Source organism: Seriola aureovittata, chromosome 18 (genome assembly GCF_021018895.1).
Source record: "Seriola aureovittata isolate HTS-2021-v1 ecotype China chromosome 18, ASM2101889v1, whole genome shotgun sequence".
NCBI classification, from domain to species: domain Eukaryota; kingdom Metazoa; phylum Chordata; class Actinopteri; order Carangiformes; family Carangidae; genus Seriola; species Seriola aureovittata.
In genome coordinates, this window is record NC_079381.1 from 20,570,470 (window position 1) to 20,714,648 (window position 144,179).

Genomic DNA, 144,179 nt, shown 5'->3' on the forward strand with positions numbered 1-144,179 from the left:
TGTTGATGAGAGCAGAACCAAAACAATGAGCTAAAAGAGACAAAAAGGCTCTTTAGAGCTGCAAAGTTGAGTAATGAGGTTAAAGCACATTAAGCAGCAAATTTCAGACCATATTTACATCTCAATAAGTGCAGCTGTGAAATAAATCTGTTTGCAAGCTCAGTCTCGGTCGTGTTCATGAAACGCTCCAACAAGGAGGTTTCCGCAGATAAAAGAAAGAAGTTAAATCTATGTTCATTGTGATGGATTACGTATAAGAAAGAAAATTAAAAATGGCTTCCAAGTTAATGAAGTTTCATGAGGTACTGAAATGAAACCAGTAGCTGGAAACAAAACGCTGCCTGGAAGGAACAAAATCAATCTGAAAACTTCAGAAAGCGGTCGACAGCAGTGCAAAATGTGCGATGTTTAATTAATGGCCTTAAACATACAACCCTGATGGTATGGTCCTTTAATTGACTAGTTCAAACAGTAAACAAACCAAATGGATGTCTGGTACTGTCTCTTCTCATTTTTTCCTTGTATTGTTGTTTTTTCTCGGTCTAAGTCAGCATCTCTAATTAGAAGGGGGATTAGATGGCGAGGATAATGTGTTATCACCAGCTTCTGTCTGCCCATGCTTTTCTTAGCTCCGCTCATCATCTTGGATCATGGAAGGGTGGGGAGACGGATCTAAGTATTGATGGATTAACACCGGCCCTGAGAAACTGGAGAGCTTAAGCATGGGTACGGCTGATACCGGTGCACACACACACACACACATATACATATATATATATATATGGGCACAGTATGAAAGCCGTCATCATCCTCAAAACTACAGTAACCAGCTCTGGGACGGCAGCTGTGTGGACGGCAGACAGCTCAGAGGTCTATGACGTTTAGGTGGAGGAGGATTTTGAAACGTGGTGGGCAAAGCGTGATGGTCACTGAATTAAAAATCCTCCCTCACATCCTCATATCATGACAAAATAAATGTCCTGCAGACAGGAACTGTGACTCACTGCCGGTATTGTGACTAGCCCCCCGACAGCTGTTTTGGCAATGTCTGATGATCCAATGTCTCATGTTCAGTCGCAGGTTTCATAGAGAGACTTTAATCCTTATGAAACATTGGGCTTCTTGGCCACACGCCTAAGGGAACACAGAGATGTGGCTGTGTGTGTGTGTGTGTGTGTGGTGTTCTGCCTCTCCCCTCTTCCTCTCTGTCTTCGTGTGTGTTTGTGCCATCATGCTACAATTCTGCCATCTGTCCAAGCTGAGAATCAGGTGCTGAATGCTTTGTGACTTGGCTTCCAGCTAATTCCGTGTTCCCCAGCCTCATTCTGTCTCTGAGGCCAGTTTATGCCTAAGTGAGCCCAATTGAAATGACAAGGATACTGGCACAGAGCTGTACAGGTCCTATTTGCATCTTGGAACTAAGGAGTGTGTCAGAATGATAATCCTGCAAACATCCACTATCATTACTGAACTGAAACTACAATGTTTTGTTCTCCATTTGCTTCCATTTTCATTTGGAAGACACTTATTTTTTTTTCCCCGTCCAGAAATGAGAAAACAAATTGAAGCATGAGAAATGAAAGGTGGTGCTCAGTGGGAGCTCAAACAGCTGTTCAGCTTTTAAATCATTAACACAATAATCTGAAATTTTAAACTATGATCATAAAGATCATAAAGGCTCGCTTGCCAGAGCATCTTGGTGCCAAATATTTTTCTTTTTATGTCCTAGCCCATCCTGTGCTGGACACTTGCAGTTTTATCGCAGCACAACATCATTAATAATGCATCGACTCACAGAACCAAGTAGGCCACAATACAAAAAAGCTATTTCTGTGTCAAAGGAAATACACTGATTTCTCTTTTATTTACAGCAAAGACTGTCGACCACACAGAACATTATCAGCCGTCAACGTTTTGTTGGCCCACTGCCGCCACTCTCACAGGAGGGGGGGGGGGGGTGAAAAATGAAATGGAAAATAACCTGAAATAAAAAGGTCACACGGACAAATGCAGAGAGGGTAGAGACACTGACAACAATATGGAGACTGTCTAGCCTTTTCACAAGCTTATCTTCAACGCACATTCATAGTTCTGGCAGTGATTCACACCTACGCAGTACTCTGCTCAGTTAGTTACTGCCACCTACATACAGTACATGTCCCCGTTAGACTTTATGACTCCTGCAGCCAGTTGTCATGTTGCACAGCAGCTCAGCTGTGTTCACTGCTCTCCGTAATGAGCGATACTCCACCTCTCTACTGATCTATCGTAATAAATGGCATCACATGGCCCACTCTCACTCCCTCTCCATCCAATTTCCTTCTTATGCAACCCCAGGGTATGTGACTGCTGTGCAGCTAATTCCCACAGTCCTGTGCAAATCATTTCGCCCCCTTTCGTCTTCCCATTGACTTTGGCGTTAATGTGTGGATGCCAGCACATTGCATCAGGCGCTGTGGACATCACTGAGGAGAAATAGCAAATTAGAGAGGAGGAGGAGGAGGAGAGACAGTAGTGGATGTGAGGGAGAAATGAAATGATTCAACAAAGACAGATGGCTGGAAGACAAGCCTATTTTTGCAGAGCAGGACAGACTTGTTCTGCTATTATTAAATTGCTATAGGTCAGAAGTGAACACATCACCTCTGACCCTTCCCCCTGTTTTTATGTTTGTTGTCTGAGTGTGACAGATTGTCCACAAGCTATTTAAACAGTCAAGCACATGCAAGTTTTACTACTTTTATGTCCACATACAAACAATATAAAAACACTGTATATGTGCTTGTTGTTGAGGGATAATTTGACATATAGTTTGTTGGCAATTTTACTGAAAGGAAGATATAATTTCTCCAATATTTAGATAGATAGTGTTCAGGTAAAAAACGACCCTCCAGAATTTCCTCCACTGAAGAAACAGATGAAAAGAGAGATGAGACCAGAGCGCAGGCCGACTGGCTATGGGGACTACTGGCTCAAATCTCTGTTTGGCCGGTCGACTGTCAAAACAACCGTAAAGTTTTTAAAGTTTGTACTTGCTCCGTCAGTGTCGTTACCTGCTCCATCAGTGTCGGTCACGCGACCGGTCCTACTGGATAAGTCCAAAGCTGATTTTCTTTCCCAGTCAATACTGCTCTGGCTTTATGTCAGCATTGCTGTGGAGCATATCAGAGCTACGTTAGCGTGGGCTAATGGTTGTGGCTAGATTGTTTTTTGTTGACTCTCGTGTACTCAGGGTAACTTTAGTCAGTTGAGCTTCTTCTTGTGTGTTCAGTGGCTGACTGAGAACGTGCAAGTGAAAATGAATTATCTCTTGTTTGTTTAAGCTGTGCAAAAAGCAAAGTGTAAATTGGGGTTTTACACAATTTACTGCTTTGATTGTTGACGCTGTACACTACAGGATGCGCTGCTTAGGACGGACCTCATGATATAAACGCCGTTAAAATTTCTCTTGGTCACGGCCTTCACTGTCAGAGCTCAAACTGTGTTTAATTCCATCCTGTCAGCAGTTGCACCGCAGCAAGGGCTGTAGCTACCAGCTACTGCAGGAAACGTGGTTCCCATAATGATCCCCCCCCACCTCCAACTGCTGCAGGGTGTTGCTCTCATCAAAGCTAATACAGAACCCGGCCCCCTCTGCTAAAGATGGACACAGGTTGCAGAGGACGCCTGACAGCTGTGAATGAGCACGATCCCAAGCTTTGTATCCAGACTAACGATTCTCAGACAGACAGGTGGGATCCTGCAAAGTGGGATTAGGAGCTTGTATAGTGAAGTGGAGAGTTGTCGTTTTTCCAGGCATCTGGGTGGAGGTTAAAAATCTGTCCTCAGGTTTTCCTCCAAACTAGGCCACAATATAATTAATATTCACAGCGGACAATCTGCTTTGTTTCTTTCTTTTTTTTTTTGGTGCTCAGAGGCCGTGCATCACACCAATTCACAGCGCATCCTCCACAAAAAAAAAAAAATAGCTCAGTTCACTTTCTGTACCTCATATTGCGCTGCTGTTAAAATTCCGTAGAATCATGTTTGTGTTTTTGAAGCGGCTGGTGAGATATCACACTGAGTTTTCAGCTGTCAGAGCTGTTTCTGCATGATACTCTAGTTGCCAGCCGCACACCTGTGCTGGCACTCAGCAGCATCTACACGTCAGACAGGCACGACTGCACCCTACTCTAAAAAAAAAAAAAAAAAAGTGCCTGAATTGAACAGTTAGTGACAACAACAAACGGTAAGGAGGAGTGGAGAGGCAGAGAGAAGCGTCTGGGTTTTGGTGACAGTCTGCCACTTTATGACAAACGAGAGGCTGACTGGGCCCCTGATTTAATGTTCAGTGCTTTAATTAGTTAAAGGAAAAGCAGATGCTTGTGAGGCTTTTTACATTGGACGAGTGAAGGAAGTGAATATTCGTGAGTTTGTATGTGTTGTTGTGTGTTTATAGCAGAGCAAAAAAAAGAAGAAAAAAAAAGAAAAGGAAAAAAATGGGGAGAAATCTTTCTTCTTGATTTATCATTTATGGAATAAATTTATTCGGCAAGACTGCAAATTGTGGATATGGATGTGTATGCAAGCGAGAGAGTCAACGTGAGGAAAAGGAAAATAGAAAAAGGTATTTATTTGAAAAATGATACATTAATAAAGAAGGATTTAGAAGGTTGTAGCTTTATTGTAAGAGACATGAAAATGTCGCAGAAATCAATGTAATGCAAAGAGATGCAACTAAGAATCTGACAGCGCTGAGGTGCCTTTATCTTTCTTCCCTCCAAAAACTCAGAGGATTGATATTCAAATCGTCTCAGATCTGACACCTAAAAGGGAAATTTTTTCCTAAATTACCCCAAAGTGTGTCACAGGTGTATTTTCAGCTCAATTAATACTTGTAAAAAAAACTTCCAAACCTGTGATTTATTCACCAATATGAAACGCTACCGTTTGTTGCAGGTGTGCCTTACCTGCTGCAAGTCAGACTCACATCGCTCCCAAAAATACATTAAACAGCTTGTCACAACATACTGTTGCCTTGATGAATGTAATAAATCATGTTGAGCAGCATGTGTGCGCTTCTTTTGCCATATTGTCCTTTAAGAAAAAAAAAAACAAACAAACAAAAAACAAACAGCTGTTGACTGTGTGCTTTGCATATCTGTAGCCATGTTGCTGTTTGACGCTAGATTTGTCTTGTTCCCGTCGATGGCTGACTAACATGACATCATGACACATCCTGAGCAGCACGTCCAGACTAACCTGCTAAGTGACTCAGGGCGACTCCAGATGCTGGTGGGCAGCTATTAACACCCCCCCCCCCCCCCCCAGTTCCTCCCACTCTGTGTGCAGAGTGTAAAGTTCTTCTAAGCTGGAATGCCGCCTGGAAACCAGATTTGCTGGATTGTAATAAGCACATTAATATAGACATACATGCAACATATGAGCACCAAAATGAAACCAAAAGGACTTGACACATGGACCCTCTTCAAAGATTGCGTCAATGCTCAGGATTTTGCCTCAATAATAAATCAACAGTTGTGTCTGTATCCTCAGCAGGAAGTCAAGCGTGTTCTCGGTGCGTGCTGGGCTCTGCAAGGGTTGTTCTTTGTTGGATATTCTGATCTGCATGGACAGAATATCAAAGCGGGGGGGGGGGACCTTCAAGTTTGAAGCCATGGTACTCTGCTGGAAAACTGAACTGCTCTCTCTGTATGAAGAGTAAGTTGTTTCCCCCAAGGGAAGAAGTTCAAATATTTCAGGGTGTTTTTCAGCAGTAACGCAGGTGTCAGGTGTCAGATGTCAGATGTCAGATGTCAGATGTCAGATGTCAGATGTCAGATGTCAGATGTCAGATGTCAGGTGTCAGATGTCAGGTGTCAGATGTCAGGTGTCAGATGTCAGGTGTCAGATGTGGTCATGAGCTCCGAATAGTGACCAGAAAGATTGGATCACAGATGCAAATGGCCAAATTAGTTTCCTCTTCGTAGAATGGCCAGACTCACCCATCAGAGATTTGGTTATGGAGCTAAGACTCTACAGGAAGTGGAAGCACTGCTCAGCAAAATGAGTCAGTCCCCCCCCCCCTGAAGCCAGGTGACAAATGGAATAGATAAAAACCAAGATAAAGTCTCTTAGTAAGGTGTTGGACCTCCACATGCTGCCAGAACAGCTTCAATGTGCTTTGGCATCGATTCCACAAGTCTCTTGGATGAACACCAGTCGAAAGATATTCCCTCATTTGGTGTTTTGATGATCGTGGTGAACACGTCGGTCCAAAAAAAAAAGTAAAAGAAAAAAACAAATCTCCTGTAGGTTGCTCATCTGGGTGGAGATGTGATGACTGCGAAGTCTCAAAGCACATGAGTCACATCGTTTTCATATTCACACCTTTCAGTGACCCCCTTTTGACCCCTGTGAGGATGTGGGCGTTGTCAGCCTGGAAGAGACCACTCCCACATCAGCATAGGAATGTTCCATCATAGGATAAAGGTGGATCACTCAGAACAACCTTGTATTGATTTGCAGTGACCCCTTCCCTCTAAGGCGACATGCATTTTCACACATGCCACAGAGTATGATTGGATGTTAATTACTTAATTATACCATGCAGTGCGCCTCTCTGGAAGCATCTGCGTTCATTATGTTTTTCCACTCATTTAGTCAGGTACCCTATAGACCCATGTAAGTGGCTGACAATGGATGGCTGCATCAACAGCTGGACAAGAAGGAGCTTTTTCTTCACTTCCAGCAGCCACAGCAGATCAGAATACAATAGGTGCCTGCAAAAGATATATTTTGAATAAAAAAAGGGCATGACAGCAATGATAGACCAATATGCATGCGCTAATTAGCAAGCTCGCTATATTTATATGCTCTTGTTCCATCCTTTAGAACAAAAGCTTCTTTTATTTGTTGAAAGCCTTTCGGGGGAACAGGAAATCACGAAATGAAACAGATATGGAAGGCGGTTGAGGTGAAGTGGATGTACTGCAGAAGCACCCTACAAACACTCATCACAGGAGTGTCACAGATTGATGGTAAGTAAGAGTGTAAGAATACCTGAGGGTGGATTATTCCTTAAAAAGTTAATGCTTCCTGATGCCTGCCTGAGCGCCATTAAAGATGTATCACCCAAGTTTATTTGATCCAGCTGGGTTTTTGATGATGAAATATCTTTGTTGTACTTCTAACGCTGTGTGCTTGGCATTTCCTAATCCAGCTGTCATTTTAGGTAACGGTTAATGACACCTCGCGCAGACAAAAGTAATGTGAAGTCAGCTCTTAACAGAATCAGGTTTGACGGAATCAAGGGTGGTGAGAGTCGTGCTGCCAAGGCACAACAGGTAGAGACGCATTCAGGCTTTTTGTTCGAGGACCGATTTAGGGATTATTCTGTTATTTCCTGTGTGGCATGAAACATCTTGTGTTTAATAGATTCACTCAGACACTGTGAGACAGGCAGGATTAGGTCAGAGTGAAAGAGGGAAACCAGCAGTATTACATTTGCAAGGTACAGTTTTTCCTCCTGGATATTATGTAATGTAATATTTATATATATATATATATATATATATATATATATGTACATATGTGTTCTTGTTCGGGAGGATGTTGCAGTTTAAGTGTTACAAGCGGCCTGGGCTGCTGCTGGTACCAGGGGAGACGAGTGATGACAGCAGTGAGCGGTGTCAACTTAATACCATTAGATGAATTATTCTCCCCATCAGTCAGTCTGGCTCTGGACTGAGAGTAGCACAAGCTTGACAAGCAGTAGTCCACTCTCACCACTCCTCTCAGTGGCTCACTGGTGTCATTCCAACACACAGAGCACAAGAGCAGAGGCTGCTTGTGTGAAGATGTAATTCACTCAAGAATAATTTGTTTTCATAGCAATGAGAGGGCACAGACCCAACTAATGTAACGTTACTGATGGCTCATGCTTATTTAAGTGACCCAGTAACGGTCAGCGTTTCATTTTGGTGGTGGTCCAAAATGGAGGAAGCAGTTGGCTTCGGCATGTTTTTGGTGACATAGGATCCAAAGACCCTTCGCTACGACCCGCTATGTTCCCAGCTGGTTAGCATGATAGCAGTGTGAGCAGTGCCTTCACTACCAAACCAAATGTTTTTGTTTAGACACGCAGATAAATGTGTGACAAGGGTTCTGGATCATTCTGCTTAAAAGTCCTGTATCAGATTCAATGAAGATCATTTCACATGCGTTTGTTGTATTATCTGTTTACGTCCACTGGAACATGATCTGATGTAATCTTTTCCCTGCCTATTATCATTATTATTATTATTCCAGCTGTGTAGCCCAATACATGGATGCTAATGGCATATAATACTGAAAATCCATTTACTCTAATTGTGCTTGAAATATGAATTTTGTTGCATTAACAATACGCTGAACTCAATGTGAATGTTTTAGGAATCTAATAAAATCTGATATGTTAGCCCTGTTTGCAGTATCGCAATTGCAAAGTTTGTAATGGTTTTTGTTGAGACAGAGCTGCTAATTCAACCGAGTTGTAATTTTTTCAGGCTGTAGTTTGTGGCATTGCTGTATTGGACTGCATGAAATAAGGTTTATCAAATGGGCAAACACAAAATAATTCACAAAGTTGCAGTTTTCTATTTTGTAGCAAGAAAAAAAAACATTCAGAAAAACAATGTTAAAATACCGTGAGCAATATAACCTCATAATTAAAAGTCTCTCATAAGACTGAGCGGAAATCCGTCTTGGTTAGCAGACTGCAAAGACTCTCCTGCAGGCCAAAGATGCTTCACTAGTTTGATTCTCCTTGGCACCAGCGTCTCTGCTTGATGTTTAATCAGAGGAAGCTTCTTGACCTGCTGGAAAGGTGTTGATGTTGAAATGACAGTGATGAATTACCTCCGTGAGCCGTGACCTCAGGTGGTACATTCACACTTTCATAATTTAATCTTCCCTTTTTTTTCTTTTTAAACTTATCTCTTTGGACAGGATGCGGTGGAGGTGGATGATTCCAGGTGAGTAATCAATATAAAATCAAGTCTGGGCAGGTTGGTTCACAGCCATTTTTTAAATTTTTTTATTTAAAAGCTCAAGAAAAAAGTGGAAGTTACACCTTGAGGTGATTTCAACTACAGAAAGCATCAGACTTCCTCTGCCGGATTCACAATGCACTCGTGCACTGACAAACCCTGTATTGTATTAGACAGGGCTACAAATCATTTAAATGACTATTTGTATAATACAGACTGAAATATCACAGGGACTCGTTAGGACGAGCTCGAACGCTGCGACAGAAGGAGAGACATGACTCCAGGTAAGATGCAAAAGGTTACGATATTCATTTACAAAATGGGTAAAGAAACTAGAATTACTGCCGTGCGGTTGTATGCCCCGCCAACTGTTGCAGGAAATATGGTCACAACCTCCTGTTCCCGAGTTTTCTTATCCTTGTAGACATTTGAGTTAAATTGTGTCATAATTTGTGAACGTTACGGCCAAAAATGTGTTTTTTGTAATAGTATAGTAATGAAATTCCCTTTGGCTGTTCCTTGTATAATGCATTTCACAAGAACATGAGATCACCGTGACCTTGAACTTTGACCTTTGTCCACCAGAATCTAAATCAGATCATCTTTGAGTCCAAGTGAAGTGAGTTTGTGCCAAATCTCATCAAATTTCCTCAAGGTGCTCTTGAGATCCCACATTCAAGATGCCAAAACCACATATTTGAGGTCACCGTGACCTTTGACTTCGACCACCAAACCCTGCGGCGCAAGGGCATAAAAAGCTGCTGCAAGAATGTGCAGAGTAAGAAGAAACTTATATAGACCCAGCCCACACTTTCACACTGGTGCCCTCAATCAGTCATCAGTGAGCTGCACCTAGAACATAAAGACATAGGACACACACGCACACACACACACACACACACACACACACACACACACACACACACACACACACACACACACACACACACACACACACACGCACACACATGCAAGCAGGAAACACACTGCTAACCAGTTTCTGTGTAAGTGGCTATTGGGGCCAGTGTCTGCAGAGAGCAACAGAGAAAGGCCTTGGGCTTCTGTTTGTATTTTGATATATAGAATATATATTTAAAAAGAAACATGGGGCATTGTGATATATATATATATATATATATATATATATGAAACCATTACTGTAATCAGTGTAGACATGCTGGAGTATATATGTACAAGTCTCTCCATGCTAATTCATGCATGTGTTTTAGTGGTAGAATTTGCATCTGCAAATGACCGAGGCGGGATTCTATTTTGTCATTTCAGGAATGATTTAACATCAAATAAAAGTGCGGCAGAGGGGGATGTGAGATTGTGCTGTCGATAGCTTTCGCCGGGCATCATGAAATATTCAGTTGAGTGCAGACACTGAAATGATTTTATCACCTGATTCATTTGAATCTGTTAGACATATGCTGTTGGAGAGCTGAGAGATGTGGTGTCCCACCCGAGAAAACAGGGAAGAACTGATGACTGAATCAAACCGACATATTCTTAATAATATCTTTCCTCACTTTGTTGAAAACTGCTAATAATTGGCATGGGATAGATAATATTTTGACATTTATGCACAGTACTCCTTGACAGACCCATCGCTTGAATATAGTTAACATCTTGTAATAATGGCTTTTCAGTGAGTCACTCTCTTCTTAAAAACTAAATCTTCCCTTTTAAACCCAGATTTTAAAAAATATAATACACTGCACATTATTCTAGACCATCAAAGAGATAATGACTCCAAAAAAGGTTTGTTCGTACCGTGTCTACAACCTTTGGCTGAATCCTTGAGTTACAAATGCAAACACAGAGCGTTGGTGCGCACTTGCATGTTAAACGACTGCACAATGTTGACACTGTCCAGGTCTGCCTTCCACTGCTCCCAAATCCATTAGCAGCCACCCATCTCTTTCCAACGTGTGCTTAACCAACTTATTCATCAGGGAAGATGTGCACCATCTGTGAGGAGAGGAGAGGAGAGGACACAACAGTCCAAGGAGTCCTATGAGAAATAGTTTGCTGACAGCTAACATAGCATATATTAGAACCTCTCGATTTAATCTGAGAACAAATAATACTGGCTTCTTTGTTCATCGACCTAGTAAGCCATGTTTTGCAACGTAAGCGATGGTGTTTTTTTGAATGAATGAACAGATGAAGCGCCACATTTATTAGCAGCAGCTGAGTCACCACGAGGTGGTTGTGTGAATGTGAATGACGGAGACCGTGGTTTGCATCCAGAGTCTTGTCTGAGGTTCAGGTTGAACATTTTACTGATCTGTTTCGCAACTTAAATGTAAATTTAACAACACGTCCTTGTTACATTAATAGAAAAGATAATCCAGTACCACAGCACATATTTGCTGTTGCAATTTAGCTGTTTAAACATAGTTTCTAATTTAAGGGTTGACCTGCTGATGGATGATCACATGAGACTCTCCTTTCCCGTGGAGTTTTGATATTTGGAAACTATTTAAAGTCAATTTTCAGATTTAAAATTATACTGAGAATTGCAGCACACTGCTGCCACAAAATGTGCATAAAGCTGCAAGAATATTTAAAAGCACAAACCAATAGCGCAGCTGAGAAGCGTGCTTGTTATCTGAATAATTTACCATGTCCTTGTTTGTCTCTCTTGACTGACATCAAGGGGAAAAAAGCTGCGCTCACACTGTGTCTAGGAGTAGTAATTAATGCTGTTAATTCGCGCCCGTCCTTGGCTGCTGTTTGGGTCCTGTACCACACAGGTCTCTTTGACCCTGTCTCTCTACAGGGGACCGCCAAAGCGTGGAGGAGAGCCCTGCAGCTTCAAACCTGATACGCTGGGATCCTGAAAATAGAACAGAGCTACTGTATGTGAGTGAAGAGGGGGGGAAAAAAGTGCAGGACCATATGCTCTTCCTTCTGGCCACGAAACAAGACGATCTAATTAAATCAAGTGCTAAGTTTTACATGAGAGGGACAAAGCCTCTCCTGCTGAGACAAGGTTCAAAGTCATATTGTTAGCTATTCCTTTTTGGCACAGAGCTCATCACATCAATTCTATGCCAAGAGTTATTCCTTGAAGCAGTCTCACATTGTAAGCTCTTATAAACCCACAATGACACACAGTACAGAAAACGTGCCATTTATGCTAATTTGGCAAACTTTAATCTTTCTCATTTCATACTTCTCTCTTTTTTATTTTTTTATTTTGGCGACATCTGAGCTTTTTCACCCATGAGGTTCTCACATCTTCCGAGGAATTGAATTTAATGACATCCCAGATGTTTGTTCCCCGCATGACAATAGCTGAGAGGATGAGGAGAAGCACAGGACGACGAGACTTAATTCATTCTCTGCATGCTAATGATATCTGCTGACACTTATTTGAATATTATTCTAAATATGAACCAAACTCATGTGTTATTTACCTGCATTTCTGCAGGGAAAACATCACCGGCTGTGTGTGGTGCATTTACACATCAAACATCTCCCTCGCTTCCCCATCACTGCTTTCCTTTTTTTGTCTCCTAGTTTTGCTGCAATCCTCTCCTGTCTGTTCTTATCTCTGGTTTTACTCCCTTCTCTAATCCTTTTACACTGCACGTCTATTTTACGCTTCTTTTCTTAAATCTTTACCTCTGTGTGCCAAAAGACAAAAGGGACAGTCTTATGATCATTATCTTATCATAATCTTAAAATCAGAACTCATTACATTTGCTACCACAGGCTTCCCAGTCTTAAAACTGAGTGAATGCAAGCTCGCAGAATTACAGAGCAGGTAACAAACTTAAAAAATGTCTGGGGTAAAATTAAATACTTTAAACTAATGACCAAGCACAAACAAACAAATAAAATTCTGGAGACTGTGGCAACTTGTTTTAAGCCTCTGCACACCCACACAGGTGTTACCACTTAGCGGGTCAGACCTCTCAGCGCTGCGTGGGCGTGTACAGACTGAGCTTGACTGACATGTCTCCTGGCAGTTTTGTTGCACCTTTTGAGATCCTTTTATTTACTTTTTTTTTTATCAACAGTAAGATGTACTTGTTTTAGATTGCTTGAAGGTTTCCGTCCTGAGCGCGTTCACCAAGCACAGGTTGACCTCATGTCAACCTGAAAAGTCTAATTTGTCTAATCAGACAGAACAAGTGGAAACACCTGTGTCCATAATAATCAAAGCTTCTTCTACCCTGGCATAGTGGTTGCAGTATTTGTCTACATCTTAGTTAAAGTAGAGTTGTGGTTCTGGCACAATTTAGTCTGTCTGCAAGGTAGATGGGGGAGGGAGACAGTCATGTAGTTTTAAAGCATCAAAACTCTGTGGGAAAAACCACAAAACAATAGAATTGGATTGATCTAAAACCACAGGACCAAATACAAAACTCCAGGCCCACAGCTGCTATTGGCAACACTGAGATCATGTCCATGGTATTTTCTGAGCTTTCAGCAAAAGTAGTAAAAAGGAGTTCATTTTCTACAATTAAGAAATTCGACTCTGAATATTTTATGAGCTAATTTCAGGGGGTTTTTTTTAGCCATGCAAGTGACATGGCTCTAGGGATGGCAATGTCAGCCTGAAGTATATACACAAATGTTGGATGTATTGGCATGAAATTTGGCACAGATGTCCATGGTGCCCGCAGATCGAACCCTAATGACTTTGGTGGTCCCGCTGACTTTTCCTGTAGCACCATCACCAGGCCAAAAGTCTTGACTCAACATCTACTGGATGGATTGGCGCAAGATCTTGTACAAACGTTTATGGATTCTTGACAATGTCTCCGAATGACTTTGGTGACCCCCCCCCCCCCCCGACATTTAATGTAGCACCACTATCAGGTCAACATTTGAATTTAGCTGCAATTTAAAAGCCTAACCAACGATATAGGATGGGCTGCAAAGCTATCTTAAACTTTGCATTGCTTATCTGTATAACTGTAGATTTAGATAGATCACAGCCACATATACCCCACTGGCTGCTTTAACCATAATGTATATATGTGACTGATTATTTTTATATTCTTCGTGAAGTATTTTCTGACATCGTCTAAATAAAGAGGGTGTTTGTAAATGGTTTGCTTCACTGGATGATCCATGGAGCAAATCGTCTCTTGTTTACATTCATGATGACTTGTTCTGGTGTTGGAGCACATTCAGTAGATTTTTTTGACTGAACTTTATACTTTTTCAGTATCATTTAATTGATCAAGTAATGACCTGGGGGGCCTGCGGCTGTGAGAATGGGTGGAGTCAATTATAGAAACACAGGCTGCCAAGACGTTATACAGCACGATGAAGACGGCTTGAGGCTGAAACATTTCTTTACTGTTTTTCGCTCCGTCTTTGTTAATAAAAACACGTCAAGAGAAACTGATGAGCGCAGACACACATCTAAACAACTTATACTGCTTTGCTGGATCAAAAAAATAAAGTCAGACACACACACACCGCACTGATAGCTCACAGCTAATTTCATTCAACAGCAGCATTTCAGTCTAAGAGAGCTCCTCATCAGGCATCATCAAACACATGTCACAAAGAGGAAGAAGCAATATATAGAGGATCAAGTTCATCACTCAGGTGATTGTGATCTGCATGATTGAGAGTCATTGGACCAATCAGAACAGAGCTGGACTTAAAAAAGACAACAACAACTGACAGTGTTGTCTAGCTCTCTTCTGATTGGTCCATTTTGAGAGTTGCTCACAAGCACCTGGGAGATTAATTTATTTGTTTATATAATGCTTGCTCCTCTGTGTGATGGCTGTTTGACAGTGTCTGATTAAGATCTCTGTTAGTCTGAAGTGCTGCTCTGTTTAATTCGCTGTGTGGTGTTAGTGCATCGGATCTCTGTCTGACTTTCGCCATGAGTTTATACTGTGCACAAAACTGATAGCCGACACAAAGAGACCACTGAGCTCCTTTTATCCATCGCGTATTAAATTACAATTTGTTTTGGAAGATACATCATTATTCTTTGATCCAAATTAAGATGGAAGCCAGAGATGATAGCTTCAAACCATCTAATGCCACTTTTGTTTGGGTCAAAAAATGGAGAATGGAAGAAAAGCACAGTGGGTTTTTGTTCAGTGCCTTTTTTTGATTTAATCTTCAGTGAAAAATCGATCATGAGGCCCAAACTTACTTACTACAACAGCATACAAACCCAGCATTGATATTTGAGAGATGCGGCCAAGTGTAATGCTTGGGTGGCCAGTCTAATCGCATTAGAAAACCAACATCTTGAACTATAGCCACTCCTCAATCTCAAAGTCTATTAGAGCGGAAAAGCCTGTTATTAATATCCCAATATGACAGTCAGTGTGTTGTAACACTATCTCATTCTCCCTTTCTCTCTCCACTATCTGATTCGTATGTAAGTAGGTCAGTGGTGGCAGGGTCGGGCTATGAATGGGCCCTGTTAGACGAAGATCCACAGGCTCAAAGCAATTACACATTAGCATGGGGGCTCCATCCCAAATTTCCCTTTTGACATGTGGGGCTTGACCCTTCAGCTCTTCCCTAACTGGCCAAGACCACACAGCAGCAGCACACTGTGAAGGTGTGAATGGATGTATACCAGTTTTTTTGTGTCTCTAATGTGATGGGATCAATCATAACTCCAAACGAGTCATTCTAGAAGAAACCACATCCTCGACCCACGCTCAACATTAATCAGAGCTACGTGATGTGCTGCTCACATGCTGAGTTTCTAACTTTACAAGCAGTCACACAGTAAAGGAAGTAAGTTTACTGCCATAACAATGACATCCACAAAGACATTTGCAGTGCATTTAGATTCTGACGGGTGGCCTGTTCTGCTGGGCTGCCTCAGAAATTGCCCGCAGTAATCCCAGACTGTGCCTCCCTCAGTCCCTGAATGAACCACCAACATACTGTATATCAATAAATCCACGGCACCAAGGGTCCAGGTTCCTCTGCTGTTTTAGCTGGTTCTCTAGTTTATCCAAGCCTCTTGTCATATTCATCGTCCATCATTTCTTTAAAAAGTCCCAAACCATTTACAAAGTTTATTGCTGACATTTTGCACCACAGAACTTGTGAGCTTAAAATCTCTCAATTTGCTGCCCTGTCTGCACTTTCTATAGCTCCTGTTGTTAGTAGTACAGCCAAGTTCCCTCAAGCCTACAGGTGGTGAGAATAAGACATTAAATGGAGTAAAAATTTACATGAAAAGTGCTGAATAACAATGGTTTGGTCAGCCAGAGGATTTTATATTTGCCTATACTTATCCAGAATATATCCTAGTCTAGCAACCACAGGCAACGGTGGAAAGTAAGTACATTTACTCAAGTAGTACACTCAAGAACAAGAATTAGTTAGTTGTTCTTCACTTGAGTACTTCCATTTTTATAAAACTTGTATTTTGTTACATTCCAAAGGAAAATGTTCTGATCACTCCACTACACATAGCTCACATCTATGCTAACTAGTTAATATTTACTGCACAAATTAACATCTAGTCTTGGCAATTTGTCACATTTTCAGTTGTCTGTGCCTTGTTTGCAGTTCCACCAAAGAGTTTGTTTCATTTAAAGGAAAAATGTGACATTTTGGGAATAGACGTTTCTTGCCAAAAGTTACCTGTATGTTAAATATGAAGCTACAGCTAGTAGCCAGCTAACTTAGCTTAGCACAAAGACCAGAAATAGGGGGAACTGCTAGCTTGGTTCTGTACAGAGGTGACAAAATCCACCTAACAGCACGTCTTAAGCTCATTTATGACACAATATATAATGTTTGTTTGATCTGTGAAAACAAAAACCAAAGCATAGGCTAAAGACAGCGATTTGCCATTCCACTTGGGGTTAGCCTATGCGTCAAGCTAGCTACATACATTGCATAGAGACATGAGAGTGGCGTTCAAAGACAGTGATGAACATTTCCTTTAAATAACTGTTCCAGGCCTGAAGAGGTAAACTATACAATAATTCATTTAAAAAAAGCAATGATTTAAGTAAAACAAAATGAAGTTGTGAATCAGAACTTTTGTGCTTCGTTATTCTCCCATTAACCATCTCACATCCCATCAGATCCATCTGGTGACCCTTTTGGAGGGAGTCCAACCCTTTAGAGGTTGGGAGCCACTGGTCTAAACTATGTAACTGTAAACGAGTCAGGCTACATCTTTGAGTTATGTCAGTCACAACATTTTACTGCAGAAATTTAGCTTTTTGATACTTGAACTACATTTTGCTGATGATATTTTTATAGGATTTTGATTGCAGGAAGTAAAAGTAAGCCTTTCAGTTTACCCATGTGCTCTTCTTGATTGATTGCTGATACATTTGTTCCATTATCAAATTCCTAGAGTGATGCTTTGCTCCGAGCACATTTGCATCTCCCAAAGTGTGACCTCCTCATACACCCTAAACCTCACTACATCCTGACTCTGCTCTTCTAAAATGTTTCACAAGCTTATTACACTGTAGTCTTTTGACACATCACCTGTTGCCATAATTGAAGGGAGCTAAATCCCTACCTGTTTTTTTTTTTTTTCCCCCTGATCCTCCTCAACCCACTTTGATGCCCCACTTATCTCCACTGCCATTGTAAGTACGTCTATGCTTAGATGAGGAATTAGCTTTTCACTCTGGTTTCTGCTTTACTCACCCAGGATGCTGCCTCAGTAGAATCCATGCATTCTGATCATCCTAAATCCATCCTGTAAACACTGCATTAAATATTGATCACGGTATCATGCACAACAACTTTTTTTTATTTTTTTTATCTTTGCTGTGCTGGGCTTAATGCGCACTGTGCAAGGTTTCCTCCTAATGAGACACTTGAAGTGCTGCAAGTCATCTTCACCACCGTCGATTTGATCAAAGCTTAAAAAAAGATTACAGATTATTGAAGTTAGTGGTGCATGGGAGGGTTTAAAACACATTTCTTTTTATTATAATGATCACCGAGGAAAAGGTTGCACGAAATACATACAGTGAATAATACATATATTTTCTGGTTTATCATAATGCGCTGCAGGCAGTGTAGAAAACTGAGCTTAAAGTGATAGAAGTACACACATTCACTGTCCATGAAATGCCTACAGCCGGGGCCATTCTTTATGCAGTCTTTGTTGGAGGCATCAGCAGGAGACAGTCCATGTCTGACCACCAGATGCACACTGGGAACGTCTTTCTTGTGGTGTATCTGTGGAGCTAGAACATTATTAAAACATACTGCAGTGCAATTAATAGTAGCCTCACCCGTCATGCAGCTTAAGCAGACATCCAATCATTTATTTAGCATTTAAATAGTCTAAATCCAAGCCTCAACACACATTCTCTGTCTCTCTGTCACACACACACACGCCTCCACACACACAGCCCAAATGTTGTTAACATAAAAAACATCTTTATCTTTAAATGGATGTGGCCAAACGCCTCAATTTAAAAATGACTCAGCTCATGTGTAGAATAACATGTGGTAAATTAATAACCTCTGGACAGCAACTTTTGTTTTCCTGTGTGCATGTAAAGAGCGGGCCTCTTACACTTACACTATGGTGTCATTTAACATTTATTTTTTTATTTTAAATAATACAATAAATATACTACAAACGAACATTTGGCTTTGGTAGAGTTACAAGTTCATCATTTTCTCTCCACTTAACAATCGTGGACATGACCTTTTTTCTTTTTTTATTCATCTGTAGCATTGGAAAAAAAACGGATGTATCCTGATGAATAAAACGTGGACTGGAGATCATGTCACTCTACAGAATTATAACAAGAGAAAAAACTTTACAATTTCATGCATACAGATAGGTTTTAATGCTTCAAAAGACATACAAGAGTGGATGGCCACAGTAAACTTGAATTTATTGACATAAAAACCAATATATCTTCTATCCTCTTTTCCTTACACAGGTTTGACAAGACTGTGAAAACAAACAAACAGACAAACGAACAGAAAATCTACAAAATAAAACAAAAACAAAACAAAAACAATGGCAGCATTACTGCTGGTTCTGGAAATTTACAAAAAATTTGTTTGTCCTTTTTGTTATTATTGAGAGCAGAAGTGTTAAATTTGGGTGTACTGCATCACAATGAAGAATGAAGCTAAAGATCTACAAGCATATCGAGTTATCTTAACAGAAATGGTTCAAGTCACATATTTGAAGATTAAAAAAAAAAAAAAAAAAAAGGAAACAAAATGAACCTATGTATGAAGGGCTGTTAAAATTCTGTGGTAGATACTAGTGGTCATAAGCATAGAGAGTGCATAGTTTGAACAAAGAGCATAATTACAATAAGGGCAAAAATAGCAGACCAGCCATCACTTTCTGACACTGCATGAGGAAACTCTTTCACGTGGCTAATTTGATGACCTGTTTCTACCGTGGTTAAATCCAGAAAACAGCACTTTTCAAGTTGTTTCCCATATTGAAGAAAAAAAAAATTTATATATTCCAAGCCACTTAAAGCTAAATATATACGTGATAACCTTTGGAAGGGTTTAGGATTTCATACATCGCACCATATCCCTTTAGACGCTTTGGCCCAATCACAACTTTTCCCATTTGTCAACTCCATCAGTTTGATGTGGCACAGATGATCCAACAGCAAGAGCTGTGGGGGGGTGGGGGCTGGGCTGGGGGGGGGGGTGGGGGAATAAAATGCAGCGTCTTAGAGCAAATGATAATGCAAAGCCAACAGCGCCATCCTAGTTTCCTTTTTTCGGTATTTCCAACATTTGGTACAAGTGTCAGACACTTTTCTTATCTGTGCGGTCCGCCGGAAGCAGGAGATAACATACGCCGCCATGCTGCACTGATCATGTGAGTGGATATGTAGGGAAGCGGCATGCAAACGCCACCACTGGACATTTATGAAAAAAACAAAAAACAAAAACAAAATAAAATAAAAAAAAAATAAGAAAATGGATGCAGCAAAAGATCCACCTGCGCCAGATGTGGTGGATAAGAGAGTCAAGGGGCTGCTGGTGATGGAATATTATCAGCACAAATTTCCTTTCATTCAAACAACACAAACTAGAAAAATACATAGCACCACAGAAGAGAGAAAATAGCACCTAGGTTTTGATTTCTTTGTGTTTTTCATTTAAATGTGATATCATCTCCCATTGCATAGTCAGATAGATGAGTATTTCAGGAAAAAAATAAAATAGAAGCAGTTTATTAAGTTAATGATATCGCCACCAAGGTAGGTGTTCTGCTCAGAGGGCACAAAAGGAGGAATGTATTATTATTATTTTTCTTTGTTATGCAAATCAACTGTCACATAATATCACAGAGCTTGTTTTCGTCTTTTATTTCCATTCTGTTCTTAAATTACAACAAGATGTGCTCCACAACTGCAACAAGACAGGACTTCCCCAATTTAGTTTCTGTTTTCCTTCTTTTTTTTTAATTTACAAGTCGAATTTCCTCACTTTGGATATTTTTCTACAATTTTTCGATGTTATCCCTGTATCCACCATCTCCTACCTCACAATTCATAAAGTCACATGCACGTTTTGAAGCCAGAAGCAATAAACATTACCAGGAAAAATATACAGAATGTACTTACAAACATAAAAATTATTTATATATATTTATATTATATAAGATCCATTCCAAGAGAATGGGGAGACAATTATGCACAAACAAAAGCTCCTGTAGTGAATGAGCAAAACAAACCAACAAAAAGACAAGTGGAAAAAAAGCCAGGGAGATGAGGGAAAACATGAGATCAGAACTAAAAGAAGAGAAAGGAGCCAAATCAGATGGAGTCCATGGCAAATACTGCGACCGTCTGGAACGGCTGCAGCTCTCAGGGTCGCCTTCGTTGCTTGGGACCAAACAAAAATCAAGTTTGATGGCGTGGGGCTAGGTGTGTGTGTGTGTGTGTGTGTGTGTGTGTGTGTGTGTGTGTCTTTTGTTTGTGTCTGTGTGTGGAGTTGTGTAGGAGGCAGGATCTGACATCCAGTTTCAAAACTTGCATGTGATGGAGAAGGCACACTGAGGTTTCAAGGTTATTTCGTTTTTTCCTCTATTCCTAAAAGAATTTCACTGTATTCTCAACTTGATTTTATTTTACTCATACTTGTTGCTTTATGGAAAAAAAAAGTAGCTTTTTTTTTTTTTTTTTACAAATACAATTGTCCTATTCTTTTTCAAATGTTGTTTTTTCTGAGAAAACAAAAATATGCTTTTTTTTTCTCCATTTGTTCAGTAAACAGTCTTAGCCGATGAAACAGACAGGACCCACTTCGAATCCGAACTTCTGCGTGGAACCGCCAAAATCGTTGAACATGATGTCCACAAACGGCACCTGTTCCACCTTTGGTGTGTTGATCTCAAGTACTGTCTTTTCATAGCCCTTTTTCAACTGAGAAAAGACACAGCAGGAGGGAGAGTTAGCGTGTGAAGGAAATATTCTTTAGAAATAAAAAAATAAAACATCACACTCTTTGCTCGGGCTCTTATTGACTGAGCCACTACAAAGACAACAGAGACATTTTACTGACGGCGCTGATCAAAGGCATCCCGCCACCCGCCGACAGACACTCGCACGCACAACACACATCTCTCTCTCTCTCTTTGACTTACCGCACAGCCATCGACCAGGGCGCGGATGTAGGGATTGTTATCGTACGACATCTCCTCATCGTTGGAGCCCAGGAAGCGGATGGCCTTGTCGTAGTTGTCCTGGTCCAGGTCGTGCCAGGCCGCCGACTGGTAGCAGTTGTATGTCATGTTCTGTCTGGCCGCCGCGCTCAGCAACCGCAGGAAAGTCATCTGGACCACGCCGATCGGGTTGCCCTCCGCGTCCACGTAGGAGAGCTGCAAAAAAACAAGAAAAAAAGAAAAGAAAAAGAAATGCAGATGGGAGCTGAGCATCACAAACTTAACAGCAGGAGACGGGACCAGTGAACCGAGGGGAAGGATGTCCTGAAGATACTGCAAAGATTTACTGAACACACTCATGTCTATACTTTGCAGTGTTTCCGTCTCTTGGGAGTCACTTTGAATTAATTTATGATTAGTAATTTCTTTTTACTGCTGAGTTGGGATTTCAAGGACGTGTTTCTTATTCACAGTAATGTTAGAAAGAGGGGGACACACAACTGATATGTACGACCACGCTCAGACAAAACTAACAGAAGTTTATAGTGTTCGTGGGATTGACTCAGGTGACGCAGACCAACATACTGACCTGATCATTAAAGATTAACTTTGGTGTTATTCTAGATTTTTCTTATTGTCGACATACTCCATGAAAAGACCAAAACCAGTGTTTGTCTCTCAGGATATCCCGTTTGTTGCAACGCATTCGTTCCTCCTGAGGACGCACCGTCAGTCTTTAGAACAAGGTCACAAATATTTATGTTGTTTTTACAAAAAGCTGAAAACAGTTGGACGTTGTAGTTTTGTAGCTCACTCTGCTGGGATCTATTTTCAGCGGCGGACTCATACACGTCCATCGCACTATTGAACATTTACAATGGCAGAACGATGTACACTACAGTAGGTGGGATCGCTTCAAAATGAACTACAGTGCCCATGTTCACCGTAATAAAGGGACACGTCAGTCTGTGGAGCAGAGGACAGTGGAGGTCTGTATCAGGCTTTGTAGAATCAATTCCTTGTTGCTTTTTGTCTTTTCATGGAGATTTATTGACAATAAAAAAGAAATATTGAATATTACCAGCCTTATGCTTCAGTAACATGTGCAAATATGTGCTAATAAAAAAAAAAAAAAAGAAAAAAAGATGAGCCTTGAATCAAAGTCCACATTGCTTAGAAAGTGGATCAGGTGGTGATATTACATACAGAGTGGGAGGAAGGGCGCAGAACATTTCCAAGGCCTAATGCCTGTAAGCTGTGCTGATGTGCAGGGCTTAATGTGGAAGAATCTGCCTTCAAAGTACAAAACATAAGCATGGCTAAATGACTAATTTAAATCTTGATTGTGTAATTATGTTAAACACAGAACCAATATGAGCAAATTATGGTAAAATCATGAAAATGTAATTATCTCAATTGGAAATATGTTGCAGTAATGATATGTTAATTGTCAGGCAATTAACCTAGAATTAACCTAGAATTTTGCTGTTTGAGCTCATGTTACAAAAAAACTGAGTGACATCCCATTAAAGCTGATTACGGCGCTTTGTAATCCTGACTGATAAGACAGCAGGTTTGCAACCAGTCACAGTTCGGCCTAATGTCCGCGAGTGACGACCGGCATACCAACCATCAGGAATCCATCAGATCCACGCGGTTGCTTCGTCTGTCGGACAAACGGGACTTACTGAGAGTAGAGCGCATGCAGCAAACATGCCATGCAGCCAGAGCAGCAAACCGTCCGAGTCTGGGTGTGTTCTTTCTCCACTTATTCTCCCACACTCACACTCACTCACACACACACACACACACACACACACACACACACACACCTTATCGCACATGCATATAGAAAGCCAGAGTACCGACACTCAAACCTGATAATAACAGAGAGCTTATCATCTTCTCCGTCTATTGGTGCTACGATTAAGTGCCACTGACTCCTTTAATCTGCTAATTAATCACAAGATATAAACACTTAAGACTTTGTGGTGCAGTTTACGTCTGAGTGTCGTCACTGTGGCTCCAATTAAAAACCATTCTGAGGTTTTTCATCCTCAGAGTGGCTTTTCTCTTTTACCCTACTGGTCCTTAACCCCCCTCCCCCCTTCCCTCCCTCCCTCCCTGTCCCGCACAGCGTGTGGATCCAGCCTGACATCACCAGAGAAACATTACCTCTTTATCATCACAGCCGCAAGTCAACAGTGACTGAGTACCCAGAAGCCCCTGGGTGGTGACTGAGTGCCTGACCCGTTTGACTCAGAGCTACTCTGCCAGATCTAAGTAGTGTTTATGTGAGACGGCGGGAATGTGAGAGCAGCTGAATGGCTGCAGCAGAGTGGCAATGACATTTGTGCCGCCGCCCCCCCCCCCCCAGATGTTTTTGTCCGCACTGTTAAATGAGCTCTCTGTGGCTGTAAAGATGCTACTTGAGTCATGGGAGTGTTGAGGCACACAGTCACTCTTAGAAGATGCTCTCTTAATGCAGCAGAGGTGTGGCACAGTGGATAATACAGTCAGGAATTTCTGCAGTAAAAGAGCAGCGCACTGTTTTCTCTTCTGACAGATATGTTGCCTCAGCACAGTCAAAACCTGCCTGTACGCTCCGCACACCTCTCCTCCATTTCCTGGTAAGAGCATCGCCTGTGCTGCTGGACTGAAGGTGAGTGCAGCCCGTGCTGAATCATGCACCACAATAACAGAACAAGCAAGGTGCCAGTGCATATACATACTTTTGTAGGGCAGAACCAGAACCATGCAGAGCCTCAGGACACACAGAGTCCAGGCCAGGAGCCAGGACTCTGGGACCGCAGGCAGGGCCACTTACCAGGGAACCTCTCTTGTAGTGACTATACCATGTGCCTGGCGAGTCTTTGGGCCATTTTGCCATTTTGCTCTGTAAAATATAAGAGGCGTTCAGGGAAGGGAAAGGGACTTGAGGAAGTCGGAAGTCTGGCTTACCAGTTTACCACGTTTGAATTCACTGAACCAGGAGCCGGGATTCTCCTTTACCCAGGATGTGAGCCTAGCCTGAGGGCATGGATCAACAGAGAGGCAGAGCAGGAGGAGGAAAAAACAGCAGTGTGTTAAAGAGAGGACACAGATCTGACAGAAACACATCCCCATTCAGTTTTTTCTTTTTCTTTCTCCCTTCTCTGTTTGTCCTCTGAGGAGTCCTCCAGACCTGAAACAGTATTCAGTTAGCTCAACCACAGCAACCGGACCAGGGCAGAAGACTTTTAGTGAGTCATTATGCCATTTTGTACAGTAAAAACTGTAGCTGGCAGCTAATTGCTGCTGAAAAATTCATGAGTACACAGTGATTAATTAAAAAATGATCGCCTGCGAGGAGCTCCTATACCGCGGCCTCTATCCCTCCCTGCTGTGCAGCCATGGCGCACTAACTTTGTTATGCCATTAAAAGCTGTGAATTGGCCAACAGGGCACGGCTCTAATGGTCTGAGGCATGACAATGATGAATTTCTCTATAATTAGAGAGCAGGGTTTGATACGGAAGTGTCATCAATAGCTTAATGGGTTAATGAATGATGGGCCGGAGATCACTTATGGTTTGGGAGGTGGCGTACATTAAACCCACGCTGCCTTGAAGGTGACCTTCAGTTGTTTCCACCGGCGTGGATCCAGCAGAGGAAGAAATATATCCTTGCAGTGACGTTATATTTTTCTAGAATCTCTGATAACAATGTCTGGCTCTCTGTACAGTACGTGGACAGTATCACTGTGTGCTCTCATAATAACCGTGCCAATCTAAACACACGTGGGAGTGTTTTTCTGTCTCGATGCAAGGACTGACAGCGCAGGCTTTTCTTTTCACCCCCCGACAGAAACGAGACCCGCCCATCAGCAGCGCGCTATAAAAAGTCTGTTTCATTATTCTGAGTTTAAACAAACTCCTGCTCCTCTGAGGCTTGGTGAGTGGGATCATTAAAATGGCTGTAGCTCTGTGCTATTACACAACCCCTGACTTGTCAGAGACAGTGTTCCCAGTGTTTCACCACTCTGCTCCTCTCCTCTCCTCGACACACTCCTGCATAATGAACCAAAAATCTTCTCATTGTGCCTGTCACCTGCCAAAGGCTTTTACAGGTGATGAGGTTCTTAATGGCACCCTATCTAAAAATGGCGTATGGATGAGTGAATCTGTGCACTAACTGTCAGAACTAAACAGAGATTTAGCATGTTTGTTAAATAACTCTGGCCCTCATGGGGAATGCAGGGAGTCCTGCTGCTGAGTCATCTCCAACATCTTCCTCATAACAACACACCGGGTAATCTCATGCAGGCTAATTATACGGGTACATGAGTAGGTACAATAGAACTCCTGTTGCAAACAGCGCTGTCTCGAGATGCGCAGGTTATTTATACAGTATGCACGCCAGTTAGTCCCAGATGTGAGGAAAAAAAGGCGATTATTATTCACGTATCTGGAGTATTAAGCTTACGCTACTTTACTGTCAATCAAATGACAAACAGCTCAAAATAGTTTTTTTTCTAGCACCAGCCTCAGCCTTTCTGCTTACTACATCCTCGACCTGACTGTCTCCTGTTAGTGTGTGTGCAGATGTGTTTGTGCGCAGGCAGGCCAGACTTACCCCTTCAGACTTCTTATCTGGGAAGATGCAGCTCTCCCCACCTGCTGTGAAGTTGCAGTACACCTTGAAGGCGTCCCGAGAGCAGCCCTGGTTTGGATCAACCCAGTACTCACCTGAAGAGATGGAGAAAAATGAGAGAGAGAGAGAGAGAGAGAGAGACAGGGAGAGAGAGAGAGAGAGAGAGCAATTATCGAGTGAAGCCTGTACTGTTCTCCACCAGGTCAAGGTAATGTCTGACATTGTGCGACCTGCGCTCAAGTATTGTTCGTGTCTCTATGTCTACGCTACCATTCCACGCTGCGTCTATATTATATGCAGAGATGCTACGCAGGGAAAATGTTACCAAACTCCCTTTTAAAAATCACAGTTTAATACTGACTCGCTCAAGGCAAACATCACACATCTTGTGAAACACAATATACGACAAATTCTTAAACGTTGGGTGTTTTCTGCATTTAAAAATGTATTTATATTCTAACAAACATTCATCTTCGAAAAGCGATTCCTGCTGTTGAGGTGCGACATTATTCAAAAATGGAAATACTTTGATTAACTAGTCCATATGTAAGAAAAAAAACAGTGTCATGCAGCTATAACGGATTAGCTGCTGAAATGTCCCACATGCAGCATGATTAAAGGGGCTTCTACTAATTATTATTTTCTCAATCGTTCAGTCAATAAAAGTCAGAATAGATTATCTGAAGCCCACAGGGATGTCATCAAATTACTTTCTTTTTTTTTGTCCTGCCATTAAAATCCAAATTTATTATCACATAAGCAGCAAATACAAATGACAGACTAGAACTAGGGAAAGTTTGGTATCTTTGCTTAAACTTACTTTAATTAATATGAGTTCATATGAGAATCTGCTGCTGATTATTTTTCCACCTACTGACTGATCGATTCATCGAGTAACTGCTGCACCTTCACTTGATTTTCGCCTTGGCTTTTCGGTGATGTTCATAAATTTGGGGTCGTATACTATTTGCGGTGTATGTGTGTCACATGAGTTGTAGCAGCTCTTAAAGTGAAGCTAGCAGCCACATAATACAGCTCGATGTATTATCCATCAGCATTGTCTTTTCCTCAACATCTCTAGCGAGCTGCTGCGTGCATGTGATCAACACCAGTTCAGTGCAGAAATGAAAAACTGTGGAGGGAGAGGATTAGACAATAGGCCTCATGCCTCATTTAGATGGAGTGTGATACAAACCGTCGGGGAAATCAGGGTGGCAGAGCTGCAGGTCCTTGCAGGTACGAGCGGGGTTGTTCTGTGTGCCCAGCGGGTGCTTCATCTGCTCGATCTCCAGTTTCAGGGAGTTGAGCGAGCCAAAGATTTCCTCCATGCCGTCGTCGTAGTCCTTGTAGTTGGCATCCATGGGTGCATCATCCACCATCTGGCTGGCGTCGATGTTCCTACGCGCTCTGCCCTTAATGGGAGCCTGGATGGGGAGTGGGTGGATAACGTCGCCAGGAGGGCCCTGTGAAGGAGAGATGAAAGGAAGAGACAGAGGTAAGGAGATGGAGATTATGCAAATGTCCATAAACCCAAGAGCTAACGACCTGCACTAAGGATAACATACAAAATGAGACCATTCAAAAGACTAGTGCATTAACTTACAGGAGGGCCAGGAGGTCCAGGTACACCACTCTCTCCCTTTGGTCCAGTTTGACCCTGAAGAGGACAAATTAAAGGAATGCTTAATCTTTAACGTCACATGATTTTTACGGGTGTCATGAGAAACGCTCCTCATCGTTTCCGTTGGAGTTCCACTGTCACCGAAACACTTACCGATGAACCTTTAGCTCCTTTGGGACCAGGAGGACCCTGAAGAGGCAGAGATGAACAAGTAATCAATATTAGCTCAGACATTACATGTTACTGAGTGAGACGCCTTCTGTAGTGCAACATATGGATATGATGAGGAGAGTCTTACAGGTAATCCAGGAGGACCCAGGGGACCGAGTGGACCTGAGGGACCAGTGATACCCTGAAGGAGGAGAGAGAGAGAGAGAGAGAGAGAGAGAGAGAGAGAGAGAGAGAGAGAGAGAGAGAGAGAGAGAGAGAGAGAGAGAGAGAGAGAGAGAGAGAGAGAGAGAGAGAGAATGAAATCATAACAGAAAAAACTATGTTTACTCCTGGTGCAACAGCATCGACTGGCATGGGGGATATTAACACTGGTTACCACATTCTGCCTTTGCTAAATTAAAAAAAGACCCACAAATATAAATCAATAACTTTCAGTGGGAAGATTGTTGGCACAAATGGTATTACTCTTCTGCAACACCCAACGGTCTGTTATGTGTACACAGAATTAAAAATACAATGTGTGGGCATGTGCAGGATTCTTTTTCTGTGGCTCAAGTGCAGGTTGGTTTGCTCACGTTGTCTCCTTTGGGACCAGCAGCTCCTGAGGGACCAGGGAGACCTCTGTCACCCTTTTCTCCCTGTTCACCTGGGGGTCCGATAAGACCGATGAGACCTGGATGGCCCTAAGGGCAGAGAACAACACGCACGCTTATTATCAATACAACAGTCAATAACACACCATCACCAAACATTAGTCCTATAATATATCTATCTGGCACAGCCGCTAATCATTAGAGTAATGATCGGATGGCTGGAGGCAAACAACAGATCTAATCAGTCTGTAAGTAAATTACATCCATTAGTCTTTGTTACAGTATTTACTGAAGCTTATGCTACACATCAAAACTTTCACATCAGTTGAGTAATTGCTGGAGTGGCTCACCTTTTCTCCTTTGACACCTGAGTCTCCTTTCAAACCAGGTAAACCAGGAGGGCCCTATGAGAGGAATAACAGGTGAATATGGATTCAGATCAACTGCAGATATTATGTGAAATACCTCAGTTCAAAGGCCTGGAGTCACTTCTACTCACCATAGGTCCGGGAGGTCCATCTGGGCCTGGAGGACCAGGTAAACCTTGCTCTCCCTGCACAGAAACACCAATTAAACCGTGTTTTTAAGCCTCACTCACTGCTCTGCCTCTTTATCAGAAACTGTTCATGTACACCAGCTTTTTATTGAAGCTCTTCAAAATGACTGTGATGAATTGGTGTGAAGGTAAGAAACACTTTACTTACAACTGGGCCAGGGATACCCCTGAGGCCCTCAGAACCGGGCTTGCCAGGTGATCCTTGAGGACCAACAGGACCTGTCTTTCCTTGGGGACCTTCCAAGCCAGGCTCTCCCTTTCACACGAAAACAGGATACACATTACCCATTTGATTCTCGCTCATTTGTTGTTGTTTTTTGACATTGTTGGTGTAATGTCTGTGTTATTTGTTGGATGTGTTACCTTGGCTCCCTTCTCTCCTTGTCTTCCCTCAGGTCCTGCAGCTCCAGGGGGGCCCTTTTTTAAAAAACAGATGACAGATTAATATTGCACACTAAAAAGACAGAACACTGCAGCATTCTGACATTGATAAAATTTTGCAAAGACGAGGAGGAGACGGCACAGGACGGTACTTACTCTCTTTCCTGGTGGTCCAGAGGGACCAGACTCTCCGGTGGGTCCAGGTGAACCCTAGTTTAAGATTTCAGAGGGTGAAAATTAAAAGAAAATTAAATCATTTGCAATTTGAATAAAAACCTTTATCTATACAGTAATAACACAGAGCTGTGCCATTAACACTCACAGCCTGACCGGCTTCTCCATCATCTCCCTTGTCACCAGTTGGACCGTCTAACCCCTGCAGAAGAATTGAACAGAACCTCAGTCAAGCTGCATTACGTCAACAACAAGCTGCGATGAAGAGTTGCACAATTCGTGATTAATGCCATACGTACAGCAGGACCAGGCTCGCCAGGGGGGCCAGGGTCACCAGGGAAACCACTTGGACCCTGAAAATCAATAGAAGCTGAATTAGTTTTTTTTTGTTGTTACGATAATACATTTATTTTCAAATCAATATGATCCCCTGCGTGAGGTTAAACTGAAGGAGGAATAGAACTTACTGGGCTGCCTTTAGGACCATCATCTCCAGGGGGACCCTTAGGACCGGGAGGCCCGGCTGCACCAGCTGGACCACCCTCTCCCTTTTCTCCTCGCTCTCCTCTTGGACCCTGGAGTAATACACAGTTATGAGAAATTCTAATTCAGAGAGACCGGTAGAAAGAAAGTGGAAAGTGTCAAAGGAAACCGCCTCATTATACTTTATGGTCATTGTAGATAAACTGACATCTGTTCTCTAACTATTGACCAACAACGATCCATTTTCCTCAGTGGTGATGATCGCTGGTCCTTTCATTTCTTATCATGTAAAAAAAAATGGAGAAAACAGAATCTGATAACTCACTGGTGGGCCAAGTTCTCCCTGAAGACCTGGTTCTCCTGTTTCACCAGCATCTCCCTGACGAGAGAGAGAGAGAGAGAGAGAGAGAGAGAGAGAGAGAGAGAGAGAGAGAGAGAGAGAGAGAGAGAGAGAGAGAGAGAGAGAGAGAGAGAGAGAGAGAGAGAGAGAGAGAGAGAGAGAGAGAGAGAGAGAGAGCGAGGAGATATTAGAGGGTAAGAATGAGACATACATTATCAGACAGGTGATTTGTTGATCCAACACGGTTCTAAAAATCCCATCATTTACAGCAGCTCTCACTGTCCTGGTGCCCTTGTCACCCTAATGGGGATAGAAAGAGATGACATGAGAGATTTCAATCCATCAAGGGCAGGTGGATTGGGTGGCTGGCGCAAAAGAGGGCGCTGACCGCACTGTTCTCCCTGCACCCTGCTCATATATCTTGTCCTCTTTCCTCCTGCCTTACTGGACGATTGCCCTGTTGACTCACCTATCAGCTGGACACTATCGTTATTCACTGTCACATGAGCCCTACCGTCCTGCCGTCCTGGGTTTACTGCAGATGCACTCTGCCACACCTGTTTTCGGGGGAAAAAAATATTATCCCACGTCATGTTTAGTGGGGAGAAAGCGCCGATCGATAGCGCAGCTCTTCTCTCTGGCATGAACAGCGGCTCTGTGTTGTGAACATCAACCGAAGCTTTTAAAACAGTGCCTGGCTGTCTTCCATAACGGCTCTCGCTGCTGTCAAGAAATCCACTCTAAGCAGTTGGTGCGCCTGTTTCAAAAGCATGACTGATCCTCCTGAATTAGGAGCGTACACTGGTCTTTATGCAATGTTGCATCTGAGGAAGCCTTGCACAGGCCATGACTGTATCCTTAAGACAGCCTGCTCATGTCCACCACAGGGACGCTGGGAGAATCTGCTGAGGGCAGGGAAAGCAAGAGCATGAACGACAGCTGCTCATCACTGTTATATGTGTTTACAGAAAAAAAAGCCTGAGCTCAGTCGCTTGCCAGCTCCTTGGGCTGGCTAATAAAATGCCAGATCAGCTGAAGCGCGATTAGCCAAAAGAGCGGTGTGTTTTTGTCTGCACAGGAGGACAGGCCATCCTCAGGGAGATTATGAAGGGGGCGAAAGGTGATTCTATTGACTGAACTAGATAAAACAAATCACACCATCACCACGGACAGAAAATGAGCTGAAAGTGCTGCGCACTGCAGTCCAGCAGCTGCAGAAGCTGCCAGAGCAGGCCTTTCATAAGAAAAGAGCAGCAACAAATAAGAGTGGGAGATGATGTTATGAGAGGCGCATTTTAATAATGTATTTATCATCTTAGAATCGCAAGTATGGTGCCGTTGAGTATTTATTCATACTCTCCACTCAGCAACAGCACTGTTGGGGATGGCAGCCTGTCCGTTAGATTATCTGTGCATCTGTCACTCGGCGGCAGGAAAAAAATAAAATAAAAAAAGATTATGTCCCATTTAAAAGGGTATCATATAAATAGGCATGTGAAATATTAATGGCTGCAAAAACCTTGTAAAGAGGTATCATTCACAGTCCTCACCGCAGAGCACTCAAACAAACTGCTAGATACACTGAATCTGCCTCCTCCAAAGTGTTAGAAAAACCAGTCAGCTGGATAAAAACGGGATCACACCTGGCTCAGAGGCAGGTTACAATGAAAAATGTGACAGGTGCCACAGCGGTTGCGGACATCAAGTCCACTTGGGGACCTCTTTGTTGCGTTGTCTACCTCTCTAGAAAAATTTGCATGAACTAAAAATTAAGAATCCACTTCCAGAGAGTCTGTGCGCAGTATTTTTGTTGCCACTTGGAAAAGAAAAGGCACGAATACATTGTCGTTTGGATGAATGCATGAATGCAGCGCGCGGAGTGGGCTTCCATAATGGCCACACAACAGCTCCACTCATCCATGTTAAAAGCAACAGACAGTTTCAGAGCAGACTGGCTTCTCACAGAGAAAACTGTTCCTATCTGGAAAGCGCAGGACACCAAAGCACAAATGATGATGATACAGCAGTCAAAATAATAGAATTCACATGGGCAGTTGATGTACCTTTTACAAATAATGTCTCCAGGAGACAATGAAATCAGCATTTCTGTGTGTAATTATGTGCACAAAATTGTATTTGGTAGACAGCGATATCTGTGGTGTGTTTAAGTTAAATAAAATGTGTTTTAATTTTTGCTCCGTCTGAATATCTGTTTACTAAAGTGATTAAAAATGTTCTTTCAGTTAATTGCCTACAGGACGGATACAATTACCTTCATAAAAGGATGCACAGAACAACACGACTGAAAGGCTTTTGTGAGTATGGAGATATCTGTGTTTACACTTTAACCAACTAAAGAGGTGGAGGGTGTACATTAAAAACAGATGCAGTTTCCTGCATAAAAGGATCATCACAACAGCACTACGCTACCTGATGTGCTTACACAAAAACCTCAACTGCACCACTCTGCACCCCCTCCCCCCTCCTTGCAAAGCAGGCGACAAACAGAAGTGATCAAACCTGAAACAGGAGAGAGGGTTACCTTTTCTCCAACAGCGCCAGGGTTTCCAATACCACCGGGAGGTCCCTGAGGGCCATCGGCTCCTGGGGGTCCTGAGGGGCCTCTAGGACCAGGGGGACCAGGTGGACCCTACAGGGAAGGATAAGAAATGTAATTTAGAACTACATTTCACCTGCATCCTGCTTGTAATGTATTGAATAGTAAGCCAATCAGAATGAGTGTCAACTTATAATAATTCTTACCATTTGACCAACGTCTCCGGTTTCACCTTTCTCACCAGGTGGACCAGGCAAGCCCTGAGGAAAGCAGGAAGGATTTAATCATATTGTCTCACTGTTTCTCAATGATAACATTTGACCACAGTTTGTGTTTCTTCATTACAGTCCGCACCTGCAGCCCAACTGGGCCTGGAGGTCCAGGGAATCCTCTTGATCCTTCATCTCCCTTCTGGCCGAACAGACCCTGCTGACCTCTGGGACCGGGCTCACCATCTGCACCCTGCACACGGCGACAGATAAAGGGGGGGGGGGGTCACATACACAATATAAATACAGTAAATGAGGTGCTAAATGATCTGACGACACAACCCAAGCTGGATACGTACAGCAGGACCAGGTGCTCCAACGGGTCCTTGAGGGCCAGTAGGACCGGGTGGACCCTGCAGAGGAGAAGGAAACGCATCAAAATGACGGTCACGATTCAAAAGCAATGTATTTAAGAAGAAAATTGTAAGATGAATGATGAATAATAATGAGTTTTCTATGATGCTGTAAATAAGCAGTTTCTTACATGTTCTCCTTTGTCACCCTTGCTTCCTTTCTGGCCTGGCTCTCCCAGCTCTCCCTGAGGAAGGAAAAGACCACAGTGTGAAATCAAGACAGAAAAATCTCTCAGTTCAAACTAACGCACGAGTGAGAAGGAGATGAAATATGACAAAGGATTTTGTTAAATTATAATCAAACGATCAAAGATGACACGTCAATGCACATTAAAACTTACACTCATCTATATACTGCCATTCTTAGAGTCTGTCTGTGTATTTTTCGATTACATCACTCCTTTTTCTAACAAGTGGCGACAAATATAGCTCACATCTGAGGGGGGGGGGGGCTTATGATGATGGTTGAGCCACTGGTGTTACTAGCAGCCAAAACAGAATAGATAATTAGTCCCATCTCAACCTGTTTGCACCACAATTCCCAGAATGACGAACCTTGCACTATTATTTCAAAGCCTCCACATGCTGTGGGTGTTTGCAGAAATGCTGCTAATAACTAGCAAAGCCAAAGGCATTTACTTTTGGGTTTGAGTCAGACAATGCTCTTTGTGAGGCAGCATTAGTCTCTTAAATAAAGGCCTTGGAGTTGTCCATTCCCCTGTGGAATGGGACTAATAATGAGAAAGTGTCTGAATGTGTGTAAACATTAGCTTGTGAGATTCTTTTTATCTGCATGGCAAATACCCTCTGTATTTGTCTGTGTCCGTCTACACCGCGGGGACCATTGTGAGGCCAGTTAAGAACTGAGGCATTCTTCAAAGGATAAGAGATTATCCTCTGAGTATCTCCATAGCTGATCTTCCTGCAAATGTTTTCAGAGGGGATGAGGAGATATTCTTGCTTCTGAATACCAAAGGGTCACTTTCACAAATTCTGTCACAGCCACAAAATTTCCTCCCTCTCCCTCTGCCTGTTTGTACAGGAGGGTACAAAGCGGCGACGAGGCAGGTTCGCGTTTTAAAAGATCTGGTAATCGATGCAAACTCTGTCAGACAAATTCCCCTTTGAGCGTTTGAGGTCGCGGGGAAAAGAGACAAAAGGATAACCGGCTTAGATCTCAGCTGTGAAGTTGAGTGTCTTTGGAAGATGGTAACTGTGTATGTATTATACAGTCGTGTGGAAGCGAGTGTGTGCATGATGCAGAGTGCCAAAACAATGAAAGCTTTAATGCAGCTTTACTGAATCTCTTTACCTGAACAAGAAAACAAACCAACTCACCTTGTCTCCATCCTCTCCAGGTGGTCCAGGAGGTCCTCCGGGTCCTGGCAGACCCACAGGTCCCTGAATACCATCTCTTCCAGCTGGGCCTTGAGGTCCTTTCTCTCCCTGTTGTCATAGTATATAAACATGTTGTCAGCCATGCTAAATTCAGCTATTTGTCTGTATGTCACAGCAATCTCTATTAATGTGATGTTCTTACCGGTCCGCCTTTCTCTCCAGCAGGGCCTGGAGGTCCCTGGGGGCCAGGACGTCCAGGAAGACCTGTAGGTCCGGCTGGGCCAGCAGGACCACGCTCGCCGGGAGAACCCTACAGTACCACCATGAAGCGGTATTATCAGTTATCAAAGGATAAAATCTCAAAGTTTTAACAGTGAAACACTGAAACAAAGTCATAATGTCAGACACATCCACCAAATAGGTCAGACCTCTCTTATGTAAGTAGCAAACTGCATATCATTATGTTGTGTAAGAGCCCCGAACAAATGAGGGTGGGAACTTCGCCATGGAGACAATTCCCACAGATGGAGACATAATGTGGAAGGTGAGAGAATGAGAGTGACAAAGTGAGGATGTGATGCAGTAAATTGTACTCACAGCAGGGCCAGGAGGACCGTGAGGACCTTCATTCCCTTTCAGGCCGTGAGCCCCCTGCGGAACAAAATAAGATGACGGCTTCAGAAAACAAACATCTGTTGGGGGAAGAACACATCCTGTCTTACACTGGACTCCCTATCTTCAAAACAAGCTCAGTGTGAGATGGGAAAACCTCCTATAGTCCCCAAAGTGGAGGCTGAGAGCAGTGATTTAGTGAAACTGCTGCGAACATCCGTTACATTGCAAAGGAACAGGTGTATCGCATAATTTCTGCAACCATAAAGTTAAATGAAAAGCTGTTTTGCCAACAAATAAGGGCGGATTGCATAACAACCAGGACATGACTTTGTCAAGCGAGAGAAAAAAAAAAAAAAAAATAAACACCCTAGAGCACACTGTTCCTTTACTGAAGCCCACACAGGGATCTGATATCATGTCTGAATCTTGAGGTTCACCACAGTCTTACAGAGATTTAACAGTCCAGAACTATTATGCAATAACCACGCTGTGAAAGATATTAAATCTGAGAGCAGCAATTGTACTCAATTGGAGCAGAAGGCAACACTCACCACAGGGCCAGGAAGACCTCTCTCTCCAGGGAAACCTCTAGGCCCAGGAGGGCCATCCTTACCTGCTGGGCCAGCAGGGCCGGGGTCACCCTGCAGGTCAGAACACAAAGGAAGCAAATGTTAGAAGTGCTAATACAGATATGTATTATACTGATAGGGTGCGGAAATAGAGCTTCGGACGTCACCTTGGCTCCTTCTTTGCCTGCAGCTCCAGGTAGACCCTGCTCACCAGGTGGGCCTGGGGGTCCAGGGTGACCCCGATCTCCCATTGGTCCGGTCTCACCTGTTGGTCCCTATAATTGGGGGGAAAACAAACAAAACAAACCAAAACAAATCAAAACATAAATAAAACCATGGATACTACAGCATGAAACCCAGAAGCAGAGGAGGTGTGAAGAAGAGGATGGCAGAAGGAACACTGTGAGCAGAATCAGCAATTCAAATACACAAAAGATGTTACAATTTCTCCAGCTATTACAAAACATGGCGTGGAGAAGCGGAACATTTGCTGTGTGGGCGGTCTACTAGTCATTAAGGCCACATACAGCTCCATTATCATCAATGTTCTCAGCTGGCATTAGCAAAGCGGCTGCGAGGGAAAGTCTGTTAAACGTTTATGCATAATGGATGAAGAGCCCACTGCTAACATGAAAGAGTATAAACAACACTTAAGTCACGGCTCGATATATAGGTACGAGGTTTGTCTTTGGCAGATAAACAAAACTGATAGTACACGTAAGGGAGGAAGAAGATGGTCAGTGACTCACCTGAGGTCCAACCACACCTGGGGGACCAGGGGGGCCTGTCTTGCCTTGGAATCCCTGATTATTACAGAAGAAAAACAAAACAGAATTATCAACATGTGATTTTGGTGGAAGACAGATGAAGAGCTGAATAATCAGAGCACTTTACTCACAGTCTCTCCTCTCTGTCCAGGATGTCCAGGCAGTCCGTCTTTCCCTGCGGGTCCCTGAGAAATACACAATGAGTTTCCATTAATATACAATACAAAACAAAGAGAGCGACAAAAGTTATGATGGGTTCATACAGAGAGCTGTGTGTGGTGTAATGAGTTTGGACTTACAGGAGGCCCCTTTGGTCCTGGGAAACCTGTTGGTCCCTGAGGGCCTGGCAGACCCTGAAACAAACAACAAAAGACTTCTGGTTAATGATGTGTTGTCTCTTATGGAAACCGATACGATGCTGTCAGGCTGAAATGAACCGACGACCGCTGATGCGCGATGGTACGTACCCTCTCACCGGGAGGTCCTGGTGGGCCGTCATTTCCTGAGTTACCCTGAAGAGACAAAAGGAGGGATTAAATGGTGGGCTTGGAAACAACATATGCGCAAAATAGGAAATAAAAATAATAGTAATTTACATACCTTTGGTCCAGCTTTTCCGGTTGGTCCTCTTGGCCCTCGCTCTCCTCGAGGCCCCTTGAGAAAAGACGACGTGATTAAAATAATAGAAAGGATCCTGAGAGTTATTTGTGACCTGAAAATGTTGGACTTAATAACTGTCTCATTTTGGATTCCCCTCAAGCATGCCCAGGTTGAATCTCCACTTCCACTCAGGTGCCAAGATTGCCATCTGTATATAAGCATGAGTCTGCTGAGTAAGACTAACCGTTGGTCCTCTCTGTCCGCGTGGGCCAGGCTTTCCTGCTGTTCCCTGTGGACACGACGAACACACACAATGATCAAAGGAGTGGCACTCGCATCATTAAGAGGCTGCATCCTCTGGAAGGAGGAATCTAATGCCAGCAGACAGTCACATTTGCAAGCAGATTTCAGCAGAATTGGGCCCTTTAGTAGCTCAGAGATCATCTTTTAACATTAATTAGGAATTACCTGCTACAAAATTACCATCAGTATTTATCAGCACTTACATTACATCCATTACTAGCTCAGAAAAGGACATTTTAATAAACAATATAATGTCTTTAAAGAAATATTGCAATTACAGCGCCTGCATACATTTTTAATGAGAGAAACAATTACATCTTTAGTGTAGCCTTTAAGTTTCAAACAAGTGCTGTGAAACTATGTTAATGGCACTATTATCCCTTTCTGTCTGCCGGCTCAGTCTCATAAACTTCACAAATGTTTTGTGAAGATGAAAATCTTTGTGTGGCTTGCTCCACTCTCGGTGACAAACCATTAGTCTTGCAGGCGAGCTAATGGCCCATCCCTTAAACAAAGAAAATGAAACATTGCACAAGTATCACAAAGTGATAAACAATGCTTTTGGTGGTTTGGAATGGGTTGGGTAAATGGTAATCAAGAAGGGAATAGAATTGTCTTTCTGTTCTTTAGATTAGAGCCATGCAACCTCCTGTAGGTTGATAAATCTGGAGCCTGGACAGGAGCCTGTCTCCAGCGCTCGTATTGATCCTGCCTTTGTAGGAATGAGGAGATTAATAAGAAGTCTATCCGACATACCCGAGTTCCTTTCTCTCCATTGGCGCCAGGGAAACCTTGGAAACCCTGAGATCCCTGTGTGCGAGAACGACAGTAATTAATCATTTGAGAGAGAAAACTTATATATTAAATCCTTTGTTTATTCCCTGAGATATCCCCAGTTTATTAAATGCAACAGGACACTGGGTGCACTGTAAATAACAGCAGTGTTTTATTGTTGCCAAAAGGCATATTTAAATCCCCAGCTCTTTGATCAGGGAGCTTCAAGCATGTCCAGTTGTCAGACTGTGGCTGTGGATAAAGGATGAACTATCAAAGGTTCAGCAAAGCTGCCTTCACATGCACATGTGCACATTTTTCATTCTCTTTCAAATGTGCAGAGAAACATGAGTGCAGGGACATGTTGGCCAAATTGTGTCCCTTTTCAAGTTCCTCTATACTGAAAGCCCTGACTTAGTGACAATATTGTTTGGCAATACGTGCGCAGTTACCTTTGGTCCTTGTCTTCCTGGGTATCCTGGCAGTCCGGGAACTCCGAGTTTACCCTGTAAATGAGAAAAGCCAAATGTGTTTTTGGATGTACTTCAAAGGTCGCTCCAGTGATTGATAATTGCACTTTCAAATTCAAATTTGTCAGACTCATTAGATGCATGTTGAAAAATCGATTCAGCAACGGCAGATATCCTGGATCCTACAGTTCCCATAATGCAAGCCGACAGCTACTTTCAAACTGCAAAACTCCAGTGTGTAACACAAATCAGTTATTTTTCAAACTTTACAAAGCTCGCTCCAGATCCACAGATCTTCACAGTAGTACTCTGATGAGTGAACTTAACCTCGTGTGTAAAATCTCTATTTTGTTTTTTTTTGGGTCAGTGCCCACGTTATGTAATTCCATATTGCACTATGCTTTTGATGAATGCATTAAATATATAAGACACTTAGTACTAATGTGAATTTAATGGGTTATGAGTAATGAAATCTCCAATTTATCAGTAGAATTCTATTTTTATAGAAGATAAATTCTATACAAAGCTGATCTCCTAATGAGTATCCTGCAAACCTTAATGCAAGACAAGCAAACTGCATCCGACACACTTTATACTACATCTGTAAGGCTGTGAATGTAAAGTCTTATTCCAATGGTAAAAACTACATGTTGTCTGTTGTGCAGTCTCTGATTATGAATTGAAAATGACTCAGCTGTTACCTCATGTGTGATCCAGATGCAGACCAGACTCTACATCTATAACGCTGCCGTAAAGTAAATATATGTACAACTCAAGATTCAGAGCAATCTGTGCAAGCCAACTTGTAACCTTCAGTGAAAGATCACAGAGAGGCTGCTTTACCTCGAAGAATAAATTCTGGGGGTTTTTTTGTTTTTTTTAAAGTGTTGTCAGCAACAGCTTACCCAGTGTTCAATTTCACAATAATAGAATGTTAAGGACTGAATCCATTTTCTGCTCCCAGTTGATTCAAGAGCAGCAGCAGTGAAAAATCGGCTGCTGTTCAGAGCAGACCGATCGGAAAAACAATTTTCCTCGTTAAGCCCTGCTGAGCCATCATCCAAGATCAAACATGACTGATGATACAAAATAACAACTCGGATTTTTATCCTGTTTTATCAGTCAGTGTAAAATGTAGGCATAGAGTATCTGTGGGATATCAGCGCGCCTTAGTTGTAGGAGCCCAACAGGCAAAATCACGAAGCTTACCTTCTCACCACTTGGGCCAAGAGGACCAGCATCTCCTGGGAGGCCTGAGCGACCCTTTGGCCCCTCTGGACCGTCTTCTCCTCTGGGTCCTGCAGGTCCGAGCTCTCCCTGGAAAACGCAAGAAGCAGAAGCCATAAATATCACATCCTTTCTACTTTGACACAATACACTGGACCCACTGTTATCATTAGGGCTGAGCACATACTTGTACCTGAATATCATACATAGACTTATCTTTAATCATTGTCCCTTAAACTACAATTTTTACAACCATGCTGAGAAATAACAAGTTTAACAAAATCAATTTTGGGGTCAGCATTGTCCTTCTTCTCTGGCTTTTGTTGGTGCGTTGCTATATGAAACACAACATTACACATTCCTGGTGCGGCGCCACTAGTGGTCAGAGTCTGCAGGGGAATTAAAGGTCTCAAAAACCTAGTGGTCAGTTTCTCACAGTGAGTGATGGTGTCCTGCACAAACACACAGTGTTCTGCAGTTGTTTTTTTTTGTCTCATGAGAGCTTTATATACGGGGTATTGTCATGTCCTCACTGAACATAAAAAAAAAGAAATGATTCACACTGTATTAGATAATTCCATATTCATCGGGTCACATGAGGAACAAGATAATTCAGGTCACCCTTTTTCAAACTGCTGTTTGTGTAAAGTTGCTTAAGCAATCAAGTGAGGCTATTTTCCCTTGCTGCCTGTCCCTCAAAGCAGTTAGCGATCCTATTATGGCTTCTCTCTGTAAGTGTGTTCTCCTTCAAGCAGGACACACACTAAATGCTCTGACAACCGGTCGCTGCAGCGGCGTGTGAAAGGTATCTAGTTAAAGGCTTGTGCGGAGCTGCACGAGCGAGCGCAAGTGCGCGCACCCACACTCTAGTACACATAAAACGGCATCAAGCAAACTGTACTTGACTCGCACTCGCAGGCTCATCAAAGAGAACACTTTGAATTGAGCGCTCACACACACACACACGCTTTTCATAGGCATGCTTAAAAATTAGTCATTTAGATTCTAGCCCATGTGTGTCTCCTCCAGAGCAGTGGGCCTCCTCAAATCTTTGCTTTCATCTGGATCTGCTACGTCTCCAGAGGAAAAGAGGCTGGAGCCCCCTGTCCCTCTCATGGGTTTGAAGGGGTTTAAAGTGCCATTGATTTCTCCTTCCTTTCTGCACTCGGCTATACAGAGCCGGGTCAGGGATTGGGAGTTTGATGTTTGAAGTAAGAAACTGGTGCTAAGTTATGTTTCTCACTGTAAAAAGGTGTTTCTCCTTTGACTTGACAGAGTAAAACCCTGACGCAGTTTGGAAAAGGATGCGGGTGCTGGGTAAACCTGTCAAACTCCTGAAGTTGCTGAGGTTTGGACTGACTGGAGAGCGGCAGAGGGGATAGAAAAAGGAATTGGAAACCGCTCACGTAAACACGTTCGCACGCGCGCACACTAACAGCTGGCAATTGGAACAACACCTTATGTTTGCTCATTACCCACAATCCCACAGTAGTCACGGAGGCATGGGCCATAAGGGGCTAACGTGAGAGACGTGGTTGGTGCTTTGACTTAGTTCGAGTAAAGGTCACCCCCAAAATACTTAACCCCCGATAACAGTTCAGAATTTACAGCTGTTTCATTAGTATAATTCATCTGATGAGCTTCTGTCAAGACGTGATGGACACATCCGGTTGAGTAAAGTGTAAACAAAGAAGCCTTACCCTGTCGCCCTTGATACCCATATCTCCCTTGAAGCCGGGGAAGCCATCTTCACCCTAGCAAGAGAATAAAGAGGTGAGGATGTAATGAAGGAGAAAGAATTGGATAATACAGATGGTGAAACCATTTGTGTTGTATTCAGCAGACACACACACACACACACACACACACACACACACACACACACACAGATATGAAGTCTTGGCAGGATCTCTTGTTGCCATAGAAACTCTTGATTGTGTTTCTTTTTTTTCTTCTTCTGTAGCAGCAAAATTCAGATGAGTTTCACCAGACTTTTCATTGAGAATATCATTAGCATGAAACATTTCACGCAAGACCTCCACCGCTCTCATCATCATCACCGTTAATGTTCGGTATAATTCATACAAATAATCCAATTTCTCAACTTCAAAGTCTCGTCTCTTCCACACAGTCACAGCCAACTGAGCTGAGCTCTCTTACCTTTTCACCCTTGTTTCCTTTCAGACCGCGCACACCGTCGGCTCCCTGTGATGCAAGAACAGACAGAAGTTACAGGGTGTGCAAAGGAGGGGGACGGGGGGAGGGGGTTTGAATTATATGGATGAAGTCCCACTGTGACGGGAGGATATTCACCACCAGTGTGATGGCTGAAGTTTTTTTTTCTAAAATCAGTCACTAAAGTTATTCGATGTAGCCGATTGTCATTACTTTTTCCACAACGTGTCAAGCGAGTGTGTTATGAAGGACACGCCCTGTGATTTAGGAGTTTTATCTGCATTTTAGCCACTGAAATCCTCACAACTTCCCTTCCTGACCAGTCTGATCATCTTCCCTCAGACTTCAGCCTTGTTACTGGGGGTCTGTTAGCTAGAAGTCAAGCCACTGGTGTGATCCCCTCTCTCAGTGGAAGCTTTAATGATTGGATCAGTCTCACCACCTTGCCAAGGATTTATTTGATGGAGTTTCTTACGTCACGTTTTACCAGCTACTAATGATTCCAAACAAGAGAAGGGCGGCGCGCCTCGAGTTGTCTTCAGCCCCTGTGACTAACCTCAGCACCGTATGGGAGCTAAAGGATGTAAGATCTGAAAAGTTGTCTCTCCAGTCTTTATCATTGCATCACTAAGATAGTTTTTATGTCTTTGGTTCAATGGTCCACAACAATCAACACGGTTCTTCTTTGAAGGAAAATTTAATTTGCTAACTTTATTTTTTTTTGCAAAATCAGACTTGCTTGGTTGGACAAACCTTGGGAATAATAATACAACTTTTTTTTTTTTTTTTTTTTAGAAGAAGAACTTTTAATAAGATAGTGAGAAACTATTAGCCTATAACAGCTGTTAATTGCAAAGCACCAAGAGATAATAATACACATGAATTTTTTAGTGGATGATGATCAACTCACCTTCACGCCTCGGGGCCCAGGATAACCGATGGGTCCTTGAGGGCCAGCGGGGCCCTGGAGCGAGAGATGTTTGATAAGAGCTCGTAACACACACACAATTACAGTACACACATGCACCCACAATGTGAGTGTTATCTAAAGTACATTAATGCGAAATGTTTTATGCATATTTGTCTGAACTAGGACGAAGGGAGGAAACAGAAAAACCTAAAAAGCATTAAAAAATTAAGAAAAGAAGAATTGCAAGCTCCAAAAGTGAGAGAAACAGAATAAAATAAACTTACCATGTGTCCTTTCTCTCCCGGAGGCCCCTCCTTTCCAGGGTGACCCTGTGAATTATTAAGAGAAATATTATTGCATCTCATTTCAGGATAATTACCACCATAAATACTACAACGCCCCCAATAACTGAGGGATTAGGTTGTAAAACTACTGCAGGACGTATCAAACTGGAAAATTGGAAACAGAACCTTTAGAGTTCAATCTCATTTAGGATTTTATCCTTAATGCACAGTATTATAGAGGCACTACCGGCCATTACTGGGCTCTAAAAGTCAAGATTGCCGTTTTGAGACTTAAGACATTGTACACATTTTCTACTTGCATGTGCACACACACTTGCAGAAGAAACACTGATTTAATACAGACATGGGTGTCCGGTGTGGGGGAAAAAAAAAAAAAAAAGGATTGGAAGGAAATTGATTGCATTCTCATGAGACAAAGGAGCTCTGCTAAGCCTCTGATGGGTTTTTAGTGATGTGAGAGAGGAAGGAGAAGGAATCAGACACTAGAGAGGACAGAAATGAGGGGCAGGGAGGGAGCATTGAGACTGAGAAAGAAAATATTGCAGCTGATGGAAGATGTATCCTCCATCACTCTTTCCAGTCTTTCACCAAATCCCACTTTTTTTTTTACAACTTCTTCTTCTGTCTTTTCCTTTCAGTACAGTTATTCATATTTCACCACCTCCCTTGTGTCTCTCTCTCTCTCTCTCTCTCTCTCAGGTGCCACCTGCACATCTGACACAGCTGCCATTAGCACAGGTGTCTTCTGTGCTGTCTGTGCAGAGATGGGAAAGAGGGTGTTTGCATGTATATATGCGTGTGTGTGGGCGGGTCGCTCCACTGTTACACAGCTGTGCTAATGTGTTGTATCATACACATGTTTCAGCCAAATAATTATCTCAGCGTTTTCAAACATTAAAATTTGATGTGCTGCTTTGAAAAAAACCTTCTTTCTCACAGTTTTGCCAATTATAAACAGTGTTTGAAAGACAGAGAGGGAGAAGGAGAGAAGCTGGTTCGCTTTCATTCACTTCTTTGGATGTGTGAGTGTTAACTCACCGGTGGACCATCTGCTCCTGGCATTCCTGGCAAGCCTGGCTTTCCAGTAGGTCCCTAGACAGAAGACAAGTGGTTAGGGTAAATAAGACATCACATAGTAACAGACAACACGAGGCAATCAAAGGTTATAGGGGCCATAAAAGTCTGCAAGAATACAGAGTCTGTAGAAACAACAGTCTACAGCCATGCTAGCAGCTCTGTGAGGCTACACCAAAGCACAGCAGTGCTTGGAGCCAAATGCTAATGTCAGCATGCTAACATCCTCACAGTGACAATCCTAACATCTTGTTGTTGAGCAGGTATAATGTTTACCACATTCACCATCTGAGTTTAGTGTGTTAGCATGCCAACATTTTGCTAATTAGCAATACACATAAACTACAGCTCAAGCTAACGGCACCAAGTTGTACAAATTAAAATTTTGACCTGATGAAAGCGCTAAACTACGGGTGTAAATGAACATTTAGCTCATTAATATGCACTGTCCCCATCAAATAAATAATCAGATCAACAACATTATTAGAATTCATTCTGAGGGGGACACTGGTGTGTGTGTACTAAGTTTCACAGCTGTTCATCTAATAAGGTTCATCCACTGGGAACCATGAATATTAGCCACTAGCATGGTGAATAAAAATATCAATCCCTACGGGGTGTCACATTTCTTTTTCTAACTTCACTGGCAACATGCAAATGGCAAAGCAGCTGTCTTTGAATCAAATATTTAGTGATGTACCGACTTTAAGATTGTAAAAACCTTTTATCATTTATATCTATTAAATCATCCAGTATGTCTGTGTTTTAATCAGCGTGGGCTACTGATTTCTTCTTTGAACCAACATTTTCAAATAAATGATCTTGCCTCTATTCTCTATTTCACTCTTTTATACTTCATCAAATACCATAGCCTTCTAATATTTCCTTTCAGGAGAAGAATAATACCTACATTATTCGTTCTCAAATTCCAGCTGTTCAATAAGAAACTCAATACCCGCCACATCAGATGGCAAATGTGATTTAGCTGAAATTGGATTAAAATGCATCAGGATTAAAATCTGTTTGCACTATTTGATCCTGTGTTGGGGATATGGGGATGGGGGGGAGGGGGTGCCTTTGCATATCAGTGTGATAAGCATTTGGAACTGAATAAGACAGCAACTTGGCTTTCAGTTCATGCAAATGAATTTCCTGCAGTTTTATAGATTTTTGGAGGTCTGTGTTTATTAACATTTTATTACGCTGGCGGTATTTTTTCTCACTGTGGAGTTGCAGGAATGGCGTGCTTCGCGTTATAGTCATTCAGCGATCAGGTGATATCTTACCTTCTCTCCTGGAGGTCCGATGGCTCCCTGGGGCCCTGGAAGTCCCTGTGGAGAGGACACGAAATGCTCAGAACGTTTTCCTTCATGGATGAAGAGAATAATCTAATGTCAGACAACCTGTTCATCACTGACCTGGGCACCTGGGTTGCCTTGCTGTCCAGGAGGTCCTGGCTCTCCTTGAGGTCCCTGGAAAAAACACAAACAGCTAATTTTAGAAATCTCATTATACATATAAAGATTGATGACTTTATTCACTTGAGTAAAACGTCCCATGTGGAGGTAAGAGTGATTTGTTTTGTCTGTATTTGACATTAAAAGTGAAATATTGCTCTGAACAGATATAAATTAAAAGCAATCCAACAGCGCATCACTGTATTATTATCGTCTTAGACCTAAAAGGGCCGTCACTTTTGGACAAATAGCACAATATCTTCCTGTGGCTCAAGGGTAGAGGGCACAAACACATACACACACACACACACACACACACACACACACACACACACAAACACATACATAGTACACATTCTCACATCTACTTTCCTAATGAAAGAAACTGCTGAACCACAAACACCTTCCCTCTCAGAAAACTGGCAATCAATTATGTTGCTCTGGTCCAAGAGTCTGGGAAAGCTGTTGTTCTTCCGTCTCTACCTAGTTGGAAGATTCCCAACAGAACGGACAAGCTGCTCCAGCCAGGTATTTTCTCATTATGGCCTAGCGCTACCAGAAATTGACCTGGAATGATACAATTGGCGATGGCGGATTGCTCAAATGGATCTAAATACAGCCGGTCTATTCTTCATTATCTGCTAAGTATCCTCTGATTGTACTGGTGTGTGTGTGTGTGTGTGTGTGTGTGTGTGTGTGTGTGTGTTTGTGTGTGAGAATAAAAGAGAGAGAGGGATATGAGAGTGAAATAAACAGAAATAGACAAAATTGTTTCTGCGATCGCCTTGTGTGTTGTGTTCTTCTTCTTCTTCTTCTAGTTTTATCTTGGAAATGAATGGTCTTTGATTCTGTATATAAGCAGCTTAATCAATTCTAGCTTCACTTACAATGTTTCCTTTGGGTCCAGGGTGGCCATCCATTCCAGTCACGCCCTACAGCGGAAGAGATGAGCACAACATTCAGCACGTACACATCACACGTAGCGTACGAGGGGAAATCTGGGGTCTCTACATCCTGCTATAGCAGCTCAAACGAAGCCATTTGATTGATGCACAGTGTCCATGTTAAATTAAATCTGTTGAAACAATATAACATATGCTACTCGTTGTGTATGCTGTCGGAGATATATTGAGTTTTGTATTTCCCTGTGGATGTTGTTTGAAGAGTCTTTTGTTCTTGTTGCCTATGAGATGGTGAAAAATTGATTCTGCTCTCAAAACAGTAAATCTAAGGTAACAGCGCTGGATATGAAGAAAAGGTGAGAGGAGGGTACAGGGCACTCACAGGGGGTCCGGGAGGTCCCTGAGGTCCCTTTGGTCCGAGCAAACCTCGTGGCCCCTGTGGAAGAAAGAAGGGAAATTAAACTGAGAGTGATATCACACCTGTGAAGGGATTGATGAATTATTAAACGTGTTCGGCTAAATCAACTTTCAAACTTATACTTCTGGAAGCAACGTGACTTCCTAAATGTCCTTGAGGATATTCTTCAGAGTCACATTTTGAGAGAGAGCTAAAAGCCCCCACTTACACCCCCCACCCCCCTTACTACACATTCATTCCCCACAGCTATGCCTATCAAACAATGCTTTGAATTTCTGTGCTTTGCCTCACAGCTACAGTTACCTAACAAGACGTACTGTCCTGGCAATGTGAATTCAAACCAATGTAGCACACCCTGGTGGACAAAATACTTCATAGCAGGAGATATCAAGGTCTTTCTGATGGTTTTTTTTCCTTCCCTGTCTCCCCCCCCCCCCTTCCCCTCTCCATGGGGAATATCCTGCCTGAGAGAGTGGGAGGCTATTATAACAAGCTTGAAGTGAACTGCCTGCGTTTCTCACCTCCGATGATTCTTTTGTATAGATGAGACTCTAGCAAAGGCCTGATCAACATGTACTTTCTAGCAATATCATGCAAATTCATTTACATGAACAGCGTCTGCAGTTTGCATGTATGATATGATATCATCTGAGAATATGATTGTTCACTAACACACACACACGGCATTATGAGAGCAGGCCCTGAGCTCTCAGCCCTATCATACAATCTCTCAGTGCAAGACTGGATGGTAATACACGTGATCACTCACTGGTTCACCAGGAAGTCCCCTGGGTCCGATCTCTCCATCATCTCCCTGGGAAAGAGAGAGAACGGGTCAGAATGTGGAACACACAGTGAATGATAATGGAGGGAGAAAGTGAAAGGGTGTGTGTGTGCGTGTGTGTGTGTGTGTGTGTGTTACAAGGAGCAAGAGATAATGAGAAGGCACAAAGAATAAGCAGGGGAAGAGGGGATCAGGTTGCATCAGCTGTTGGTAATGAGGATGGGGAGGGAGATTAGAAGCAGATAAAGGTGTGCTGAGATGAGAAAGATATTAGGGAGAAAAATGAGTGAGTAAGGGGAGATGGGGTAGGAAGGTAGAGGAAGTGAAATTCAGATGCTGGCAAAAAACGGCGAGTTTGGTCAAACGGAGAAGTTCAACTTGGGAGTAATTTCTGTCTTTCTGCAGCAGCAGTAACAGCGAGGGGAAGAGATATAACAGAGACATGCACACACTTATTCAAACGCAAGCAAAGGGAAAAAAAAGGGAAAACAAAAGGTATGAATTTTTTTCTTGTGTTACCCTCTCTCCATCCTCTCCATGAGCACCAGGAGGTCCAGACGGGCCAGGTTCACCCTGTAACAACAAACATTTAAATTTAACAGTGGCACACATCAAAGCAAACACACACACACACACACACACACACATATCATTACAGAACAACACTTTTTATAGAAAAACAAAACCACTTACTCTGTGTCCTTTTTCACCAGGAAGTCCAGCCAGACCATCGAACCCTCTGTCTCCCTGAAGAGCGGGAGAAAAAGAGCGGTTTGAGTACTTCCTGCCCAGCCTTCAAAAAAACTCACATTTGAACTGGTTCCATGAAATATGGTGCATTGGAACTGAAGTGGTAAAGAAGAGACGACTATGATGGACAAGGTACCTTGGGTCCAGATTGTCCCGGCATGCCCCTGGCACCATCGGCTCCAGAACGGCCCTGTTTAAAAAATAAATAAATAAATAAGTTTGAAAACATGCAGCCGAAGTAGAGTGAATATACAGTGACGGCTAGAAAACGCCTGGGGTTTTAACTCAACACTCCAAAATGTAAATAAAATATTATCTACAGCACGATTGTCAAAGTATATATTGCATGCTTTGCTGCTGACGGCTCCGTTCGTGTCGCTCTTACCCTTCTGCCGGGCTTTCCAGCAGGTCCAGGGGATCCCAAAGGTCCACGTGGTCCCTGAAAGAAAAACATAGGCATTTGTAGTCTCTGAAACCATCCTGGCAATATCAAACTAAAATGACAAAAGTTGCATGTTACTTTGGGTTTTTTTTAGGACTAATCCAATACTAAAATAGCTCAACAATATTTACATTAGTTGAGGTTAACAAGTTTTCAGAAGGGTCTTGCTTGGATTTTAAAAGAAAACTTGGTATCTTAATATCTTATACCTGAGGTCCTGCCTCTCCAGACTCTCCCTTCAGTCCCGATACACCAGGAGGACCCTGAGAAAGGGAAAAAAAAAGAAGATCTTTCAGCTCAGCTGCAAACTGTTTGTCTATTCATTTCTCTGTGCTGTGGACCACAATAACCTCTGATCAAATATTTGACAAAAAAAATTCTATTGATTTTGAGTCTGTGTTTGCCGTGAGGTGATTTGAAATACGCACCAGAGGGCCGGGTCTGCCAGTCAGACCCATTGGACCTGTAGGGCCGCGCATAGCGAGCTGAAGACAAGGACGGAAGAGATTAGCAACAAGATCGTGAACAAGATAAAGACAAGAATATGCAGAAGATAGAAAAAAAGCCCTTGTACATTTAGCACGTGTACTGATAAATATATTGTGTATTTATGTGTGTGTGCTGTAAGTGAGTTTGTGTGCTCCATGAGTGAATGTGTATATGAATCATGCATGTGAGTAACTCGCAGGGACAATGTGACAGTAATTGAAAATCATTGAAATACATACAAAGAATACAAAAACGTGCGTGTATTAAAAATGGCAGCAAAGATGGCACAAAATAAAATTAAACATTAACAAGACCAAAAAACAGACATCTTTCAAACATGATAAGCAAGTTTGAAGAATGGAGAAAAAAACATTAGTATATACAGTATAATATTGACTACTGAAGTCTGATGTGTTTAGGTGTGAACTGTTACCCTGGCCTGCTGCATGATTGATTGCATCTGGGCCTCCTGTGCTGATACAGCAGGTCCCTTCTGTCCGGAGTCACCTCCGGCGCTGAATCTGAACTATGGAGGGAATCACAGACTGAGATGAGACTTCATCCCAGTGAAAAAGTATTCCAGCACATTTGTGGCACTGGCAAAACACAACAATAAAAACCAGACAAACATTTGGAATGACTCAAAAAATGACATCTCTTGCAGCAAATTAAATATTCAAGTTTAAAAATTCACATCTATTCCAAAGAATATTGTCAGTATTTTTCCTTTAATGCAGCGTTCCCATCTTGAAACTGTGCAACAGATGTTGAACTAAGCGTCAATCTCTAGATGCCAAACCAGCACCATCAAAGGCTGCCTCTGCAGGCCGTGTACTTCGAATTCTACTGGCATCTGGTGGTGGTTCGCAGGTATTGCACCAAAAGGTGAATATCCAGGCTTGTGGTGTAATCCAGGTTTGTTTAGCTCAGGCGTCCAGAGTTCGATTACACAGCACACTCTTCAGGAGGTCGACTGCCAGGTGGTTTACAGATGCACAGCAACACACCGGTGAAGCACTGTGCAGAATTTCAACATCACTGAAACGCTGATACCAAGAAGCAAAATACAAACAGTTGATTCAGAACATCGAGGCTGAGCCAGATCTACTGCAGCTCACCCACCACGAAGCAAATTGCTCCAGAGCACAAAACTTTACAGCTTTTGATCAGATCCTACAGTTTCTTCTTCTATCTAAATTTCTGCTGAGTTTGATTAAGTATTGGCCCAACCCTTTAGAAATCTTAGTCACAATCAAATATATGCAGCTATTTTCTTTTTTTCCTGTCTGCCAATCCCTGGTCTGTCTTTGATTCTTTCCGTCTTCATCTATTTCACGCATTATGTCATTACTCCAACAATGTTCATTTCTTTACTGACATTCCTCTGCATCATCAAACCTTGAACAAAATGTTCTTCCACATCAGATTGTTGAGCAGCAAGGCAGGGACACAGAAAACAAACTCTGATTGGAGCTACATTATTTTTAAATAGAGCAGATTAGAAAAAAAAGAAAAGATGCATCACTAGTGGATGGATGTAAGTGGGCTGTTTAAAAAACACACACACAATGTTAAGATTTGTCATTTAACCCTGTCACGCTGATTCCACAATTTCAACACGACGAGCCAAAAAGTCCTTCGGTGAAATAACAATGCGTGTTTCTCATTAGGGCTCGGAGCTCAGGGGTCGGATTTCAAGTCGTGCTCTCTGCCAGTGGATACACCAGAACGACTCGAGTTCCTGTCCAGACAGAGCTCGCCACATGGCTCACCCAGACAGCTTTTTGTGGACCCCCTGAAACCGCAGCTTTACATCTGTACAACTAATCAGTTCCAACGGCAGCAGTGTGACACATCTTCCAAGAACAAGGAAGAGAGATTAAAAAAAAAAAAAAAAAAAAAAGGTAGACAGCATAGGAAGTCGTTAGGACTTGCTGTGTGACTGCTGCAGTCCAATCACTGGATGCAGCTGAAGCTACAGAGAGAAACCACTGCTTTGCTTTGCTTCCCGCCTAAAGCTAGACGACTTCCTGGGAGACAACCTGATAGGTGACATGTTGGCTGCAGAATGTAGAAAACTGTAGGTAAAGAAAAGACTGTAATACTTTAAATTTAAAGTCAGGACTCGAAACAACAGAGTGAGTGAGCACTGCGGGTGATAAAACAGGGCCGATCTCACTCATTAAACACACCACAAGGGGCTGCTAAAGCACAGATTTACATTACAAGATATTCGTGAGGTCCATCAAACACGCTTTCAAAGGAAACCCCCCTTCATTCCAGTGAGCTGTGTAAACCACATGTCAGAGTTATTGATAAAACAGAGGAGGATGCATCACTCTTGGCTTTAAAAAAGTCTAAACAAGGATATAAAGTCACATGGAAAACATTTTAGCGCTTAAAGCGCGGCAAACATAAAAGCAGATTGTGTTTCCTATTTTGCTATTTTTAACCCTTTTTTTTGTTGACAACTGTAATTTACTTACAGGCAGCATCAGGACAGTGCCAGGGGGTCCTGGCAGACCATCAGCACCAGGGAGACCAGCGCGACCTGGAGGACCCTTTGATGAAAAATAACACACATAAGGACACGCACACAGAAAGAAATGTGGGTTTTTTTCTCTTCTTTTTTAGAGCTCTGGAAATTAGTGTGACATATAAGAATCTATACTCACCCTCTCTCCAGGATCTCCAGGACTGCCTGGTGGGCCAGAAGAACCTGGGGGTCCGGGGAGACCCTATTTTAAGCAATACATACAATACATACATAAGAGAACAGTCATATTTGCTCTACTAAACGTTCTGGCCTTTTATCTGGCAAAGTGGTCACACATGGGAGAAAGGAATGCATGAGGCAATATGGGACAGATTGTTGAGTTGTAAATCTTTTGTGAGGCGCTCTTTATTTGTCTATAGCTCAGTGCTTGAATGGCCGGCCTCCGTGAGACTCCATCTGCATGGTGTCAAGAGCAACTGTGTCTGAAAAAAATCTTCCTAGACAAATAATTAAGTTCTCCTACATCTTGGCAAGTCCATATCTCTTCAGGGGAACTGTTCTTCTCCCACTTTTCATTAGAAATCAGGCAGCCAAGGATTTCTACAGCAAAGCATTAAGGTTGAATTTTTTCTTTTCAAACGACACAGTGTGAAAAGACAAACAGAATGGGTGACATAAACCATTACCATCTTTTATTTATCAACAGAGATTACAAAGAAAAATGCCTGTGTTTAAAAAAACTCAGGGAAAAAGAGGATGTGGGGAAAAAAACAGAGGAAGTTAAGAGGGAGAGGCCGAGAGTGACAGAATCTGAGACAGATTGACTTACTGTTGGGCCTTCAGGCCCAGGCGGACCCTCCACCAACATTCCCTGAAACACAGAAAGATACCATCAGATACCACACGGGTCACGGCCTCATTCAACAATATCACAGCCCTTTGTCCATAGAGTCACAGCTTCAGTTAAAGGAGTTAAGTGCACATGTTCCAACACACCTGCTTATCAACCTTCAATCTAAAAGTCTTTGCCGACTTTATGTACATTCCTGCCTGTCATTTCAGTTAGGCTTGCAATTAATCCACAGAGAACAGGAGAGCGAGTGACGGCAGAGACGCCCTCGGGTGCTCTCCTACCTGGACTAGCTAAAAGTAAGTGCAAACCAAATTTAAGTTAATACGTTTTAGTTGATACCGGCAGATGTGTGCGTCTCTTCTTTGAAATACATTATTAAAGTGTGTTTCTACCATACACGCTATGCCTATAGTGAAAAAACAGCAAACCTCTGACTCGCAGACACACTGTTGCAGCTCGGTGGCTGCAGATATATTGCTCTGTTTGTTTGCTCTTGTGGTAACACTTTGGCTTCCTGCTTTGTTATGAAGGAAGAAAAACCCAGATGTTATCCAAACCTATTTGAATTATGTGATCACAGCATGTTTTCCCATTAACCCCCCCCCCCCCCAGCTGTTCCCTCTGAGCGTTTTTATCGTAACAATTACTCCAACTGATCTTTGATCCGAGGTCATGCCTATAGTTTTTGCCTGCTGGGAAATGGGCGAGACCTTTGGGAAAAAGGTGTCTCTGCTTTTTTTCTTGCATGTTTACAAGAGACAAGATACACAGGGTGAAGATCTGGTTGGTAATGTGTCCTTAAACACGCTTATACATACATATAAGCAAACGGTCATGGTGGAAGTGCGTGCACGCTCCCTCCTGCTCTTACATATATAAACATGAAGACACTCACTCACAGACACATGTATACTTGGTGGAGCTCAGTGACAGTTGTTTGAAGTGAAACAGCTGTAGCTCGATAAGAGATAAAAAAAATTAAAAAAAATTCCCTCTGTGTGTGATGCACCTCTGCGAAACACACAAATGTACATGTGAGTATGTGAATCAGGGCTGGATGTGTTCCACCTGTTTGTATTTACACTGAGCTTTAGGTTTTTGGCAGAGAGGCAGGAAAAGTCTCTCTCACTCGCTTTTGTTCTCCTTGTATTCCTGCCCTCCCTCCCGTCTCCCCGTGTTTACACACTGCCCACACTGTGTTTGGAGATTATTGACAATCCCTGCATCGCCGTTCTCCAAATGTTTATGCTGTACTCCTGATCACCTTACCCAAGGATACTACGAGAAAAGGTCTGGTAGGCCCTAATGAGCGTGTTTTAGCCTTGGGATTCTCATTGAGAAGCGAGGGCTTGGGTTGTGTTTAGATGTGGATCACACATACTGTATGTGCTCGCAGATATAAACATACGCCCGTGTGCACATACACGCACACAGCTTACATCTGTTGCCCAAGTATGTTGTTCAAATAGTGATACTCACAGGCTCAATAACAGCAGGCTCTCCCTTCTGTCCCTTCTCGCCATGAGCTCTGTTGACCTACACACCAAACATACAGACACAAACATAATCAGCCCCCCCTTCCTCTTCATCATCATCATTATGCTATGCTCTTCATCTTCAAGATCATGTCTTTGGCAGTGTGTTCTTCCGTTATTTTTCACCTCTCCATAATAGGAATCCGTCTCCGCAGGCAGCAGTTTCCGCTCTTCTTCGTAATTCAGGTCATCAAAGTTGTCGTAATTATCTAAATCAGTATAGTCTGTGAGGTGCTCCTCCTTGAACCGATCCAGATCGGTGTAGTCGCTCTCGCCCCCCACGCCAAGGCCGGCTCCCGTGTCGATGGACCCCCCGGCTCCGGTGCCAGCACTGGCTGATCCACCTCCAGCAGAGGAGGATCCTCCCACAGAGACAGAACCTCCTCCGACAGTGATGGTAGAACTGCTGCTGCTGCTGCCGCCGCCTCCTTCGCCGCCGCTGATGTGAACTGTCCTGTCACTGCCGCCAACGCCGCCTCCGCCAGCTGCGCCGCCTCCGCCGCCTCCACCACCTCCACCACTGATGTGCACAGAGCTGCTTTCTCCACCGCCAATGTGACCTGTACTGCTACTGCTGCTGCCGCCACCAACACCGGTGGTGTAATAATCATATTCATCGCCGTAGTCATCGTAGGAACCTCCCACCTATAAAAACACCGATATAGTAAGTTAGTTATTACACAGACACATTGATTGATTCACTGATTGATCGATTGTTTCAGCTCTATAGGGAAAGCTGCAGCGTAAATTTCTATAAAATAATTTATTCCTTTGCGGTGGGATTTTTAAATACATTAAACGGATTGGTGGATTATAACAAGAAGAAGGGCCTCGACTTAAGCCTGCTACATGAAACCTTTCTCTGCTGCTGAATGTAGTTTCTTGCCGGGACCAGTTGGTGATGGTCGCTCACCAAGAGCTTCAGACATCATTGTGTTTACAAGACGAGAGGTTATAATACGTCCTCTGTGCAGCTACTTCATCAGGACAGACTGGACGCTACAGTGACTCGGTATCGGAAAGTGACAAGACAGTCCAACCGTAGAAGAAAAGACAGCTGTTGGTGAATGAACTCAGGACGTTGCTACTAGACTGGTAGGTAAACAGCTGCTGATGTTAACGTTGGCTATGTAGAAAAAAACTTACATATAGCTCCTTTAAGTATCACACACACCTTGTATAGAGTACACGACAACAATTAAGTCAGGAAGTCAGTGAAATTAATGTCAACCTACTGATGTGTCATTGATGATGATCTTTGAACCTCCTGTTCCCCTGGTGATGACGCTCCTTTCGATTCCGGTCCCTGCGCCCAAGTCAATCTTGCCCCCTGCTCCCAAATCCAGTTCACCCCCGGTGCCAACGCTGGTGATGGTGACACGTCGAGAGGTGTCACCATCGGGTGCCGCCGTGGTCTCATCGTAGTACGTCTCGTAGGTACCGTAGGCGTCGTAGGTGTCGTAAGGGCTGGCCTCTTCTCCGTAGGCGTCTCCTCCGCCGGTGGCGGTGCCTGAAGAGCTCGGCGAAGAGCTGCTGGATGAGGAGCCAGAGGATGAGGAGCCAGAGGATGAGGAGCCAGAGGATGAGGAGCCTGAGGATGAAGAGCCTGAGGATGAGGAGCCAGAGGATGAGGAGCCAGAGGATGAGGAGCCTGGGGATGAGGAGCCTGTGGAGATGGAGGTCAAGACTTTGCTGCCGGTGCCATCAGAACCGCCCCTCAAGACCTCCTCCACTGTGGTCACCACACTGTCTCCACCTGGCACCTGTAAGGCATAGAGGACATTTGAACGTATGAAATCGTAAGATTGCATACAGATTATTAGATGAAATCCATCTGTGGCAAAACATATATTAGTAGAATACCTTGACTTCTTTTGTGGTTGTCTCAGAATCAGAGGTTGATTCATAAGGCTTGCCATCCACGTCCTCATAGTAAGGGTATTCATAATAGTAGCTGTCCTCCTCTGTGTTCTAAAGGAGAGAAACATTACACAGTGTGACTGAGAGAGAGAGAATAGCTATCAATTATTAAAAGCATGTTTTTTTAAATACGATCCACTGCTCCGCTGCTGCTGCGAGGCTGATGCGAGGCTGATGCATGTGCTACAGACCGGCCATCGATCAGACACACGCACCAATATCTCCTCCTTGCTGAAGTCTCCCTGTTGCAACATGTTACGGCTCAATGACAGATTACTTTTCCACTGCTTTCTTAATGAAACTGTCTGGAGAAAAAAAGAAAGAAAAAAAAAAGCGGGTACCCTGCAGGCACACTGACAGGCCCCAGGGCCAAAGAAAAAGGTCAAGAGAAAGAGCTTCCTGTCCGTCTTCTAACGACTTCTCTGACACACCTTTGATTAGCATGTTCACAGTGTATTGGTATTCAGTGCAGACGCAGGCTTAGGCAGGCACCACATCATTCCTGAACATTATAAACAAATTGCACAGCCTGATAACACTCTTCTTCTCAGTCAGCACTTTTCCTCTGGCACAGTGCAGGTCTCCTACATAAGCCAAGAGGCTCTTTTCAGCACAGGATCCAACCAAGATCTGATTTGAGTATTAGACATAATTATGGATTAAGGGAAATTAACTTCCTTGAGTTTCTACAATACCCTGCATCCTCATGCTATATGCAAACATCTAGCAAAATTACATCTGGTCATAAGCGACACTGTGAGTTCAGAGCATATAGAAACTGAAGATAATAAAGGTCATGTTACTTACGTATTCGTCTGTGTTGGGGTCCTGGTTCTGAGGCTGATCGGGCACTGGCACTTCGCAATCAGGGCTGTAGTGCTCACAGTAGTCATAGGCAGCACGATGGTCTGCTACAATCATTAGCTGCTGGATGTCTCCCTGGAAACCACCAAAGAAACAGGAAGGGATGAGACTCACTGGACACAGATACAAGGTCATGCATGTAAATAAACAAGCAAACAGCCATTAGCGACAGACATGGCGGTCTCACACTCTGTGGCCCCTGGGGGGGGGGGGGGGGGGGGGGGGGGAAATGAAAGCAAATAAAGATGAGGGAGAACATCTGTGTGCAGCATTATCACATGCAGAACAGGCAGCGCTGAAACTAGGTCAAACCATGGGGAATCTAAGGGTGACTAAGTGATGAAGAACTTTGTCTGGAGTCCAAGAGTGTCGATTCGCATCAGGGCTGAGCACCGGACTGTGAGACAAGAAAGCTTGCAGCAAACAGTGCGGAGTTACAAGAGAACATGGAACAAGTGACTTCATGTAGCTGCGGACGATGATACAAACAATCACACAACCACAGGCTCTCTCTCTCTCTCTCTCTCTCTCGCTCACACACACACACACACACACACACACACACAAGCACAGAGCACATTTTTAACAAGATGAATGATTTTAAACAGAACACATAAGCCCAGCCCGAGATCTGAACGGGACATGAGTGATTCCGCCCTCGAGCTGATTGTATAAGACGAATTTATCAACTCAGCCTGTGCGACACGGAGAACGTGAGCAGACCTGCGCTAACAGATAGCTGATCCGAGCCATCCGACTTAAAGGTGTGTGTGCATAAACTGAGTTGAGGCGCAGGGGTGGGGTGGGGGGAGGGAGGGGAGGAGGTGAGGCACGGGGGGGTGGAACAGTAGCAGAAGGAGAGAGATTCAAAGAAAGAGACAGAAAAGAGGAGATTGAGAGAAAAAGAGCATGAGAGAACAGGGGAGAAGAAGAAAAGGCTCAGAAGGATCCCCAGGCTACATAGGGAGCTGGGTGTGGGTGTCTGCCACATGTTTTCTGAACAGAATGCATATGGCACCAAATACACTGTATTGTATCCATCCAAACGTGTCCCGATCACACTTCCAAATGCAGTGATGTCATTCCACATCAATCAAACTCAGTGACTTCTGCTGAAACAAATATATTTTCGGAGGGAGGTATGAGAATCACGAAGCGACGCAACTCTGGGAACAGACCGCCACAGAGCATGAAGTGTTTTTGATTATGTCCGATTGCCAAGAGTCTGAAATCCCTCAACATGTCTTTCCAGATGAAATTCTCCACAGACGGCTATCTATCCTGACAACCAGAAATGGATTGCATTTGTGGTCTAACCGGTGACAGTTCAGTGAGAACTACCAATCCCAATGCTACATACTCGAAACATACCACACAGAACTCCGTGTCTGGCATCCTTTAAAGACCCCTCGCAAAACTCCACAAGATGATGTTTCCTGCTCCGTCCTTGGCTTATGTTATCAGTGAGGTTTATGGTGGATGCAGGGAAAACAAATCCCAATACTTCCTCCAAGACAGAAGGACCGGAGTAGCCATTACACAACTCTCCCAGCTATGAACCCTGAGCTCCCAGGAAACTTTCAAATGGCTACTTCTGAGCCATTTGCCCAAAGTCACACTCGGCGCGGAGGCTAGACTTGGTATCAGTTTGACAGTCTGCGCCCCCCCCCCCCTCATCCTGGCAAGACTGTGTGTCACAGCTGCACCGTGAGGGGATGATGGGATTTCACTGTTTGAAATGAGGTCACATTCAATAAGGAATAAGCCTTCAGTGCAACAACAACAGCCCTGCCGTCTGGAGCATTGCAACAGCTTTCCCATTCACATGCCATTCTTCTGCTTTTCCTTTTTTTCTTTTTCCCTTACACTCTTTTTCTTCACCTCGCAGAGCAGGCGGGGGGGTGGGGGGGACGTCAACGCGGATCCTGACCACAAGTGGTGCGATCCCAATTTCAGCGAGATGAGCTAATTAATCATACACCTTTAGCATTAACGAGAACATCCTCGCGGCACTGAGGGCACCGTGGAAGAATGTGTTTAATGGTGTGTGACATGTACACACAGAGAGAGAAAGTGTGCATGCCTAGAAAGAAAAGTGTTCTGTTATACGGTGCTTATTGAAGCTGGAGAAGCTGATGGCTGCATTTGATTGTACTAACAGTACAGCCAGAGGCATATGAGGGGGGGGGGGGCTGGATAGAGAATGTGAGCCTGAGCTGAGCTCAGTTGTGTTGGACCAATCATTGCGGGCCAGCTCCAGCCGTCTGAAGTTTTATTCTGTGTTAAAAGTTCTGGACTATAAAAAGAGGAAGCCAAGCACTGAGCGCTGCACAGAAACCAACTGCAGATGGATAGGCAAAGAAAATTTTTAGGAACAATCACATCTCACTTAGAGGGGCGTTCGAGCAACTTTAAATTGCACTTAGATTAAGTCTAGAGAACAGCGAGAGAGAAAAAGAAAATCAATGCAGCAGACTCAGATATATCCTCACTTTTCCACTTAGTTTGGGTTTAGTTCCAAAAACACAGGGTCCTATATTTCCCAGAGTGTCACTTCATAGTGTCTCTTCATTAGACCTTCCCCGCCTGGTAAATGCTAACATCTATCAACCTCTGCACCATCTTGGAACACACACTTTCTGTTATAGACCCTGAAGGCATCACAATGACATTGTTAGGGGTTATTTTCTCCTCCAGAGCTCCAAATCTTTTCACGGGCTGTGTGGTGTTCTCTGTAACTGCTAAAATACAGAGTTTTACACAAATAATTGTGTGAATACTTGTTTCATTTCCTGTTTCTGATCAGATACAGACAATGGTATTAAATCACACACAATCTACAGTCTAAGCCAGAAATTCTGCATCACAAAAGATGCCTGTTTACCCTAATTATTTCATTTTCCATCCTCCATCTTTACACACAAATTATTTCTGCACTGATATAAAAGCCCTACAGTACATTTGTTCCCATGAGAGCTGCACACCTTCACAGTAAAACTATTGTCATAAGTCTTTATCCACCGTGACAACCACTAAAGCTGGTGCTGATTTCCTTTTCTCTGAGCCAGAGCTGCTCTTTTCACTGCACGTCACTCGACAGATTCCGGTGCCAAGCGTTATATAAGCTGCTGTTTTACAGATGTAAGGGAAGCGGTAAATATTCCTATACTGTACTCCAGCTGTATGCTAATGCCAAGTTTCTCATTTAGTATTTAGCATTCTGGTGATGAACGGTCAACGCCGTCCAACAGCCCATTAAAGCCTGAGATATTTACACTATTACTTGTGTATGGAAGGTACTTCTCTATATTTTGATGACAGGAAACTGCAGCTATTGCAAATGCAGAGTCAGGGATTCAGCGTGTGATAAGGATGATTGGTTAACCCCGACACTTAAACTTAAGAACACCTAAAAAAAAAAAAAAAACTTATAGATAATTCTTCACCTCAAATACACAGCGACAAAAAAGCAAGAGCAAAATATACCAGATATGAGATGATACACAGCTCTATATGCAGACACATAAGCACCAATCCCACACCCAGAGAGAGCGCACCGAAGGAAAGAAAAACCCTGGAATTACACAATCACACCCAAACTCCTCGGGGAACCATAAAAGACGTGCAATCAGCTCTCCATAGTTGAAGAGGGGACAGTGGCATTTTTCACTCTGGAGCATCATGTGGCACATCAGAGTGGTGCTTAAGGCAGAATTTTGAGACAATAACAGGGCTGCCGCTGTCACCATCTCCCTGAATCCCGCTGAAATACGACTCTGCTCCTGGCCGACGCTCTCTCTCCTCACGTCGAGCCCTGGTGGAAAAGCTGTCGGCTGTGGCCGCGAGCGGCGGGCGACCTCACTTCACATAATTCATGTTAAAGAAGCTACACACACACATACATACACACACACACACACACACAAAACTTGCACGTGTATGTGTGAGTGGTTACAGGGGGGTCGCAGCTTATAATTAGATCACGGAAGCCGAGCAAATCCAGACTGATCAATACCACTTAAAAACGTTTGCATTAATCTGTCATTTCTGCATTTTAGCAAATAAAATGTCACATCATCTTTCGGGCTTTTCATTTCCAGATCCTCACCCTGTTTGGCCCCCGCATTTTTTTTTTTTTTTTTTTTTTTAAATCCCTGCTGGATGTTCTGGCTGCGTCCAGGTGGGGGCAGGAGAGTGCTCCAGTGAGCACAAAGCCAAACATCTGCCTCCATCTGAACCTGACCCACAATCATGACGGGTGGACCGAGTTCATTGGCTCTCTTATTATAAAAGATGTGATGCATGCGACTGAAAGCGGCATAATGACTGGCTTTGAATGGGATATATTATTGCTGTATGAGTGGCTGAAATTGAACAAAATCAACCACATGCATACACGCTCTTCTCTCTTTCATACACACACACACACACATACTTCAGGCATGAAGTGAAAGGCTGGTTCTTTCGACTAGAGCAAGGTCTCGGGGTGATGTCAGACGACCCCCTGCTGCTCAGTTTAGGGATGCTGCTTCATGAAGTCTTTCTTGGCTTAGAGCGGCATAGGAAGAAATAAACAGCATAAACCGATGCTCATTATTTCCCCATATCCCCAAGGACAGCTGGTAATGACTCTGTTTACCTTCTTTAAACTTCACATTAAACAAAGACAGCAGCTTTATGAAGGAAAACTCAAGTCTAGTTTTTCATCATTTTTCCTGGTCAGATGTCAACAAAAGGGAAAACGGGTTGGATGGGGCCCCACGGAGCTGGATAAGACTCTGGGAGGTCCGAGCTCTGGCTGTATTTTAAAGCGAACTACTTTCACAGCATATTTACACAGTCACCCATGAGCTCTGAGCCAGGCCCTGGTCCCACTGCCAGCCCACACCGGCACACTCACAGTCCCAGCGCCTGGGCATTCTCCAACCTGACCACAAAAACCAAACAACACACAGCAGAGGTCAGCTCACTGCACAGGGGCCATAAATCAGCACGGATACACACACACACACACACACACACACACACACACACACATGTACACACACAAGATGGGTTCACATAGCTGTTTAAGTACATACAAGCAGACATAGATGGTTAGAAACACACATACACGCACCGACAGAGAAAATACACTCCAACAAATCTACACCATTAAACCATTACCAGTACATTTTCACCCGCATGCACTTTCCCCTCCAGACTGTCGCGCAATCCCGACGCTCAGAGCGGCTGCCAAGAGCAACAGGCCCGTCTGCCACCCCACTTATCCACTACACGCCACCTTAACCGTTCCCTCACCCCTCTGCCACTATCCTGTTCTAAGGGTCTTCTCCCCCTTCAGCCTCCCATCCCCCCGATCACACATCCCGCCTTCTGCATAAGAATTTAATCCCACACCTCTGAGGACTATGGGCAGCCATATTCCCATTTCCCGTTCTTTTTGGGGGAGTGGAAACCAGAGCGGCTCGCCTCGCCGAACACACATAGATCCTGAGTGTTTGGCTTGGCCATTTTGCTGAAATCTACATATTAAAAAAAAAAAAAAAAAAAAAAAAGTGCTGAGGGCACACTTCAGGGTTTGCTGACACAGTAGAGGAATAACAGAGGGAATAAGGGGGTGAAAGACAAACATCTGACATGAGTTAAGGAAATTCTCTTAATTATCCATGGTGGAAACTCCATCTTCCCTCAGGCTACTGAAGTCTACGTCCCGGTCCTCGGCCTCAGGTGTATAGAGGTAGTGTGCTTTGACAGTGAAGCATGACATATGGCTTGGACAAGATAACGCAGAAATACGCGACTACAACAAATACGTACGAGGAAGGTGAACTGTGGGATTTTACATTGTGGATTTTTGGATGTAACATTTTTTAGTGTTTGGTGATACATCACAGACTCCTGAGATACATCACTGCATCAATAAAAAGTGACGTTGTGGCCACATTATTGAAACTCACAGCTTTATTGTGGCCACGCTCTCATAAATTCTCCACTTGACTCTGTCATCGCAATCCATTATAACCGATGACGAATGCTTCAGAGACGTATGTGTGCTGTTACATCTGGATCACAGTGTATCTCTGGATCCAGCTGGGACAGTTTGCATTTCACACATGACTCTAAAAACTGATGTCAAATGTGTCAATTCCCCCGCGGACATGATTTCATCTGTGGTGAAAACTGAAAATTGCATGAGACACATTTGCACTTGACACTGCAGCGACATAAGAGGACGGAGGTGGATGTTTGTTATCTTGCTTCATGTGAACTTCCAAAACCTTGTCCAAGTTGTTTGCTGTATGCATTTCAACCACGTCTGGGTCGTCTAGTCGAGGATTAATTAGCGGTCAGTGGTCAAGCGTCTAAAATGTGTCTTTAATAGTCTCTTCTCACTGCATCCTCAATGCATTTACATGTTTATTTGGAGCTGTCCGCTTCAGATCAGAGCAACCATGACATATTTTATTGTGGAAACATTTCTAAATACCCCTTTGTATCTGTGCACCACACCAGTCCTCGTGACCCAGTCTCTGCTAATGGATCTCCATGAGAGGAGCTCATTCCATTCAGCAGCTCTCACCGCTTCCTGACACCCAGACGCAAAGAATCAAAGAGTCAGGTACATTTGTTGAAAACTGTTGAACTGCGGAGCAACAGGTTTCAAAAGCTTTACTGGAGCTAATAAGAAATAATAGAACAGAAGCCCAGTCGAGGCCTGGCAACGTCAGCCAAACCGTTTTTTTTATTACTACTACTAAACGGAGCCAAAATGAGCTTAAGTCTGATTCTGAATTTTGGAAATCTACTGCAAATGTGGACTGTGGTGTCAGTAGATAATCTGCAGGACAAACTCTGTTGAGATGTAAATCAGGAGAAGCTCTGGAGGGTGAAAACATCGTTACCTTAGATGACTGTGAACTATAAAGGGGAGGCTGAGTGGATGGCAGTAGAACTGAAGAACAGTCCATGAGGAAACAGGATGTGTAAAACTCATCATGCCATCACAATATTATTAAAGCTCTTAACGAGCATCAAGCTCATGTGTTGCATGTTTTTTTACTACTTTTTTCCTGGCTCTGGTTGCACCATGGGAGCCCCACAACTTGCTTCATCCCAGCCCCATTAAAGGCCTCCCAACTCTTTACACTGCTCCTTTACTCGTATCATCCTGCCTTCACTCCCATCTCTATTCATAATTATTTTTAAATATTTCATGAATTTCCCCTAGGGGATAAATAAAGTATCTATCTATCCATCTAATCTTTTATTTCAGTATGTCTGACCTCAGGCATCGTCTTCTGAAGCCCATCACGCTTTCTTACCTCCGCATCTTATCACCCACACACCCACACACATGCACGTCCACCCCCAACCCCCCCCCTCCTGCTCAGCCCTGGGACAGCCTATCAGCGGCTACCAAGGAAACCTCTGGATGATGTCATGTGGTGTGGCTGCTGTTCCAAGACTGACATCAGTGGGGAGAGAGCTCCTCATTTTTTCCAGAGTTTGACCCAAAAGTTTTGGCTCCTCTACCTGAACCTCCTGCGCGAGCCTCCCCCGCGCCTCCTCCTCCCTCTCTCACCCTCTCTCTCCTGAACATCTCGTTTTCTCGACATCGAAACTCTCCTCCAACTCTCTAAAATACCAAATTTATCTCATATATCTGTGACAAAAACTACACTATGTAATCGCCCACTGGACGAGGATGCTTTCGCTCTGCTTCGGCTGAGACAATGGAGGCCCAGACAAGAACTGCTGTGTTTGCACGGCTCCACCTTGGCCGCCTCGATTCACCCGAGGTCCCCCTGCGGATTACCTCTGAATGAGGCCGAGTGGTTCATCTGTCCCGTTTGTGTTCCCCCAGACCAACCGCAGCCATTTATTTCACTGAACGCTACTCAGAACCGAGGGATGGGCATTAAATTATCTCTGGTTTTTCTTGGCACGCTCACTGGGAAACAACAGTGAAGGGGGGAAATCAGGGGACACATTCTGCAGATGGACTATGTCAAACTCTCTACTACTTTCTGAAAAACACAGATAAAAACACACACATGATCTAAACATCCCGAAACCCTCAGTCATGAGGCAAAACAACATTGCTAAAAGTCATTAGCTGGACTTTCCTTAAGATAATGACTCATAATGACTGACTTTTACAAGTGCGTTACAATCATTATAAAAAAAAAAAAAGTAATTACTATTTCATTTGCAGCTGATGAACAGTGATTACCAAGTTAAATACCTGTCTGCTTACATAATCACCACTCTAACTACATTCATAATCTTTGCTGGCACAAGCCACAGTACTCTTATGCAAGAAAAAAAATAACATTATGGCACTTATAGAGGGTAGATGCTCTGTGGCCACAAAACCATGTCAGAAACCAAACCACAAACCACCTCAACATACAGTAAGTGCTACTCTTCTCCACACTGTTGTATGTAAAGAAAAGGCACAGGCAGAGGAAACACAGAAGAAGAACTAGAATATTATTTTGCCTCTTTTAACTCATGTCAACACTAACTATTTTCTTTTAAAGCAATTTCCTGAGAAGTTCAGAGATATTAAATCAGGGCTGTCAAAAAAGAAAAAAAAAGAAAAAACTCTCAAATTGATACTTCACTTCGGCTTTCGCTCTGTCTTATTATTCCTCCTTTTTACACGCTGCTTTTCTAAAGAGATTGACTGGAAATCGCAGGATCTCGACTCAACTCAATTAATTGGCCTGCTGGTGAAATCAAATATGTTTTTTGTGTGTGTGTGTGTGTGTGTGTGTGTGTGTGTGTGTGTGTGTGTGTGTGTGTGTGTGTGTATGTGTGTTTTCATGCTCAGCACCTCTTGGTGGTAACTGACTCTGGCAAAAGTCAACACAGGATCAGACTAAACTACAGAGGGGAAAAGGGAGTGAGGGGAGGGAGGGGAGGGGAGGGAGGGGAGGAGAGAGAGGAGTGCAGGCTGAGCATAATTTGGAAACTATGTGGCATATTTTCCATTTTCTGCACGCACTGGAGCCTGTCCTGTCTCCCAACTGGCAGACACACAGCAGGAGGGCTTTAAACATCTCTCACAAAATATCCGTCTGTTCCCACGGTAACCATTGGACTGTTGCTGTGTGCTCCGATAACTAGGTAAGATTTAAATTGTCCCTGTATCACCTCGCTCTCATGATGAGCATGCTATGGGCAACAAGAAAATTAGAGCAGGGTTAGAACTGGAGGAATTTCCCAACATCCGTTAGGTGTAGGGGGAGGTAATAACTTTTACACATACACACAAAAACATCTGTATTTATGCCTCATTAAAGCCAAAAAATACGCTGGAAATATGAACAGAATCTGTGTAGTAGAAAACAGTGTTGTGCTCCTCTGCTTCACTCCACATCTAAACACTCTCAACATGAGGGCAAGAAGTTTTATATATCCCATCATGCATCCTGCTCCCCTATAGCTCGGCAGACCAACTTCAGGGATTGTAGGAGGGGGAAGTGATGTCATATTTCTCTCTTTTTGTCTGTTCTCACTGAGCAGCAGTGAGGTCAAAGGTCAGCTGGCTCAGCATCAGTCACATCAGTCAGCCTCTGTTACTAATTATTATTGAGGGCCTCAGCCTCACAGACTAATCCCCCTTTAAACAAGCACAACTCTGACGGGACAAAGACAACAGTATTCCTTGTGCCTTGTGCCTCTCTTTCTCTCTCTCTCTCTCTCTCTTTCTCTCTCTCTCCCTGTGTGTGTGTGTGTGTGTCCCTCACAGGGGTCATGTTTAAGAGCCACAAATACCCACACAATAGCTTGTTATAGGCACCATCCAAACTAATTCTGATTCTTCACACTGGGTAAAGACAAAAAGTATTTTATGTTATAATGTGATGCACATCAGGTACCTCCGGGTATTATAAATCCCAAAAGGCTTCCTGCCACCAGTCAGATTACCATTAATCTTTCATCTCCTGCAGCAAAGCTCTTTAAAAAGAGGAGAAAGGAAAAGGTAAAGCCCTCATTCTAATGATGAAAAGCTGTCACTGTTTTGTTAAAAACTTCTGTAAACAAAAATACTGCAGCTGATTCAGACATGGAATCCAGACACCGACACCAAAGACAGACATACAACACACTGACTTTTAGGTTTTTAGCTGCTGAGTGGCCATAATGAGGCAAAAGGTTAAAAAAAAAAAAAAAAAGAAACAGCAACAACTGATGCAGAGTTGAAGAGCAAACAAATGCAGCACAGATTGGAAGCAGAACTGAATTCCAGGACGTGAGGTTCGTTTGAATGGATGTGGAATATCTGGCACCTTTAAATTAAATTTGATTTGCAGCGTTGTGCGTGTGTGCAAGAGCTAAATCCACAAACCTATAGAGGATGTGGCTGCTACAATAATCCGTATTCTGTGCACCATGACATACAGAATGAGGGTTTGGTGATGACCATCATGTGCACCACAGCCACATGTGTCTGTACTGTAGTAAAAATTAAGAATCTCTTACACTTTTATGTTATTTGCTTTAAAGGTCTCATCTTTTACACTTCTCCTGTGTTTAACTTGAAGTCATGCTCCATAAGAAGATATATTTGTGGTTTTAAGCACCAAAAAAAAACATCTCAACGTAGTTTTACATCTCCTCTCTCAGGCTTCTCTCTGGAGCTTTAGTAACAACAGGTCGGTGAGCTCTGAGCCTCTCTTCTGATTGGCTGACTGTTTTCACAGAGATTGAATAAAAATATAGCAGATTTCAGGTAAACGATCAGAGAAATTAAATCCTGCAAGGTTGGATGTTGGTTGTAGGTGGACCAGGCTTAGGGCATGGCTGAGGGTGGTGACTGCTTTGTTGTGACATCACAAAGTTCAGGAAGTCCTAACGGCTCGTTTTAAGGCTCAGTTTCTGAATACAGGCTGTGTGCATTTCTCTGTGGACTGAGGCTTTGATACTTTCACAGTATTGATATAGAACCTAGACCTGCTCTATAAATCAAACTACACATGGAAATCTACCTTTATGCAATATGGGACCTTTAAATCAAAGTCATGTTGGCCTGGTATGCTGACTTGTTCAGTGCAGCCTTGAAAACAGTTTATAATGGGAGATGCAAAAATGCATCAGTTGTCAAAACTATAAATCAGTTCCCTCATCCCACTTATCAAGGTCACATTGAGTCACATGGACACAGCTGAGAGGAAGGCCAGTGAGAATCTGGCAAACAGGCCTCTCAGCGAGCACTGAGCCGTCACCCAAATGAGCCAGTCATATAATATACACCAAAGACTTAATATGAACATAACAACACGTAGATCAAGAGCTACAGTACAGTGCCTACCTCAAAGACTTCTTCATCAAGTATTCTAGTTCCAAACACTATAATTCCTTTGGTATCGACGATGGGGCTGGGGCTTCGGAGCAGCTTCTGGGCGGTCTTCTTTTTACAGTCCAGAATGAGGGTGATGGTCTGCTTGTGCACACTGATGGCCACTCGATGCCACCTAGAAAGGGAGGCGACGTTAATTCACACACTTACTGGGTTACACGCTGTCCACTTAACAAACTCCTAACAGTGTAGGGGCCCCTTTTTTTCTGTCTTTGGCTTCTTGTTCAAATACATCCACCTCTGTTCCTCCACTCATCTTACTCTAATTGTTGACATAAATAGAAAGACACTCTAATCCATGTTACATGTAAGGGATTAAATATACAATATCATACAAGATAACATGTTGTAAACAAATCCGTTGCTTAAGCTACACCTGGCTCACAGATCACTTCGCCGAGGCCTAACACATCCACCTGGACTCTGATTAGAGCGGAGGACGCATAAACAAAAAACAGGAGTCTGATATTCCTTGGTGGATGTTCGTTGAGCCAGCGACTGGTGAACCTACTTTCCATCAGCTAGATTGACTCCTCTGAAGAGGGGGTAGTCCTCTGGACTGGGTCTGCCTGTGTGGTCCTCGTACAGGAACACGGGAGAGCGTCCCACTTCCAGTCCCAGCTGCTGGATGCCCTGCTCATTGTACACAGACAACAGGAAGGACTGGCTGCCCTTCTTGGGCTTCACCGTGGCCAAGATGGAAAAGTCCTCCGGGAACACATCACCTGGCAGGACGGAGGGTGGGTTGGACAGAGAGAGAGAACAGTTTTGGAGTTATAAGTAGCAGTAACCATTCATCATCATAAGAGGAATGAAATACTACTACAATGTTTGTGCTCAGGATGTTGTAATCGTATTATTATTTTAGGAGACAGACAGGGCTCTTCAGTGTCAAAAAAAGTTATTGTTACTTCTAATGGAAAGAATGTTAAAAAAACAGAAAAAGATCATTTAGTCTGGAAGAACCTCGATGGCTTTGAGGAAACGATTCGCAAAGTGCCCAAAATGTAACAAGATAGGATTAATCTGAAATGGATAAAGGCCGGCGAGGGGAAAAAATAAACGTTAGAAGCAGAACTGCAAAGTTGGAGCGTTTCCAGCGCAGCACAGGATGAGAGGCATAATGACAAAAGCATGTGATCCAGAGAGACTCTGTCGAACTATCCTTCAAACCGCTCCTCTCCTCTCCCACAGCTGATCGCTCTAGCAGATGCTCAGACGCTCCAGCAGGAGGGTTGGAGAGGAGGAAATAAGGAGAAAGAATGAATCACACATATGTATGGAAATGGAAATACCAATAATAATTTGGCATTTAAAAGCACATAAATGGTGTAGTAACAGAAAAGACAAACAGGAAAAAAAAAGAAAAAAGTTATCCTCCATTTGCATGGTTCCACTGTGCAGCCTCAACTATTTCCTCCATTTTGCTTAAGTGTGGGGCACATCTGCCAGACAGACTCCCTTAGTGGGGTGGTCTCGGGACCCCAGAAAGAGGGCGGACTTTCCAGCCATCTGAGGAGACTGTTGCTTGCTAATGTAGAGGTCAGACTACACTTGAGGCGAGCGAAGCTTTCTGATCTTTTAGTTTTGGGAATGAAAAAAAACCAAAAAAAAAACAGAGGCAGCCTGACTATATTCAAACCGCTACCATTATGAGAAAAACCAGCTATCTGGATTATGTTAAACATTAGCAAAGAGACCGCTTGGATTCCAGTAGCAGTTCCTTACTGTTCAGTGTATGCACAGCAGAAATTTCCAGACGACCGGAAAAAGAGAGGCAGGGTTTGTGGCCGCAGCGGTTTTGTAGCACCTCGTGCAGCCATCAAATCCCCTTACTCTGCTATAGGAGACGGGCTGGAAAATGCGAAATTGGAGTGACTATGGTTAAGGTGGCCAATCAGAGGCTGCGGAGGAAGAAGACGCCTCAGAGGGAATGTGGTGTGGAAACCTGAGGTTAGGGGGAGATAGTGGAAAAACGAAGGGAAAGGAAAAGAAAAAGAAATTATCCATTCACTTTATTCCTTCTCCTTCTTACTCAGTCAGCATCTGGGTGTCTGTCTGCCTTCCTGCTCTGTCTTCCTGCATTCTCTATCATTCTTTCATTAATGCCAGGCACCGAATCACATCATGCGGAGAGCACATGCTTTGGCAGTGCGCTCCCTCAGGAATTTAGCTTGGCATCATATGAGAAACATTGCTTTAATTGACAGATGCGTCGTCAGGACGGCGAAAAGGCAGGAGAGGCAGAACATGAGGAAGAGAGGAGACAGATGAGACGGACAACCCTTTGAAAACCTTTCTTGTACGGAAGAGTTTGATGAGGAAGACAGATACATGATAACCTTGGCAGGGAGAATATGAAATGAAGTGTTACTGTAGGATGTTAAGAGAAAATGCCAGAGAAAAGAGAGCAGATGAGGCAGCGTTTGTCACTACGTCCGTCTGTCGCAGAGACAACGAGTCAGCGCTGGCTCAGGGCAGGCTGTTTGTGTGGAGGTCAAGGGTCAGGTGAGGGCCAAAAGGGTAGAAGAAGAGAGAGAGCGAGAGAGTGGAGGGGGGGGGGCAAAAGGAGTAAGAATGGTTTATTTTCAAATTCAAAGTACTGTTTTTGAAATTGGAACTAAAAATTAAACTGTCTCTGAATGTTAAGTAGCGTTTACACAGCGAGGGTTCTCATTTTGTGGACTCATGTTTACGTGTCTGTGCTCCCTGCCATCACCCACGAGGACTGAGACGCCCTCAGCGAATCTCCATCATAACGCTGAGAAGGGAGGAGGAGAAGGATGAAAGACGGAGGTTAACAGAAACTGAAAATTGAGGACGAGAGAGAGAGTGAGAGAGAGAGAGAGAGAGAGAGAGAGAGAGAGAGAGAGAGAGAGAGAGAGGGGGAAAAAGAATAAATGAGCACCCTTCCTCCTCACTCTCTCCTCGGGAGCTTATAACAAAGTGGAAAGGGGTGTGAGGAGGGGTGGGGGGGTGTGGGGGGGGGTCGTTCAGAAAAGCTCGGGTTTCTCTGGAATGTGTCTCTCAAACTGCTACTTCAGGCCACCAGATGAGAGATAACTCATTCCTCATTTAGTGTGTGTGTGTGTGTGTGTGTGTGTGTGTGTGTGTGTGTGTGTGTGTGTATGTCTGTGTGTATGTGTGGACATGGTGGGAATGGAAAGGCTGCGGTGCCAGAAGTCCTGGGACTTTACACTGGCAGCCACCATCATCAGTATCAGACTTAAAAAGGTCTGGGAAAGTCAAAGACAAACTCAGACATCTCAACCAGCCAATCAGGCTCAGTCCATCACTTTCCTCCGGGTTAAAGACCCAATTAAAGCTGCCGTCTTTTGATAAGATAATATGACACAGATAGCTTCTGTTTTCTTGTGGAAAGATTTGTGCAACCGCCTGTCAGTGCGCATACAGGCAGCTAAATGGGGTAGAAAGTCTTGCGTCCTGTAATTGGTCATTCAGTCATCGCTGTGTCCAAATCCCTCCTCCTGTATGAGACGAGCAACATTCCAGCGGGATTGCACACTGCTGCAGAGAAAGTGTACCTGTCTGTTGGAAACAGAAAGGGTGGTGAGGAAGATGGATGTGCAGTGCAGGCAGGTGAGCGACCCTGAGTGTAAACGGCTCTAATGGAGAGGTTGCACCCAGGTTGGGCCCAAAATAATGTGACTAAAAAGTCTGTAGCATATGATTTTTTTGGTCCAAAATTAGAAAGTTTTTTTATATGTCACTTAGATTATGTGCAAAAAAAACATACAATTTTAGAAAACATCAATAAGAGAAGCTACTTATTATCAATAATCCACCGCTGATATGTTATTACTTCACTGATGTCACTAAACTCAGCTTCACCTCTCATTGTCAGATACCAACAGCATATGATTCAAGGGTTATAAACTTTTTTCTCCCCATCACATGAGGAGTAAACTATGGCCATAATAATTTCCAAATGACTGGTTATTCGATGTCAGCAAAATCGTATGATATGACCCTATTACTGTCATATTGAATCTCATAATTTAAACACTGATAAATAATCTTTTATTGTTTTGTAAGAAAAAAAGGAATTCTTTGGTGTTGTGCATCTATAAAGTCTCAAGTAATAAACCAAAATTACAGGCTATTACTGTCCAAATGAAGTGATAATATGCATGTGGCATTGGGATATTTCTCTAAGATCATAAAGTTAATATAGTATGTCACTCCTGAGCCTGTTAGCAAACAACAAGCAACCTCTGCTGCTTTGACAGCTTGTGATCTTAGCCTGGCCAGTTGGATTTCTCTGTACGCTGCAGCTGAAGCCCCTGATCGAATGGCCAGTGCCACCTAGCCACAGCAGTCCAGACTACAAGTACACATGCCAAGTCTTGGCTAACCCCATCCGGAGAGGAGAGGTATGAGCAGCTGCATCCTTCTTTCCTCGCTGTCTGTGCTAACGCTGGCTCACGGCCATTATGGCACATACCGAAGACAGAGGGCAAAGAAAACGCCTCTGCATTAACATCAGATTGCCAGAGCTACAGCCGGAGATCTGTGGCTCTTTGAATCTGTATATATGTACTCATACACGTTGCATCTCACGGATTAAGACTATTGAGAGACGGGAAGCGTGTGGTATACAAGTTAAAGATGGTCCACAGCCCCACCTCCCTGTTTCCTCGCTTCTTATTCACATAAATGAAGGTAAGAAAGGCCCCTTCTGTTTTCAGAGCCTCTGTAGTTTCAAATGAATCATCTCTTCCACATGTTTGCCTAATGATCGCATGTCTGCACTTGCTCTTTTCCAACACATCATCACAGACAGTCTGTGGTTATGGGGTCACGGGCCAGTGTGCGCTCTCGATTCGGAGCTACTGTGGGGTTTTTTATTACCAACATTATAGTCATAACAGAATAGGGCTTTGTTTACATGCCTTTGTTTTTTTTTTCCGTTTTTTTCTACGTGTGATATTTCTTTTTTCCACCTTTAGGAGGCAGTCTGCTGTGCTGATCATTTCTGAACCTCCAGGCTTCGGGCCAAAGTCATAACTCAGTAGCAAACTTAGTTAAGGGGTGGGGTGGGGGAGATGGATAAAATGATCTCACAAGTTCAGCTGCCTTCTGGAATATATTAGCTGTACATTCTCCTAGTGTTGAGGTGAGAGAGGGACCACATCACACATACTTATACAAGCATTTTAAAGGCCTTCAAGCCACAGGCAGCTACTTATTCTCTTTGCACCTTAAAGAGTACGTGGTGCCTGTTATGAACTCAGCCAAGTCGGTTTGTTTTATGTAGACTGTTATTTCGGATGATCCGCAGTGGCGTGTGTGTAATTAAAGAACGCGTGTCCAAAACAGAGACTCTCATGGGCTCTGCTGTCACACAGCTTCAAAGTGAGCAGTATTTGTTTGATTGGAGAGCATGATAGGGCATGCAGAGCCACAGGAGCCCTGTGGCTGCTGCTTTAAGCCCCAAAGAAGAGCCATGACATGGATCAAAGGTCCACTAAGGCCAGTGCAACGTCTGAGAGGACCATGAATGGGGCTGTCATCCAATCTAAGCACTGAGGAAGATTAGCTCACAGGAAGGGTTATCATTTCTCCCTCTTTACTGCATCTAGACCACATCACTGTTTGTTTGGTTTTTTTGGGGGGGTTTTTTTGGTTTTTAAGCGGCAGAGAAACCAATCACAAATGTAGAAATTGGTTGTCTAGGTCAAAGAGTTATGGTTTTAAATTTCCATTAAAAAAAAGAGTATACAGAGACAGGGAGCTTAGTGTGTCTCAGAAGACCGAGTTTAGACGAAATAGAAAGAGAGAGAGAGCGCTGTGAGGCGGCAGCAGTCTAGAAGAAATGATAGAGGGAAAAATTATGGCGCTTGAGGGAAAATAAAGAGAGAAGGAGGGAGAGGAGATGAGAGAGAGGAAAGTGCGACTGCAGCACACACCATAGAGCAGTAACCCAGAGCCACGTCAGCACAATAGAACAAGGCAAAAGTGGAACCCCAGACCTCCCCTCCCCTCCAACCACCCCTATCTTCACTGCTTTTCCACTGTTCAGCCCCTCCTACTACATCACACACTACAGGGCTGCACTTCTGATTCATCTGCTGTGTGTGTTAGCATGCATTATCTTTAGTTATTTTTCAACAGGGCTAACTCAGTTGCTTCTTTACAAGAACAGGGCTGACAGTAAAAGTATATATATATATATGTGTGTGTGTGTGTGTTTTAGTGAGGGGTAAACAGGGGAGTGAAAGATGAGACACATGCAGAGGTCGGCATGCCCTGCCTTAAAATCCCATAAACTAAAGGTAGAGTTGACATAAACAATCAAGTTATGGGGGCTAATAAAACTTCTACCTGGAGGGGTGGGGGAAAGGGAAAGGAATTGACTTAGGTGGGAAAGTATGCAAATTGCTTTCCAGCCATGTTTAAATGTTTTACCTCCAGTTTACTACGATGTGGAGCACAAGGCCATAAAGCTGACCAGATGGCAAGAGACACACTTGTGAGATAAGTTAAAGATCTTGGAAAAGCCACAACATCTGTCACAGCATAGAAAAATGAAATTAAAATTGGACTAGAATGGGCTTCGAGGCTTTTGCGCTGCTTCATTTCGACGTCCAAAGAGAAACGTTAAAAAGAAAAAGAGGGAGGGGGGCGATGATGATGTTAATACTTGATACAGTGTGTCGGGTCAGATACTCACCTGGATACAGCTGTTTGGTGGGGGCGCTGAGCTGGGCGTCTTTGGATACTCTGTAAGCCACGTCGGGTCCTTGTGTTGACCTCCGATGTGAGCAGAAACCCGTTGTTTTTGTAACACCCTCAGGTAAACTGTGAAAATCTAAAATCTTCAAGAGGTCTGCTGGTTCCGCTACGGAGAGAGAAAAAAGAGACACATAAAAGAAAAGAAAAGAAAAAAATGAGGTTAGATTTTTTTAAATGGATTGAAATAGCACATATATAAATATTGTTTATACAAAGCATATATAGATACAGCCCAGTCCAGTATTTCTGCATATTAAATAAGCCTTAATTATGGCCAATTCTTTTTACCATTCCCTCTATTTTCTGTCTTCTGCTGACTCAGAAGCAGTAGTTACTCAGCAGGAAACTTTACTGTTGTGGCTCAGAGAAGATTTCTGTTATCCATTTAGGCACCAAACAGAGATGTGCCCGTTTATAGATCGCCATGATCATGGGTTACAGCTGCAGCAAAAACCCATTCTTCCATCCATCTCCCTGCGACGCTAAATCTCCCGCTGCCTCCCCTCGGCCACAACCGTGCAATTAGCACACTTTCAGGCCGGTCGCCCCGGCTGTAATCAGGCCACCACAGAAGTACACTGGGTCAGGACAATGTGACATGGGGTTTGACCCTGGACCGCACCCTCGCATGCCAAAACCACCCAGGACAAACAGCTGTTCCTGCAGCCAGATGCACACATAACAAGCTCTCACAATGAGACACATTAGCATCCAGAAAAAGCACGCTGGGTCGCGTCTATAGGAACAGTCACATAAGGACGGGGGGTGTCAGGGTGTTTTAGAGAAGGACAAACACTGAAGTGGGGAAGCAAACTAAACAGAGGACGACAGGAGGATTTTATGGCACAAGAGTTTAAGAACTCTAAGACTAAGACAATAGCAAGCATGCTGCGGTATTCTCCTATGTGAATGTGGAGCGTCAAAGCCAAGTATAAAAGCCTGCGCACACACCCACACACAGGTACAGCAGCCCTAGTGTCATAGTCATAAAGACCACACACAACGTTCAATAGCCCCATCCGTCTGAGAGTGAAAGGGCTGCTGGGAAAAAGCAGAAAGGCGACTGGGCAGAGCAAAAAAAAAAAAAAAAAAGTGTTTGTACATTCTGCAACAACCTCCAGCTGGATGTGATTTCACATGAGTCACGTGCAGCACAGATCAATTCAAAAAAAAAAAATCACCATTCTTAAACAGAGGTTTCCTTTAAGAGCACTTTGGCTGCACGTGTTCCTCCACAGCTGTGCAGGGATTGTGGGAAAAAAAGAGAAAAAAAAAAACTTCCTCCTCCTCAGCTGAAGTCTGCTTGAATGTCTCATTGATTATCTTTCAATCAAGTCAGCTAATGAAAGTTTACTGGGAGTATTTAAAAGAAGATCTGCTTAAAACTAACAAACCATCTGCCTGACAACAACCAAGAAACACAATCTCTACAACATCGGTCATCAGGCGTGGAGTAACTTCACGCCATCGCTCAACAAATGAAGACATAAACACACTTTGGAACAGTTTATACCTGTCTAGACAATTTCGAGTAGAAAATACAGGATGCGAGTTTGATAAATGTTTTGATTTCCAAGTCGGGATGTTCTCATCTCACCTCTGTCTTTCTATCTCTCTCCTCCTTGAGCCAGCTGCCTCTTCTTGTTCATGGAGAAAGTCTATTATCCAATCCTTAACTCTGTCATCATTTTTCTACAAATGTGACTCAGCGGAATGTAACATCACTTTGGGGGGCATATCAAAGCAGAGGCAGGGGGGATTTATAACAGCAGTTCATTTGAGAGAGTACACTAATCCGAGCACCACACCCAAGTGTTTCCAAAGCCACTACATAGATAAATAGTCATATTCCTAGAAGTGCATACCACAGGATGACAGAGCCTCTAAGCAGGTGAAGGGCCTAAATAAAAAGACAGCTTTGTCTGTCATCAACTCATAATGAAGAGAGAGACAGAAACTCAGCCCCCGGCCAGAAAACGTCCATCATTCACCATGATGACAGAGGTTCGTTTAATGAGCCTGTCAGTGGGAGCTCAGCGACAGCAGAATAACTGTCAGTGATGGGAAAGTTCATACAAATGCCCTGATTAGTCGGCCATTAATCAAAATGGCAGATAAGTCGTTATCATTTATTGGTCTACAAGAGGGAGATTGTAAGACAAGGTCACAACCGAGTATAAGGCTAAACGATGCGTGGTCAGTGTGCAACATTGAGCGGCTAGATGACATAATGTGCTGATTAGCATATTTGTGAGGTTATCTCGTCATATTTGCATTATGCCTAGTGTCAGCTGGTTTCACGCCATTTATCCGCTCGCTTCTCTCCTACTTCCTGTGCTCACGTATACAGTATTCTAATAGTCGAATTCACAATATAAGCTGTTCTCATTTACATGTTTTTTTTCCGTTTCTGTTGTCACGACAACGGAACAAGTACGAAATAGCAACTGGAACGTGGCTCATTAAGACAATATGTTAACCAGCACTCGCTTCCAATTCTGCTGCTGCTAAAATCCTCAACAATCCGACTGTCTTCAACAGAAAGTTGCTAATGTTTATACAAAAAGTTGCTAGGTTTTGCCGCGAGGTGCTTTGTTGAAAAAAATTCACACTGGTTGCACTGGTTGCTTAGGAACTGAGGCGTTCAGGGGCATGAATGCCTCCAATAAACTTCTGAAAAGTTTGGTAAATGTTTATGATTCACACTCAGCAGCACGATGCATGAAGCTGAAGACACTGAAGCACAGGGACTCTACAGCATATGAGCTGTAGCACTGTTTCACTCATCAAACCTGCGACAGACCGTAAACTGCTTCTAGAAACTGTCTAGGAAAACCTCTCTGAAGTATATTGTGGGACCCTGAACACCTCTGGTCAGAGATATGGAGGAACTATTAGGAAATCATCTGTAGTTATTCACATATAATGGGGTGTAACGTCTCTTTAGAAAATTATGCTGTTCAGAAACAACAGCAAAATCTTTATATTCTCTTGCAGTCTAGAAATTGCTACGTGTAGTTTAAAGGTTTTTTTACCGTCTGTATCAGCATCTGTATTTGTTTCAGAAATTTTCAAAATGAGCAAAACAATTCAGCTGGATCTTCCCTAAACTCCCAATCAGTTTCTGTGGGATAGACACAAGGAGCTGCTGTCTCTCAGCCACTAATATAACTGCAGTTAATAACACATAAAAGTGACACAGCAAGAATTTTCATTTAATACCATTTTTAACAAGGGCCATGGTTGACTGAAGGCAAAACTCACCGTCCTCTGCCTTTTTCTGCCCCAGACAACCACAAATGTTCCCTGTAAAATCCACAACAGTCTGCTTTGACACTACAGCAATTCCCTCTAACCTGCCAACATCCTGCAGCACATTATCCCAGGGGCTATAGATCAATTGATCACTGACAGTTGCACAGAAGCAGCCCATACAAGGACTGGAATGGGCATAACTGTCCTACGGTTTAAACAGGGGCCACTGTATTAGCTACAGTATTAAAGTCATCTACTACTACATTCATTAAGAATTTGTCTGAGATTCTCAGACTGTTGTAACCAACCAGTCGTAGCATCCCATTTTCCATCTCCTCTTAATTCATCTTTGTCAAGCCTCTTCCTACCGTACAGTCACTCCAGCACCTTATATGGACATGCCCTGCTGCTAGGCACTCTGCCGATGACAGGTACAAACACACACTTCAAATCTTTCCTCACAGAATCAAGCTAATAAAAATCATATCTGTCCTTGTTATACTCATATAGAGATAATCCTGCAAACATGTCTTCAAACCAGAATGTGTAAACACACGCACACAAACAAACTACCTCCACTTATCCAACAAGCCACAGCCATTTTATTAGTTTACAGGTGACAACAGCACAGACACAGCGATGAATCATTCGAAGAAGTTCCTCTGGGCTACCAGCAGCCTACACTCACCATGCATCATAACAATATGGATGTCATAACAGCAATAACAACATCATAATAAGAGCCCTCCCGGAACCGCAAGGGAAGAGGAAGAAGTGGGGGAAGTCTGTAAGGATCATCCAATCGATGCTAACCGTGTCACGACCCCTGATGCTGAGTGTTGCTTTTGCTAATCCACAATGACACAAACTAATCCCATGAATTTCAGCAGCTTTTCTTTTTTTTCTGGGAAGGAAACAATTGTCATCAGGATTCCCCCTCATCCCATACACTCTTTCCCTCCATCAATCAGTCTGTTCCACTTTCTCATTTCTGCACATGTTATTCATTTTTTTTTCATCCAACTTTTTCATTCAAGGATCTCAAAGCGACTGCGGGGCCTCTTCTTGGCTTACCTGGAGGTGAGCCAGGTGCAGAGGTGCCAATTAGCAGCTGACAGGAAAAGAGGTGGAAGGTGAAGGGATAGCAACAACTACGAAACCACAGATCGATGGAAAACCAATCTGAGAAAACAGCTTTTCCAATAAAGCGATGATTCAGCTAATGCAAAGAGCAAAGAAAAAAAAAAGGCAGTAAGACGAGCAGTTACAAACGTTATCAACTCTCTTTCCCTCCCTCTTCAACATATTCTCACACACCTTCATTCATGGATTTCTGTCACCGGCACTCGACCTTCCAGCGGAAGTCCGTCCTGACCACATCCTAAGCCGCATGTATTGGGTCTACGTCCCACCTTGTTAAGCTGAGATGTTTACCCACTTAACATGGCGGTTCCCTCGAGAGACCAACACCTCTGGCACAAGATGCTAAAAATACTTTTCCCTCTGACCACAGCCCCTCACATCCTCGAGGCAGGTTCCCCCACACATACACAGAAACTGTTTATATGACACGGTCTTGTGTACATTTGCGCACCGCCGGCACTGCCGCCCGTCCTCTGCAGCTTTCACCGCTTTCATGCAGCGGAACATGACACAAAAAAAGCAAACACAGTAAATACAGAGCATCATTTCACCTTTTCTGCTCTTTAGATGCTTTTTTATGTGAAACTAAAACATCTTCTTTCCTTTCCTCTCAGTTTATCCATATATTACCTGCTGTAACACGCTGGGGTATTATTCCACACGTCAGCGATGCCTCCATCATCTACAGCCTCAGCATTTATCCACAGGTAAATGCATTTACAGACACAAATGCATGACGCTACAAGCAAAGACATAACTTGTTAATGGCCCTCTCTTGCATGTAATGGGTATAAAGTATACACTTCAGTTAGGGTTTTTTCCACGCCATATGCACAATGGAAAAGTGTAAGTGTAATGTACAAATTAGTGTGCAAAGTGCTGTATCTTTGATGTGATGTGCTAAAAGAGGAGTGGTTCACTTTGTTTTAAGCCTTTTATGGGTTTGTTTGTCAGACATGGGCTGGATGAAGTTACAGCACAGTAAAGAATAATGAATTCGTAAAAAGTATATAGTAAAAGTGTGAATTACTTTTTAAAAAAAAAGACCTACTATATTACAGCCGACTGTTACAGAGAAAAGTGGGCATGGTGTGGTTTTACAAGTGTCTTCCCCACCCTGCCGTCTTTCTACCTTTTTTCTCTCTTTCTCTGAACAGTAGCTTGAGTGCCAGATTCATAATCCTGCTCTCGGCTCAGTGCCAAAACTGTGGTGGATCCCATTCCCCTAACCTATCCATCTACCCTTGATTTCCACAAATGCACACGTACATATACACACACACGCTCTGTAACAACACTTACTGACTCCAGACGACACCATTTCATTTGACAGGAGGAGGGGTGCCGAACCAGTGAATTAGGACTTTTTCATGGTGGGGGAGTGGGTGAGTGGGTGGTAGTGGGGGGATTAACATTCTTCCTGCTTTCACTGCCCCCCCCCCCCCCCATCCTCCTCCTGCTCCTCTAGCCCTTCCTGAAGTGAGGCCTGACTCTCCAGGCACATGCTTGACCTGGCGCTGAGGACAAGGAGTAATTAGCAGCCATAAAGTGGACCCTGCCTCTCTTGGAAACCAGCACAGCCAAAAACAAGAATGTCCAATGAGAGACTTCCCCCTCCTAGAGCGCTTCACAGACCAGGAGGGTGTAAGAGTTTTTTTTTTTTTTTTTTTTTTTTTTTTTTTTTATAATTTCACCTGATTGTTATAAAACTTTAACTGAAGGCAACTGTTGTGAAGCTGGAGCCTCACTGTGAATACAGCAGGTTTCAATTAAAGCTCTGACTTTAATTACTTAAAGCGAGACTATGTAACTTTTAAAAGTAGTTAAGACATTCTTCTTCTACCAAATTAAAAGTGGAATTCATAAGCAATAAAAAGCACTCTTGCTCATTTCAGTGCACTCAGTGGTTTTGCAGCTAGAGCCAGCATGACCGGGACCTCATGCTGGGTAATGCTAGCTAATGTTAGCAAGCCTTAGGTTTGTATTACTGTGTAACTGACTCTCATTTAAAGCATGTATCATCATCCCATATTTTAATATCAATCATGTCCCACTGTAGTCACAGCAAAACACAGCAAAAGTTATAAATGCTTCCTTCAGCATAAAACATCAGGAGGGTCTCACCCAGAAAATTGCTCAGCCGAGGCGGTAAGCCACCTGGATCCAAACACAAGGCCTAAGAATGACTAATGCTCATTAAATACATGGCGGTTGCAATGTGAATTAGTTCCTTTCTCCCTTAAAGGTAAATGTTTTATCTCATAAAAGTGTTTCAACCTCTATCAAGGTTGTGTATGTGGTCTCTGTTTCAGGCGTGGCAGCCCACCTCTGTGATCAAACGGCGGGAAGCCTCGATTCAAGCACATCTCTGGCATAATACTAAAGCATCAAGGTATCTGGGCCAAGAACAGGGAAACAAAAAGACACGTCCATCAACACTGACCTTAACTTGTTGCGTCTGGCTTTCATGTGACCAGACCTGGGACTCATACTGCAGGTATTAGGCTTGCTAGATTGAACACACACACACACACACAGACTGCGTGGAGCTCTTGTGTGAGAACACACATTCACTGCAGCACATGAGTAAACTAATGCAAGCACAAGCCTGAACGAGATTGTCAATTAGCAAGGTGGCAAGCAATCATTCACACCTCCACACCTCGGCTTAATTAAACCTACTGACTGCTTAACCACTGTCAGACTTCTTGGCAATCACACCTCCTCTACACACTTCGAAGTGAGGCTCAAACTGAGGTTCAAGTTGCACCAACGTGAACAACATACTGTGACCTACTCACACACAAGGTGTACAAATGGAAATGCATCACGCTAAAGTGGCTGTTAAATATGTTATATTTTAGCTGTAAAATCCTACCATGGGCTGAGTAATCATAAGTCCAACAGAAAACATGTTTTTGTCAATAATGATAAAAATGAAAGGTTAAAAATATTAATATTCAAATGCAATCACAGCTTCCTGAGAGGATGTGATTCGATGAGAGGAGATGGTGTAAAGTGAGATTCCCACAATCTGCCTGAATGTATTAGCAATGAAAGACGCTCTTGTTCAGTTCAATACACACAGAGGTTTTGCTGCTAAAGTCTTACCTGGTCTGGTATGACCAGAAGCTTACGGTGGCTAATGTTTGCAAACTGTAGATAGATATTGCTGTTTAGCATCAGTGAGCCAGTTCATTGACTTTACAACTCGTCTATCACCGGTTGTGGCTACAATTCAACAAAGGCTACACAGCCTAACTCTGAATATGCTAAGCTATTAGCATTAGCAATCATCATGTTGTCAGCATTTCATTTCATTGGCCAACTTTAATCCAGACTTCTCAGGACACTGACCCAGTGACCTCAGCTGAGAGCTGCACGTGAAAACAGCAGCGGGGCAGGAAGGAAGAGGGAGAGGAAGAAATGAGAGGAGCAAAATCTTTGTGTTTATACCCTTAATGTCCTCCATTTCCCTGGTGATGATCAGCTCATTCTGATGTTAATCATGAGATACTTAGCCCCAGACTATAATTGCAAAATGACAGGAAACATTGAAAAATGACAGTCAAGAGAGAAAGTCAGACTCACAAAAATCCAACCCAGAATCTGCAGATGTAGTCCTGCATATTCACACCTTTGCCCAGAGATGTGCTGTCTCTCTCACTCGCACAAGAACACAAGCACTCAGACCTGAAAGACGATCCAAAGAACAGAGAGTTTTTCTGACCACAGCTTCTCTTGTGTACTCTGTGGATCAGCGCTTTAGCCGTACTCTTATGGCTTTAACAGGGGGAATACCAGATGGTTTACTTCACTGTCTCCATGCTGCAGCTCACAGCGGTGGAGATAAATCACCGTCTGACCGTCCGCCACAGACGACGATGGAAAAACTGAGTCAAGATTCCCATTTTACACCAAGAAGCTACAGGAGCGGCACTTTTCAGGCACGAGTGATCGCCTGTTATCTCTGCCTTTTTTCATCTCTTCTTCCATCCTTTGTAGCTTTGTCTTTTTCTGCACCAGCTTTTATTTTCTAACCTCCATTAGCAATTTTATTTCCCTCTGCCTATTTTATCTTTTCCTGCATTGAGGCCTTTTCCTCATTCTGTCTAGAAATCTATGATAAAAGAGAGCCCTGCAGCGCCGACATTACAAAGCCATTTCCTCTCACCCAGCCTCACAGATAACCATTATTCCAGCTCCAACACACTGACACAAAACAATGAAACTGAATCTAATAAATATAAAAAATCCTGTACAATAATGAATCTTTTCCCATTGGTATGGACTATCCAGCACTGACAAGTCAAATACTTCCAACACTGAGGTGTTTTGCCTCTTAGCTAATGATGGGAATCGATACATCATCATTTTTTATGTTTTCTCACAAAGGAAGAGTTTCATCATCATTAATGGCCCACGAACAAATGCACCCAGCCCACATAATCAAAATGTGGATAATAATATACAGCAACTAGTGTAGATAAATATGATCTTTTAGAAGTAATGCTTAAATTAGAAGATGGATGGATACTGACAGCTTGAGACAAAAAGGAAGTAGATGAACATGATGCATCAAAAGCAGCATCATTTCACTTTTTATGTTGACAGTGTCTAAAAGGAGAGGAAATCAGAGACAGGATGAACAGAGGTAAAAGAAAATAAATCACCACACAGCTTCAGTGAGGTGAAAAAAAACAAAACAAAAGGAAGGTTATGTTCTTATGATAGTGTTAACACGAACACTGTACAACTGTAGCCTGGGGAAGGGGAAGCTTGCCATCTCAGGTTAGTGCCAAATAATCTGCCAACCATCAGTTCATCTCCTCCTGACACTTTAACCAGTGTCAAACTTGAGCAACATCAACCCTGTGGGTGAACAGACGTTACTGTGCAGGTGAACTCCCGGACCCGCAGTTGGCTGCTTTATACCTGAGTCAAAATCAAAATCAGCTACACGCCCTCCCGGTTTAAGTGAAATGTTTTTTGTAAAATGAAAAAAAAAAATTGTTTTGCCAATAATGTCTCATGAGGAATCTTAATAACTGCCTGGATTCTCTTTCCTGGCAACATTTATTTTTGGTTCTTTTGAATGTTGAACCAGAACCACAGTCTTTCCCTTAAACTTTACCAAGTGCTGTGTGTAAACATAATCATAGGGAAAACAAAAAATGATTATGTTTAGTGCCAATATTTTGCGACTTGGCAGACAATGTGAATTTACTGTTGCAAATAAGTGCCACATTAACATCCTTTTCTAGGGTTCCTCGAACACTCATTCGTGCTGGCACGGAGTGGTTTCTTTATTTGTCTGACATATTTCCTTTAGCTTGCTTCAGCACACACACTAGTGTTTGTGGTCGAACTCTGGCTTGTTGCAACAAAACCAAATGAATTAAGTTGGCTTGATTACAAAATATAGTTTTATTGGCGCCTTTTCCATTCCAGCTCTTACTAATTTCATCACCTAATAAAGTAAAAATAGAATACATCTGACTGCAGTGGGAGTGACCAGAAACCATTGTATTTCCCCCAGCAGGAAAAAATGCTTACACTCAGTGTTTCTGCTGCCCAGGCTGTGGCTAAGCTCCGGCTCGGGAAGGGGGAATGGGGTTGGAAAGGATGAGTCATACATTGCTTTCCATGCTCAATGATTATAATGCCCCATTACAGAGAAAAGCACTGTTTCCCAGCTCAAATGAAAAAACTCGGCTTTTGAGCCTGGACCAGACTTAACTTTTCACTCGGCCCGGCCACGCACTACATACAAAGCATACTGTTAAAAATCAACTGGAGGAGTGGGCGCCGTGATGCATCCTAAGGTAGCACATCCAACTTTTACATCACTGATGTAAAAGTGTTGACATTTTAAACACAGCTGCCTCCATTTTGTTCCTTTTAGTCTGTAAGGGAGTAAAGAACACATCGTCCTTTTCTGTTGTAAATTTGGAGCTGAAATGATCCATCTTTGTTTGACTCTCTAACAGCTATTAAATTTGAGCAAAAAACACCTTTAGAGAAAACCATCTGCAACTGGCTTCAAATCAAGCACACTGTTTCATGAGCACAGAGAACCATTGAGCAGCGCAAAACAATTATTTGACCCTTAATTGGTCTGGAAAGGGAGAGAGGATATACTGTCCAGGATATGGCAAAATAATGCACAATTGGTGCTGCACCAATGATCTCCGACACGGGGTCAAAAACATGTCCTGCATATTTTTGCTTTATCTCCCATGTTGTTATCAGACATTAGGGCTGATTTACAGAGTCCTTTCCACAAAGCCCGCATTTACAGGCTGAAGTGGCACATGCAATTGCAGGGTCACTGCTTCTCTCCACAGTCCAGCTAACTCAGATTCCTTCCTCAGCGCCATGGCAATAGGCACACACAAGAAGCCACTTATCTGACTGAGCTGGATGTGACCTCAGGACTGCCACTTCAAAAGGTGATTAAAAACATGAAAAATTACTGTAACATGTGTGGCTGAGAGATGGTCACTAATGGGAGTGAGTGACGGCATTGTGTCCTGACTTTAAAAGCCTCATGGCTGCCATGTGTGGTACCACAAAGGCACATCTGTGTCAGCCTCTCACTGTGAACAGGCTGCATTCGTTTGATATGGTTTTGACAGATCTTAACAAAACCAACTGTTTCGAAATGAATACTAATAATAATAATAATAAGCATTGTCCTTTCATTCGGTCATTTAAAAGGGTGTGAAACTTCTACAGCAACCTTCAGGGCAACCAGCTGTTAGCATTCTGTAAAATCCCCGAGTAAAACACACAGGAAGTTTACCAAGGATTCAATCACTTCTATAAGCTTTTATAATTGGCCTCATGAGGGAATTTATACACAGTGACAAAAAGGCAAAATTGACTCAGCCATATAAATTCCTTCAGAAAGAGTTGTCCAGATATAAAGAGACTGTAAATGAAAAACAGCTGTGGACCAGCTGTATGCGACCTTTAACCTTGTCATAAAGTTGGCTCACTCGAACAAAAAAGGACCTTTTAATGACCCTGGATGAGTATGTGCAAACCTGGCTGAAACGCAAGGCACACTGCTATTATTTTTACAAACTCAGCTATAAGGCTGCAGATGTTATTCGATTAGGAATTTTCTCTAAGAACCAGCCCCAGAATGGTGTATTTTCTTTAGAAAAATGCAACAGTACTTTTTTTTTTTCTTTTTTTCATGGTCCCCTGTTCCACCAAGAATGGGAAGAAAACATCTGGAAGACATTTTTTCTGGCTTTTTAGAGGGCTTAGCAGACAGCACAATGGAACTTATCGAATCCAGATGTGAGGGCGCGCAGAGAAACAGCGAGGCCTTCTCCTGTTTATCTCTTTAAAATGTACATAAGGTTAAAACAAATATCAGCTCCTAATACGAAGCATAATTCTTGAATCATGACCATATTTCCTGATTACTTAGCATCCCCTGCCAGTCTTTTCAATACTATTACCATCAGTGACTTTGGCCAAAAATCTAGCCTTGTTTTCATTTGCACAAGGTATTCAAAGAATGTTATTTCAGTATTTTTGATGACTTAAGTCCTCTGCTGAAGTAGGTCCTGGTCCGGTGTGAATGTTTGTTACGGGCGAACACCATCCAAAAGAACTTTTGGTTAATTAATGATAACAAACCAAAGTGAAAAGAGTCAAAACAGATTTTCTAAGACGTGTGAAAAGAGTTCATTGATTGGGGGAACGAAGGCATAAAGGAAACCTTTTGGAGTAGAGGCCAGATTTAGCCTGCTGATCATAAAACTACAAAACAACTGCGGTCCCACCCTGGGAGGCCAAGGCGTCCTATTACATTTAAATGGATGTTATTTAGTCAGACGCCGGAAAATGTCTGGAAAATCAGTGAATTCAAATTCTGCATGTCAGGCCAAAAATGCCAATGAATCCAAGTAAAAAGCACGAAACACTGAGAAAATGTACGACCACACTCTTGTTATCTTTCTCTTTGACCTCCAAGAGTCAGAGGAGAATTTACTGACACAAGGAGCGGTGGAGCTTCGACGGCAAGAATTCCTTTCTTCAGGCAATGAAACTGTAAACCTGACAACGGCAGCAATACGAAAGTCCTGACCTTCACCTCTGAACCCCGACCCCTCTTCTCATTCTTAACCTCCATGTCTTATGGGCCTTCTGTTATTACCACTTTTCACATTATGTTCAAAATGAGGTTTCCTCATTAATGCCAGGGCAAGTTGACCTCCCTGAAGAACTGTGGACTGTAGCTTCACTCACTGCCTCTAATAAAGCTAGACTTACATTCAGTGTGCTGATCCTCCATCTGTGACCTCAGGTTGCTTTGAACTTTTGGTTGGGGACAGTTTGGTAGTGTGCAGAAAATACACTTTGAGAATATGCTGCAATCTTAGAGGCATAACTCAATCAATCCTTTCTCTTTTTAATATTCGGTTTATCAGTGGCTAAAATACCCTTTTACAATATTAAATGCTATTCTGTGACAGCATTGTAGGCTAACAGGCTAAGCTACATTTCACTGCTGGCCAACCAATCATGTTGAGGGCCAGTGCACCGGTACAGCCTTAAAACTGCACTGACCAATTTTTGATATGAACAAATGACTGTGTAATGTGAAAAGACTGACAAATAATGACAAAGCCACAGTGAATTATCACCGCAGTCTGCAGTTTTCTTCAGCTGTACTTGGCATTTGAGCACAACTTTGCTTTTGTTAACCGTCACTGTTTTCATCAACCTTGTTTCAGGCAGTAGAGGGCAGCGTTTTTCAGTGACAAAGCTCAGAGAGACCAACTGATCACTACCTGCCCAAAGTTAGCAGCTAGCTCATTAGCACAGTAAGACATTTAGCAAGAGAAAGATCGGGATATTTTCCTCTGGAGTCAGCGGAGACCAAAACAGAGCTAAAAGGAGAGTGAACATTTAACTTACATTGACTAGGTTGATGGAAACACAACTCCAACTGAACGCCAATGTTGCTCCGTTACATGTTAGCCACACCAACTTTACCAGGTTACTGTGGCAAATGTGTTGCGTTTTCAACTTGTTTTGTCGTTTGCAGGTGGTGAAAAATATCAATGAACAACTTTACAGACTAAAACTAATTTGAATAATTACATTTTACATATCTTATATGCTATTTAGCTAAATGACTGTTTAGCAAATCTGGTTATTTTACGAATTAGGGACCGTATCCATTATGGATCTAGTTATTGGACCCCAATAATGCAAAAAAAAGTATAATTAAATGAATAGATTGGTTCTAAAATATTAACTTTATAAACTGGCTGTATCAGTTGTGGGTTGTTATAGGTGCCAAATCACTGTTTTTAATTTCAGTGTATTCTAAACCCACATAGTTTTAGGAAATCTACCTCTACTTACCATATTTATGAATATGAAATAAATAACAACTACAGTATTGATTTTAAAGTTTCCCCCTTATAGATATTTCTGTTATACCTGCATTTTTATGCAAGTATACTGTGTGTAGAGTTTCAGATCACCACTAATGGTGGGGATGTGTCTGGGCAGGCTGCAGCAAGCCCTCAGATGAATGCATATCCAGGTCCTCCCTGAGGCTAAGAGGTCATCTGGTTTGGGTCAAGATGAATCTTTTACTGATGACATATTGTCTGTAATTGTGCACAATGATGGGGCAGATACATGCCATAAAAATGCAATCATTTTACCATAATCCAACATTAATGTGAATATTACTGTAAAAACACTAATTTAATCCAATACTATGCAAATGAGCAACATGAAGAACCAGATAATGAGTTTACATAAAGCTTGTCATGTAGTCGGCATGTTGCTAACACTCAATCATTAAGTATTTCCCATTCAGCATGTGTCAAGTGTCAAGTTTCAGGAAGTATACCGGTCCTCTTGAGGATCACTTACAAGACTCTGGTTGCTCTGTGTCAGTTTTAAGAGCTGATTAAATCCAGCCTGCAGCATCAAAACCATTTCAGGCCCATGCTCTGTAACGTCCCACCTAACTCCAACTCCTCCTCTGTCATCAAAAATGACCCAGATATGGATCCAACCATTATACAGTGACCTAAGTTGTGTTCAGTTAACAACCATTGTTTGTAGGCAACATGAAAATAAACCAGCTGCAGTGATTCCTTCATATGTTGAACAGTATGATCCATATCAGCCTGTAAGATCATTTTAACTGCATTTGTTTTTCTTTAATCAGAATTTTTCTTTTTTTCTTTTTTTTTTTTTGCAGTTGGATGAGTTTGAAATTCAGCATCTAGCTGCAGGCAACCACGTCACATTCACACCATCAGCACAATCTTGGGACACTTTCAAACGGTCCTCAGCAGACAGAAGAAGCCACCTGTTCACCTCCAAGTCCCGTGTCAGAGCCTCACAGCAGACGGCAGACCACCAATCATGCCAGGCAGTCTTAAGGTGCTAATAATAAATGCAGGCCAGACCCCATCCCCACTGCCACGGCACTGCATGACCTCTGAGCACCTATGGGACACAACAGCCCCACACAGGAGTGTTTGATTATGATATGGACTAGATTTTAACTTGCATTTTAAGTTACAAAAGCCACACTTTCATATTTTCAGACTGGGTTATATACGTCTTAGTTAGAAGCATGAGGAGAATCATTAGTGGTATATAGTTGTTTGAGTTTTTGCATTGGGCCCACTGCTTCAGAAACTGTGTCCTGATCCTGATGTAGGAGTCCTTGAGGCAGCTCCACCCTGCCACTTCAGACAAGTTGCAGCCCCTCCCTATTATGAAAATTGTGCTCATCCCTCTCATCAGTTAAAAAAAAAAAAGAAAGGAAGAAAGAAAGAAAAAAAAAGAGATTGGAAAAGCCTCTAAACTTTCTTGAGCTGCACCACAGCAAAGTTACTATTAGAATAGAGTAATAAGTCTGCAAAATGCAACACAAAATTAGACATCATCTCTGAAAAATACATTACATTTGTCATCCAGGGGCAAACTGGATATTCTTTCACTTCTTATGCCGATTAACTTTAAGCATCTAAGTTAATATATTCAAGCCTGGATCTGTATTTATCAGCTGTTGGAGGCTTCTGCAGTTAGAAACCTTTTGCTCAACTTCACTGCAGAACCAGTTCCTCCATATCCAGACAGAATAAGTGGCCAATTCCATATCAGCCTTTCTCTAATGGAAGAAAAAAAAAAAAAAAACTTTCTCTGAAAAACATGCAGTCTTTTGATACTAACACAAGTCCCATAGTTTCGGGGGGAAAAGACCAAGCTGAATACATTACAGCACCAAAAAACTGCACAAAGATGAGTTGAGGAGAAGGAGGAGGAGGAGGGGCGGACATCACAGTGATCCCCTATAACCAAAGAGGAAAAACTCCAAAACTGTGTCCACAAATCTCACAGCTGCTTCTTACCTGAACTTGCATGCGATGTGACAAAAAGCAGAATCACCGCTAAAGTGATTTGGGCGTCCCTTATCCTCCGTTTAACTTTCCATCTTATATGGGTATCCATGACCGCCAGAAGACGTCCACGGCAAGTGGATTCACTTTTCAACTTGGAGCAACTAATTAGACTTGCAACAACTTCTTGGTCAGGACAATACTAAAAGCCAAAAGTCCCAGAGAAAGAGAGAAAAAGGGGGAGGGGGGGTGTATCGTTATTTCTCAAGCAGCCATAAGGGTTTGTTAGTGTGGGTTCCTCCAGCTATAGTTGACGGATGGGCACCGTCTCTCCCGCACTGCTCCTCTCCTCTCTGCTCTTCTGAACTGTCCTGCGCCGCTGCTCCTCCGATCAGAAGTGTTGCCCCCTCCTTCAGTCGTCACATACAGCCCCTTCAAGTCCAACGGGGCAACACACACACACACACACACACACACACACACACACACACACACACACACACACACGAAAAAAAAGTCTTCCCCCCCAGGCTGTCACTCACTCCGCGGACAAGAGGTTCAGGCAAATCAGAGGAGGCCATATATCAGAGCCAGCCCTGTTATTGGGCCGGGGGAGGGAGGAAAAGTTGAGAGAAAGTTTCACGCCTACACTTCTCTGCACGCTCTGAATTATTTTACATGGAGTCCGCTATCTCCAGAGGAGAGTCAGAGCGGGAAAAGCGAACTGCATCTGAGTCAAACCATGAAGACATGCATAGTTTTCATTCGCTGTACAAGCTGGAAGCGCCGTCCCACATACTTTTACATATTAGGTTTGAGCCAGTGTCCTATTAAACATTGTCTTGACGATCTGTCCTGAAACGTTATAAGTTGCTTATTTTGATACAGAGTCAGCCTGGTTGTTGTTGGTTTAAGTTAATAACCAAAGTTGGTGACTGCCCCCCCCCCCCCCCCCCCCCCCCATTAGACCCACAAAAGGACCCCTAGGTTTATTTCATGTCAACTGACAGAGCTTAACCAAATGATGAGTTTATAAAACATAAACAAAGGCTGATACTAACAGTGTCCTGCATGTTATCTAACCTGGGGGCATATTAGATGATATTGTTTTCAGTGGTTGTATTTAATCAAATAAGGATCTAAGGATAGAGGGTGTTATATGCCGTACACATCATAAAGCACTTGTGATTTTGTGCTGTATAAATAAAAATTGACTTGCCCAACAAATGCTCTGGTATCTCTTAAAAAGTTTAACCATTCAGTTCCACGTTGAATTTATGATTTAAAGTATAAAAAATTATGAACAATAACGTTTTATTGTTCTGTGCTTCTTCATTTTTCCATTAAAATGAAATGCAGTCATGGAATTCATTAGTTGTGTTGCTGCCGAACCTTTGGCCATAGAGTCTGTTATAAAGAAGACCTGCGTCATAATCTAGTTTAGTTGTGCTCAATATAGGACCATGGTGCATATTCCTAAATAAAATTATGTTACCATAGATCAGCTGACAGTTAAAAAAAAAAAAAAACATAGGATTGGAGTTTACTGCAGCACATGACTATGGTTTCTGCGTCTCTGGGCAAAATGTTATTAAGCTGAGCAGGAAATTTAATTTGTGGACTTTGAAAAAAAAATCTAACTCTAGGTTTATTTTTTATTTTTTTGCTTAAACTCCATGGACTACGAAGGTTTGCTGTGCACTGATGGGAACTTGGAAGTGACGAGGTACAGACACCAAAATGTGTGAATTCCCTTTACGAACCATTAGCCAGTTTTACCATCTGTAGTTATCAGTCTATTTAAGATCCAGAACCTCAGCCACCACAATCATATAAATGATAAGAAAAAGGACTAAGGTGCACCAGCAATTAAAAAGAAGATGAGTCCACAGGTGATAATCAACCTCTGGCAAGATGGTCCAGCTTTTTTTCATTTCACAGACAGGCCCAATTTAAGAGAGTAACAACACCAAACTCTAAAGGAAAAGAACATTTATTATTAAATAATCAGGTGTTACATGATGTATTGGTTATTTTTTTTTCCATCTTGAATCCAAAACAAACTGTAACTGCCATTTCTGCTTCTGCTTTCGCTAAACAGTTACATTTCTATTTTGTTACAAAGAGACATAAAACATTTTGAGCCCATTTGCCTATACAATTTGCTACTGTAAGATTGTATATATACTTACTTTACTGTACTCCCCCTTTTAATATATAGTAACACAAAATTTAAAGGAAGATTTTAATAACATATCAATCAACCAACTGACATTTAAGCAAACCTTTCTCGGAGGCTGTGATTAAGTAAAATATTAAATGTCAGAGAACTGTCACAACTGCGAGAAAGCAGCTCAAATGTGATCTAATCACAGAAACCCACATTAAAGTAGAATACTTAAATAATTAAGAAAAACTTTTATCAATTCAGACACCAGCTCTTGCCGTCATCGTCTCAAGAACAGTCAAAAATGGCAGCTGTCTTTTATAATCTGTCACATGGCTGCTCCGGTGGGGGGCAGACGTCCATTAACTGCCCAGTAAAAGTTGGCTTTAAACGCAGTAAGCAAACAACATGTAGGCTGTGGCCACATCTGACAATCTGTGTGTGAAAGATAGATGCTAAGTGGTTACTGCAAAGTTAGACCATCTTTAACATGTACAAGTTTTATTACAATCGTCAAGAGGTGCTGCTTTAATGTCCTGGTGTTTAGTTGGTAAAAACTGTTTATAAGCTTTGGTAGATATAAAGCTCGTCTGTTTAACATGCAGAAGAAGACCAACTTTTACATAACCCACATTTCGAAAGGCCCTGAAGTATCCTTCAGACGGCGGCTGCCTTCACTGACAAACTGAGGCATTTAGTAAAAAGAAAAGTACACACTAAGGTTGTTCTCAAAGGAGGAGAAGATATTTACATCAAGAATAAACCATCCACTCTAAACTGACCACTTAGCCATATAATGGTTATATGGTCAGATGTATGGGTCAAATTATGGCCTGAGCCCTGTATTTAAGGTGGTTTTATACCTACACCACACTAATCTCAAATCTCTCAAACTACTCCTGTACAAGGCCTCCACTTGCTCCCTTAAACTGCCTTCTACCCAAAAAACATGGTGATTTATCTGAAGCCGGCAGTTATGCTTAATTTGAGGACTTTCAGACAGAATAATCTTTCACTACAGACAAAAAAAAAAGTAGGCTTTATAGTCTGAAACAGAGAAGTGTTTCTGTTCAGAGTCGTTTCTTCAGCCCCCACCTCTTTGTCCTACTTTCCACATCAACTTTCACCGGGTGTCGCGCTCGATCTGAGAGCCAGCCAGGACCTAAATCAGTCAGTGATGGATGCCTGCGCCCAGTTCATACTCCTCAGTCATAACTCAGTCAAATCGGAACACACAGACATGACACACACGCCTTCAGATTTGGTGTAACTTACACTTACCGAGGACGCCGTGCTCTTCGATGTCCACCGCAAACAAACGTCCATAAATCGACGAAAATCAGAGGGAAAAACACGATCCACAAACTCCGCAACTTCACAGAGAATTATCACGTTTTATCAAATAATAATTCATATCAAAATACCCCAGAGATACTTGTCTGTACATACATTAGTATGCTGAAAAAGGACCTGCTAATAGCTGATTCGGCATGATTACAATGTTGCCAACCAGACAAAATGTAAACAAATACATGCTCAAGGCAATAGGGCTAGCCAACAGTAGCCTACAGCTACTTCCTGTTTACACGCGCCAAAGCACTAAAAGTATGGGTGCTGTAGTTCTGAAACTCAGAGCGCGATTATAAAACCAGAAAGAAGTAAGACAAATAACAATAAAAGCACCGACAAAATACATAAATTTTACACTAATAACTGTTTTTTTTGTTTTTACCTGCTTTTTAAAAAAATATTTCTTTGTATTTTTACATATAGACAAGGTTTAAATCTGACGGTAACATCTTAAAGTTCATGGAGGACATTTTTGTGGGCCAGACTGTAAAGCTAAGAATACACAGACAGGAGTATGTCTTCTTCCTCTTTAGGTTCCCTGTAAACAAATGCATTTCATTTGTCAGGAACTTGTAAACTTTGCTCAAGCTGAATTACACATATTTAAACCTGCAATTTAGATCTCTCAATCATTTCCCAAACACCCAATAATTTTTCATAGACCCACATGTCAAAACATCACCCTCCAATGTTGTGATGGAGAGGAATTAGAGAAAGGAGTTGATTTTGTGGTTTCACTTTAATGATAGTGTCTTTGAGAGCCAGAAAAGGGAAATTCAAATACACCACACCAAAAGACCAGATAAACTGTGGATCCTGGCACTGCAGCTCCTGGCGGCTCCAAACACAGATTAGACCTTTACGCAATGTAGGATGTTGTACTGTACAGCAAGAATCAGGGAGTAAGTATACTGCAAATACAATTTATCTGTGTGTATGTGTGTGTGTGTGTGTGTGTGTGTGTGTGTTTCGTGTGCTTTCTGGCACAGATGCAAGTCCTGAGATAGCCTACAAAGGAGACAAGTGCACAAGCAGGGACACCCAAGAGCTGACTTTCTCTTAAAAAAAAAAGACAAGAGCGAGCCAGACACCAGTTTTATATTTTCAAATCACAATCAAAGGGTTATTCATTTAGACAGGCATCTGACAAATGCAGAATGTCTCCTGGTCAAATGGCAGATGTTTTTTCAGTTTGTAGCATTGCATTTTTATTAGATTATCATGGCTCTGCAGCACAAGCTGCTGTAAAAACGTTAACAAATTTTGATTAAATATGAATGTTTGTTATCATGACAAAAGCAATAGAACCTCTGATAGAAAAATGGGCCTAATGCTGTCTCTACCAGATGCACATTGGTGCTGTTATGTATTGTTGAGGCCTATTTGGCACAAATGCACTGTATGGCACAACACCATATTTTCCATTCCACAATGTGTGACGCCATCCATTCCCAGATTGTATCATGGCAAACCTCCCCAAGCACACTGTGGGGAAATTTTTGCAGCATAAAGGGACTTGACTGTTAAGTCTGGAGAGGAAGAAAAATCTTAAGAGTACATACAGTATACTTGGGATTATGACAACACTGTGCCTGTCATCAGAGAAGAAAAACACACTGGTGTTTAATGAGTCAGTCTCTGCACATGCTTCCAGCTACAGCTCATCTCTTCTTTGACATATTGTATTGGAAAAGATTTGAAAGCCCACCTGTATCGAGAAGCAGGCCAAAAATGTTAATCCCAGATAGGAATCAATCAATAGGCATTAACTAAATTAAACATGACAATAAGAAGATGCATGTATGGCCTTGAATGACCTGCAGAGATCTGCCAAAGAGTGTTAAACAGGACGGATCAGAGTGCCTTATCATCAGTGCTGGTTCCAGAGGCTACAGCGTGCTTTAGTTAGAGAGCAACAACGGGTTAAGTTTGCAACCCATGTGGCAGATCCATGAGGCTTGAGTTCAGTAGGGCTGCAACCGTCTTCCTGTTTTAACATTACCGAGCTTGATCCAACTTGTGCTATTAAAAAATGCAGAACATCTGCTCTTCGAAAGTCTTAGCTTCTGAGAACCCTCTGATGCTATCATCAGCCAGTTATTTCTCAATGCTAAGCCTCTGCCTATTGCATAGTATGCTTCTTTAAAATTGTGGCTCATTTGAATGTCTCATTTGCAAAGTCTTCTTAAAGAGGGTCATTTTAGTTTTAGAAAAATACCATTGACAGCCACAGTTCTTTATGTTACCCTCTGTACATATTTTATGCTGATGAGTCAGTGAGTGAAATAGAAATGAATATTTGATGTGAACTAACAACAGGAAATAACATTTTCTCCACTGCAAGACAGGTAAAGATCCTACAGGTTATACATCATAAACTAAGTGAAGAAAATGTCATATAATTATACATGATAATACAGTTTCCATAATAGCCAATAGTTTTATAATATCCTCCACTCTGCATATTAAGTATCAAATGGGCTCCATCAGGTTTTTCTCAAATGTTTATTTTTGCAGTAAAAAGAAAAGTCTAAAATTGTTTAACGACGAGGATAAAGCCTTAAGCTCTGACACATGGAGCGCATGAGGACTGATGAACATCAGAGGTAAAGTTGCCAAAACATTGAAGAAGATGATGAGAAAAAAGAGCGAGCATGTGCTTGTTTTCTTCCTCTAACATTTGAACAAATGACACTTACTTTGATGTAGAGTACATGGTTATTAGTTGAATGTTCCCCACCATCATGAATGTATTGACTGATTAAATTATGCTTGTCATAATAATGTGACGAGGAACATCTCAAATAAAACTCTCCAGATTCATCAGTATAAACCATCCACTGCAGTGCATTTGTAAGGCAAAGCTTTTGTCCTTTTGTAAACTGCTGTTTTACATGTTGCCTGTTCAGATTTAGAGTTATACTCAGTAATCCAGTAAAGGGAACTAACACTCCCTTAAATTAAATCTCTCGACCAAAACAGCAAGAATAAAAGTGCCAAAGTTGTCGCCTGCCGTCTAAGGAATTAACTAACCATGTCTCCTTCCCCACCCCTGCGAGCCCAGCTCCGCCCTGTCGGCTGTTTGTAGTGGTAACTGTAATTATGGAAGGCCTTTCATACCCATGTGTTTTAACAAGACCTGTTCGTTTCGTTCCTCTCGCACAGCTGAAGGCGGCTTTGCAAAGGTCTGAGACACTGTGCAAACAAGTTACTCCTCTGTGTCCATGTAATGAGACATTTCTTGAGGTTTGAACTGCAGTTCTTCTTTATTACAGACACAACATGATATTTATGTAAAAACAAACTACATTCCTTTAAATTGGAACAGTGATTTTGCTGTTTTCAGCATGGGTGGATTATGAGAAAAGGGGTTCCAGGGTACAGACAGGTAAAAGACCCCCCACCCCTCCTACATAGGACCGCAAAATCAAAGACACATGGTCACATAATTTGGAGTCATTTTGTGTCTCTTTAAGGTGGTTTTGCGTCTCTCTGTGGGAATTTTGAGTCACTTTCTCAATGTTTTAAGTCTTTGTGGGGTTGTTTTGGTTGTTTTGAGTCTTTGTGTGGTTGTTTTGGTTGTTTTGAGTCTTTGTATGGTTGTTTTGAGTCTTTGTGTGGTTGTTTTGGTTGTTTTGAGTCTTTGTATGGTTGTTTTGAGTCTTTGTGTGGTTGTTTTGGTTGTTTGAGTCTTTGTGTGGTTGTTTTGAGTCTTTGTGTGGTTGTTTTGGTTGTTTTGAGTCTCTTTGTGGTTGTCTTTCTGTCTTTGTGGTCGTTTGGACATTCTGTGGGCGTTTTATGTCTCCTTGTGAACGTGTTGTGTCTCTATGTGGTGGTTTTGTATCCCTGTAGTCATTTTGTATCTCACTGTGGTCAACTTTTGTTTCTTTGTGGTAATTCTGTTTCTACGGGGGGATTTCTTTGGTCTCTTTCTGTAGTTGCTTTGTGTCTCTTTGGGATTGTTTTGCATCTCCTTGTGGTCGTTTTGTGTCTTTGAATTGAGTGTTCTTGAATTTCAGATGAGAAATATTGACAGTCACTTCATACAGAGGCTCTGGCCCAGGGCCCCAGTAAGCCCATTAGGTAATCCATCCATGATGAAGATGCTTACATCACTGTTGCTCCAAATGTTTGCAGAATATTTATCATGAAGCATTTAAAGATGATGAAAAATAATTGAAATCTATATGTACCTGGTTGATTCAATGGTCTTAAGCTTGAGTCAAGCGCATGACAGACAGGAATTCTCAAAGCTGTTTATGAAACTGAAAATGTGAGTCTGCATTTAAAGTGGAAATAAGCATATTTCTGTTAAGGCCAAAGACAACCCAAGAGAATCTAAAAAATGTAGACTAGTTTATATTTCACTCTCTTTTTCAGACCATTTTCCATTCTATTCCACTCAGAAAGGCTGAGGCTTGGCAGCTCACCTACAGCATTTTTAATGTGTGCGACCTCCTGTAATCTTGCATCAGAGCTCAAAAACTGCACTGAAACACAACACATCAAAATCAAAGTAACAATTGACTTGCTATCAGAATGATGAATGAGTGGTCTGAATCAGACCTCATTACTTTCCCTCAGGTTCCCCTTCAGTTTCTGGCCTTTCTCAACCCACATGTTCCTGCTTGATTACATTTGTAGCCCTATTGATGGAAATGTCAGTCAGTTGGTGGGTTCACCACTTTTTACCAAACTGAAATATCTCAACAAGTGTTGGATGGATTGCGATGAAGGCATTCTTGGTCATCAGCTCTCCAGCTCTTTGCCACGATCTCTAGTGTCGATGTATTTAAGAATGAAGGTCCCGACAACATCTATTGGTTGGATTGCTGTGCAGTTTAGTACAGACATGTACCTCTTATACCCAAAGCTGAAGCGGATTTTGTCTAATTTCTTCACACCTGTCTTTGAAATTGACTTGAAGCAGTGACGACATATTTAATGTATTTATATATTACAAAGAATATGAACTGGTAACCTGTGGCACGGCCTCTCTCCACTGGCTCCCTATAAACGCACGTGTCGATTACAAAATGCTGCTTGTAATTTGTGATGCTTTACATAACATGGCATTCCAATATATCATTAGTTCATTTGCTCCCTACAAACCTTCCACATTCTCTGCTCGCAGGATGCGGATGGCATTCAAAATAGACAGCTTAGGGTCAGGGTCATCTTTTATGAGGCCTGCTGCTGCTCAGACAAGCTGCCAGCCATTGTGTAGGCAACCCACACAGTTTCATGATCTACGCCCTTTGGAAGTACAATACCACAGTGATTTGAGATGTTTGGTAAATGAAAAGGACAACTTGGCAACACCGACTGATATAATAAATAAAACCTATTTGAATTTTTGCTAATGCTGTAGACCTTCAAACTTTTCCCAACATCCCAAAACATGAGGTGCACTGCCGCCATTACCATCACGTCATGGTAAAATCTACACAGTCTTCATTTGGACCATGTATACTCAACCATGAGTCAAGCAGCGCTGCGGCCGGAGATTTGGCTGCCTGTTCCAGCAAGTCAAGCAAAACCTAACAGCAAAAAAAGCAGTTTTCAAACCACAATGAAACATGAAATAAGTTTTAATTGTCCACAAAATTATACAGCATTTATCGCATATTTCCGTCCTCCAGGCAATTATATGTATTGTTTGTGAATGGAGGCAAACATATTACACTGCAGTGGACCTTTTAGCATATTATAACATTAAGTTGGCATAATATGCAATAACGGTGAACTGAAGTGAGACAGGATTGTGTATCTTACATCTGCTTTCTGGTTCCACTTCAAAATAAAGTTTCCACATAAACTGTGTAGCCAGTGCTTATGTTAGAATCCGTCTCCTGTCAATCACAAGCCAGCAAGGCCGCTTTACAGTAAAATGGGCCCTGGGGTTAGAACTTTTTCAAAGGAATTGTTCATGATAACATTAAATGGTTTGGGCCTGTCATTATTTGTCAGCTAATGATGTTAGCTAGTAAGCTAACTATCAAAGACCTAGCCTGCTAACCTGTGGAAGCAGGTGGCGTCATCTATGTTGTTGTTGTTGTTCCACTTTCCAGTTCTGCTACTGCTGCTGGAGGTTTTCCACTTTTCAAACAAAAAATATCAAAACCAGGAACTTGACATTTTGGCCTGCCAATCCCCGTGACTTATTTCTTCAGGCGTATATGCCACACAAAGTCAAGCATGACAAACTTCACCCCCTTGCCACTAAAGAAAGCAAAGCACAATTTCACCGATTTATGTCTTAAAATTGTAATCTTCTTCTTTATGTTACTATATAATTCGACAGTATTTATTGTATTTCAAAATACTTAGTTTGTAAGACAAATAAAAGGAGGAGGAAAACAGTATCAGTGCAGGAATTCAGTTAAATGTGTGTTTACTCTGTTTCCATGCAGACAGACAGATTTGACGGGTGATTATCCACTGTAGGTGTACAAAGACACCTACAGACAAAAATAAACTCACACAGAACACCCTCCTTCTCTTTGGTGGTTTGTTTTGAGGATGATGATATGAGTGCACAAGACAGAGAGAGTTTCCATTGGCCCATAGTTGGGAGTGAGCTCATGTAAATATTATCATGAGTACATAATACTTGTGCACATGTGAAAGTCTTCAGCAGCTGCTCGCAGGAGACTGATACATCAGACTGGACAATAACAGCGTGGAGAGGCACAAACTCACCCGCGCAGTCTCGCACTCTCTTAATGAACACAAAACACGTACACATTTCCACTCCACACATACACACTTGCACACTTGACACATTGTCATGAACTCACCAGCTGCCAGTTATCAGTTGAGTGCAAATCCCCCGTTGGCAGTGGTCCCTTGGCCTGGATGTTTGCACTCTGGAGGAATACCTCTCCCTCAGGTCTGAAGTGTAATCCCCGCGGAGAGAATTTGCAGGGGATAAAACTTAGATTATGAAGTTTTACAGACTAAAATCAGCAGGGTGAAATGTTACCTCACGGCTAAATTCTTAATTGTTTACAGGTGCTTTTACGTGTTTTTCCCCCCAAAAATCATCCATTTTATTTTGTTTGATCATTTTCCAAAGCATATATCATAAAACTTTCTAGATTAGTTTCCTATCTGATTGGTTGATTTCCATCTATTTTCCTACAAAGTTCAAATTATTGCAGGGACTTATTAAACTTATTATTTCTCTAAGTGTTTCATCATCATTTGTGGTAAAGCTGGGAATGTTTTAAAATCGATCCCGTGTGGTGTGTTCCAGGACTCTGAGATTTGTTAGAGCAACAATGAACTTATTCCAAATTACAGTGATTTTTTTTTCATTGTTTGAATAAAAAATTTGCAGCCAACTCGAAAACTGGGAACTTGGAAGCACCAATTACAAGCAGATCCTTGAAAAGTCGTTTATTACTTATCTCAAAAAAGTTCTTAGTTTTCTGCAACCATGGTGAAAGCTCATCGTTTTTTCATTTCAGAAATTTTCTGGTTCAGAAATTTTGTCTAGAATTTTCTTGTTTAATTGTTTTGAAACTTAGTTTAAAATTATTCTCATCACAACTTTTTATGGTTTCACACTAATACACAAATGCGGTTCTGATTATGTACTGTATGTTGACTAATCTTTAAAGAATTATAATTGGTTGAACAACATTTGCTCTACAGATGTGAAATTTTAATCAAATTCTTGCCCATAAAAGTTATTAGATCAATAAACAGTTTCTATGAGTGTGCCGTTTCATTAGGGAAGGCCTGAATTTCCTCTCTCTTAAAAAAGGAAAACAACCCAGCCATCATTGGTTATTACCAATACTGTGAAGCAGAATTTAAGAGTCAGAAATCTCTATCTGCACATATGTTTATATGAGACTGAGACACAAGGTCCATTTTATGTTGTTTATGTAGTTTATGTTATGGCCTTTAAGACCCAACTTTCTTTGTGAGATGCCTTTATATCTGCTGACTCATATTTTAGGAAGGGAGTCTTTGTGTCTGAACACATTTATGGAGTGTGGGAGAGAAGAGAAAGTTCTTTGTTTGCAGGGTAATGTTTTATGTAAGTAGTTATGTCCTTGGCTGAAAAGTTGCACCACCGCTGTGGTACGTTTGGTGTTTTATAAGCACATGTGGAATGGACACTTGTATTGTATCCTATGTGCATGACACAAAAATGAACAATGACCAATATAAAATAATGTTCCCATTACTTGAAAGACCAAATCAATAGAAATGATGTAATGTGTTCTGTGAAACACCTGTAACCAGTTACTCTGGAGGTGAGTATTACTTTCGCATCACTTGTATATAAATGACCCTGATGACTCTGTCTGCAGCTGAGAAACAGCTTGGACTCCTCCTTGCCCCTGAGCTGACTGTACACTCGAATCTGCAGGCAACCAACCACTCACTACCCTGGACACACATGTGGCATGCAGCCCCTGCTCTTGGCTCACACTAGTCCTGCTGTTCTCTGTCCCACACTCTGTTTTTCTTTTTCTTTTCTTTTTTTTTGTAATCTTTGGAGAACTGATGTCATAAACTAAACATCACATACAGGCTATAATAATTAACAGCCAGCAGGATATGCTAATCAGCGACTCCCCGATAGAAGTGGAGTTTTAACAGTGGAGATAGAGCATGGGCCGGCTGGTGTCTGGGTGGGTGTGGCTCTGTTCAGAGCAAAATGCCCGCACTACATGCCTGAAGTGGTGGGACTGAAGCGCTTGTGATGTCACTGGGGGTAAGAAGGGGGACGTCCTGAAATCTGGATCAAATATTCTTTATCGTTCCTCATTTTCTGTTGGTTTTTTGTAGCTTTGATGATATTTTGGATGTTCTGAGTGATCTTCTTCCCCAATGAGCTGCCAGATGATAGAGCAGTTACAATCCCTCATCAAAGCAAAATTAGAATAAAAAAAAAGAAAAAAACCCTCCAGTAAAATCAGCCTGGTGAAAACTTTTCAAAATATCTTAAGTTATCAGTTGCATTACCATGAAACCTTGTGCAGACATTCAAGCAGCAATGACACATTGTCTAGTTATCTTTTGTGGCTGCAGCTACAAAAGAAAGAGCATGTGGAGCGGTTGAAACGGACCCTTATCAGGGTTTGGATTATTTTCATTTTTATCAGAAAGAAGCATGTGACTCATCTGTGACACATGTTTTGGGAAATTTTAACCCACAACAAGTGCATGATGGGAGATAAACTAGTAAATCATTTGTTACATTTTCTTTTTGTAACAAATCACAGGTATGGGTTTGTAAGTTATCAGAATTCAGTCACAAGAAACTGGCTTGGTTTTGTTACTTTAAATTAATATTTCTCTGTTCAAACATCTTGTAATTCTTATTTATGCCAATACATCTAAATTGGTACTTGTGCATGGTCACAAGAGGATGAATGCTACTGTTTTTTATGATCCCATGACTTTTCACCACCACCAGCAGGTTGGCATTGTTGGTTTTCATTAAAATGCCTTGGCAGTTGTTGGATGGATTGCTGTGAACTTTAGTTCAGTCATTCATGGTCTCCAGAGAATTAGCATTGTCACATGTTAGCTTCCTGGTGTAAGACACAGTGGTGATTTGAGCTAAATGCTAAGTGCAGCCTCACAGAGCCACTAGCATGGCTGTAGACTCTTAGTCTTGTTTGTCATTCCAAGCCTTTCTTCGGGTTTAACCTTTTACTCAGAGCTTCATGAGACCTTCCATGTATAAAGCATCGTGAGTTATTCAGGAAATGCTGGAAACAGTGAGATGTGCTGACTCAAGCAGCCTGTGGTCATCTTTTTTCCCTTAACTGGTCATGATGCCATTGGCTCAGTTACATCTCTGACTAAGAGGGCCAATCTGAGGGTTTGGATTCAGACTCTGACGATACAATTCAATTGCCACTTTACAAAAAAAGAGACAGTGAGAGACATTTTGTCTCTTTCTCGTCTTTCTTGTTATAAGATACGCTGACTCCAGTCTGTGAGACTTTCTTCTTCTCTTGCAAGATTCAACTTTAGACACAAATCATCCCAAAAGGTATAAAGGTCACAGATATCAGAGTCTGATGGACCCTTGGCTCCCTCTCATCTTAATCCCGCCCCAGATCTGCTCAACAGATGTTCACATTCACACCACACACACAAAAAAAAAAGTCCCACCCTATGTAATACGGTTATATCCTGCTGCAGTTAAAGAGCCTTTCTGAATTCCACCCGTCTCAGACATTCAAACTATTTCCCTGCAGTGTTTTAAGCCTAAGGGTTGAATCCTTCTCACCTCAGCCCTTCTGTCTGCTGGCAAAGAAAATCCCATGTTTATTGTATGCATGGATGAGCGTATCAAGAAGAAGAATTAACAGCCAGGTGAAGCTGCATGCAGGAAGGACGACCTGAACTACACAGACTTGATTTAAATCCTCCAATCATCCTCTCCCGCTGCTTTACTTCAAGGCTTTACATTGAAGGAGTAATGGATTTTTTGGGATAACGCGTGTTTATACAAGCGTCCCTGCTCCTCTGTGAATCGTAGCACAAGCACACACACACACACGTATACAACACACACGTGCACGCGACTCTTCCATCGCTCATAATTTTACTGGTAATCTCCCTGCTCAGTCCTGTTTAATACACTTTCCATCGAACGTGATTCATCACCAACATCTCATTGAGGTTTGGCAGCACTCCTGTGGAAAATCTTAACATTGCGGCCCATGCCAGAGTGCTCACTGGTCTTGATAAACACAATGTCTGGAAAGTGGGAGTCTCAGCACAGCAGAGACTTTTTGTTGTGAATTTATTGCTGTAGTATATTTTGAAAATCAACATTTTTATCAAAGCTGTTAGATGAAAGGAACATGAGGGCACAACTCGCCTATTCTTCACACGCTTGTTACAGTGCCACTCTTTGGATGTCATTTTATGACCACAACTTGCCACTTCTCTCCATAAGATCATAAAAGCTGGAGCTGTTACCATGTAATGGTCTCCAGTTGAAATCCAGATGTCTGCTGGTGAATGCACAGTTGGAAAAAGAAAATGGGAGGAGGGGTCTTTTTCAGCGGAAAAGAAGAGGGAGGGAATAGAGGAGAGGGGAGGTACAGCGTTTGGGGGGTCGTAAGGGGATAAGTCGGGTGAAGATGGATGGTTCAGTGGGAAAACACGCACGGTTTAAAAAAGTTTTGGCGTTTTTGCTCAAACACAGATGGGCACAAACGTTATGCAGACGGCCACAGGTCTTGACGGTCTGAAGAAAGAGTGGTACCAGGGGGGTGGGGGCAAAGTACACGTCAGAAATCCCAGTGTGATGGGTGTTTCATGTGGCCGATGACACACTCACACGCCCACACCACAAAACTCTGAATGAACAAAAAAGGTCTGTGAAGATTATCCTCTAATACAACCCCAGAGTACAACAGACTGGCTCAGAATAAAGTAATTTACTCCACAAACAAGACATAGATGTTACTGTGGATGTTGAAATACTAATGGGAATATAATGGAGACAAAACCCATCATGAAGTCTGGAAGATTCTGCCTGCTGTCTGCTGACGGAGAGTCTAACCTTGATTCACTCCAGTGCTCCCAAACAGTCCAGGTCCCTAAGGACCGGAACCACTGGTGTGGGAGTGAGAGAGGAGGGGGAGATCGAGGGAGGGAGGGATGAAGAGGGGGGAACTTTCCCTCTACACACTGGGAGCTACTCATCCGTTCTGTGTACATCACATTGTATTTTCCCTCATTCGCTTCCTTTTTCTAGGGATGGCCATGTTGGTGTGGTGGCCGGTCAGTCAGCCACTTTTGTCCTGACTGAAATATTATCAACTGTGTGATGGATTACCAAATAATTTTGCACCAACATTTATGGTCCTCAGATGACGAATCCTAATTACTTTGGTGATACCCTGACTTTTCGTCTCGCACTATCAGCAGCTCAAAGTTTTTACTTATCCTTGGGAATATCTCAAGATCTACAGTATTCTGTGAATTAACACTAAATCTGGTGCAGGCATTCATGTTCCCCAGAGGATGAATCACAGTATGGTGACCCTTTGATATTTCCTCTGGCGTCACTCTGAGGTTGACATTTAATATATCTTATTTATATATCTAATTTAAAATATATAAGTGGAAGAACTGCCTGTGAAATTTGGTATTGACATTCATGGTCCCCTCTGGATGGGGACCATGAATCAGGTTAAAAATTCAATTGTTCTAATACATGTCCAATTGGTTTATGACTAAATACCTGTAAAACTAATGACATCACCATTACCCTCAGCTGTATTTTGTGTTAAGAGCTAATTAGCGAATGTTAGCATGCCAACACCCCATATCAAAACACGATAAACATTATACCAGCTTAGAATCAGCATGTTAACATTCTGTAATTAGCGTTTCGCTGAAAGTCTCACAGAGGCTTTAACATTAGTTTTTTCTTCACCAGTTCAGGCATGTGAGCAGAGAAATGTGATTAACATCAGTCACTGATGTCAAACAGCAGTGACACAGTCCAAAGGGGGACACAAAGATGGAAAATGAATAAACTTAAGAGAGGTGGAGAGAGGCCAAGACGAACAGAGGGGGACTGGATGGTGTGATGGGAAGAGCGTGTCTAGACTGTTCCTTGCCTGCCTGAGCTCTGCTCTTTGAAGTGTGCGTTAGTGATGCGTGCTGCACTCTCAGGGCATGTGTGCTGGGCTCTGACAAGGCTTACTCCAGATCTTCTGTTTTTAGACCATCATCTCCGGGTTTATAGCCTCCGTGGCCATCGCACTGCGTTCCCTCTTCTTTTCCCCTTCCATTCATATTCCTTCCACTCATTTCTTTCCCCGGCGTGCCCCCCCCCCCCCTTCTCTATTCTCCCTCCCTTGCCTTCCCCTCACGCCATTTTCCGTCCTCTTCGCAGCACCGGCCCCCACTACATTCCAAGCAGATGTTAGATGTGTGTGCGTACACTGTATGTCTGTATGTGTGTGAAAGACAGACAGAGATTGTACTTTTCATCAGATGCACAGACAGGACTCATACCTGTACGGTCTAATTGATTTTCTGTCTGAGCTCTCTTGAGGCCACTAACTCTGAAGTCAGCCACTTCCTCTCAAAATAAAACATGATGGTGGTAATGATTCTACCAAAAGCACAGAGAAAGAAATTCAGTATTGTGCTGTATAGTTGAACAAATGAACAGGGTCTTTAACAATCCACTTTTTTTTTTTTTTTTGGAGCGGTGGAAACATTTCAGCAAGTCACACAAAAAGTATTGCCCTGTTTAATGGGGGTTTATAGAAAGGGTGAGGTAGCACTTTCCAGAATCTTCCGAAAATTACAAGAAGGGTGGGAGGCCACAGGGAAGGAGCAGGAGCAGGAGGAGGGAGGGGGAAGTGGGGTTGAGGGAAGGGAGCATGGAGGTTTTGTCTTCTGAACCGGGAGCTGCTGCTGGCAGTTTCTGGGTGCACATTAAAAGCTGTGCGCCTGTAATGTGCTCTTTCAGAAAGAGTGAGGGAGAAATAATGAGCTAAGCGAATTAAACAAGATGACTTAACATTTTCTGCGGTCAATTTTGTTGTAGTTTGGCGTCTGCGCCGTTGAGAGATTAGTCCCACAACTGAGGGGATTTGATGTGATGTCTGAACACAGTGGAGAGAGACGAGTTTTTTGGAGAATGGATAAAGGAATTAACATAAATTTTGAATGACAGATGACTCAAACATAAAACACGTAGTGTCTGATAATAAAAGAGGATTTAATCAAAGATACAGCAACCAGTAGTTCCTTATTAGAAATCAAATAGGATTCAGTTTTAGCATGTTTCGTAGAGAGACAGACAGACAAATCATCCGCTCTGGGACATCAGTGCCTCAAAGCGCTCCTTGGCACACCTCAATGGAATTAGCTGGTAACTGAATGAGCTTCATTACATTGACAGAATGGCATGAAGCGGGGAGGTCATTGAGTCTAACATGGCACGTAGTTTCGCTGACATCCTTTTCCTCACCACTACCTCCAGTGGGTCCAGGCTCAGGCCCAGCTAAAGAACATCTCTCACCAACATTTTCATCAACTCATCAAATGTTCACATCAGAGCAGCATAAAACTGGCAGTAGACCGATCATATGGAAAGGAGGGAAGAACGGAGCTGAGCGGTCATTTCATGTATCATCTGTGTCAAAAGTTACAGCCCATGATAAATTACATCCACTGCCAACATTTCAGTACAACTGCAGGGAGGTTTTGGGCCCTTTACTGTGTGTAAGGAGGCGGAAAGTACAGTAAAGAAGTTTACATCCAATCACAGAAACTACTGTTAGCCACATAACTGTAACCGTTCCCTAACCTTACCCTCAAGTTTTTTTTATTTGCCTAACCCAAGGGGTAACTCGTAGTGATACACCAACAGAGATTTACCACCTCTCGTCTTTCCCGGGCTTTACAGCGAGTCTCAGCTCATTGTTTAGCTGTCTGGTGTACAACTTTACTATTCTGGTTCAGTTTCACCGCTTTCATTGCGACATTTTTAGAAGAAAAAAAAAAAGCCTCTAAAAACCCAATGAGCACCTGCTCCAGCTCGGCGCCAGACCAGCTGGTGATGGTGACACCGTAGTGGAGCACAGAGCTAAAAGACAGTGAGTATTGGACTTCATTAGGTCGCCAGAAATATCATATCATATCAACTTAAAAGGTGATGATACGTCATTGTGTTCACATCCTGTCAGAGTTTATTCCCCTTTACCATTACCATGTATAGATAATGTGGAAAATGAGAATTTAATTCATTAATAGTTAAGATAATTAAGGGTTAATAAGTATCTTCCATGCAGATGGTTTCTGTTATATTTGATCAGGTGTTGAGAAATTGTGCAAAGGAAGTGAAAGGAAGTTTGTTAATAAGTTCTTTGGAAGAAAGTACTGGTGATGAAAACTGACCACACCAGAGTGTGTTTATCCTACGGTTGATTAACCACAACATTGTTTCTGGGATGTTTTCAAGATAACACTGGTGATGAGTAAATGTGAATGTTTTTTTGTGATTCGAGTGGTTTTGACATTTCACTTTACTTATTCTCCAGTTTAAGACCCGTGTGCTCGCAGGATTGTACCACATTGTTGTCTCGCACCTGGATGATAAATCTGTTCTGCATTTACTCTGTTCCGTCAGACATTAACAAACCAATTTGCTACGTCCGTACACAATACAGTAAAGCTCTGCACCTGACCCCCCCAGGAGCCCAAACTTCTGTAAGTAATTATCCTGCAATTTAAAGTCTAACCTTTGGGGGGGTAACAGGATAAAGAACAGGAAGTGTGTGATGCTCACCTACTGCACGGCTTTACAAACATCCACCTGCATCACAAGTCGGCTTATAGGCCCTGGCTATGGGGAAGTTGGATCTTGAAAGTGCTGTAATGGTCTTGCCCATGTGGTTCACTGACTTACTGCAGCTGAACCACAAATAAATACTGAAATGACACCGAAGTGATATGAACATTTTTCAGTGGAACCAAGCTCGACAACAGTGACACAATATTTAACTCAGCTTGAACTCATTCAACTGTGCTTCGCCATCATATTGTCCAAACACAGGCAGGTAGCCATCAAAGGAACCACAAAATGAAAAGTGTGCTAATAAGACTGTGAGCCACCGTGACTGCCAGAAACCTGCAGCACACACTGGCACTGAGTCCGCGACCATCTGGGCCTCTGGTGGAGGAATGCAACCCAGTTCTTCCACAGGATATGGCATCATTTGGCGTTTTTCTTGATGGGAACACAAACTGCTGTGTCAATAGCCACTCCAAAAGAGCTGATTTGAAGAGGGGTACAAACACCCTGAAATAGCCATCAACGCTGTTTCTACTTATGTGAAAGCCAGCAGCAGAGCGAAAAGCCAAGTCTCTCGCTAACGCAGATGGGAACAGCAGGAGATAGAGCGAGTCTAGCTGAAAATCAATAAAGGCATCAAGTAAGTGTCATTAAGATCAGCAAGGAATTACAAAGCAATGGCCAACCGGCTTATTCTTTCACCCCTGGTCTAACCTTTTTATCTTGAAAACCATATGTTTGGCATCACCACCTCTGAACTACTCACTTTTCAGACTTTATTTTTAACTGACTCGTTTTCAGCGAAAGATTTTCACGACATAAATCTGACTCTTGTATCAATATATCAATGTAAGATCAAAAATACTCTTGGTCGCTTTGCTGTTCGGGTGCTTTCGTGTTTCCCTTTGATACTTGAACACATCATCGTTCATAGCTACGCTAATGTGGAAGGCCGTCGTTTTTCCTGGTCTCATGTTTGGTGGTTGCATCAACCTGCTTCTACTGCCTCATTTTGCTTGAGCTCTTTGTAAGGTGACTAGACTGGACTGGACAGACAGAAGTTTTGTTTGGAGATATGGAGGGGTCAAAGGTGAGGGTATGAGGAAGAAATGAGATTCTGCAGACAACTTAGCAAAGGGTGAGAGCAGAGACAGCTGTGGGAGGGTTTGTCCAAGGTCAAACCTAAAAGAACTGCTGTAGAATCGCTTTCTTGCCAAAGGTTATAACTACTCTCATAACTGTGAGCTAAATATTAAGCTACCGCTGGCAGCTGGTTAGCTTAGCTTAGCTTAGCACAAAGACTAGAAGCAGGGGGAAACAGACAGTCTGGCTCTGTCTAAAGGTAAAAACAAATCTGTTGCCAGCGCCTCTAAGCTCGGTGATCATGAGTGAGCGTAGCAATGTAACTGAAAGGATGTGTTCATACGAATCGTGTATAATGAGTAAAGAATACAACGGATCGCATTCTTGTGAAGGCCTGTGTAGGCGAAAAGGTCAGTGAAATGATTTTATTCCACACACGTGAATTATGAAAAGCAGCTCAGCTTCACTTCATCTGTGCAGCTGTCTTCCTGGCTGACTCACAGAGTCAGTCTGTACTGTCCGCCTCACAGCCACTTAAATCATGATTATGTCTCCTACTTACAACTGCACTTTTTCAGACTGAGGACTTGATGTACTTACAGGACTGGTCAGCCATGTGAAACTAGTCTGAACAGATTTGTGAATCAAAATGGTGTGAGATTTGGATGGCAGATTCTGGTGCCTTCCACTTACAGCCTCACACGGCTGCTAGCGTGGCTGTAGGCTCTTGTGACTGAGATGCCGTAATCAACTTATTCATTTTACTTGCTACATGCAACACAGAAAATGATTACGATTTTTTAATGATGCCCTAGAGACAGCATGGTAGTGATAATGTGCTTAAGAATAGCAGTTCCTTAACCTTTTTTTTTTTTTTTGTGGCTCAGACCAACCCCTCCACCCCTCCACCCCCCCTTTTGGTGACACACATGTTAAAAAAGACCATATTAAACAGATAAAGCAACCAGATTCACCGCTCAGCCATAACATCCCTGGTAACAATCACAAATCAGACAAGCCCTGTAGAGTGTAAGAGTTGTATGATGTAAGACAAAGTGCCACCTGTGCGAGCACGTTCTCTGATGAAAGACAGAGATGGATAAAGGGAGAAAGAGGGGTCAGCTCTGATTTATTTAGGATGCTCTGTCTATATATACAAAGCCCTAGCTAAATTTGAAGTCTGTTGACATGGGACACACATAACCCCTGTTCGCTTTTACCATCTGTCCTTCAGTTTGCCCATCCCTTCTCAAACACACACACACACACACACACAGAAATGCTTGGCATGTTTATAACCCATTAATATTGAAAGTGCAGACATAAATACAAATGCTCTTTGTGCTTATACATTCACATAAATACGTATACTTGCACAACGATGCAAATAGTGTGGCAAATATAAATTCACCAGCATCAGAGTTTCTCCATTTCTCTCCCTCTTGGCTTCTGTCATTTTTTATTTCTCTCTTTCATATACATTCAGTCCCACACACAGTCTGTTTGACAGGATCATCAAACACCAGTGGATGTAAGTATTTCCCTCTATTTCTCCTTTGCCTCTGGATTAGTCAGCCCTGAACGGATGTAAAAGATTTACATTCCCACTTTAAAGATCACCTGGTGATAATGATTTAACATACACACATATACAAGAAAAGATAAGATAAGATAAGTTAAGATAAGATAAGATATTGCTAAAAGCTGCTCTAATCAATATTTTTGTGTTAAAGGATCAAAAGTCTTCATGTGAAACGAGTGACTTGTCATGAAGAACCGAGATAATTCTCTGTTAGTAATTGCAGTTCCTGCAGCTGCAGTTCCTCTCTGTGTTTTAGCACCTTTAAGCTCATTGTTTTGGTTTTACAGCCTATTTTTCAGCTGCAGTTTTCAGTAAAAAAAATTCAGTATCTGGTGAACATAGTGGAGCATTTAGCAGCTAAAGAGATTTTCCCTTTAATAGAGACCAGAGTCGGAGCTTAAAGTAGAATATTGGACGTACAATCATCAGGTGTCCAGAAACATGACTCCTAATGTTGCACCATGTCTGCTACGTTATGTACCACTGTGCAAAGTTGGGCAAATAAAACTCTATCTTTAACACCTTTGTTGTTTCTTGTTTTTTGCTGATATGGTTCATTTTTCTAAATATTGTAAAACTGTGCTTCATCAAATAACCACAGACCTGACAGAGAGGAAACATGGGGCCAGGTGGTATTCCAGTATGGGGACTACCGGTTGGTTTCTGGGTCTCTGTGCAAAATGTAATGACGCTGCTTCTGTGTGCACTGTGCTTATGTGAACTTTGAGCCAACGAGGGCTTAACAACAAGTTTTCGCTCAGGGCTCCAAACAAGTTAATCCGGCCGTGGGTATTAGTTCTCCCAGCAGGGTCGCCATTGCTGCTCGGATTCTCTGACAGCTCCCTCAAGGAGTAGGAGCCAACAGTGATCAGTTACTTCGCACGTCTCTGATTTAACTCAGTGTGACTTAACATAACTTAACCTACAGTAACTAGTTTGACTTTTTGCCTTTAATTTGAAGATGTAGAGACAGAGGGGAAAAAACTGCTGGGGCTCAAACAGGAGCTTTGTGATTACAGTATGTAGCATGTATGTGTTTTAACCACCGTGGCACCAGGATGCCCCCATAACACAACCATAAAACCAGCTCTTAAGGTCACACATGATCTCATAGGATGACATCACAGCAGCATTTTGGTGAGCCCCTTTCCTTTCCGTTACCACAACACGCTTTGCCAAACCCAGCTGTAACGGGGCCTCTGAAAAAAGCATCAGGATCATGGGACTCACATGCAGATGACATAGCTGCGACATACCAGGAAGTCTCTCATGTCATGACATCACCATGCTGTCCTCACCCCAGGTCCACACTGTTAATGCATGATGATGTGTAAATGGTGAGTCTCGCTGTGATTTGACTACATCCCCGTGACATTTGAAATTACCACCACCTCTGTTAAATGTTGTCAAAACAGAGAAATGTTCCTTTAACTGTGTTTTTCTGGGTCTGGACAGGTGGAGGACAGCTGTCATGATACAAAACAGAAAAGGAGGTAATGCTGCCGATGTGTCTGGCTCGCTCTGAGGTTATATTGTCATTGTTCAGTAAGAGAAAAAGCAGCAGGGAGAGAGGGGGTGGGACGGGGTGGGGCGGGGCTCCAGAGCCATGACTGGAAAACTTCAGGCGTACAGATACACTAGACGAAGGTGGAGCTCATTGTTGGAAAGGCAGCTTTGTCAATATTTCTCTCCACCCCCTTCTCTCTGTCTCTCTGCACCCTCCCAATGCACACACAGATACGGTTTTCCTATATTTTCTCCACAGCCTATCATGTAATAGTAGAAACATATGCGCACTGGTGTGCTGACATGTGCGCAGGCCCTGGGTCCACAGGGAGGGTGAGGGATACATGGTGCACTGACTAAATACTATTAATTCTTCTCCCCCTCTTCCTTTTTTCTTCCTGTTTTCCTTTAGGTTCCTCTCTGCTATTTTGTCCTTTGCACTTTTGACTTTGTGCACAATATCCCTCAACTTTCCCCTCCCCACTTCTAAGCTTGTTCCATATGAAACCAAAACTTGCTGATCTCCATTTTGAGTCTGTTTCTCATCTCTACTGATCCGTCGTATTCTGTTTGGACACTGTCCTTTTTGCAGACTTCCTTGCTTTCTTTTACTCTCCCCTCTCACTTTTTTTCTTTTCTTCCATGACTTACTTTTTTCGACCGTCGCCTCGTGTGTTGAAACAAGTCGCACGAAGGCTGAAAGATGTTTTTAAGGAGAACAAAAGTCCTTGACAGCTGCGCATTTGCCTTGGCTCCCACTTTTGAGCAAATTCCGTCCCACCCTTTTGCATCACTCACTGCTCCTCCTGCCTCACGTTCTCACAGCTCCCACGTTTTCTCTTTCCGTCACCTTTTTTTTTTCTCCTTCCTTCACTCCCTCCCTCCCTTCATTCTCTTTCTCCTCTCAAAAGCTTCTCAACTCTCCCCTGCTCTCTTTTCCCCTACTGTATGACCCCCTCCTCCCCACTTCTCTCACCTCTCTTTTGTAATGTCGCTGCACTTTTTCCCCACCTTTCTTGTTATTCTGTAACCCATCCTGAAGGTTGGTTTTGCTTCCATTTCTGTCTTGGATGACAGAATTGTCATTTACTGTGACCGTGACCCAATATCCTGCTGTCAGCATGATTTAAACCAATCAGGGTGCAGCGCGGTGTGACTGTAAATCCAAGGAAAAAAACAAAGGAGACAGATATCAACTATCTGGATGGACGGACTGACCGACAGACATACAGGAAGAGATCCTTAATCATTCAGAGTGGTGTCTGTCACAGCTGTGTCTGACACAGCTCGATGGCGGCTTATTTTCTTTGAGGCTTGTCCCATGAGTGTATACTTTGGCTGGGTGGGTGTTTACTAAAAAAAAAAAAAAAAAAAGAAAAGGAGGATGACTCCGGTCTCTGGAATAAGAAACAGACATGCCTTTCATTCGTTCCAGGGGGGAATGTAAACAGCAGCGTTTTACATGAGTGTGTCATTATTTTTCTCTAGGCCTCTCAATTAAGTTAAATATGGTAATAATAGAAATTCCCACATCCCAATTACAAAAAAAGTGAATCATAAGTATGGCAGACTGAATCTGCTGAACGTCCTCAGGGAAGCTGTGAGCTTATTATTTGAGATCGGATTGAAGGTCGTAACAGAGACTGGTGATTAATCAGTTAGTCACTGATCGTTAAAATCACTTGAAATCACATCACATACTCCCTTTTTGTAATAATAGTGTTTTTTAATCTATTGTAAATAGTTTTTATTACTAAAAAAGAAGTAAAAAAAGGTCTTAATACCCTTTTAGCTGCCATGGGGGCGTGTCAATGTCTGCCTTTGATTGACAGCTGCTGGCAGGCCGAGCCCCGGCAGGAGAACAACAGTGAACAAACTTGGACTCAGCCGTGGGCAAACTGTGTGTCGTAAACTGTGTTATTGAAGAGAGAACGCCATGTTCTCACACAGTTGAATCATGAATCTATACAGCTCTGAGGATGTGTTGCCGATTTCCACGCCACCGTCAAAGCAGCGAAGTGGTATTTGCAGGTATGTTTACACGCTGTTTCATGTGCTAACATTAGCCAACTATCCCGCAGACTGATGTTAGCAGTGCGCTCTCCCCTGGTGAATGTTTGTGTAGTGGCTCATTCAGGAAGCTGAGGTGCAGGACATGTTTGGAAAGAAAGCAGATATCCCTGAATTGGGACAAAGCTCATGTCTTCTTTAGTAATTTCAGTTGGACCTTAAAGGCCCTGAAAACATATTTCCTCAATCGGCTCTTACTGGGAAGCGACAAACTCATGAACTCACTCACAATCTTCTGTCAAAGTTTGAACAGTTTTGGTTCCTAAAAACTTTCGAGCTCACGTACTGCTGTGCACCAATCAGGATTTAGCAACCTTTGAATCAAACTGTAATGACAGCTATTGGGTTGTTCACCCACACATTTAGTTTTTAAGTTTTAAATCCTTAATAAATCAGATCTAAATATGCTTTTTACAAAACCTTAGCTTTAATTGTTGTTGATTTAGCCATTAATATTCAATGTTAGAGAGAAATACTTTTGATTCGAAACCAACTTTTAAAAAAGGGGCTTTAATATTTTTTTATTCTCGACCTTTGATCATAAAGGTCAACCACCCTTCAGCTGCAGTATTTAGGGTCAGTTTTTAAATTTAGTAATTGATGGATGAATACTGCACCGTGTGAGGTTGAGGCTTCATTTCAGCATCTGGAATCAAACCAGACTCTAAATCACATGGATGCTCATCTTTAACACCCTTCTGAAGCTGTGGTCAGGGTGGATGGATGTGGCTGTGGATGCTGCCTGTTTTGTTTTCAGCCACGGCTTTTGGTAGGTGACACTCAATTTATGTGTCAGGTGATATCAAATTAAATTTGACTTATGGAAACACTGGGCCCGCCAAGAACATTTCTCTTTAGGTGGGTTCTGACCGCATCTTTAAATAAGTGAGAGAACAGATTTCATTATTATGTCTCCACTACTCTGTCTGAGCTGAGGTGAGTGTTTGGATTCCTGAGCTTGTCGCTGCTCTCTCAGGTCCCGCCCGAGCAAAGCCTCAGGTCAAGGCAGAGCACTGCAAGACTGCAAGGGGGTCACCTTACTGTCCCCTCCTTCCCTGAGGGCTTGCACCCGCCCAAAGCCTATAGTGTTGTATTCATGAAGTAGTTCATCCAAAAGCATCAGGTACAACATCCAAATCCATGCAAATTACCTTGTTACAGAAAATGTTCCTTTTGTTTTCCAAACTGCTGACAAAGTACACATTACTTTCCGCTTTAAAGCCTCCGTTAACTGAGGTTTTCTCAGGAAACCATCCTGTACTTAGTGGAAAACTCTGATGGGGGGCAGGGTTGCGATTTCCCTGTAATAAAGTTTCTTCCATGATTCAGCATGCTGGTTCTTTTCCATCAGTCTCCAACAACCGAGTTATGGCAGTCACATGTAAAGGTTTCAATAAAATAAATGAGTCAACTGGAAGCGATATCAGACAACCATGTCTGAAGCAGAAATGTTTAATCACATGAAATCCTGTCAAAACGATCAGAAACTGTCGAGCAGTTTTGTTCCTAATTTACCCCCCACCTACAACCTCTGACGTAAGGTGAGAGGCATCTTGTGGCTACATATTTGTATTGTGTGATGTGGGCTGTTGCAGGCATGTTTCGCCCCCACTCTGAAGTTCACCCAAGCTCCGGGACATGGTCTTTAGCACCGCTTAATGAGCCCCAAATTCAGCTGCCTTTTTTACAGCGAGCCGTAAAGCCAAACAATACATCATTAGTCTTTTCTCATGAAATAAAATGGGTATAGAATCTATTTATTTTATACCGAAGAAAAGGAAGTTTCCGTTTCAACAATGAAGACACATTGTGGAGATCCTGTCAAACAAGATTCCCTCCATACCGATGGTTTCAAGCTGTTTTGTTTAAAGTTCCCCATCCGCAACAGTGTTTCTCCTTCCTCCTCCTCTTTTTGGTGGGAAATAACAAAATGATCCTTAATTGGCATCATCTGTATTTGGACAAACATGGTCGGATGCTCCTCTTGGTCTCTGCAGAATAAAAGCTCTTTTGTGTACTTCACCACTCTGTGTTTCAGTACTCACAAACTACAAGTGTATTTATTGGCCTATACGGACATGCCTCTTCCAAGAGTACTTAGCCACTACGCTCTTCCTCATCTAGTGTTAGCGATGCTTCTCCTTGATCCACTGTGGCCTGGACTGTCTATCATTTGTACATCGCTTTGGCAGCTAAGTGCATAAATATAAATCTGTGGTGTGACATCATTGTCCATAAGAAAAATTGATCATGTTGGATTAAAGGAATTACGCTTTTAATTCCCTGGCTCTTCTTTTTCACAAAGCGACGTCATCCGGTCATTCATTGCACTTCTATTCTACTTCATTTCTAGTGACTAAGATTAACACCGTATTTCTACAGTTTACCTCGTGAAAATCGCGACCCAACATGAAATAACTGTTGCCATGATAACTTGTAAACTGCAAAATCATGTCTCAGAATACGCGTATATGCACTGAGACAGGCTGCCGGCCTAGACATTTAGTTTTCACAGTGACAGATGAAGAGGAAGATGATCACTGATGTTTTACAATCATACATCAGCATTGTCAAAAAGCTCCATTTTCCTCATCCATAAAAAGACACTGGCACTTTTTAAATGCACCAACTATAGAGAGTGCTTCTTTTTTTAATTGAGTTTTTTTATTTTATTTTGAAAAGCCTTGTTTTTGGTTGAAAACAATGCTGCTTTGTGTGAATGCAGAGAAACATTAATTGATGGCTGGGAACATGAACATGTTTGGCAGCCCTGAGTAGGGCTGAAGTTACAGATACAGATGGAAACAGGGATGGTGGTCAAGATAGATTATAAGAAAAAGAGGGGAGTAATGATAGAGGGTCGCACAGGAGGACAGGAAGCTGGTAGTCGGGTGCAGGGCTGAGCGGATCAGGGGGCTGTTTACAGAATCCACAGACTGCTAAAGACATTAGAGCCCCCTCCCCTCAGCTATCAATGCTCGTGCATAATCTCAGTCATGGCAACTCACATGCACACACACACACACACACACACACACACACACACACACATAAAAAAAGAAAGTCATGTAAGCAGAAATATCTCTAACAAATATGACGGCATATACAAACACACTATGATATACTAGAAATAAAATTCCTGAATTCCTCTGATATGGATTGGATTAAATGAGTCTTGCAGATAAGGAGAATCAGTCCAGACTGTAATTAAAAAACCCAGAGGGCTTGTGGGAGAGTGCTGACGTGGATGTTTTGCCTGAGAAGAGATGCTTTGCAGTTGAGTCATCCCAGGCAGAGGGAGCCATATCCTGGGCAGGCTGGGCCCCTCTGACCCCTCCCTGGTTCTCCCCCAGGCGCCCTCCTCTCTGTCTCTGATTTACACTGTGTTTCCAAAGGGACTCATAGCTGATATGCTGGATGGCACCCCTCCTGGGAGGTCATCCCAAATCATGACGACAACTTAGCCCCCCGAGGAGGAAGTTGGATCCATGTGGAACTTGAGAGGGTCTCCCCTTGGGAGAGATGGAGGCCCACCATTGGCTGCTGCTGGAAACAGCAGACAGGCAAACAGGTGTGGGTCTGTTCCCCATAAACCGGCTCTAACAGGGCCAGGGACCCCCAGTGGAGGCCTGACACTACACATATGTGTGCGTAACTGCAGACACACACACGCGCACACACACACACACACACACACACACACATAATGCAGCCACCTACAGCTGGCTGGGTGGGCCTGCTGTTTACTGAAACAACAGGAAGCATCATGGCTGTCAACATCTCGACATTCTGATTGTTTGTTTCTGTGTTTTTTCTGCCTGGCATCAGCCTCACGCACGCACACACACACGCACACACACACGCACGCACACACAATTCACTTAAATAGCAAAAAAGAAAAACATTATTTCTGGCTTGTTCCCGTACCCAGTCGTGCAGATAGTTTCAATTGTATGTACTGACATTTTGAGATCAGCTGCTGAGATTTCTGCTTCCAGCCCAACACAACGGAGGTCAGAAAGTTTGTGCTGCTCAATGCATCGAAGAACTACGTTTAAATAATTCAACGTGTCTCTCCAGAAACACTGTCCCCGTCTCTTGGAGCCGAGCCTTCAAAGCCTCAATGCTCCTTTAAAGTATTGGCAGGCAGACGAATTTCCATCTCCACAAGGCCCCTAAAGTTCTCCGAGCAGAAGGCTGCCTCCGACCGGAGCCATTTTTCAGTTTGATTTTTGCAACAAATCTACACTTTTAGAGAATAAAATGAGACTCTTGAAGAAGGCACATTATGTAGGTGCATGTATGTTTGAAAAGAATGTGGAAACCTATTTCTTACAAAGTCTTCCATCCATTGGCTTCTATTCATTTCCAAACAGTATGAAAATCATTTAACAGACTCTTGACACTTTCTTGAGTTGTATAATTGTGTGTAATTGTACATTACATGACTTGGAAGAGTCTGACAATTGATCTCTAATCTGTGCAGAAGAATGGCCAGTAAAAATGTCAAGTATTTATGACCTTCTGTGCTAAAACAATAAAAAAGAAAAACACACAGGTATGGTCCTTTAACTTTTTAAAAGGACAAGTCTGGTGACAGTCTAAATTTTCTTTTTGTCAGCAAATCCCATGAAAAGACCAAAACCACTAATGAATCATGTTTGGTCTGCGTAGCCAAACCCTGATAAAGTTTATATTCCTCTGTACCGCAGACCTCCCCTGTTGTCCAGAGACTGATACAAACACATCACTGAGCCTCACCGTCGCAGTGGGTGACATCTTCCTCCATTACAGTCAACATGGCACCAAATCCACTAGTCTCCTATAATATACCGACTCCTGTTTCAGAAGCAGTTACAACTTTAAGAGTTAGGATGGATGTACAGTGTAGCGCCACCACCCCACAATGATGGTGTTTGGGCACTGGAAACTTTAAAAAGGGATGTTCCAAGTAAGTGCTCAAAAAATGTGATTTTATTAACAAATATTTTACAGAAGAGAAGAAAAATGAAACCCCCAAGAAATTCAACAAAAAATTACTTTACACCATAACGTCAAAGAAATAAAAACCTGCAGCGTCACAGCAAGCTGCAACCTGCTCTGTCTCTCTCTGTAGACTCCTGACTGGCATCTTTTCTTCTCCTTCTCACCTTACTGGGGCCTACCACCAGCTCAGGTAAATACGGGGGTGAGACAACCCTACACATGCCTGTCCCAAGCATACCAAACCCCACACAGCCACTACATACCGACTTCTGTTACTGCTGACACTTCCCACTCTACAATAAGCACCAGACATTATTCATTAGTGCACTAGTTTCACCTCACTGTTATCTACTGCAGAACAGTTCTCCCCCTGTTCCCACATACTCATGCCCTAGTCCATCAGTATTACTAAGACGACCTAATGACACACACCTGTTTCCTCTTCCCCTGACCGAGCTGCTAACCTAGACTAACAGCTGAAAATATACAGACCCTTCCAACACGTCACACCCGCAAACAAAGATCAACCACATCTCACAACCAATGTGGAAAATTAATAGGAACATCCAACTAAAATACTGATTAAATGACAGTGATAATGTGGGGGATCAGGATCAAGGTTATGGAGGAAGCCTTTTCACACACACACACACACACACACACACACACACACACACACACACACACACACACACACACAAACACACACACAATATATCATTTTTGTTTTTTACCCTTGGACAGACCTGGACTAGTTGTTTCCACCCCTGTTTCCAGACTTTATGCTAAGCTAAGCTAACTGACAAGAAAGCGAATAGGCATATATATTTATAGGTGTTGGGTCAGTGAGCTAACTCAGGCCACCTGGCTTCACCATATGATTGTACTGTACTCTAGGAAACCAGTGTTGGTTGGTAAAATTCAAACTTCAAATACATCTTTTACATTTTTGTCTTTCTATGTCTACCCCCCCCCCTCCTCCTCCTCCTCAATACCTTTTCCATTTCTCCACTGTTTTTCATTCCCCCTCCTCCCCATCCGCTCTACTCCTTCTCCTCTCTTCCTCCTTCTCTCCATGTGTAAATGGCGGCTGAGGGGGTTTGAGATGGTGGGAAAGCTGCTTGTAGGAAGTCCCCCCCCCGTCCTCTCTCTCTATGTTAACGTCTTCACCGGCTGGACAGCACATTCTTTCCACCTCTGTCGGCCTCACGGGTCAAGCAGAACCATACCTCCTCTTCTCTCTCTCTCTCTCTCTCTCTCTCTCTCTCTCTCTCTCCCCCATGGTTAATACACTGATCAGACTCTGCTAAGCTGCTGGGGGGGGAGCCTCAGATGTGGTGGTGGAGTGGTGGCCCGACATATTCGTTTGAATCACACTTTCCAGCGGTTTCCCCCTCTCCTGTGTTTTTCAGGTGCTTTCTGCAAAAGAGGTTTTAAAAAAAAAAAAGAAAAGAAAAGGAAAAGGAAAAGAGGAAAAGGCTTTAAATATAAACATATGTGGCACACCAGTAACGTGAGTGTTTCCATTCCAGACACTTGATTTATGTCTGCCAGCTACAACACAAGGCACAGGATAAAGGGAAGGGAGTGGAAGAGATAGACACGGTCAGAGTGGAAAGAGTGAGGATGGAGGACAAGATGGAGAATGCTCGATAGGTTATAATAAATGCAGATCTCTATAAGACATGTCTCTTTCTCTTTTTCTGTCGTTGGCAGACGTGCACAAACAGCAACACATGCTCAGAAATGAGCATACAAATCCTCTTACAGCTGAGCAATCATCGAGACAAGATCTGGAGAGTGTTGACCGTCTCTGCTGTTAACATCTTTAAACATCTGTAGAGCCTGCGCAGCCACTTTGTTTACTTTCTTAGAAGTAGGATATCTTCCTGTCTGTCTCTTCAGCACACACACACACACACACACACACAAACTGGAGAAACTACAGAATCAGAGCCACTGCGAGACGAGTGGAGAATAGAGACGTACACCGCGACAGGAGTGAGTCATAGTGTACTTAGCGAGACATTTCCTTCATTGTGGGTTTTAAACACTCCATGACCCCCCCCACACACACACACACACACAAGTAATCACCAATATGAACTCAAGCACAGACACTGACTAATCCTTACGAGAGGCGATTCAACAGATGCAGGGTAAAGAAATCTGAAGGAATCTGGACCCTAAATGCTGTGGGAGAGTGGAGAAGAAAAAAAAACCTGCCTCTTGTTCCGTGGTTCCTTCTACGTTTTCCTAAAAATGGTTTAGATTAAGTTTTTGGACCGGATGAGCCAGTCATGAATCTGTAACTGTAACTGTGTTACGTGGCAACACAGTGAAGTTATGACGAAACATTTCAGGAATTGATACATCAATCTAGATCGAACTTTATCGTCCCCAGGGAGGTCTCTGAAGAACCGAAATTCACACACACATCAGTCGAGAACAACATGATGTGGGTCGATGTACAGTGGGTTTACCAGACTTTGAGGAGCCCAGATGGTGGTGGGGGTGGGGGTGGGGGTGGGGGGGTGCTAGGGGTGTAAAGATGGTGCGTTTTTGTGGGTCAAAGAGTCTGATCGCCTGGCTGATATCCGAGGTAACTTAAACCTCTCTTTACACAACCTGAGAGAAGTAGTGAAGTGAAGAAAAAAAAAGGGTGAGCTCATTTGTTTTTGCCTGAGGTCCTGGATGGCGACGGGTCAGGGGTTTGCGCTGTCAGTTGTAATGGGGTGGGGGGGGCTGAGGGTAAAGCAGGGACGGGGTGAATAACAGGCATTTGCGGAAAATAAGCAGGTAATGAGAAGTTCCTTCCTCTGCCTTTTATCTCTGTCACAAGAAAGCGAGCATGCTCCTGCTGTCATATCTTTATAATCTACACTCAGACATAAACCTGCGCAGACAAACACACACTTCATCATTTGCTGTAATAACACCATACCAGATGAATGGCGTGCATCTGCAACTGCTGACCGAAACTGTTTAGACTTACACAAGTGACCTGTGATTGTAGGACGATGGGAAATCTGTAAAACAGTAGTTCTCCTTTAAGAGTAGGTATACGGTGCTTCTGTTTATTTTCAAGAGAAATAAAATCCAACAGAAGAGGCTCAACAAAAAGTGGTTCTTGAAAGGCCCAAAACATTGGCTCAGATGTCTCCGAGTCGAGAGGTCCCACAGATTTGCGGGGGAGTAGGTAAAGAAAAGAAAAACACAAGTCACGGAAACACAGGAGAAGGGTTATTTTAAAAAACTTTGGCTGTCTACAGGATTCTGTTCCCTGCACAGGTTTGTTGATTGATAGTTACTGCCATCTGTATTTCTTTGGCAAAGAGAGCACCAAACAAGTGGTTTGGGGAAAAAAATGTATCCGACACGTACTGTATGCACTCCTACAAAACAGCCTGCCTATGAAAGACCTCTTCTAACTCATTCGTACCACTCTCTCTTCTGGCGTCCTTAAGAAGGCATACTGATTAAACCATTGTACAAAACATTAAGCTTGATGCTGATGGGGACAGATATGAGAGTGGTATCGACCTTTTCATCTTACTCTCCGCCAGAAAGCGAATAATTGTATTTGGCAAAACAGCAAACTATTCCTTTAAGGGCGAATGAGAAATAGTTCCTTCATACTTAAAAGATACAATTAACTGATACATGTACTGTGGTAAAGTTGATTGTGACAAATGACTGCAAGCAAATTTAGAAGTGTTTCTCTGAAGTCAGATTTTTGGTTGTCTTCTAACTTTCTATGAGTTCTGTAAAAGCCCACCACTCACTTACATGCTGATGACACCGAAATCTACATTTAAAAGGTGTGTTCGTCTATAGTTAAATGCTGTGAATATCTTTTTGACTTTTGACCGAAGTACAAATTTAGAAAAAATAGATGTTTAACTACTCTACAATCATAATTAGAGTGGAAGGATCCAGTACCAAGATCCAAGTTCATTTTCTTCCGCTTTTTTCGTGAGGTCAACCAATCCAGACAGAAAGATCATAATTTCTGGTACTCGGTTCTGGTTTTGAAACCTAGAATACTGCTGTTCTCTGTCCCAAGTCTAAATCAGTTCCTGATGTGATGCTTGTAATGAAAACCATGAGGGCTCTGGCCTGGACTCTGAGTGCTGGGATTGAAAACCAATGGTCAAGAGAGTCCGCAGAGTTGCTGTAGTTTGTGGTTACTGACTGTTGATACTGACTCTTCTGTAGCAGGCTCTCGGACATTGGCACCAACTCTGCCTCTATTTCAGGGAGAGGCTGAGTCAGTTAGTTAGAGTTTAGCCTTTTACCATCAATATTCTGCTCCTATCTAGCTTCTTTCATACTTTAGTATGCTTTTTGTTCATTTATTTTGATCTAAATTCCCACCAAGGATGTCTGTAGAGCATTTACGCTTTAGCATCTTAAAATTCAGAAACTAGCGAAGGGAAGTAATTGCATCTGATCAAACCATTGACACGTCTGTTCATTACAATAAAGATCTTCAAAACTGGAAAAACCGTGATACAGACAAAGACCTTGACCATCGCTGTTATTGTCTATTGTAGCAATTGGTAAAAAACAAAGGATTTCAAAAATATCTGTGGGCAACATTTTAAGGAAAGTTTTCAGCCTAGACTATTATTCCAAAATGTCGAACGCTCACGTTTTCTCTGTGACTTAAGGTTTCCGTTATTGGTCCAAACAGCAGTAATGGACCTTCACACTTAGAGTCACTCCTGCCAAACCTCATTGCGTCACCTCATGAGTCTCAGCAGACCCCCCCCCCCCTTCCTGGTTCTGGATTTGGGCATTACTCAACCTTCAGCACCAGACAGTCTCTGCACATTTTCTCCCTCCATCAACAACAAAATGCAGTTTTTACAACTCACAATCCCCCCATATGAATGGAGGAGTGGAAAATAGCAGGAAATGGCATAACAGCAGAGGCAAAGTGGGGATTGTGTTGTTTGATTGAAAACAGCTTGTTCGTCTTCATTACCATGATGTTTTCAGGGCAGATGAAGGCAACACTGACTTAAGCCTGCAGCTGGGAATTATTTTGTTCCTCAGTCTTTGCTGATATTCTCAGAGATGATTTATAAACTCACAGCTGTGTGTAAATCTCACTCGGAATTGGAGCATTGTCATGTTCAAGATATCATTTTTTTAAGCAGGACAGCTACGGAAATAAACAAACATTTGCTGTGCATAAATAATGCGAGGTGTGGCGATCGGTGCCAGTCACCTGCCATCAACAACTCGTACGGCTGCAAGCGATAGTTCAAGCCAAGCAACATGAAGAACGTTGGCCGAGTCTGGCATGACACAACTGTGTAAAGCCTCTGTAGGAGTTAAGCTCTGGCACAAGTGTTTTAAAACGAGCAACGCTGACTGAGAAGTAATAATTCATCAGGAGTAAAATCCAATAACATGGAAAATATGAAGACGGTCTCAGAATCAAACAGTTGAAATAGTAAAAACATAATTCCACAAGTTTTGGTGCTAAATCAAACAATATTTTTAACTATAAAACTATAAGGTGGACTTGTTCTCTAAATGTCCAGGGCAAAGATATCATTTTCTGATTATTGAGATGAATCGAGGTGTAGCATCAAAGTCAGGTTTTATTTATCTTAACTCATCAGTTCTTGCAACTTGTGGCAACTCATGCTGGTAATGGTTTCCTTGGGGAATCCTTCAACATAGGAAAGGAATTTATCACCTTGTGAGTCAGACCTTTTTCCACTTTTTCAGACTGAAGGAAGGAAAATCCCAGGGGGGTGGCGGCCTTGTTCTGACTGCTGGCTGGGGGGTGGGAACAGGCCTATTCACCACAAACCCCGCACTGCTTCACTCATAACCATGTGGGATAGATGATGGTCACGGAAAGAAAGATGTAACATTGTAGACAAGTTTGTCATGATGGTCAGTTAAGATGTGATCTAATGCAACGGTACTCTAAACATGACAGGAGGGAGGAAGGGGAAAGAAGTTGAGGAGGAGGAGGAGAGAGTGACAGACAGACAGACAGACAGACAGACAGACAGACAGACAGGCAGACAGACAGAGTGGTCATGTGTCAGTGCAGTGACTGTGGCTCTGGTGGAAATGCATCCTAACTCGGCAGAGATCAGGATCAGGGTTCTGGAGAGCAGCGCTCAGCTGTGGTCCGCTGTGCTCCGCAGGCCCTGCTGGAGACAACAACATCGCAGGCTCTCGTGGCTGGATTAATGGGTCACACTGCACTCTGCTTCAGAGAGACAGAGAGTCTACCATCTAGTGAACTTACAATACACATGGGCTCCGGAAGACTATATCCAACAAGCTCCCCCTCCCTCCCTCCCTTTTTCTGTTTCTCCTCTTTTTTTCTGACCTTCCATTTTCATGTTTTCTTGTGTAATATATTTGGATGCCCTTCTACAACTTGCTGCTTAAACCCCCCCCTTTCTCACTCACATCAACTTCAGTTTCTCTCTTTTTTCTCCTTACTGTTAATTCTCTCCCCTCCCCTTCCATGTCAGTCATGAAAATGCAGCATGAAGCCGGACGACAGGAGGGTGTAGGAAGAGAAATAAAACGTGCTTTTGACTGGGACACAGCGTAACTTGAAAGTTTGGAGTCAGTTTGAGTGATTTTTTTCGTCAAGGGAGGGTCGAAGTTGATCATAAAATACAAAATGAGAGGTTAGGCTCAAATTTTGTTTGTCAGGGCATGTTGCAGTGTTGGAGCAAACATCTGGCAAACAGCTTTCTCCACATCCCTCCAACCAAAGACTTCTCCATCTTCTCTTCCTTGCATTTCCCCTTCTCTTTTCTTTTTTTTCAACATTTAACGTCTCTGCAGTTCTGTGTGAATGTGAAGTGGAAGTCAACATGTTGTCGAACTGTACACGTGCTGTATTTTGGGCTGTTCCCTTTTTATTTGCCATCATCCAACAGATATGCACGAACCAATAAATGTATCCATCAAATACAGAATGAGAGCAGAATAAATCAGGAAGTCAGCTTGATATTATCTTTCTGTCCTTTTTGCGGTTTTATAACGGTCATAAAAAGCTACAGTACTCATGATTTGACAGGCAGGCTCTTACATGATTTCAGATCACACACTGTAATGCACAATCTGTGAAGTAAAGTGTCCCCCCCTAGTGGTGAGAATGAGAAACAGAATCATAACGGTGCCAAATGTCCTTTTATTCTCTCACACTATCACAGAATTTCCAGAAGCAAAACGTGTAAACAGATAAGTAAAATCCTTGTGCTTCAACAAACAAGAAAATAAACATAAAAGAGACCAAATAAATCTCTTTGGTTACAGGCAACATGGTACTTGAGTGTAAATCCTAAAAAATAATACATCAGATTAGAAATAACGTTTAATATTTTAAGTATTTCCCTAAGAGAAAAAATATCATGTTTTTTTTTTTTTTGCTGTTGTTGTTTTTCAACAAAAAAAATGACCAAAACCAGTTTAGCTTTGGGTTCCTGTGTGGTTTCTGATTCATTAGTGCTCTGAAAGAAAATAATGTGTTTACACAATTTGCTTATACATCTCATCTTTGTCTATGTTCCTCGGATAAACAGTCTTTTTCCTCTCCTCTCCCTCTTCCCCCCTTTTCCTCCATACTGCTGATGTGTCACCAGCCCCCCTATTCTTCTGCTGCTCCCCCCTTCTCATACATACACACACACACACACACACACACTAGCTCTAGCGTTTCCAGATGTGTGCAGGGGTGATGTCATGGCAGACCGGAGGCATTGGACTCCGATCCCTCTCTTATTTTCTCCAGCAAAAAAAGTCATAGCAGACGAGGGAGCACGAGGCGGAAGAGGGAAGCGTTGATAAGTTCCCAGACAGCATTGTGAGCGTGCGGTGCTCAAAGCAGAGCTGTCTCCCTCTGATTAGTCGAGTGGGAAGGTTTTTCTGAGTCACAGCCTGTTTGTCATTGTACTCCCACCAGAGCTGTCCACCATCTGACCCCTACAGCCCCTGGAAAACTGTATCTGCATTTGCATTTCTGTCTTTCTGCACAGGTCACACCCCTGCATTACCAACGGTACCTGAACATCCCAAAACATGTGAACACCAGTCTGCAGCAGATGTGGCTTCACGCAAAAAAGGAGGGGGAGGTGGGGGGTTAGCTACCGATGACACAGGGAGTATAAGAGGAGGAGGAGTTGGTGAGTGTTGTGGTGGTTGCTAGACGACTGCACTGTAAATAAATTGCAAAAAAAAAAAAAATGGCCATGTAAACTCTGGTTCGCAGCGTGAGGCCTGTCTGAGAACTCTGGGGAGATCGTGAAAAGGGGGGATGACTAGTGAGGGACAACATGAGCTGTCCCTAACCTACTTACACTCCCCAGCTGGACTGGAATTTAGGCCTCAGACTCCAGCTGGAGGGAAAGGACTCATCTACCACCCTGTCACACTCTTACACGAACTCCAGGCCAGAAAAAAAAAAATACTTCAAACTTTGTGTGACAGCTAAGAAAAAAAAAAAAAAAAAAGGGACATCAGAGCAAATACTGTGCATGTGCAAAACAGGTCATGCAATGAAAAGAGCAGCCTTTGTACCGTCGGAGGAAATAACTTGTTCACCTAAAAACATCTAAAGTGCTATTGCAACTTCACAACATCCATTTACGTATTCATTTTTATATTTGTATATACTTTCTGAACTTTTCTTGATGATTGATTTTTTTTTATCTTTACAGGCCGTTCTGTTTTGTTTTTAATTTTATAGACTATATTTTCTTTTCTTGGTATTATTCTTATGTCCCAGCTGATTTGGTACCTGATGGGACAGACAGACAAAGTTAACAGCTACCTGGCAAACACAGCGAAGCATTCAGCAGCTAAAAAAAGACAGTTATTTAGAGTAAAACAGAGCAATGGGAAAACGGAGGAGCTGTTCGCAGCTGCAAAACATTAAAAACAAAGCGTGGATGTTGGTGGGACAGCTCCAGGAACACCTCAGAAAACAAATAGCTATTAAGTCCGTGCAAAAACATTGTGTTTTCTCCGTGTAAATTTTAATTATCAGTGGTTTTCTAAAGCTGCAGATTGATGTCTGGTGCACATATTGTATTGTTGCCTGTTGGTAGAAAAAACAGGAAAGTATGTTGACTAATTTTTCAGCTGCAAAAACTCTGACGATTAGTACAAACTTCTAATACCAGTAACGATGGCTGCCGTCCATCTCCACTTCCATGGTGTTATGCACGATGACTCACTGGTGTGGTTTACTGGGACACCTAATGGAAGAGAGGCATCATTAATGTCATTAGTTCCACCTGTGCTTCTCCTCCACAAGTCAAACTTTGTCATGGAAAAAAAAAAGCCTGTATTGAGTTGTGTTTCTTTAAATTTCACGGAAAGTTTTAATTGTGTATCTCTTTCATCTTACAGTGTTTACAATGTAACGTAGCATTAGCACATGACTCTTTTCTCTACTGTCTCAGTGTGTTTAAAACAGCTGAGTGGATCAATTTAGCAGCTAATCGCTGACTTTAATCAGATTACTTCCCTTCAGCCATGAAGATTACATCCCAAGCCCACCCACACACAACACAGTCCGGCTCTGAAACTTTTTCTCTATAAAAAGATCTTGTGAGGACACAAAACTCAAAGCGAGTGATCCAACAGACAATTGCTTTTGATTCTCTGTTGTGATTAAAAATAAGACCAAATCTTGGCTCTATTCCCCCTAAATCCAAATCCCCTCTCTGTTTTTCTCTGCTGGGTGGTTTCACTACAAAGGCTGGGTGACGGATCTCCCAGCTGAGCTTAATCTGTCCTGATCTGTGTGGCACCTTTCGGTGCTCTGTTATTCTCAGCTACGACTCATAATCAAATGATGTTTTGGTACTCAATTGATTTAAGATGTAATCTCTAAATCCATCTGACACCAAGCTGTTTTATGGTCCAAAGTTTAAGATGAGAAAAAAAAGGGAGAATCTCACACCTGGCTTTAGTTTCCTGTGATAGTGAATAGTGAATTCAAATACCGGCCAAAATCTGCCTTTGAAGTTCAAACCTCGTGGAGTCGGGCTGAGAAAATCGCTCTTACATTAGCGATTGCATCAGCCGTGATCTGAAGAACGACTGGGGCACTTTCACCATGCTTCCTTTAAGCAAACACAATCACAGCGAGCTCCATCGTGAAGAAGTGATAGATTATTAAGAGGCCATATGAAATCTTTCCAAACATTCTCAAGTAGCCAGTCTTGCACCATTTAATAACACTTGTCTGTATTTTTAGAAGGAAGAAAAATTATTTGTAAAATAAGAAGCCAGCCATTTTTGGTCTGACAGTTTCAACACAGGAGCCAATATCAATAGTTCACATATTAACTTTTTCCAACAGGCTGGGACCTGAAGGAATATTTTTTTGTACTTCTCTAAAAAGCAATTTCAATGACAAACATTTGTCTTACTCACATTGCACTCCATTCACTCACAATGTTGTTAAATTTCAACTTCAATCACATTCACCACACATTGTAATTATAGTGTGACAATAGCAGCATTCATGAATGTTACACTGCTACGCTGGGAAGGATTTTTTTACCATTAGCTTAAAACTTTTTGTTGCCTCCTCTAAGTTTTTTTAAGCAAATGACATTACGCCATCTTCAGGTCATTTTGAATCTTTCTACCGACCCAGAAACATTACATAAGATAAGATACCAGTAATCAAGATGATGATGTGCTTCTGGCTGCTTCCTTCAAAAGAAAATGTTTCTTTGTCTCCATAACTTTTTATAGAAAAACCAAAGCTACAACAACAGAACATTTATGGCTAATAAGTAGTTTTTTTTTTCATTTGTAGTGCATTTGTATAAGAGTTGTTCCCTTTTTGTTGCTGATGAAATGCTTTCACGTTAGTCCACTGGCCGACAGTTGTTGGAGGTAACTTACCAGGAAATGTAGTAAAAGGAGAAGAAGAAGAAGAAGAAGAAGAAGAAGCCTGCTACATGGACATAAACAATACTGGTTCCAAAACGTTTTATGAGCAATGAAATGTATTCAACATGTCTGTCAGACCTCAAGAATATACCCGTAAAGCATTGTGGTGAGAAACAGTGAATGTAAATATAACTTTATGTGTTGACAAGAAAAATCTACAGGGCGCCTTTAAACCTTTCATTTCCATGAACAAAGTCTGAGAGACGCTTTTGTTTTTTTCTGGGTCAGCACCACTATGTTGAATCCCAGTGAAAAATGAGAAAGGGCAAATAAGGATATAGCTGATATTATGAAGTTGTGGACTCTTGATAAAACAAGCAATGTTATCCTGCACCAGTCAAGCTGTTCATGACTTAAACACAGATGAGAGTTTTGCCACTTACTTCATGCACAAAAAAACCCTCCTGTTTGCATGTGCAGTTACCCACATATTACAGTGTATGCCCTCATGTCTGGGTGTGCACTTGTCACATGTTTGAGCTGCTATGAACTCACATAACAACGGTACAAGACTCAGTAGGAGACACAAGCAGGGATCCAGACACAGGGACGCTGTTGCCAGGTGAGGTCGGAGACAAGGTGCATGTTTGTTGTATCCCACTGATGAAAATACTTCTCAAGGCAGAGACAGGACAGAAATGAGAGTTCACGGTTCCTGCACTGTTGAGTAACATCGCGACGCTGCTAAATCTTGACTAGACTTGACATTTCTGACACAGAAAACGGCTCAGCCAGAAACACACAGCACCGGGTGATTCTGGAAGAAACAAAAACATGAATCAGTTTTTCTAGGTCAGTGAAGAAGAGGAAACATGTAATCCTGAGACGCTTCCCAGATGGAAAAATGTGCTTGTTTTGGATTTTGCCTTTATGTGGCTGTCAAAGAGGAAATGCAGATCAAAACTGCATCAAGAGTAAGGAAGCTTTCATTTGTGTTTTGATGTTCAAAATAAAAGATTGGGGTCGTTAAGCTGTCGTATTGTCTGTGTTTATTTCCGTGTAAAGTTGTGTATCATCTGCATAAGCTCAGAAGAGAATATCATCATACAAACATGACAAAGGGATGCAGAGTGAGAAGTCAGTGGAATTTGAATCATTTTCAATCAAAGGCATTACTAAAGTTGGGAAACAGGCAACATCATTATTTTCACAGGATCCCTGTGAAGACCATTCTGTGGTGTTTTAGCTTGTTGCAGCAGGAAATCACAGGTGGAACTGATTGCATTAACAATGACTCATCTGCTTCATTTATGTGTCCCAGTAAGCAGTTACTGATAATTAAATGCACCTGTGCTTTTCCTGCTCAGACTTGTCAAAATGTCTGCTGAGACAAATACCTACAGACTGATGAGCAACCGTCAAGTACAACAATGTGTGCGGCTAAGAAAGGTGTTTTTTTTTGTTTGTTTGTTTTTTCTGAATCACATTTTTAAAACACATTTAAAGCACAGTATGTAATTTCTGCTATTTATTTTCCAACATTTCTTTTTATAGTTAATTGCTATAAAAAGACAAGGTAACCAGACTGAAAGCAAGATGAATATGGGACCACGAGCAGGGAACAAGCGCCTGTAAACGACAATAAAGGTACAGTGTGTTTACTTCTTGTTTTAGTTTTGTGATAAAACCTTTAAAATGTTTTCCTGTGATAGCATAGCAACATTAGTAATGTCAGTTCACACCGGTGCTGTACCTACCTCAAGTTTGCTAACATTAGCCAACATTAGCCGCTACCAGCTAATGCTCATAGCTGCCCTCTAGTCTACAGAGCATTTTAGCTCAGTTTAAGCTAACCTCTCGGATTTCGTTGTCAACAAACTCTGTTATCCTCACTTTTCAGCAGCAGGAGGCAACTGTTTTCAGACAAAAAAAATCACAAAGTTAGCAATTATAGTTTGTGAACATAGTGGAGCATTTAGCAGCAAAAACAGCCAGATATTTCCCTCGCAGCTGGAGACCAAAACAGACCTAAAAGAAAAGTGAATATTAGATTTCTGTGGCGAGAAATATGTCTCTAAATGAATGCAAATGTTGCTAGATGTCTGCTGGACATGTAAATAGGTGTGCTAACACGTTTGAGTTTATAATGGGTTTTTTTTTAAGCTGTCTTTTTTCCTCTAAAATGCCCAACTGTTACTGTTGCTCCCTTTTTCCCCATAGTCTTGTTTTCTTCCACTATGCCTTCATTAAAGTACCAGTGCCAGCCACTGAGTATAGTATTGGTCCCTAATATAAAGTTACAGTGTAAATCCCCAAATGACCAATATTTTTCAACTTCATTATTCCATTTCAAGTCAAACTGTCACCGGCAAGTTCTCGAGAAAGGTGCTGTGTGTTTTCTTCAAAAGAAAACCTGACAAAGACTGCTGGACGAGTCAAACACAGCTCTCTTTGACTGTCAAAAGACAGACAGTAATAAAAGTAATTCCTCATTGAAATGCGTGTACTCACATGGTTTCAACTAGATTTTTATTAGTGGAGCCTGGGGTATCCTCTCTGTGTCAGTTCAGAAATGAGACAAGCCTGCGGCGAGAGTCGTCTCATGAATTAACTGGAAGAAATGAGAGCTGCTGTCCTGCAGACACCTTGGGATTTCACTGGTGACAAGGCCTCTTAATTAAAGCTTGTTTGTGGGTCATGTAGGGTGGAGGCCATCTCGCAGTAGTAGACAGAGACTCCCTCAGAAGCAGGACCGCCATCCAGGTTTTACTGCAATGTACTGTATGATTCATAACAGCAATCCTGAGTCATCTCTAAAAAGCTCTTATGGTCTGGTCGTGTTGACTTCTTTGGTATTTTGTTTCACCAGTGTAATTTCCCATAGGACTCATGAATATAGGACATTGTCCACCCAACAGGCTTGTTAAGTGTTTTCTTAGGAAGAAAACTGAATGTAATTGGAACAACGTCAGACAAAATAACATCAGCTACAAGTTAATGTACTGTTAAAAATGCCAATTAGGTGTTTAAGATGAGCTTTCAGCATGTCGCGATTCATTTTTCATTTAACAATAACGTGTACACAATAACGTGAACACCTGTAGAATCTAATGTAATCCAGTGTATCTTACAAGTTTTAATTTTAATTTTGACTGGTCAGGAAGTTGCTAATTAAATAACATTTGTGGTTTATATGAAGTAAAGGATGTGAAAGAAACTTTCATGGAGGCCAGAAGAGGAGTTTGTTTACAAGCCTCCTCCATTAAGGTTTTGCCTGTTTTCGTGTATCCATGTCTCTGGTTTCGAAGGGTTGGGGAGGATCTGTGCACTTAATTGCGTTGGGTTCATTGTTGGCTCCATCGCAGCGCGGTTGGACCATCTCTGGTTGTGAGATGAGTTCTCTGTGGTACGGCTGCCTGGAGTCAGAGGTGGTCAGATGGTCTGGACGTTTGCCACAGCTGCAGTCACACCGGGTAGAAAAAGACCTTATGAAATTGTCCAAAGATTACAAAGAGAGCGGCTGGGGCAACAGAAGTTCCTTTGTCCTGCGGTGAAGGCATTCCTTACACTCATACGCTGTGGTATTCACTGTGAATACGTTCGTTTCCAAATGTCATTTTCCATCGCGGTGTGCGAGTGCGTGTGTGTGTGTGTGTGTGTGTGTGTGTGTGTGTGTGTGTGTGTGTGTGTGTGTGTGTGTGATTTACTGTGGGATCTAAAGGAGGATGATGACACTGGGAGAGCTGCCCATGAACCGTCCCTCTGGTAAAAATGTCACACTGCAATCTGAGCATGTCGCTCGGAGCCACTGTTGAAGCCAAATTACAACTCAAGGTGTAGAGGTCAGAGGAGGAATTTCATTGTTGGCCAGTTATGTTTTTTTTGGGGGTTTTTTTGTGGTGGGGGTTTCTTTAAAGGTGACAGTTAGCTCACTGTTGCCCTCTTTCTCAAAGGAACTCCCAAGCACACATTTCCAAAACCACACAAACAGAGGACTTCAACACCAAGTGAGCGATGAATGGAAATATAGAGATCATCAGATTACGCCTCTTCTGAAATCTACCGAAACCAGAAACATCATGGCATGTGGGCGTTTTTTTGGACTCTTGGTCTCAGATTTGGTCTCAGTTTCCTCCTATTAACGTGATGTTTTCTATAGCTTCCAAAGAACAAGCGTCTGTTAATAGAGTGCATTCGGACCATTCAGAGAAATGCTTTAGATATCATATGAGCACAAATGCAGCGGTGCTGAGCTTGCCCCTCTAGTAGGGAGCTTTTCCTGGCTCAAGTTTTCCCCCACTCAGTGGCAGCATATTTTCCACTACTGCGCCAAAGAATAAATGGGATCCATCACAATTCTGCTGATGCCTGGAGAGTAAGACCAAAGAAAGAGAAAAGGAAAGTGAGAGGGCACACAGGGCAAGAGAGAGATTCTCTGCTAGATTGTGAGGTGTTTTATGGTCTCTGACCCGCAGTCGCACGCTTTTGTCTCTAATTAGCAGCAGCTAATTAAAGAGCAGAGATGAGTGGTCAGCAGCAGCCGGGCTCGCTGTGGGGAAAGTGAAAAGTATCTGCTGACACGCCCCCAGGCCCAGTGTAAACTTATAGCACACATCAATGGTGCTTTAACCCCATGCTGTTTCAGCTCTGAGAAAGTTATGACTGCTGAAACTTGTACATGCCCTAAATCAACCCAAGAGCTCGTTCAAACAAACCTACAGCTCATTGCTCTACTCTCCGACCTCTAGGCTTTTTTAAATAGATATTTGTTGATGATATCGAGGACTTATTACCAGATTGCAGCTGAACACAGTTACATTGTTGTTGTGAGGCGATGGGACAGTGCTGAGTTGTCATTTGGGATCATAATATGCAGAATATCAGAGAAAACTGAAGCCAGAGTCCAAGTATTATCACAGCTCAGCTCAGGCCTCGGCCTGCTGACAGCATATCTATTCCAGATGGAGGAACCAGCTTCTCTCTGACCTCTTTTTGCACATTTTTCATTTTTCTTGGTTTTCAGAGACTTTCTTTGTTACGCTGGTCTGTGGTTTAGTTTTGGGAAATGCTTCTGCGCATGCCATTGTGTTTGTCTCTAAAATTAAAGTATGGCCTATTAATGGCACGTCTGTGACTGTGACTGTGACAAGAAGCTTAACAGGCGTCCAGGCAGTGACTGTGTCTTTTGTCGAGTAGTGTTTTGAGTCTTCTGTTCTTATTCTTTTGGGAAGGATTCAACACATTTTGGCTTTGAATAATTCACCCAAGTTGAGTCTTGCCGCAGCAGGCCAACAGCTGAGTGCTGTACAGCGTTGAAAGATGTTTACTCATTCCAGGCTTGATTTGACGTTGCCATTACAGAGACTGTGAATAATAAAGCTCCTCATTCGGCACACCTGCATTGCATCCATGCTGTAACTTCATCACAAAAACTGGATAAGAGGTCCACGAGGCCCTCAGGGTCTTCTGGCTTACACTGCTTATGGGACATGAATAACAAACAGTCATATAAATCATCGTCAATAATAATGGAGTTTGATCATATGCAGTGACAGCTCTGTTCAGCAAGTTGAAGTATGAAATGGCTGTACACATGAAAATAAAAAACACAGGAATGACAAGACACACACACACACACACACACACACACACACACACACACACACAGACAGGGCATGAGGTGATGGCTTTGATGCATTTCACAGTCAGACAGCTGCACCCACCGGTCCTTAATGACGGGACAGACTGGGCTGATCTCCAGAGGTGTGCTTTCCCCATCAGGCAGAGTGCTCTCACACCGGGCTAGACAGGAACATACCAGTAATGGAACAGACTGAAACCAGCAGGTAAAACACACCGTGGTGACCAGCCAGAAACCTATTACAACCCTAAAACAGGCCGGAGACTTTATGCGCCGAGTTTTATTGGTTCACTGAAAAAGCTGAGCATCGGAACGGCAGAATACAGTGTTTACTTCAGGTAAATCCAGGACAATCCAGCCTTTGTGGAGAGGTAGACACAAAGTAAAGCTGGAGGAAATTTGACCTTTTCAGCTGTGAAGATGAAAGAGACAATTTTCAGGGACTGCTTCAGTTTGCTGCTGGTCCAGCCAACATCTTCCTGCTTTGGGAGAGGTATTAAATCATATCATGAGGCTCGAGTCCAAGTGAAGTCACACAGAAGTGGTGTTGAAGTCAGAGCTGAGTCTCTTTGGATTTTGTGGATTTCAGGGGAAGTCTTCAAATCTGTAACTTGAGTCCAAGTCATGTGGCATGTGGTAAGAAAACTCTACAATGTAGTTAACATATGTACAAAGGAAGGCAGAGACCTCATGTATATTATCAGCTGTTGACAAATCATGGAACGGGAAAATGTTCAGTCACAAGCCAAACTCATGCAGTTTTCAGATAAATAAAACTGAGAGAAATGAAGCAAATCACAAACAAGAAACTCTGCAGACGCATGCTAACAAGACTAAGAGTCAGCGGCCATGCTAGCAGCTTTGTGACGCTTCAGCACTGTGACGTTTGAGCTAACTGCTAACATCAGCATGCTAATATGATCACAAAGCATGAAATGCTACTGTAGCATGCTGATATTTAACAGGCATAATGCTTAGCATGGCAGGTTAGCATGCTAACATTCGCTAACTAGAGCTACATCTGAAGAGCAGCTGAGGCAGATGTTGTCATTTGTTTTGCAGGCATTTGGTCACGAACCAAAGTTTCAGACAAGTTAAAATTTTTACCTTATGATGTTAAGGGATCAAATAAAGTTAAAACAATTCATTCTGAGGGGAACACATATCTGAACTAAACGTCAAGGCAGTCCATCCAACAGTCACGGAGAAGTTTACTTCATAAACACAAATGTTATAGAAAAGGTTGGAAGGATTAGGGTACATCATCTGGGAACCATGAATGTTGGCACAAAATTTTGCACTAATCCATCCAGATGTTGAGATATTTTAGTCTGGGTGGATGGTGGATGGAGCGACAGCAAACAGGCATCACCATCCCCAGCATGGCTAGCATTGTAGCGTGGCTAAAACACCATCCACATACAGTAAAGAACAGAGTTTGAGAATCACAGTCTGGGTCATGCGGGAAAACTACCCTTCCTCCTCTCTCCTTCCACCACAGCATCTCTCATCTTTATCTGAGTGATGGCTGTCAAACACCGTCAAGCTTCTGACAAACTTTGTGTGTTGTACTGTAGGTTGGAAAGGGAGGTGTCGAACCCCCGAACCCTCGGATGGCATTCAGCATATTCCTCCCCCTCGCTGTCTGCAGGTTGTTCGGACTCTGCAGCACACCAGACCTTTGAACCTGCGTGTTCATATTACCTGCAGGCCTTCAGCCTCAACACCGCCCTCCCAGTTCACAGACAATCAAATAATAACACTGTGGTGTCTGTTCCACTCAAGAAAATAAAACCCCCGACTTCAGTCTTCTTAGTCAGGGGCAGCAGGAGATAACGATCAGAGATGATCAGACTTTTGTGGTAATTAACGCGAAGGTTTCGCACGATTTTGTATTTGTTGACACTTCTGCGTATACAAAGCAGAGGGAGTGTATGATGTTCTGAGGTTGTTGAAGGTGCAGCCAAAATCCTAAGATTAAAGGCAACGGATCATTAGTTTGGTTCATACCTGCTTCAAACAACAAACAGCAAAACAAACAAACAAACGAAAAAAAAAGAAACTGCGTCACAAAGGTGTGAATGATCCATCAGCGACTGAATGATAGATATTAATAAGTCTGTAGAGACTGTTCTCTGACTTACAGGGGCCTAAAGACAGATGGAGGATTTGTCAGGGGCCGGTTTAATCAATCCCTACAGTACAGTTGAAAGCAGAGCCTCTTCTAGAGAAGGAGTGCTGTTTGCTGTTGGATGATCTGTTCATCTTCACACAGAACAGATGAAGCAGACACCGCACCACTCCAGGCGTAGGACTAAAAAGAGCCGGTTGTGTTATGTGATGTTGCGGTGCCCTCTATTTATTCTGCCAGCTTAAATTTAGTTTACATGCCTGCTTGTCACAGCACTGGTTTGTATTTTCTGTCCTTCTCGCTGATGTCTGTTTGCCAGTTCCATCTTTTTTGGGTATATTTTAGCACTTTGATGCCTTCAAAGATGATTAGCATGTGCGCATTTTATTCCTGCTATTTTTAAAAAATAGCCTGTGACCACAGATGAAACTTTCTGTTGTTCTCCAGACCAACTCCCGCAAAGAATAGAAATTGATGAGTTGGATGTCCCTGCCAAATAAGCCCATTAAGAAGCTCTGAATCATGTTTGAATGGGGAAACTGACTTACCCCGCAGGATTCACTGAAGCTATTCATTTTCTTCAGCCACAGTACAGTACAGCGTGAGGGGTACCAGGGAGCAAAGGCCAATTAGGGCTGTTTGAAAGTGTCCGCAGAGGTGAGTGCTGCATCTGCTCCACAGCATGCGCCTGAATATTTCCGTGAGGGCGAGTGGGACCGGTCACAGCTGCAGCTCAGTGGGCCAGAATCAATCCGCAATCCAGTTCCTGTCTGTGGGCCAGATCCATACATGTGGCCGCTGCAGCGTCTGGAGGTGCAGTGAAATCTAACCACAGTACAGCAATTAGGAAGAAGAACGACAATGTGTGATGAAAGACACCTTGGAGGAGACTTTAACTGAGATTAATTCAAATGCAACAGAGTAAAGTCAAGGCAAAACAGAATCCAAACACGGCGTCTCAACGCCTGTCTGAGGTGCAGTTTGCATTATTCAACAACCACCTGTGTTTTCTCATGTTGAAAAAAAGTGCTGCACTTTCACTGAAAGATAGTGCAATAAAAAAAAGGGAAAAGAAGAGAGAGAAAGCATTGTTGGATACTTCCTTTAAAGCCAAGTTAGCGCATTTTGATGGAACATGACTGCCCTCTAGTGGCCGAGGGGGGAAACGTCTTCAATATGTGTATAAACTCTCAACCGTTTCTTCCAAGTGTGTATGGTTATTACCAGAACTGAAATAATTAGTCAATTTATCAACAGAAAATTAATAGGCAACAATATTGATAGTCACTTAATTGTCGGAGTTGTTTAATTAAGCAGAAATTGTAAATATTTTCTGTTTACTGCTTTTCTCTTTATTATTCATCTTTTATTTCTTTGTTATTTTACATGGTCTGTCTTTGAGTTGTGGACCATTGTTCAGGTATTTGCAGACGTCACATTGAACTTACATTTTACATTTCATAGACTAAACAATTAATAAATTAATTAAAATAATTGGCAATATAGCTGATCATATAAGTTACTTTAGTCCCAGCCTTAGTGACAACACATATGCAAAAAGAGACGGAAAGAGAAATGAGATGGAGGTCTATTTGTGTTCAGCGTAATCTTCATTTAATTAAATAGATCCTAAAGCTTCACCAACAGATCTGTCTATAAATGTCTTTCGCCCCAGGACTGATTGCAGATCATTAAAGCTGCTGTTGGTGACGACCGACACTGTGGGATTGTGGCTGATTCCCAAGAGGAGAAAGAAACAAATTAAAGTATTATTTACTTTCCAGGCATATTTAATTGGCACAGTAAACACAATACAAAGTATTCAGTGCTCCAAAACACAAGCATGGGCTACCAAATGGAACACAAACAAAAAAGTGCAAAACACACCATTTGGTAGACCTTACAAAGGAAAAGAAGTCTTACTTTGCAAAGCAGATAAAGTAATGGTAAGACTCTCAATAGTTAAAATAGATGTTTTCCTTTTTTTAAACTTTATTTATATATTCATATATATTCTCTCTAATTCCATCGCGCCATTTCCACTGTACAGGCAGGTTATTCTGGGGCTTCCACTCAAAGGTTTGTGGTGGTCTCGTTGCAGAGCACAGGCGGGCAGGCGCTGCCGCCGCCAGTGAAGCGGTGGTCTTTGCCTCGTCAGATTTATCTCGTCATTTATCACTCAGAAACAACAAAAAACAAAAAAAAACAAACAGAAGGGGCGTGTTTGATATCTTGACATGTTGAGATCGGTGGCAAAAAGCAAACGTGGTACTTTTAAGCTCGATTCAGCAGGGAATTGATTATTCCTTCCATTAAGAGTCCAAAGGGTCATTAAGTCCATCACTCATCCGTTTAAGAAGTGTACATAATATTCTGCATCACATGAATATTCAGCAATGGCTTCATCCAAAAACACAAACAGTGTAATTGTTACTTAGATTTGCAGTTAAGGGATTTTAGTCCCGTTCAGGCAGAATAAGCTACAACAAATTTCCAGCTTAAAATAAAAACAAAAAAAAAAGAAGCAGAATCTCAATTTAAGATCATCAAATATAAAACAAAAATGTTAAAAATCATATACATTATGTGCCATTGAGCAGGCGGGGGAGGGGGGTCAGTGGACATAATTCCTCTCGTCTGACAGTTTCATGATCATAAAAACTCCCAAGCCCCCCAAACTAAATCACATCTTGATCCTTTCACCACACCACAGCTTCATCATCAGCGTCATTCTGAACACAAACCCGGTTAAGGCCCAAAAACAGGTGATTCTGTCACACTGCAGTCACAAATGAACAGGAACATGATGAATCGCGGTATATTTTCATATACCGCAGGCAGTGTGGACTATCGTTAAAACATCAGGTGTAAATCATATCTTCATGGGTTTTATTTTTGGGTCGAATGCTGCTGGAGCCAAGTGGAAACATTTCCCACAAGGTGATTAACTGTAAACTAACAACAACTTGCGTTAGACACTCTGATCAAAACATACAATACTAACATTTTTACATACATACTGTACTGTGAACTTACAGTAAAACAAATGCACATGACATCCATGACCTACCTATGCATAAGATCATTCAGAAAACAACATTTCGGGTCCCTGTTGTCCTTTTCTGACAGTTTTGAGATTAAGCTGGGGAACACTGGGAGGAGGTGAAACAGGGAAACATGCTCTCTGATCCGACAATAGAAAAGAGATATCAAAAAGAAAAAAAAAAAGAAGAAGAAGAAGAAGAAGAAGAACCACAGGCACCGAACCCAAACAGTAGCACTCAGGTTAATTCAAAGAGTACGACCAGGCAATGAGGGTTAACTGAACAGAAAGGCTGGAGGCTGGAGGCAGACAGGGGAGGGGGGGGGGGGCAATAAGATGACCAAACTCCCCCACCACCTCTTCCGGGCTGCCAGCAGAGGGGCGAGGAGGAAGACAGGGCAAGCATGCAGCAAACCACAACGCTGAGAGGCCCCGCCCCCGAGCTGTTGCAAAAAAAAACAAAAAACAAAAAACAAAAAGGTGGGGGGGGGGGGGGGGGGGGCACGCTCAAAGCAGCTTAAGGGAATAGCCTGAGCTGCCTGACACAGGGAAGGACCGTGGAAGTGAAGGGGGGGGGTGTGGTCAGAGAGAGGAACAGACACCAGTGACAAGACGGGATTTGGTGGATGAGAGTGATGGTGAATGAGCCCATCATCCATCTCTTTTCCCTCTAGGTGGTCCTGGGTATGTGGGAGTGATGGTGGTGTGTGG

The 144,179-nt window shown here is 42.6% G+C and overlaps 2 protein-coding genes across 3 annotated transcripts in view; both read right to left on the reverse strand.

Moving 5' to 3' along the window:
- Nucleotides 1–18,533: 18,533 nt before the first annotated feature.
- Nucleotides 18,534–92,121, reverse strand: col5a1 (procollagen, type V, alpha 1). 2 transcript variants are annotated; one of them, XM_056404097.1, is made up of 66 exons: nt 91,710–92,121; nt 75,839–76,006; nt 69,656–69,869; nt 69,097–69,259; nt 57,717–57,848; nt 56,853–56,960; nt 56,225–56,752; nt 55,116–55,634; nt 54,934–54,990; nt 53,431–53,472; nt 52,780–52,842; nt 52,591–52,665; nt 50,538–50,630; nt 50,044–50,100; nt 49,825–49,878; nt 49,559–49,612; nt 49,310–49,363; nt 49,117–49,170; nt 48,943–48,996; nt 48,409–48,453; nt 47,604–47,657; nt 47,207–47,251; nt 46,281–46,334; nt 46,149–46,193; nt 44,827–44,880; nt 43,768–43,812; nt 43,484–43,537; nt 42,559–42,603; nt 42,099–42,152; nt 40,381–40,488; nt 39,154–39,207; nt 38,684–38,737; nt 37,869–37,913; nt 37,625–37,678; nt 37,492–37,536; nt 37,324–37,377; nt 37,156–37,209; nt 37,007–37,060; nt 36,425–36,532; nt 36,240–36,329; nt 35,671–35,724; nt 35,276–35,383; nt 35,074–35,181; nt 33,867–33,920; nt 33,682–33,735; nt 33,468–33,575; nt 33,320–33,373; nt 33,099–33,206; nt 30,542–30,595; nt 30,201–30,308; nt 30,033–30,086; nt 29,882–29,935; nt 29,716–29,769; nt 29,542–29,595; nt 29,327–29,434; nt 29,122–29,175; nt 28,973–29,026; nt 28,605–28,712; nt 28,157–28,210; nt 28,012–28,047; nt 27,841–27,894; nt 27,433–27,700; nt 26,220–26,332; nt 24,434–24,502; nt 21,589–21,822; nt 18,534–21,367 (listed from the first exon to the last, which is right to left on the reverse strand). In XM_056404097.1, the coding sequence occupies exons 1-66, from the start codon at nt 91,807–91,809 to the stop codon at nt 21,221–21,223; spliced, it is 6,129 nt and encodes a 2,042-aa protein (XP_056260072.1). In that variant the 5' UTR covers nt 91,810–92,121; the 3' UTR covers nt 18,534–21,220. The 2 variants fall into 2 exon arrangements, with proteins under 2 accessions (XP_056260072.1, XP_056260071.1); XM_056404096.1 differs by lacking the exon at nt 24,434–24,502 and adding an exon at nt 24,568–24,636.
- Nucleotides 92,122–142,194: 50,073 nt separating this feature from the next.
- Nucleotides 142,195–144,179, reverse strand: part of LOC130186219 (formin-binding protein 1) — a 57,943-nt gene continuing 55,958 nt past the window's right edge. Inside the window, exon 20 of the mRNA XM_056403083.1 lies at nt 142,195–144,179. This exon is cut by the window's right edge and continues 953 nt beyond it. The gene's annotated coding sequence lies outside the window, so the exon portion shown is untranslated.

Coding starts and splice junctions, on each gene's coding strand:
- col5a1 (XM_056404097.1), bottom strand. CDS start 91,809: ATGGATACCCATATAAGATGGAAAGTTAAACGGAGGATAAGGGACGCC. Junction 69,260..69,655: donor GTCAATCTAGCTGATGGAAA/GTAGGTTCACCA, acceptor CTCCCTTTCTAG/GTGGCATCGAGTGGCCATCA. Junction 30,596..33,098: donor CTGGCGCTGTTGGAGAAAAG/GTAACCCTCTCT, acceptor CTCTCTCGTCAG/GGAGATGCTGGTGAAACAGG.